Genomic DNA, 142396 nt, shown 5'->3' on the forward strand with positions numbered 1-142396 from the left:
GGCTGGGGATGGTCCCTTGCGACCTCTCAAAGCTCCCTGGGGAAGCCCCCACAGCCCAGGACAAGGCTCAGCAGACGTGGCAGCCCTGCCTGCGAGGCCATCAGCTGTTCCTTGCTCCAAGGGCAGACAGGGTAACCTGGTGCACCTCGTGTCACCCCCTGCATTTCTGCACTGCCCTTTGGATGTGCTCTGAGCCCGAGGGTCCCAGCTCCTGGGGCAGGCTCCTGTCTGGAGCACATGCAGTGACACAGCAGTGGCACCATGCCTCAGGGCGCTGCTGGGTGCATTCCTGCACCGCCATCCTCAGAGGAGATAATAATTCATTAATAGGCACTGAGAGGTTCCTGTTGCTGCTCTTTTGGATTTGCACGACCCGGGGATAGCTGGTCAGCAGCTGCGGGCTCACAGCGGTCCCGAGGGTGCTCCTGGGGGGATGGAGAAGGGAGGCAGCACTCACACTCCTCCTCTGAGGCAGCAGGAGGCTCGGGAGCCCCCGGGCTGTGCAGGGCTGTCGGCGTGCCGCACGGCTCGCACGCAATTAAGGCAGAAACTGGCACAGACCTCGCGGGCTTTCCCGCACACCTTGCACTCCCACTCCCGGGCTGAACGCCGCTTTCCTCCTGCCTGCTGAAGGCTCTGCTCTTGCAGTGACAGCTGAGTCAAGCTTCCCCCGCCGGGTCCCAGCTCAGTGCCAGGGACACCCGCACAGGGGATGGGTGCTCGGGCACTGGCACTGCTGCGGGGCACGGAGGATCAGGAACGGGACATCCCGCCTTGATCAATGTGATCAAGTGAAGCCCAAGTTTATTATCCCTAAAAAGGCTATATTTGTAATAATTTTCTGCTGTTCACGCGTCTCTAGCTAATACATGATTGGTTAATCCTAGCCGTTCACGCGTCTAAAATACAACACTGACTGGATATCTGATTTTCACACGTGCTGTCGTCTGGCCCACCCTTTACTTCTGCTTTTTTCACTTTTCTCAAACTTGCTGACAACCTTGCTGAGTCTTGCTGAGTCTGATAGCTCTTGTATCCTTTCCAAGGATATACTAACCCCATTTCTGAACATGTCCATCCTTTATTGTCTCTGAACGTGTCCATTATCCATTGTTTGCCTAGCAGGCTGCATCGTGCATAAGCTGGATGTGGCCATTGCCTTGCAAAAACTCCTCAACCTGCAAAAAATCCTCAACACACTGGCACTTCTCCTGTCAGGACCCAGGACATCCCGCTGACTGCTCAGGATGGCTCGAGCCCTGGGCAGGGGGCTCTGAGAGCCTGGCACGCAGCCCAAGGCACCTGGGACTTTGATTTTGACCCTTGGAACAAACTACCAGCTCTGTATGAAGAATTACAAGTCACAAAAGTTTAAGCAGCATAATAGTAGTTGTCACAGGGTGAAAAGTAGAATTTTGGGGGTTTTTATAATGGAGGTTTGGGGTCCCAAGATGGAGGGATTTGGGCGTGCCCTGTCCTTCTTCTTTCTTCCTTCTAGCCTCCATGATTTGGGTGATGTTGGCACTTTTAGACTGGTTCAGAGTAGAGACTGACTGTCTAACATAGGTGATAGCTATTGGAACATAAGAATGAATGTAGCACACGTAGTTTTTAGAATAAAGAATAAATAGCAAGCACACGTAGCACACGTAGTTTTTAGTATAAAAGACAGCACCAGCCCCATGGGAGGGCAGTGTGCCCCTGGCTGACCTGCTGAACAGACCTTGGCAGGCCAGAGAAAGAATGTAAGAGATGAGAAATAATAAACAACCCTGAGAACTGCAGCCGAAGAGTCCTGACTCCTTCGACAGCTGGGAAGAGACTTTCTAACGCCTCTAAGGGTCATCCTGATGGCAGAGATTCCCAGATCCTCCTTCCCAGGAGCTTGCACTTCTCCCGGTCCTCCAAAGCAGGACAGAACTGACCTTTTCACACTAAAATGGACAACCGAGGTATTTGTGTTCTTTGACCCAGTGAATGGTTCACACAAAGGCTGTTTACAGACACTTTTTTATTTTAAATCTCCTTTTAAAAGGCTTTCTTGTATGCGTGCTCAGGCGCTTCATTTGGCTTTCTCTTTCATCTTTTCTGCTCTTCACAATTTTCTCCAAGTCCTCTGGGATTTAATTAGCAGCTGGGAAATTCCGGGAGCCTCCTGCCTCCCTGCAGCATGCAGAAGTGACCTGGTGCTGTGCAGCCCCATCTCTCTTCTGAGTAACTCCCGGAGCTCTGTGGGGCAGGCCAGGACTTCCAGTGAATATTACAGCTTGATTTTCCTGAACTTGTCAGGCTCAGGTGGAAACCCTACCCACCAGAGTCTGGCACCTACATCTGCTTAGTCAGATGGGCCTGTAGTGACAGATTTGGAAGCAATATTTACCTGTACAGATATAAACACTGAAATAAATGCTGATTTTTATCTTTAGGTAAGAGTGCTTAGAGACATTCTTGTCAAAACATTTTATTTCTTGAAGATATTTTCTGCTAATTCTTAGCAAGATTCACGTAAAGCTAACACAACTGAAGTGGTTTTGCTGTTTGATAAGTATGTAATTAAATCCTGACCCTCCTCTGTTCCCTCAGTGGATTGCCAGGAGCGTGCCCTTGAGCATGAAAGTGTCTCAGGTGTGTAGTTGTGATATCTTATGAAAATCCTTTTGCTAGGATTTTCTTTTCCTGAGAAGCTGAGAGGCTTCAGAAACAAAATGTAAACAATGATTGTCTGTTCTTGTGGAATGCAACAGGTGCTTCCTTGATTGGTCTACGTTAGGTGTTTCTACTTAATAACCAATCAAGGATGCAGCTGGGTCAGACTCTCTGGGAGTCACAACATTTTGTTATTTATTCTACTCTATTCTTGTTTTACTTTCTGATGAATCCTTTTCTCTGTTCTTTTAGTTCTTTTAGTATAGTTCCAGTTTAACGTTTTTAACATAATATATATGATATATAATATAATATAATATAATATAATATAATATATATGATAATATAATAAACGAATCTTCTGAAACAAAGAGTCAAGATTTCACGCTTCTCTTCCTTGTCCTGGCTGCCCTGAAAACCACATCAGGTGCGTGTCCAGGAGCAGAGCTGGACAGCTGAACGTGGCTGGGCTGCCACCCTTCCCCTCAGCAATCCCTGCAGGTCACATCTGGCCACATCTGGGCACATCTGGGCTGCTCTGCAGCGCACACAGCTGTGTGCAGCTGGGCCCAGGCTGTGGGGAGCTCGCAGCACAGCTCACAGCCACAGCTCATTAGGCCGTGAACGCCGCAGGAGGAAAGGACCTTCCCAGTCTCCGTGGAACAAGCCTAATTAAGCTCAGTTTTCTGTTAGATCGCAGCGATAGCTACCTCGGAATTGGGAAAAGCAATTAACTCCTTCCCAGTTCAGATGTGGTGGGGTTCCACGGGCAAAGGCAGCGTTGGCCTTGTGGGGTGAAGCAGCTGAGGTCAAACCCATCCGTGCCCAGCAGTGCAAACCCAACTGCTGCCCAGACAGATTTAAATATCTCATTGTCCCCCAGCTAAAGGTGGGCATCAGGTGTGCAAAGGCCCACGGTGCTGCTCCAGTGTCAGGGGTCTCTCTCTGGGAAACCCCTGTCAGATTTGGCAAAAATGCAGTAACGTCTGTGCCAAAAATTATCCCCGGGTTCTGGAATCGTTTTATAAGGCATTTGCCTAAAACCAGGCAATGCTGCACATAGCATGGAAGAAGATGTGGAGATAGATAAAAGGTAGCATTAGAGGGTTCTGTAATCACCAGATTCTAGAATCCTTTTAGATGGCATTTGTCTAAAACCAGGCAATGCTGTGTGTAGCATGGAAGAAGATGTAGAGATAGATAAAACGTGATGTTAGAGGGTTCTGCAAGACCTGACTGAGATAAAAGGTGACGTTAGAGGGTTCTGTGATCACCAGGTTCTAGAATAATTTTAGATGGCATTTGTCTAAAACCAGGCAATGCTGCATGAAGCATGGGAGATGTAGAGATAGAAAAAGGTGACATTAGAGGGTTCTGTAAGAGCTGGCTGAGATGAAAGGTAACCTTCAGAGGGTTCTGTAAGAGCTGATCCAGCCTCGCCGTGGGTCTGGCACACGGGGAGAGGGAAGGAGGCGGATCAGCGCTGCAGCTCGGAGCACACAGATGGCCCAGACCATTACAGACCTGCCAGTCTCACACCAGGGAGAGGCAACCAGGCTGTGGAAGCAATCAAGAGACAGCTACGAGAATAAGATACAGTCTGGGCTGCTTTGACAGAATAATTACCTTCTTCTTGGACAGGATTCCAGTCTTAAGAGTCTCACAGGGCACTCCAGGAAACTCCAGCAGCGCCCAGCATCCCCAGGGGATGTGGGAGCCTGGGGAAGCTCTGCAGGAACAGGGATGCTGGGAGAGCCATAAACCAGTGTCCAAGGCACCTCCTGGAAGAGCTGCCTCTGGGAGAGAGAAGGGGAGGTGGGACAGTCGGGGGACAGCTCCCAGGGAAGCCAAAATGGGGGGAAAGGGGAATTTTCAGAGAAGCAGAGAATCCCAGAGAGGTTTGGGTTGGAAGGGACCTTAAAGCTCGTCTCTTTCCACCCCCTACCCTGGGCAGGGACTCCTTCCACTGTTCCCGGGTTCTCCAGGCCCCCTCCAGGCTGGCCTGCAGCACTCCCAGGGCTGGGCAGTGCACAGCTGTGGGTGTGGAGGGGCCCAGGCTCAGCCTGGCTGCTGCTGCAAGCTGAGGCACTGCTGGCAAGGGCTGGCCAGGCTTCTGCTCCCAGGAGTCACCAGGGAGCTGACAAACTGATCACGGGCCTGGGGCTTCGGAACAGGATGAGATTGATTTTGCTGGTTTTGCTGCTGTTCAGCAGTTCCCTCACTCAGCCAGGAGAGTGCTGAAGGAGCTCCTGAGGCCTCTGCCGGGAGGAAAGTATCCCCAGTCCCCTCTGGCTCTGTAATGTGTAAATCCCTTAATCTGTGCATGAAGCCCAGGCAGTGAATCCGAGCAGTTACAAGCCAAGTAGGAACAGAATTATTGTGCTTTAATTGAGAATGAGGAAATGCATGGTTATTAGCAGACTTAATCCTGACTTTGGGAAGAGCAGTAGAGAGTGTCAAGATGAGACAGCTGCTCTTCCCAAAACAGACCATTGGCAGGCATCTACACACAGGGGATGAGGGACACACCACGGAGAACCACTGGCACCTTCCTGGACCATATCCAGTTCCTGTCAGTGGGAAACGAGGAGGGGAGGACTGTGGATCAAGTGGAATGGTTTCTGATGAACCAAGGTGATCACACAGCTGCTTTGACACGAGGGAAGGAGCACAGGGACCAGGCTGAGCAGCAGCTCACTGGGACTGCTCCCTGTCTGCTGCACCCAAAGGCTCCTGGGAGCCCCTGTTGGCTGAGCACAGCAGGAAAGCTCCTGCCACTGGGGTGGTCTCCAACAGCCCGCTCTGCCTGAGGAGGTGGCTGGCGAGGGGCCAGGTGACTGGCTCATCCCTGATGGGTGTGGGGCACCACCAGAGCCATCCCCAAAGGCACACGAGGGGCTCCTGAGCTTCAGCTGGCAGACACAAGCCAAGAGCTGCTGCTTTAAAACAGAGGAGAGAGGAACAGGTAAGAAATGGGATTAGAGCTTCAAATGGTGTGAGTCTCTAGGAAAAAAGTACCTACATTTTTGAATTATTGTTATTGCTATTAATAAAAAAATGAACCCAGACTGCAGTATGCGCTTTACTTCTCGTGCCGGGGCTGATGTGTGAGCATCACGAGGGCTTCAGGCCCTTCCTGCCCATGAAGGGTTTGCCTGGACAAACTGTGATCATAGGGAGCCAAGAGGGAGGCAGGGCAGCCCATGGACTGGGGATCCCGGCCTGGGAGGAGCCACCAGCAGCTGATGGCCCAAGGAAATGTCCTTCAGCTCTCACACACACCTGTATCTCCCTATCTGACTCCACCCGGAGCTGCAAAGCTCCTGGCTCAGCCCCTGCTCCTCTGTATTCCCAGCCAAGCTGGCAGCGAGTCAGCCGAGGCCACCGGGAGCCCAGCCCCACCCGAGGGTGCCCCATCCATCCGCTCCATGGGCAGCCACAGCCCATCCCTGAGCCCAGCCCCACCCGAGGGTGCCCCATCCATCTGCTCCATGGGCAGCCAGGTCAGTGTGGCAGGGTCCCTGAGCCCTGGTGCTGCCCAGGGTGAGGGATCCATCTGCTCATGGGCAGCAGCTGCCCCCAGGGCACGGGCACTCAGCGGGCACTCTGCCCACCCGCTGCCCGGCTGCCAGCACACCACGTGGCCCCTGAGCTGCAGGGGCTGTGCCCCAAAGTGCCCACTCACACTTCCACATCAGCAGCGATCATTCCACTGGGAAAAGCAGAAGCCTCCCTTTCAAAGAAGTCCTGGGGTGGAAGTTGGGTGCGGCAGGTCTGCCACTGGCCTGGGGAGGGATGTTTTGGGAAGTGAAAATTCCTGGCAGCAAAGTATTTTCCAAGAAAAAGTGCTTTGTTTTCGTGGCATGCTTTTTTTATTCCATGCCCAAATAACTATTCCCTGCTCCAGAGTTCCACAGGGCTAGGCCCTGCTGAGGGCTGAGCTTGGCTTACAGCCCCGGTTTGGGCAGGAGTCTCCAGCAAAGCCCTGCCCTGCCCAGGGGATGCAGCTTCCCAGACTGCTGGCTGTTGAGCAGGCCTTTATCAGAGTCCAGCTGAAAGCTCTGGATTTTGCTCTGCAGGAAGGGAAAGCCAGCACCTCCCATCCCTGCCCTTGGAAGGAAACAAGCAGTGCTGAGCACAAACTCTCTCAGGGGACGTGCGAGGGCAGCATGGGAAGCCTCGAGAGCAGAAAATCTCCTTTCCTTCCTCCCCATCCCCTCAGCAGGAAGTCTCCTCATCCTCACAGTGCTCCCTGGTGTGGGTGCAGGGCGGCAGGACCCTCCGTGGCACAGCTTTATGGTTTTCCACAGGACGCCCATTTCCCAATCCCCAGTGTCAGGGCAATCCTGTGGAGTTACCATGTGAGGTCACAAGTTTCCTGCTTGGATCTTTTATTTACTTAAGAGAAAACCCTTTCTGCAGGGAATGACCTGTCAGCCTGCTGTGCTGTAGCCCAGGAGGATGAACACCAGGTTCTGCTCTAAACTCATGACCTGAAAGGGCTTTGTGCCAGCGTTAACCACACCAGAGCCCTGGGCAAGGAGCTCATCGGGCAGCTGGGAGGCCCTGGGGCAAGGCTGTGCCCCGTCCCCTCCTCCATGCCCACTCCCTTCCCTCCCATTCCCAGACACATAAGCCTCTCAGCAGAGCAGGATCTATTTCTGGCATGCTAATCGAGACACCTGTTAATCATGTCTAAGTACCACAATTAAGATCCGACCTGATAAGCAGCAGGTGTGGCAGGAGCCCAGTTCCCAGGCTTGTTGATTTTGCTTGAGGTGTGGGTATGTGCTTCAGTTTTTGTTGATTTCCATAGAATCCCAAAATCACAGACCATGCTGAGGGGGATGGGACCCACAAGGATCGTGCAGTCCACCCAAGGACAGTTTCTGCAGCAGTGTGTCACCACGCATCCCTTGGTGTCCCAGTGGAGCACAGCATCTTTGGCAGGACTAGCCGGCTGGCTGCTGCTGGCAGGAAGTTAATTAATCCTGTTTCACAGAGCTGGGCCGCTGGAGCCTCAGTGAAGCGGCTGCAGAATTGCTAGAACCAGAATTTCTTCTTATTGCAGCCCTGGAGTAATGGAAATATAATTACTTCACTCGCAGCAAGCCTGGGTCCCCAGCAGCCCTCCTGGAAAGCCTTCCAGTCCAGCTGTGCTCCTCGGGAGCAGAGGCAGCTCTCAGACAGGCTGCTCTGACCTCTGTGGTGTGCTGCAGATGGGCTCAGGCCAGTCAGGCCGGTGGCCTCAGCAGCAGCTGCTTTCACCACGCACCAAATCTCAACCAACCGTTCCTCTTCTCAGGCTCCAGCAGGGCTCCGAGCTGGCAGCACGGCTCCAAACCCACCCCACAGCTGCAGCAGGATCAGCGCCTGCCTTGCAGCCTTCCTGCCCAGCAGCTGCAGCTCCTTCTCTGCCAGCAGCCCCGGGAGCACCCACCCGAGCCAGGCAGGTGACAGACAGGTGACAGCAGCCCAGCCAGGCCCTGCAGTGGTGCAGAGCTGGCACAAGCTCAGCGTGGCACGCCACGGCCCTGTACCCCGTGAGCCCCACGGACCCCACGGCACAGGGAGCAGTGCCCACACACCTCTGGGGGCTCTCGCTTCTGATGAACAGCTGTTCAGGGCACTCACCAGGCAAAGAAACCCCAGCTCCATCCAGTGTTTCCTTGAGTTGTGCACAGCAGCCCCTCTGAACACGCCTGGCCTGTGTTGTGGGATTTGCAGGGGTCCCAGGACGAGGGAAGAGACGAGAATCTTGACTCCATGTCTCAGAAGGCTGATTTATTATATTATGTTATTTATTATATTAAAAATGCTAAACTAAAACTACACTAAAAGAATTGAGAGAGAGGATTCATCATAAGGCTGGACAGGAACAGAAAGGAATGGATAACAAAGGCTGTGACTGAGCAGAGCCTGAGCCAGCTGCATCCTTGATTGGTCATTAATTAGAAACACCTCCCACGGACCAACCAAGGCAGCACCTGTTGCATTCCACAGCAGCAGAGAGTCATTGGTTACATTTCCTTCCTGAGGCTCCTCAGCTTCTCAGGAGAAGAGAATCCTGGCAAAAGGATTTTCATAAAATATGTCTGTGCCAGCCCTGCTCATCTCGGCGTGGCAGGGCTGAGCTGGGCACCGGCTGTGCCAGCCTCTGCTGCCACCACGGCGTCACCGTCCCTGTCCCCGGGCTCTGTGAGCGACCCAGCCATGGGGACAGGCCACGGGCAGGTCCCAGGGGCTGTGCCCTGGCCTGGCTGTGTGCTGGGCTGTGGCACAGCACGGCTTTGCTCTGCCTCACCTCTCGCCTCCAGTGCTCCAGGGGCTCAGGGAGAGGCACCCTCACCATGCACCTCCTGCAGGGGACCCAGCCCTCCTTGCAGCTGCAGCCACAGATCAGCACACCTGGGAGAGCGGGGCTGCACTCCTGGGACTCAGCGGGTGTCCCAGAGCTGCACACGGATAGGCCATGGATACCTCATTTATTGCCCCCTGCGGATACAGCTGAATTCTGTAAAAAGAATTCAATGATGTATGTGATAATCTCGGTGATGTACGTGTAAATCCAAGTGACACACGTGATTTAAAATATTGAAGAGCCTCAGGGTAACAGTCAAATAAAACCCAAAGCACCCCCCGCCTGCATGAGCAGAAACAAACTGAAAAATCCAAGGTAAACAAAGAGAAAAGGAACATTATCCTTTCAACCTTGTAAAGCACAACGCATTAGTAAATAGATGCTTAAGGGTATAAAACAGTAAAAAGGTACAAAAAGCACAGAGGCAATGGGGTTTTTTACAACAAAATAATTAATATTATTATTCTTCTGCTGGCCTCAGTTGAACTTTCAGAGATTCAGGCAAGCTCTCACACGCTACAGACAAACAGGACTGCAGCACTCCGTACTGCTGTTGCTCCCTTGTAGGCAATAAATACATCAACTTCCTTGAATTTCATCCCCACGTAATGAGCCACACTGTTATGACAGCAAAACATATGCCTCTTGCATCTAAACACTTTCAATACCACCTGTTTTGGGATCCTTCTTCATTAGGCGGGTTAGAAAGGAACTGGCACGGAGCTTTCTGCACACAAAGCACCTCGGGGTGTCAGCAGTTTGGAAGGTCAGACTAAGCTGCATTTTGTCCTTCTGGTGCTCCATGAGGTGCAAGGAGCAGCCAGGACCAGGGGGTGGCCACTGTGGGGAAAGGTCAGCAAGCAGCCGAAGGTCACAGGATGACGCAGTCACAGAGGGCTTTGGGTTGGGAGGAATCTCAGAGCTCATCCCAGCCCTGCCATGGCAGGGACACCTCCCACCGTCCCAGGTGCTCCCAGCCCCAGTGTCCAGCCCGGCCTGGGATCCAGGGGCAGCCCCAGCTGCTCTGGGCACCTGTGCAGGGCCTGCCCACCCTGCCAGAGCAGGATTCCTGCCCAGTACCCCATCCAGCCCTGTCCCCTGGCAGTGGGAAGCCGTTAAGATCTCAGGACAGCTTCTCAGCCGGGTTCCAGGTCAGCGTGAGAGCGGCTGCCTCCACCCCCTGCGCCCTGTCTGGCCCCAGGAGCGGGGGGTCCTGCACAGCTCGGGGAGGGCTCTGGGCCCATCACTGCCCAGGGTCCCCTCCTGCCCCCCTGGATTGCTGAGGGATGAGCTGGGGTTACCCCTGGAGCTCTCCAGCACCTCCACAGGTGGGCACAACGTGGCACTGTCCCTTTTCACTGACCAGGGACGGGACAAGCTGGGCAGGTGGTGACAGCCACAATATTGCCTTTGCCTTTCAGCAGCCTCCCTGCCCACAGGAGCCCTGGTGCATGGCCATTTGCTGCCCCAGAGGCGACCCCAGGGTCCCCAGTGGAGCATCACAGCTCTCACCGTGAGGAGAAACACAAGGGGAAGCCAAGTCCCGGGTCAGGTGACCCCAGGTGTGGTTTTACCTGGTCAGATAAGGCTTAGACATTAGGAAAGGAACTTGGAGCTTGTCTTTCTCTTCACAGTGCCCAAACACTGGCTTTGTCACACACTCTTCATTGAATTCCATTCCAAGTCATGTCAGCTTCCAGATCATTTGCTGAAGAGTTGCTACTGAGCCAGTCATTCTCCAGCCCTACCTTTCAGGTGATTATTTCCTATTCTATTCTATTCTATTCTATTCTATTCTATTCTATTCTCTTAATTTCCAAAAAACGAGGAACTTTCCATTTGTCTTTTCTTACCTTTTTCTTACCTTTTTCTTCAGTTAATCTCCTTGAAAACAGGCCAGAAAATTTCCTCCAGAGCCTCCTGAACCAAAGCAGAGCACAGGGCTGAGGCAGGACACACTGTTTATCCAAACGGGTTAATGAAATCAGATGGTAAGGGTTCACTACAAGAGAGCTGGACAAGAGCCTGGAGGGACAAGACAAGGGAGAATGGCTTCCCACTTACAGAGGGAAGGGCTAGGTGGGATGAGGGGAGAAATTCTCCCGTGTGAGGAGGTGAGGCCCTGGCACAGGCTGCCCAGAGTGGTCAGGGTGCTGCTGTTCAAAGAAGATCCTCTCTTTATGCAGGGGTTACAGGGTGACAGAATTTTGTTCAATTCAGTGCACCGAGATTAAGACTTCAGTCAGCAGAAGGCGAGGAAAGTGAGGGATTAGCCCAATTTGTGCAGTGATTAGCAGTTACAGGTGCCACAGGTGTTGCTTCCTGTGCTCACTACGCCCCATTTCCTCCGAGTCCTTCCTGCCGTGCAGCATCGATTTCTCCTGGTGCAGAATCCTGAGCAGCTCCAATGGATCTCTGCTAGAGCTGCCTCCCTCCTCCCGAATTCCGCTGCAGCAGAGGTTTCATGCTGCTTTTGCACAGTGTATCATGCCAGTGAGGAGTTTATTATCCATTCAGTTCATTTCAGCTGTCCTTAAAAATCACTGTAACCACTCCAGTGCTGATGGAGGGCAGCTCTGACACTCGCCTGGACCAGTTAAGTGAGTCAGTGGAATAGTTATTTCAGTGCTGAATATTTGATATCACCCCAGGACCCTGGAGTCCTGCTGATTTCTGCTGCGAGCACATGAAGATATCTCAGAGTAGCTGATGGAGACACTCGATCAGAGCCACCCCCAGCCCTGCACTGGGCACGTGGTGCTGGCAGCTCCGTGGCACACGCCAGCTCCGTGGGCAAGGCAGGGGCTGCTGACATCTCCCCAGAGCTGCTCTCGTGACTCTCCCCAGCTGACCTTCAGCAGCAGGCAGGGCAGTGCACAGCGTCCTGCTGTGACATTTTCTTGCAGATTTTTGTGGCTGTGTTTTCAGAGCACGATCCTGGTTGACACTCTCTGCCAAAGTGAGGAGGATGCTCTACCACTGTTCTCTTTATGCTGACATTTGAGGCAAACCCCAGATCAGAATCATCACCCAAACGATCAAGCAGCTGCTGCATCACCCACATTTGCCACGTTTCCGGAGCGTGACAATGGCTGCAGAGTGTCAGTGCCTGAGAAACCTTCTCCCTGTGCCAGCAGGAATAAACAGTTCTCTGCTTTGGCCACAGAGCTGGAATATATCGGCAGGAATGGCACCGTGTCTGTTGTCTCACCCCCTGACACCGGTTCAGCCATCACTCCAAAGGGGAGCATCATCTCCACCCAGACATCTCTAATCACCCAACCCCAAAGCCTTTCACAAACAGGTTTTTCCAGCTGGGATCAGGAGCCCAAAGGGTCATTTGGCACTCTGCTTCCAGGGCCAGGAGGGATTCAGGCACGGCGTGGTGCAAAGCTCAAGCTGCTCCTGCAGCACAGGGTGGCCCAGCTCCCAGAACCATGGACTGGCTCTGGGAAGGCCCTCTGAGATCCCCCAGCCCAGCTGCTCCCCCAGCACCGACGAGAAACGCCCAGGACTGTCTGGATCCAGGCAGAGGGAAGCTGAGAAGCATTTCCTAAGATACTCCAGTGGGAAAACCCAGGCTGTCCTCAGGCCCAAACTCACCTGGCTCCCCAGACCAGGTGCCTGCCGAGCTCACTCCTGCTGACCCATCTGAGACTGAGAAACCCCCAGCAAGGCCTGCCCTTCATTTTGCAAAGGCGCCTCAGCCATCCAGAGGAGCCGGGGCACCACAGGCTGAGAAGCTGGGGGGTTTAGCTGACAACAGAGGAGACACCTGCATGATGCTGGACCTGTCCTGCTCATGGCTGCCAGTTTGCACCGGTGCCACTGGCCCCATCAGGGTGACGGTGACAGATGCAGGTAATTCCAAAGTGCAGCAGATGTCTGAGATTGAGCAGTTTTTTACCAGGCTTCCCTTCCCAACTCTGAACAGAGATCTGTTTAGAAAAGAGCAATGCAGTTGCAGCTGCCCAGCCTACTGCAGGCACGGCCCTGTGCTCTGCTCCCCTGCTGATCCCCAGAGCTCCTGGCAGCCTAAAGGCAGGGCTGAGATGGTCACCTCAGCATCGGGACAGGAGTTTGGGAGGGGCCTCTTTGTTGAGGACAGGCTTTATAGTCCCTTACATATGCAGAGAGATGTTTCTCCTGCAGCAGAAGTCCTGTGCAGGAGCACATCAGCTAAAGGCAGGAGCCAGGGTCCCTTCCTGAGCTCCCACCTGTCAGACTTGTGACAGCGTGTGGATCCTCGAGCCCAGCTGTGCAAACCAAAGGATCTTCAGGGAAATGCTAGCCTTGCCATCCATTTTAGTCCCCTTCCTTCCCCAGACCTGGGGATCCCTTGGCTCTGGTGCATCTCCTCCTGCCCTGCCACCTTCCCACATGGGACTGGTGCCCAGGGCAGTGACCCTTCCCAGGCACGGCCCTCCAGGCTGGCTGCCCTGGCACATGCAAGTCAGGCTGGAGGCAGCCCTGTGCGTGCCCTGCCGTGGAGGGCAGTGACACCCAGGAGCAGTGACACCCAGGAGCTGTGACAGACCAGGAGCAGTGACACCCAGGAGCAGTGACACCCAGGAGCTGTGACAGACCAGGAGCAGTGACACCCAGGAGCAGTGACGCCCAGGAGCAGTGACACCGAGGAGCAGTGACACCCAGGAGCAGTGACGTTCAGGAGCAGCGACGCCCAGGAGCAGTGACACCCAGGAGCAGTGACACCCAGGAGCAGTGACGTTCAGGAGCAGTGACACCCAGGAGCAGCGACGCCCAGGAGCAGTGACACCCAGGAGCAGCGACGCCCAGGAGCAGTGCCAGACCAGGAGCAGTGCCAGACCAGGAGCAGTGACACCCAGGAGCAGTGACGCCCAGGAGCAGTGACACCCAGGAGCAGTGACGCCCAGGAGCAGTGACAGACCAGGAGCAGTGACACCCAGGAGCAGTGACAGCCCAGCAGCAGTGACAGACCAGGAGCAGTGACACCCAGGAGCAGTGACAGACAAAGAACAGTGACACCCAGGAGCAGCAACGCCCAGGAGCAGTGACAGACCAGGAGCAGTGACACCCAGGAGCAGTGACAGCCCAGGAGCAGTGACAGACAAAGAGCAGTGACACCCAGGAGCAGTGACAGACAAAGAGCAGTGACACCCAGGAGCAGCAACGCCCAGGAGCAGTGACAGACCAGGAGCAGTGACACCCAGGAGCAGTGACAGACCAGGAGCAGTGACAGACCAGGAGCAGTGACACCCAGGAGCAGCGACAGACAAAGAGCAGTGACACCCAGGAGCAGTGACGCCCAGGAGCAGTGACAGACCAGGAGCAGTGACACCCAGGAGCAGTGACACCCAGGAGCAGTGACACCCAGGGGGAGGTGATCCTGCCGTGCTCCCTTGGTGGAGCTGGCAGATGCTCCACAGCCCAAGGACTCACAGGCAGGGAGCAGTCGAGGCAGGAGCTCAGTATTTGGGGTGTCTGCAGCTTGTGAGGAGGGAAACTGAGATAAGCACCTGACCTATGCATGTGACATCGAGTTACCAAGGATGCCATGATTTATTCCATCTGCTCTTGCTTCCTTTAGGTTGGTTGGTTGGTTTTCCCAGGCATTAACAGGATCATCTGAAGACTGAAAAGAAATCTGAAAATCCATTAAAAAGCCCTTCAAGGCAGTGTGAAATGCTTCAGCAACTCTGCCTCAAGTTTCCAGCACGAGCTGGTGAACAGGCAGGCAAGGCGCAAGGTTGTCACGCACTGATATCTACACTTTATATTACTCATCTTAATTGGTATCTAAAGCTTTGCAATATTTGTTAATTTTATAAGACTATTCTTTTTTTTTTTTCCTTCATGGAAGCAAACAGCATTGAAATATTAGAAAAGGAAATAAACAAAAAGATATGTTATTCTCCTTGTTGTAAGAATATTCACTGGAGACACACAAAGTTTTAATGTTAATGTCTCTGCATCACTACTCCCTGCATGCTAAAATAGGTTTGGAAATGCTTGAAAGGTTAAAGCTTTCACAAATGATGAAACCAGACCATTTTGGAGCTATAAATCCTGCTCATCTGGGAGAGTTGTTCTTGTGTAAAACCTCATGTTTTCTTGAGAGACTGAGCTGAATATTTATGCTCAGCACATCAAACAGAAGGAAGGCACAGAGGTTCACTTGTCTGCGGTGGGTATTTTAGAGTTTACTGTTGATAATTAAATCTAGAAATTATAATTAGTCATTTATCCAAACTGGACTGCCCAGTTGTTCATCACTTACCTTTCCAGCACAGCCCTGGTGCTGGCTCACTGGCCATCCCGGAGCCATGACTTTGTCATCCAGCAGTTCCCATTTGTGGTTTCATCGTGCCCTGGTGGCTCCAGAGGCCCTTTCCTGGTGCAGCAGCTGCCTCAGAGCCCCTGGCCCCGGGCAGGGCTGGCCCCAAGCAGGGGCTCAGGGCACGCAGCAGCGTGCTGCCAGCTGGGCAGGTTTGCTCACAGGTGAGGCACCTGCACTCACACCCCCACTCACCTCACAGCGGGACACAAGTGACCCGGTCCTGAGCAAAGCCAGGCCCAGCAGGGCGAGCAGGGGGCCGTGGCTGGGGCTCTGAGCCAACAAGCAAAAGGGGCACAGGAATGCTGAGAAGCGCGTGAGGAGGATGGCCCCGGTGCCAGGCGAGGTGAGATACAGCCCCATGTCCTTGAGGAGTGCTGGGGGCTCTGCCAGAGGCGCTCAGCAAGTGGCCATGGTGGCATTTGGCACGAAAACATCTGCTGGGGCAGCCTTTCTGGGGCAGCAGACATGCAGGGACAGAGCACAGGGACATGCGCAGGGGCTGCGGCAGTGCCAGCTCTGCACACCCAGCAGGAGCTGCAGCAGTGCCAGCTCTGCACACCCTGCAGGAGCTGCAGGAGCTGCAGGAGCTGCAGCAGTGCCAGCTCTGCACACCCAGCAGGAGCTGCAGGAGCTGCAGCAGTGCCAGCTCTGCACACCCAGCAGGAGCTGCAGGAGCTGCAGCAGTGCCAGCTCTGCACACCCAGCAGGAGCACAGGAGCTGCAGCAGTGCCAGCTCTGCACACCCAGCAGGAGCTGCAGCAGTGCCAGCTCTGCACACCCAGCAGGAGCACAGGAGCTGCAGCAGTGCCCAGCTCTGCACACCCAGCAGGAGCACAGGAGCTGCAGCAGTGCCAGCTCTGCACACCCAGCAGGAGCTGCAGGAGCTGCAGCAGTGCCAGCTCTGCACACCCAGCAGGAGCTGCAGGAGCTGCAGCAGTGCCAGCTCTGCACACCCAGCAGGAGCACAGGGACATGTTCATGGGGCTGCAGCAGTGCCCAGCCCTGCACAGCTCCTGCAGCTCCTGTCTGGTGTCTCCTGGCACACCAACCCAAGTCAGGCCAAAAGTCAGCCCAGCAGACAAGAAATGAAGTGTATGGGGAGGATCCTGTTCCCAGCCTGGGCTGAAACACTTGGCAAAGGGGGAAAGGAGTCCCGTGGAGCTGCGAACCCCTCCTGGCGCTGAGTGTCTGCAGAGGGCAGGGAGGAGACCTGGCAAGGGGTCACACCTGCTCCCCCTGCATCTCTGCAGCCCCAGCTGCACTCGTCCCTCCCCAGCACCTCGAGCTGTGCTCTGCAGCCCCCTGAAACGTCCCCACTGCCATTTACCACAGTGCAAAGCACCCGTGGCAGCATCCCCAGAAGCTCTCCAGCCCTCTCTGCCACCATCTGCAACGCAATCCCACCTGCCCTGCCATTCACAAGTCCTGGGGTTTGTTTTCCAGGTTATACCAACGCCTCAATGCTCACAAAAGCAATTCTGTAGCAACCTACTCTTGTCAAAATACATTTTGTGGAGTTTTCATTTCTTCTTAAATAAATAGGTTCCCCATGCGGTGAAATAAAATCCTGAGAGAAAAATAAGAAAACAAATAAACAAAAAAAAAATCTTCTCCACAAACATCTCCACCAACCACCAACTATTTGTGGCTCTTTTGACTCTGATAAGCCTGAGCAGGATGTATGGATTTATCGATTTGGTTGTTGCACTGGGATTTGTAAACATTTTCTTGGCTCAGAGCAGGTTTTCAATGTGTCCCTGGGACTTACTGTTGCTTTCCAAAACCAAAGGAAAGTAATGGAAGCCTGAGTTTGGAATGTTTAACCTGCCATGTACCACCGTGTCCCTGTGCCAGCTGGGGCATTCTGACCCACATGGTTTGGGAGGACACGACAGCACATTCCCCTCTTGGGTTCTTCATGCCCTGCCTCTCATTCAGCCAAACAGAACACGAGCAGAATGTACCCATGCAAAAGCACCTGTACCCCAAAACCACCCCACCCTAAACCCAAACGCCTCCTGTCAAAAGTGCATCCAAGCACCTGCAGGTAAATTCTGCTGCTGGCTCACCCTGAGCAGCTTGTGTTCTTTTGAGACAAACAATATTCTGGAACCACATCCCACTCCTGCCTGTAAACCTGGGCAGGCAACTCTGAAGGCAAAGAAACCCAGAGCTGTCACCCCAAGATGCAGAATGAAGCCTCACAGCGCAGCTCTGAACAAGCTCAGTTCCTTCTCCCTGCAGGAGGAGATGAGTGGAGGAGCGTTGTCTCTGGAGGAAGGTGAAGGTTTGGCCGTGTGTGGGAAACCCAAACACCTCATCTGCGACGGGATCCCTGCTCAGCCGGAGCTGTCAGACTGCTTCCACCTCCCCTCCAAGATGAGCATCCCAACATCACTAAAAATAGAGACTAGTGGTTAGGTTTTATGCAAATGACAGCTGGAATAAGACATGGCTTGAACATAGAGCTTTAGAATTCCCAAAGGAGAGGAAATGCAGTGAGAGGATCCTGTTTCCCCCAGTCAGGGCACCCTAAAGCTGGGCCTCATCCCATGTGTTACTTAATTTTATGGCCTTTATAGCAGGTGTCTTCTGCTCTCACCCAGCCAAAGCAGAGTCTGTCTCCTTCCAGCACCCCACATGCTGCATCCTGGCCTTTGTGTGCATTTGTAGGAGTTGAACAACTCATTGCTTCAGTTATTAGGATTTTATACCGAGCAGATTCTGAGCTGAGATGCTGCTTCACTTGGGCAGTTTGTGTGTCACCAGCGGGGAGAAGCAGGCTCGGCCCCACACCCAGCCCACCGAGCCAGCTGGGTGCTCCTGCCACGCCTGCTTCCCAGGAATCAGCCCAGAGCTCACAGCCTGGACGAGCCCAGCCCTGGCAGCAGCGTGGGGCTGCTGTGGGGTCAGCAGGGAGCCCACCCTGCCAGGGACACCCCGGCTGCCCCCTGCTCCCCCAGTCCCTGCAGCTCCTGGTGAGCCTCCTGTGCAGCCACAGCCCAGCTGGGCTGCTGGGGACACCCTCGCTGCCCCGGGGCACCTCTGCCCCACGAACAGCCGTGGAAACCAGCCAAAGGAAAGGAAAAACCTCACTAAAGTAAAAAACCACACACAGTCTGCACAGGAGCACAGGAGAAATCAGTCCAGCAGTGACCTAAGGTCAGGGATGCTCAATTGCACCCATTAACACGGGGCTGTCGCCTCGGCCTCTTCCCTGCTCCGTGTCAGAGCAGCAGATATTTTCCTCCATGTGATAGCTGTGCCCGCCCTGTTGTGTCTCACTCCTCAGCTCCATCTCCTGAGCCCTGGCCAGCCTGGAGCCAGCTCAGCCTTTCCTCCAAGCTCACAAAGCCCCTGCCAGCACCCCCCATTGTTCCCCTCTGTCCTCCTGCAGAGGATGCTGACTGCATAAACACTGATCTGCTTTTGACCTGGCAGGCGTGCCGGAGCACGTGGAGTCCTTCTCCCCAGATTTTGAGTCTTTCTTCTCCTCTAGCCCCAGCAAGGGAAAGCTTCACTGAGCTGAACCCCATGGGCAGAGGCTTGTCCCCCGAGCTGGTGATGAGGATGTGCTGATGTAATGCCAGGGGTAGAAACTGCTGGGAGCTGTTTTGATGGGGAGGAAAGCAGCAGCAGAGCTGGTATGAATCACTGCCAATTGCTAGGATATCTAAAATTACACAAAACATCTACACATAGTCTGGAGAATCACAAGCTGAGTACCAGGCAGTTTCCTCCCTGCTGCCAGCAAGTTACAGATGAGCTGATTTGGTTTTATCCCTTCCAAGCAAAATATATTATGATTGCTGTGCCTGGGTTGTCTCAGCAAAAGCCTCTCCAGGCTGTGACCACCAGCCTGGGGGCAGGACACAGAGGTTCTTGCTCTGCACTCACTCCTTTTCTTTGGGCCACCCTCGTGGTTCTCCCTGGTGTGATAAAAATGTCTTTTCTGAGCATCCAGGTGCCTTTTGGAACACGTGTTTCTGGGGCCTAATGCAGACAGACTCTCTTCTCTGATCTGGTGAGCCCATGAACTGCCCTCACTGGTGAAGAGCACCCTCATACCTGACCAGAAATGCATATTTTCATAGTGGCATTCACAGCTCTTCCCTGGGCAGTGCCCAGCCCATTTGCCAAAGAATTTCAGGTTAAGGCCATAATAATTTTCCCCTCCCTCAGAAACAATTCTACAATAACGAAATAAAGAAGAACCTGTTTAATAAAATAACACCTCTTTGCCAAGCAGAAGAAACACCATTATTTAACATGCAAAATCAATTACACCATGGAAATAGCAAAGCTTCTGACTGCAGTGTTGTTAAAAAGTGTTTTCACATACCATGTGAAGTAGCTGCAAAAGCAGATTGTGAGTTTTTAGAAACATGATTCTTAGCAGATGAAATCTCAGCCAGTAGTAGGCAAGAGCCAAGAAGTAGGAGCATTATCACCATCAACCCTAATTTAGGAAAACATGCTTGAAAAAATTGCTCCAGCCAAATGTGTGTAACATTTGGCTGCAGCTGAAATCTCACCTAAACCAATATGTCACAGGCAAGGCAGGGCAGAACTGGAGATCTTTGGTCTGAAAACGACTGAGCTGGGGCTCCTCGCAGGCCGGCAGCCACCCTCAGCGGCTCCAAGAGGGAGATGGTGTGAGCTGAGCTGAGCTGAGCTGAGCTGAGCTGGGCTGAGCTGAGCTGAGGGCTCATGGGGTGTGAGCTGAGCTGGGCTGAGCTGAGCTGAGCCGAGGGCTCGTGGGGTGTGAGCTGAGCTAAGCTGAGCCGAGCTGGGCTGAGCTGAGGGCTCGTGGGGTGTGAGCTGGGCTGAGCTGAGCTGAGCTGAGCTGAGCTGAGCTGGGCTGAGCTGAGCTGGGCTGAGCTGAGCTGAGCTGAGGGCTCGTGGGGTGTGAGCTGAGCTGGGCTGAGCTGAGCTGAGGGCTCGTGGGGTGTGAGCTGAGCTGGGCTGAGCTGAGCTGAGCCGAGGGCTCGTGGGGTGTGAGCTGAGCTGGGCTGAGCTGAGCTGGGCTGAGCTGAGGGCTCGTGGGGTGTGAGCTGGGCTGAGCTGAGGGCTTGTGGGGTGTGAGCTGGGCTGAGCTGAGGGCTTGTGGGGTGTGAGCTGAGCTGAGCTGAGCTGGGCTGGGCTGGGCTAAGCTGGGCTGAGCTGGGCTGAGCTGGGCTGAGGGCTCGTGGGCCATGCAGGGCTCAGTTCTCCTGCAGGGCTCTCGGACAGGCTGAGGGGTCTGTGTCCCTCCAGCCCAAGAAGGGTTCTGCTCCCAGAGCTCCTGCTCTGCTGGGGTCCCCCAGCCCAGCTGTGTGTCCTGCACCCTCAGAAGAGGCTGCCTTAGCTTAGGCTCTCCCATGGCTCCTTCTGGCCTCCAGCTCAAGCTCCAGCTCTGAGAGCTTCCAGCAGCTTTCGTAGCTCCAGGACAAATTTAGATTTTTTTCGTGCTTTGCCACATTGCAGAGCAATTAAACATTAAACATCAGCAGTATGGCAAAGGCAAATCTACAGCTTCTGTCTTGGGACAGACAGCATTTCCCCACCATTCCAAGATGTTCAGCCATGCATGGCTCCTTCCCACTGAAGCAGGTCTCTGTTCAGGTCACAGGGAGCAGTCTGTGGGTTTCTCTCTGGGTAATCCCAGCAGCACTCTCAGGCTGCTGGGAATTCCCCTCTCCTGAGCGCTGGGTCTTGCAAGCAGTGGGCCTGATGGAAAGCACGTGGAGTTTCCCATTGCCTGCCACATTCCCTGCGTGTCCACGGGGCTGCTCTGCTCTGCCAGGACAGGGAGAGGGCCAAGAGGACAAGGCTGACACGAGGGCAGGCTTAGATGGGATATTGGAAAGAAATCCTTCCCTGGGAGGGCAGTGAGGCCCTGGCACAGGTGCCCAGAGCAGCTGGGGCTGCCCCTGGATCCCCGGCAGTGCCCAAGGCCAGGCTGGAGCCCCCTGGGATGGGGGAAGGTGCCATGGCAGAGGGGTAGAACCAGAAGAGCTCTAAGGTCCCTTCTAACCCAGCCATTCCATCACTCTGTGCAGTACCTGGCTGTGGCAGGCTCTGCAGGGACCTCTCTGCTCCTGCAACTGCTGAAGGCTTTCCTTGTGCAATGAGCAGAGAAGCACTGCCACTGCCACTACGCCAGTCTGGGCACGGCCCGGCCCAGCCCAGTTCCAGCCCCAGCCCTAGCCCAGCCCCAGTCCCTGCCTAGTTCAGCCCCATTCCAGCCCTGCAGCCCCATGCAGCTCCTGCACAGGTGCTGGGAAAGCCCAGGACGCTCACTGCAATGCTCCTGCTAAAGCCCGGGATGCTCACTGCAATGCTCCTGCTCCACGGGGATGAGCTGCAGCTGCAGCAGCTCCTGCACAGGTGCTGGGAAAGCCCGGGACGCTCACTGCAATGCTCCTGCTAAAGCCCAGGACGCTCACTGCAATGCTCCTGCTAAAGCCCGGGATGCTCACTGCAATGCTCCTGCTAAAGCCCAGGACGCTCACTGCAATGCTCCTGCTAAAGCCCGGGATGCTCACTGCAATGCTGCTGCTAAAGCCCAGGGTGCTCACTGCAATGCTCCTGCTCCACGGGGATGAGCTGCAGCTGCAGCAGCTGCAGTGAGCCCAGCCCTTGGGGCACAGGGGGCATTTCCCCAGCCCAGCCCTCTGCACACCCCACAGCTGCTGCTGCTCCATCTGACTGCCCCAAGGACGGACACAGGGATTGGCACGGCCACGGGGTCAGGGCCAGAATGATCCAAGGCAATAAACTCTTTTTATGGCACAAAACTGTTTGTGGCAGCTCTCACCAACAATTATGCATGAGAGTCACACACATATGGGGATCAGAGAATTTCAGAACTTCACCTCCACCAAAACCATGGGCTAGTTACGTCAGGCTTTCATGTTTGGTTCTGCCTACCATTTTCGATTTAAAAATACATCATATCCTCATGTGCCTCAAAAGAACTCACAAATCAGGGCAGGAAGCAGGTTCTAAAGTGTTAATACATAGGGAGCTCTTTGTGACATATAATTATCAATTTGTGCAGTGACTGCATAATTAATACGTGGTCTCATCTCATTCTCTTTTAAATGTATTCCCACACTGCCTAGAAGTTGTTGGCTAATGAATTAAACAGTTTGATGTTGATGAATCACAATTTTGCCTATCAATATTAAAATATTGCCAGAGGTATGTTTTCAGTTTGGGTCATGAAAGTTTAAATTGTAATACTGTCAGAAATGCAGCATCCTGTGTTCCCAAGCTTTGCTGCAAAATCAGAAGAGTCCAAGTTTTGTTTTCAGATTTGAGGGGTTTGAACTATCTTTATTTGCTTCCTTCCATTGAAGAAATGACAGGAACATAAGGTATCTTGCAAAACTTCAGACTTATCAATAATAGCATCTAAAACAGAGAAATCCAGTTACTCGGGAAACCTCAACTGAAAACTAGTTTGTTCCTTGGACTATGATTAATGTGGTAAGTGAGACCAGATGGTGAACACTTTGAGAAGCCTCTGTGCTCCCAAGAAGTGTTAATTACCTCCAGAGCCGCAGCAAGAGGATAATGGGGAAGAGCAGAGCCCAGCCCTGCACCAAAGGGACAGGGAGCAAAGGGGGCCATGGCGAGGGACACAGAGGGCAGGGCTGGGTGGGATATTGGGAATTGAGAATTGTTCCCTGGCAGGGTGGGCAGCCCTGGCACAGGTGCCCAGAGCAGCTGGGGCTGCCCCTGGATCTCTGGCAGTGCCCCAGGCCAGGCTGGACACTGGGGCTGGAGCACCTGGGACAGCGGGAGGGGGTGGAGCAGGAGGGTCTGTAAGGTCACCTGCAAACCAAACCATGATTCTGCAAAAAGCACCCCACTCCAACGTGGGGAGCAGAGCCCTGCACAGCTCCCAGCCGTGGTCACCTGCAGGGACAGCGTGCACAGCAGCCCCCCCTCCTGTGCTGCCCTGCCTTGTCCAGCCCTGGCTGTCACAGCACCGGCTCTCTTTGCTCTGTTGCCTAATAAAGACATTTCCTGTGCACTCACGAGTCACACAAGCTCACGCAGAGCTTCTGAGGCTCTGTGGAGGGTGAAATGCCCAGGTAAAACCCACACGAGGCACAGGGCTATGGCCAGACCTTTGGGAGGGAGCAGCAGCTGGGAGGAGCAGGGCCGCACTGCAGAGCTCTGGGATAACAAATGCAGGATTGCAGCTGGCTGGACTCACAGCAAGAGCCACACTCGGGGTGGGGGTAAAGGCAGAAAATCTACGGTGGGCAGGGAAAGATCCTGGAGATCCCTGGAGATCTCAGCAGGGCCCAGGCTGCAAGGGAAGATGGAGCAGTGGGAGTAGCTAATGGCACCTGGGTGACCATTAAAGATGATGTGGGTGAGCTGAGATTCCCTCCTGGGTCTGTGGCCACTGGGGACCCAGGCCTGGCTGGGGGTCGATATTCCACAAGATCAGGTCTCCCAAAAGGCTTGTGGGTCTGTGCCTCACTCCATGGAATAAAGGAAAAAGAAAACGAACCCCAGGACAAGATAAAGGACACTGAGAGCATCATCGCTGCCTCTCGGAGCAGCTCTGATGTTGTGTCAGATGGAAACTTCCCAGAGGTACAAAATGAACAGCCCAAAAGCGAGCCCAAGGTAAAGCAGATTGCAATTCCACAGCAGTGAGATTTTGCTGTTCCACTATGGATTTCCTGTAGGGGAAAAGAAACACAGAACACAAGAGCCTCGTGAGTTACCACAAATAAACCATGGGCAATGAACATGAGCTCTGAGGACTCAGCCACCCTGACAGCCGCGAGCCCTGGCTGTGCCGCGACACCCGCAGCGCCACTGCCACGCCCAGGGCACCCAGGGGACATCCAGGGCAGATAGTGACTGCTGTGCCACGCCAAGGGGACATCCAGGGGACATCCAGGGCAGATAGTGACTGCTGTGCCACGCCCAGGGCACCCAGGGGACATCCAGGGCAGATAGTGACTGCTGTGCCACGCCCAGGGCACCCAGGGGACATCCAGGGCAGATAGTGACTGCTCTGCCACGCCAAGGGGACATCCAGGGCAGATAGTGACTGCTCTGCCACGCCAAGGGCACATCCAGGGACATCCAGGTGCAGGGTCAGATGCTGACTGCTCGTGCAGATCCATCAGGCTGACAGCTCCCAGCCCCCAGGGAACCAGGAAGCTCCTTGCAATGATTTAAGACAGAAAGCAAAGAGTTACTGGGGTTATTTTACAAGCAAAAAGAATAAGTCTTAGAAGCAAGTGTGATGAGAGCTCTGCCGCTTCGGTAATTTCACAGCTGAAAAGGTCACATTGCAGAGAAGCCAGTTCTTTTAAAAACTCCTTCAGAGGTGAGTCTGGAGAGAGTGCCCAAGGAAAGTGGTTGTTAATGTACACTTAACCTCTGCACAGCTGAGGAGGTAATACCTGAGAGCAGCTGCACCACCAGCAGCCTTGAAAAACATGAATTCAGCTCCACAAAATGTCACTTAAAACTGGAACAGTCCCATCAGCGCTGCTGGGGCTGCAGGGTTGGCCCAAAAGCTGTAAAAGTTCTCCAGGAAGGCTGGAGAGGGATGTTTTGCAAGGGCAAGCAAGTGAGAGGACAAGAGGAAATAGCTCTAAGCTGAAAGAGAGGAGATTTAGATGGGATATTGGGAAGAAATTCCTCCCTGGGAGCAGGGGGAGGCCCTGGCACAGGGTGCCCAGGGAAGCTGTGGCTGCCCCATCTCTGGAAGTGCCAAGGCCGGGCTGGACAGGGTTTAAAGCAGCCTGGGACAGTGGAAGGTGTCCCTGCCCAGGGCAGGGCGTGGAGCAGGATGAGCTGTAAACTCCCTTCCAAGCCAAACCCTCCTGTGATTTGTGATGTGAAAAGGGGTCCTTGTTTCACAAACCCGGTTCTCTCTCTCTGGAAGGCAGAGAAAGCTCCCTGCTTGCACCTCCCCACACCCAGAGGAGATGAAGCCCCTCAGCACCAGCATGCGTGGTGTTTCCCAGCTGGCTGTGACTCCAGCACCAGCCCAGCCCTGCACGAGGCCCTGCTGCCTTCACTCCCCCATGAAATGAGGAGTTCAGAACGCAGTGAGGATGGCAATGATCTCTACGGCTTTTGTGTATCATGAAACACCAACGACTCCAAGAAAAATCAGAGCCCAAGGGCCACGTCAGCCCTGCATGCTGGGCACCCTGCTGGCTGCAGAGCCACCCTCGGGGCAGGAGAAAACACCCGTGCCAGGCTGGGAGAGGCAGAAAACACCCGTGCCAGGGCTGGGAGAGGCAGGAAACACCCGTGCCAGGGCTGGGAGAGGCTGCTCCAGCTCCAGCTCGGGGCTGCTCCCCGGGACACCCACCCAGCCCAGCTCCCGAGGCAGAGCCCGTTTCATGCTGGAAGCAGCAGCAGGGGAGCTGCATCTCCTGGACCAGCAGAGGGAGGAAATGCTGGTGCCTCATGGCACTGGAGAACCTTCCCCATGGGCACCCCAGGGGCACATCCTGCCGGTTCTGCCCCAGCAGGGCAGGAGCTCTCCTAAAGCCCTAGAGCTGAGATTTCCCACAGAATTCGTCACACAAGGAGTTTTACCAGTCAGGGATGAGTGCTGACAGAACAGTTTGTCCTGATGCTCGTTTCAGCCATCGTTCAAAGAAGTGGTCAGTACTAATTATGGTATGCTGTGGTATTGTATATTCTATACATGCTACAGTATTAGTGCATATGCTATATACAGTATATACAGTATTGTATAACACTAATGCCTGTACTGACCACTTGACCCAAGGAGAGAGGGGAACGGTGAAAGCAAAGTACAGATTCCCCTGCTGACCTTTCCTAAGGTCTCAGAATCATTACTTTTGGAAAAAGGCCTCTAAGGTCACCAAGTCCAACCATAAACACAGCACCACCACCACGTTCACCACCAAACCACGTCCTCAGATCTGAGTCCCGAGGGCTCTGAACCCCACAGAAATAACATCCCAGCCATCCCTCCAGTCCTGCTGTGCTATCCTGCCGGAGTTTGTCAGGTTTTAGCTCTCACTGACTGGCTTTCCTGGACTTTATTTCTGCTGGATTAAAAGAGCTGTTAGAAGCTGTTTGTATTTCTGGCTGCCAGCTCTGCAAACCTCTCCAAGGCTCTGACAACTGAGCCAAGTCTCTTCCTGGGAATAGGGGAGGCATGAGCTCCAAATAATAGACTTCATATGCTAAACTTAATCTTCAGTGACACCTGTGCAAACAAAATGCCTTTGAAGGCATTGCTAAAATACAATTGACCAGCCACATGAGCAGAAGCCCCTGGAGAGGCAGGAGACAGCTCAGCTTCTGCTCCCACAGTGTCGGGGCTGCAGGAGGAAAAAGGAGCTCAGGCAGGTTTTGTGTCACTCAGACATCGGGACACTCCTCACAGGAATAAATATCTCTAAAAATGTCCTTTCTAGCGTGCAATTCCCTGATCACATGGTGATCCACAGCCAACAAGATGTGGGCCGAGCAGCTGCACGTGGGGGTTACACGAGGATGATGCAGCAGCATCACCCCTCTGTAGGAGCAAGGGGACAGGATCCCATGGCAAGCCCTGCCAGGGAAACTCCCCACACCTCTCACACCCAGTCTGGGCCTGGCAGCTGGCACACAAACCCCACCAGCCCCAGCGTGCCCCAGTGGGGCTCAGAGCTCACCAGCAGCATCCCTCCAGCACACGAGGCCTCAGTCCCACACGGGTTCCCAGGCTCTTACCCAGGAAAGTGCAGCGTGGCCAATTATTTTGTGGCTGTGGCTGTGTGAAGCACTGTTTAATGGACAAATTGACCAGAAAAATAAGCAAGGAAATTGTCCTGTCCCCACATCTCCAAGCACCAGCTTGAGCTCTCCTGCAGCAGGGAGAGGAGCCTTTGAACAGGGAGTGAAGTGTCACCTGGACCTGGGAGAAATCTTAATTGGATATAAGAAAAGATTTTGTATATTCAGTGTAAATGAGACTAAGCCACTTAGAAAAGGATCAAACAGATCCTCTGAAGGGGGTCAGTATCATTTGATCAGCACTCGGGGCCTGGACACCTAGCAGGGATTCTCCCCTTGGGCTGGGGAAGGAGGTGGTGCAGGGACACAGCGGGGACACAGCAGGGACACAGCAGGGACACAGAAGGGACACAGCGGGGACACAGCAGGGACACAGCAGGGACACAGCGGGGACACAGTGGGGACACAGCGGGGACACAGCAAGGACACAGGGGGACACAGGAGGGACACAGCGAGGACACAGCAGGGACACAGCGGGGAGACAGAGGGGACACAGCGGGGACACAGCGAGGACACAGCAGGGACACAGCAGGGACACAGCGGGGAGACAGAGGGGACACAGCGGGGACACAGCGGGGACACAGGAGGGATACAGAAGGGACACAGCAGGGACACAGCAGGGACACAGCAGGGACACAGGAGGGATACAGAAGGGACACAGCGGGGACACAGCAGGGACACAGCGGGGAGACAGAGGGGACACAGCGGGGACACAGCGGGGAGACAGAGGGGACACAGCGGGGACACAGCGGGGACACAGCGGGGACACACCAGGGACACAGCGGGGACACAGCAGGGACAGAGCAGGGACACACCAGGGACACACCAGGGACACAGCGGGGACACAGCAGAGACACAGTGGGGACACACCAGGGACACAGCGGGGACACACCAGGGACACAGCGGGGACACAGCAGGGACACAGCGGGGACACAGCGAGGACACAGCGGGGACACAGCGGGGACACAGTGGGGACACAGTGGGGACACAGCAGGTCTGCAGCCCGTGTGTGAGGGCACAGCATCGTTGCCACGGCAGGAGCTGCCAGCCTCTGGGCAAAGCATCCAGCAAAGGCTCCCGGGGCTGGGATCCACTGCAGGATGTGCTGCTGGCCGTGTGAGGAGGCCTGGGGTCACTGCTGGCACTGCTGGCACTGCTGTCACCTGGGGTCACTGGTGTCACCTGGGGTCACTGCTGGCACTGCTGTCACCTGGGGTCACTGCCATCACTGGTGTCACTGCTGTCACTGCTGGCACTGCTGGCACTGCTGGCACTGCTGTCACCTGGGGTCATTGATGTCACTGCTGTTACTGGTGTCACTGCTGTCACTGCTGTCACCTGGGGTCACTGGTGTCACTGCTGTCACTGCTGTCACCTGGGGTCACTGCTGTCACTGCTGTCACTGGTGTCACTGCTGTCACCTGGGGTCACTGCTGTCACTGGTATCACTGGTGTCACCTGGGGTCACGGCTGTCACTGGTGTCACCTGGTGTCACTACTGTCACTGCTGTCACCTGCCCAGGGCCCCGCTGCCTGCCTTTCCCTGCCCAGGCTGAAGCAGGGGAGCGCTGCCGTGCCTGTGCCTGAGGGAGCGCACGCTCTGCCTGGCCTGGGGGCAGTTTTTGGTGACACCATCTGCTCAGGCCCCTGACAGTAGATACCACAGAGCATTCCTGCCTTCCAGCCCATCTGCATGGACGGAAAGAGCCTTGCCCTGCAGAGCTCAGCCTGTTTACTGATTTCCTTTCCTCCAGGCAGAGTTTGCAGCCTGGCAGCTCAGCACAGTTTGTTCCAGGAGTGCCCCAGTCCCTGCCCGGAGCCAGGCCCTCTCCAGGCTCAGCACCCATCGCCCAGGTGGGAGAGAGGAGCAGGGCTTACACAAGCACAGGGCATCCCTCGGACCGTGCAAGGCTCCCTGCTGTCCCCCGATGTGCCTCCCACAGGAGCTCCAGCCCAGCATCCCCAGGGAGCAGCCTGCAGAGCCACGTTCCGTGCCAGCCACACTCTCCCTCACCCCCATCCTGTTGTGGTGTGGTTTTTGTTTCATTAGTGTGATTATTGTTTGATTTGTAATTACCTTATGCTGTCTTTTGGTTTCTGCCCTTTTCCCAGAATTTTCTTTACTCCTCCTTTTATTAAATGCCAGTTTTTCCCCGAGCCTGCCTTCCTTCGAGAAACTTCTCTGTCAGTTTTGTGTTTCTTTAAACTTCATTAGTTCACTGAAACTGTTCTTTTCCCTTGGGATTCTTCATTGGTTGATATTTGAATGCCCGCCTTGAATTGCATCTTTGGTTTTCATGATTAGTTGAAGGATGTATCCTCCCCAAAGTTATAAGCTTTGTCTGCCCCGAGTTCGGGGTCCTGGGATGCTGAGGGGCAGTTTTACCATGGAATAAAGTTATCCCAGGAACCGTGGTGCTGCTCTTTTGTTTATGCTGCGCCTTCCCTGGCAGCTGGGATCAGCGAGCTTGAGAGGGGACTGTCGCTCCCGTCACCATCCAGCTGGGACGAGCAACACCATCCCCTCCAGGAGCTGCTGGCAGGCCAGAGCAGCGGGACGGGTCCCAGAGCAGAGCTGAAGGCAGCAGGGCAGCGCTGGTGGCATTGCTGTGGGACACTGCCGCCCTGCCATGGCCCACGAGAGCCTCACATGGACCCCTTTGCCTCTCCCCATGGCACAGGCTGCCTGGGCAGGCTCTCAGGGCTCAGCAGAGATTCCCCACCCAACCCCTGCTCCCCTGTGCCAAGGTCCCAGTACATCAGTTAATTTCCCAGAAGTGCTCCAGTCTGTGTGTCTGCAGGACAGCCGCTCCCCCGTGCCACTGTGGTGACAGATTGATCGGGAGGCTTTCCCAGAGACAGAGGAAAAGGCTTGTTCCTCATATGAACAGCAACAGGACACTGGCTCAGGAGGTGCCAGAGCAATGCCAGGCTCCAAATCAACCGGAGCCCAGCTGGTTATTGCTCTTTGAAACGAACTGCAAAGTTTCTTATTAATTGAGATAGAACTTCAATTTCTGCAAAACGGGTGTCCTCCTATCACAGCAAAGGCCTCTTCTAGAGGTGAACAGGGCTGCTCTGGGGGATGGAGGCCAGGGCTCACCTCTGCACCTGAGCGCAGAGTAAAGCTGGTGACAAGTGTCAGATCTGCACTCAGAGATGTTTCAAAAAAAACCCAAAAAAACAGGATTTTGACCACCCTGAGATGTCGATTTGCCCAGGCTGGGCCAGTGCTCTACTCTGTCAGTGAGCCAAGGTGGACAAAGGGATCTGAGGCTCAAGTAAAGTTCCTTCTTGGCTCAGAGGCAAGACCTGCAAGGCACCAGCAGCACCAGAAAAATCCCCACACTGAGGCTTAAGCAGGGTCTTGGCACAGCCAGGGAGCTGCACTTTCTGCCCCTTTTATTTAATTCCATTCCCCATCCCGATCATTCCACAGTCCCCCCATGGATCAGCCCCACCAGCATGCCCAGAGCAGGGCAGGGGGAGCACGGGTTCCCACAGGCATCCCATAAATTCATTTATCCTCCCTTTCTTGGGACCAGAGCTCTGCTGTTTCCCTGTGCTTCTCCTGTGCTCTTGGCAGACGTGGGGAGCACTGATCCATGTCAGTTTGGTGCAGTCTGATCACAGGCTTTACATCAACAGGAGTGGAAAGTTTTAAAGGATTTGCAAAACATTGGTTCAGTGGCTGTGTTTGCTTCTTACATGTTCTCTGCTTTGCATTTGTTTTCCAATAAAAAAAACCTTCCACAAAAACAGGGTGAAACACCCTCAAGTGACAAATTACTTTTCTAAGCTCTTAGTCTTTACTTAAGTCAATGTAAATCAGATAGTGAATATGATTATTCATACCCTTAAAATGTGCTGTATTTTAAATCCTTTCTTCACTGAAATGCCAACAAGAAGGAAAAAAAAACAAGTGCCATCTCAAAGAGCGGTGCCCCCCGGTACAGCTGTCTCACCAGCCTCTGAAACAAATTTCAGTTTTTGTTTGTTTATTCCGTGAGTATAAACTTACATTAATGTTTACAAAGTGCTTTCAGTGAAGGGCGTGTGGATTACAAACCAAAGCTACTGTGGGCTGCAGGGAACTGTCCTTCTGAGGAATGCTGGGGCCACACAGCTGGGGAGCCCCTGCGGAGCTCTGGGGTCCCAAGGGCCAGTGGAGGTGCTTGTCACCCAGGGGGCCAGAGGACAAGCCCCACTCCAGCAGGTGACAGCAGCAGGAGCAGTGCAGGAATGCCAGACAGCAGCCCCGGATCTGCAGCGAGGCTGTCTCACAGGTGCTGCCATGAGCGGTCACTTTCCCTGCCTGAAAATCCTCATCATTCCAGTAACGAACTCCAGGACAATTGGCTGGACTCATCCAGTGAAACCCAGGACACCTCAGAGGAGGTGTTATGGCCTGCCATAAAAGCCCATCCCGGGTCTCTGTCACACCCGGAGGGTGTCAGGGCAGGGCGAGGGGCCGGGCTGGTGCTGCTCCCACGAGCGTTACGCCAGCCCTGCCGAAGCGAGAGCAGCACTTCTCGTTAGTCCAGTTACAGCAGCACTAACATTGGCACTCCACACTAGCTAACCATTACGTAAAAGTGATTAAAAGCGCAGCTAACATCTCCCCGGGGGAATTCCCTGGTGTTCCTGGAAGGAGGAGCTCCTGGAGCTGGCCCCAGGGGGACTGGGGGTGCTGGCCCCCTCCTGCACTGGGTCCACGCCACACTGGCAGGGACTGGGGGTCACAGAGGGGTCCCAGCGCTCAGCAGAGCTCCTCATTCGCGTGAGGGAGTCTTTCATTAAAGGGAGTTAACCGCAGCCAAAACAAGCTCTGGCCGCAGGGGTTGCTCTGCCCCAGGGCAGGGCACTGCCCCAGCTCAGGGCTGACCCTGGGCTGGGACTCCTGATGGGCACGGAGCCCACAGTGCTGTCCTAGCAGCAGCAAAACTAAAACTGATGAGATATTGGGCAGCTCATCGGGTGAGGGAAAACGCCAAAACCAGCTGAGCCGCTATGAAACCCCGGGCAGGATGCTCGGGGAACAGGAGGCACCCGGGAAGCAAAGGCCAGAGCTGGCCCAGAGCCCTGCCCACCGTCCCAGGCTGGCTTTGCTGGGGTCAGCAGTGACCTCGCATGGCACTGCTCCCGTGGGACACTGCTGCTGTGAGGGCAGACCCCTCCAGCTCCCCAGCTCTGCCCCTCGGCAGGCGAGCAGAGAGGCGCGGGGCACAGCTGTCCCCTGGTCGCTGCGCACCCCTGGCACACCCCTGGCGCTCGGGGCCAGGCTGGCACAGCACAGGGATGTCCCTGGCTGCCAGCAGTGCCCTGCTCCCTGGCTTTGCCCACAATTGATTGTCCATTCCCGGCTGGATGGTGACAGGGGGGTGAGAGCCCCCCTCCCTCGGGCTCCACAAAATCCCAGTTTCCAGTGGGGGCGCGGCACGGAACAAAAGGCCAGCCGCACGGTCCTGGGGTGGAACTGGGGTAGCGTTATTCCGTGGTAAAACCCCCCTCCCAGGGTCCCAGGACCCCGAACTCGGGGCTGACAACAGCTTTTAAACGAGGGGAGGGCTCAGGGGAAGATGCAATCTTTAAAGCAATAAAGGATTTCAAGGGAGAACACTTCAGTGAACTGATGGGGTTTGGAAGAATACAAAACTGACAGGGAAGTTTCTAGGTGAAAGGCAGGTTTGGGGAGAGATTGGCATTTCATGGAAGGAGGAGTAAAGAAAGTTCTGGGGAAGGGGTATGGATAGGAGGGGTTTGGAACTTGGCAGGGAATAGCTAAGTAACAAACAAAAAACCAACCACTTAACTAAACTAAATAACAATAAAGAGTAAGTCTAGTTTTAACAACATAAAATACAAAATGGAAAACCTGTGCCAATCGAAAAGCAGGGAAAGGACATCATAAAAAATTACAAAATTACAAATCAAACAATAATCATGCTAATGAAACAGAAAACACACCTCAACACTTGGTGGTGGAGAGCAGTCACACAGCCAGCCCAGCCTCGTGGGGAGAGCCGCGGGAGCTGCCACGGCTGCTCCGGGGCCCGGGGTGCTGCAGGGCTGGGTCTCAGCCCGGAGCTCGTGGCTGGAATCAGCAGGGGTTCCCCTTGCCTTAGAACCTTCAAAACGCAGCACACTCACTGTTTTAGCCCAGCTGCCTCACAGCAGCTTTTCAAAGGACACGCTCCGTGCAAAACAACTTGTCACATCCCGGCAGAGCCTTCGGAGGCGCCCAGAGGATCCTGCTGCAGTCCCAGCTCCAGCTGCCAGCCTGGCTCTGGGCTACCCGCAAACACGGGGCCAAATTCAAATTCCCTCTTTTAAGAAATTCATACTGTCTTGTACCATTGATATCAAAGCTGCTGGATGCAAATTTGATATTCAGTACATATTTTCTTACAGAAAACATCTCCAAAGGGATGACTAAATTACTTCTCATTCCAGCTTGGATTTATGACTTTCTCAAATATCACATGGATGCATTTGCCTGCCTTTTTTTTTTTCACCCTTCCAAGGTCAGGAAACTTCCTTAGCCTAAGTTTATGGGCAAACAGCCAAGAATGCAGCATTTTCAGTGTTTTACAGCAAAAGATCCACGACAAAAGCAGGACTGCCCAGAGTGTCTGAGCAGAGCTAGAATACCGAAGCGATTCATCACGATCAGTTTGCAGCTCAGAACATTTGATCCAAGCCCTCGTGAGGCTGCAGACCAGTGGATAACCCAGGCACTGCCCCCGCTCAGCCGAGCATGCACCCGGTGCTCCCTGTGCGCTCACCTGCCCTGGCACTGGCACCGGGGGAAACCTGACGTTTATTTCCTGGACTCAAACGCAGCAGGAGGGGTTGAAGCTGTGCAGAATAACAGCTCCAGCAGCCGTGGCCTGGCTTTGTCCCTGTGTTAGGACATTTAATGAACTGCTGAGCTCCTCAGGAACGATGAGCAGCCCCTGCTGAGCCAGCTGCAGCAGCCAAGCTGCATTCCCTGCCCGGGTCCCGCGCTCAGGGCTGTCCAGGCACCAGCAGGGACCCACAGAGCCCCCTGAGTGACAGGGCAGGTGACAAATGCAGCACCCGCAGGCTCTGCTCTCTCCCTTCCATCTCCGGTTTTGCCAGGTGTGAGTCTCCTCTCACCAGAAAGGTGCTGGGGAACACCTGACACCCCTTGATGGAGCTCCCAAAGGAAAACCTCACACAAACAGGCCTTTCAGAGATTTGTTTCCTTAACATGTTTGGATGGGAAAATATATTTGAAATTACTTTGGCACTGGCAAGAACAACAGTGGGAAATGTATAGGAATTCAAGAAGTTGCAGCCAGAAAAGGGACAGGAGAAAAAGCAAGTTATTTTAAACAATACAAAACCAAAATAAGCAAAAAGCCCTCATAACAGCAACAAAAACCTAAAGCAAAGTAAAATCAAAACACCCCCCAAAAAACCAAACCAAAGCCAAACCAAGGAAAACACACCGGCGCTCTAAGGGCACTGCTGAATTACACATTCTTTGGCATGCAAATCTTCCCTTTCCACCACTTCATTGACTCTGAACAGGGGGAGAGACAAATGGCACTGAGACTAAATTCAAAGCAAAGGCAGAGATACTAGATAGCCAAAAGTAAACAAACTTTTCGGGGGGAGGTGGGGGGAAACCAACAACGAATAGATGAGAGGAAAAGGAGCCGTTAAAGACAATTCCCTTGCCCACGTCAGTTACACTCTTGCAGCCACGCCGAGGATGATTTGGGAGAGCAGGAGGAAGCAGCAGCTCCCCCCGTCACCCCCTGTGTCACTCCCCGGCGTTTTTATTGCTCCGGACTCACGGCCGGGCACGGGGGAAGGGGTTCCGTGTGAGCAGGACCCGGGAGGGGCTGCTCCTGCCCCGGGCACAGCTGGGCACAGCTGGGCACAGCCAGAGGGGCTGCTCCAGCCCCGGGCACAGCTGGGCACAGCTGGGCACAGCTGGGCACAGCCAGAGGGGCTGCTCCTGCCCCGGGCACAGCTGGGCACAGCTGGGCACAGCTGGGCACAGCCAGAGGGGCTGCTGCTGCCCCGGGCACAGCTGGGCACAGCTGGGCAGGGCCAGAGGGGCTGCTCCTGCCCCGGGCACAGCTGGGCACAGCCAGAAGGGCTGCTCCTGCCCCGGGCACAGCTGGGCACAGCTGGGCACAGCCAGAGGGGCTGCTCCTGCCCCGGGCACAGCTGGGCACAGCTGGGCACAGCTGGGCACAGCCAGAGGGGCTGCTGCTGCCCCGGGCACAGCTGGGCAGGGCCAGAGGGGCTGCTCCTGCCCCGGGCACAGCTGGGCACAGCTGGGCAGGGCCAGAGGGGCTGCTCCTGCCCCGGGCACAGCTGGGCACAGCTGGGCAGGGCCAGAGGGGCTGCTCCTGCCCCGGGCACAGCTGGGCACAGCTGGGCAGGGCCAGAGGGGCTGCTCCTGCCCCGGGCACAGCTGGGCACAGCCAGAAGGGCTGCTCCTGCCCCGGGCACAGCTGGGCACAGCTGGGCACAGCCAGAGGGGCTGCTCCTGCCCCGGGCACAGCTGGGCACAGCCAGAAGGGCTGCTCCTGCCCCGGGCACAGCTGGGCACAGCTGGGCACAGCCAGAGGGTCTGGGCGCTGCCCCCACCGCCCCGGGGATGCTCCAGGGCAGCGATCCAGCGCGGCGGGGCTGCTCCTGCCCCAGGCACCGCCGGACACCCTTGAGACACGGCGTTAGCCATTAATCACCCTGCTAATCACCCCGCGCTGCTTGGGCTGGGCCTGGCAGGGCACCGGGGGGACCGAGACCCCCCACCCCTCCCACCCTCCCCCCGACGCTGCCAGCCCATCCCGTGTTCTCGGGGCTCTGCTGCGCTCCGGAGCATCCAGCTGTGCACAGCTGGCAAATGAAGTGCTATCACACACCCAGTGGGACAAAGATAATGAAGATTTAATGTGAAACCATGTTAAATGTGTTGCGGATTCCCTTCCCCTCCCCTTTTTTTCTTCCTTCAAAGCATCAGGACATGCTTGGGAACGAGAAAGGTTTGCCTGGATCTGATCAGGGCTGGGTTTTGTTATTTCACAATGCAAAGATGAAATCCAACAGAAAAAAAAAAAAAAAAAGAAAGAAAAGAAAGGAAAAAAAGCAAAAAAACAAAAAACCCCAAACCAAACAAAAACAACAACAAAAAACCTAAGCCATTTCTTACTGCATCCCGAGTTCCTCTAAATAAAACAAATTTACCAACACAGAAACCTCTGCTCAGCTCTGTTCCCCTCCTTTCTTAAATCAGCTTGTGGGTTTTGATTTTCTTGAAGGAATTGTGGGGGTTTGGGTTTTCCAAAGGCTCCCTCCACCCCAGCCAGCTGAGGAGAGGAAGGGCAGAAGAAGGCACAGTCCTGGGGCTGGGGGTACCCTGCCAGCACAAGGCCCTGGCAGAGCAACAAGCCTGAGATTCCCCTCAAGGGCCCGGCCCAGGGGAGAGAGGGAGGGAGTTTGTTAACAGAGAGACCCCGGGCAGCTGCTCTGTGAGCCTGCTGAGTGACAGCCAACCCTCCCAATGGATGGGGCACCCACTCAGCACCAGCTGCTGTGGGTCCACCCAGCACGGCCAGTGCGGCTGCGAGACAGGGAACGCCGGCACTCCCGCACCCACCCTGCCCAGCCCAGCGCCCTGCACCCACCCTGCACCCACCCTGCACCCACCCTGCCCAGCCCAGCGCCCTGCACCCACCCTGCACCCACTCTGCACCCACCCTGCCCAGCCCAGCGCCCTGCACCCACCCTGCACCCACTCTGCACCCACCCATCCAGTCCAGCACTCCTGCACACATCCATGCCCACCCACCCTGCACCCACCCTGCCCAGCCCAGCGCCCTGCACCCACCCTGCACCCACCCTGCCCAGCCCAGCGCCCTGCACCCACCCTGCACCCACCCTGCACCCCCCCTGCGCAGCTCAGCGCTCTGCACCCACCCACCCTGCACCCACCCTGCACCCACTCTGCCCAGCCCAGCACTCCTGCACCCACCCTGCACCCACCCATCCAGTCCAGCACTCCTGCACCCACCCTGCCCTGTGCTTCCAGGGCAGCAGCCCGTTCCTGGCACATCCTGGCTGCAGGAGCAGAGCCTGCTCGCTCCACTGGCATCATGTTCTAGCTCTTATTTGAGCATCTACATTCAAATGTCTGATCAGTACAGGCTGGAAATAAACACACGATCTACCATAACTACAGCAACAGGAACTAGAGATAAGGAAGGTTTTTACATTGAAGGTGGAGATGCCCTGGTACAGGTGCCCAGAGCAGCTCTGGGCTCCCATCCCTGGCAGTGGCCAAGGCTGGACACTGGGGCTGGAGCAGCCTGGGACAGTGGGAGGTGTCCCTGCCATGGCAGGGCTGGGATGAGATGAGCTGTAAGGTCCTTCCCGACCCAAACCCTTCTGTGACTCCATGAACACATCCTTTGCCATCAGCTGCAATCGATGATGAGCCAGGAGGTCCCCTCTGAACCCCAGCACCCTCCTCCCTGCACTTTTCAGGACAGCCTTTGCCTTAGGGAAAGGGGAGCAAGTCCCAGGGCTGCTAGGAATCTGGATCCAGGGCAGGTACTTCCACCACCACAGACCAGGCACACCGTGCGCCTCTGGCAGTGTCAGTGCACGATTAATAACCTTCCTCTGTGTCCAAATGAGAAACAGAATCCCAGCTCTCCTATATTGCAGGAATTTTTTTAAGCTCAGTTTATTGCAACCTGTCAAGATGCTCTTTGCAATTTGTACCCCGCTGCATCACTCCAAAGCACAGCTAGCAGCCTCTCGGCCAAGCTCCTCCGTTATTTGTTCAGTTAATGTGAGGGAGTAATGGGGACAGAAAGGACACTTGTGCACCACATTTATCTACTACGTCAGCAAAAACACACGGACAGATCTCAGCCCTGTTTGGGAAGCAGCACTGAGACTGCACAGAGCTCCAGACAGAAGTTTATCCAGCACAGAAAGCATGAGCATGGTTTCAAATAGCAGCGTTCCCCCTGTGCTTCTGCAGCACCATTTTTCAGCAGACACCTCTTATTGTAGTGTCAGATAAAGCCACTATGTAACGAATCCAAAGCCCCCCAGCACTCTGCTGGCCAAGCCCTGTGGAGCGTCCCACGAGGACTGCCACCAGCCCAAGAGCCACCCTGCTCCCCAGCTGCCCGCCCTGCCCTGCTCCTTGGCGTCACTTGGTGACCCGCCGAGCCCCGAGCTTCAGGCCAGCCCCAGCCCAGGTTTGGACGGGTGACAGCAAGAAGCCTCCTGGAAAAGCTACCACTCCTTTTTGTTTCATGAATGGCTTTTATTGTAACTACAAAATAAATGTTCTCTAAGGGTTTGCCTTCCACCTTCTCACCGCCTGTAAGGGCTTTCAAAAACACTAGGCAAACGTACTTGACTTTAAATTTTCTCTGGTTTCAGTGAACTGCACAACAAGCAAACACTTGCAGGGAAGGTGTTCCCTTGGAGGCTGATCTCATCCACACATCCTCCCCTCCCTGTGCGAGCCCCCTGCACGTGGCACAGCCACCCTCCAACCCCAGCTGCCATCCCTCCCTGACACACCAAAACTGCCGCAGAGCCCTCAGCCCCTACCCCGAAGGAGAGGCCATCCTAGCCAGGCTCTAGCACGGCAGCTTTCTCTTCTTTACAGCTGCCCTTTCATCCCAGCAAAGCTGGCAAATCTCTGCCTGTCACTGCCGTGGGCTCACCCTGCTGCCACTCCTGGAGCAGCTGCACCCCAAAATCCAGGAGCGGCCTCTCCTCCCTCCCTGCCTCCCACTGCCTGCCCAGCCCCAGCTGGGACAGCCCCACGCTCTGGCTGCTGGGCTGTTCTGTGCTGGGCTGTTCTGTGCTGGGCTGTTCTGTGCCGGGCAGCCCTACCTGTGGCTGCTGGGCTGTTCTGTGCTGGGCTGTTCTGTGCTGGGCTGTTCTGTGCTGGGCAGCCCTACCTGTGGCTGCCGGGCTGTTCTGTGGGGGGCAGCTGGTTCCCAGCACCTTCATCTCCCCTACTCCTCGGCTGGCACGAGGCTCCATTGCCCTGGACGTGGCACAGGCAGCGTGGAACTCTTGGAGAGAAAGGAGAGGCTGTTTGGCATCTGGCAGGTAACTCCAGTGCCACCAGAGCGCTTGAGCTCCCAAAGGCAGTGCCATGCCCTCCTCTGCAGGGTCTGGGTGAACCCCCATTGCCTTGCTGCATGCTGAATCCCAGAAACAGGAACTGCCTCGGTGGGACCCCCGGGGTCCCTGCCCTGCTCCCTGCTCCGAGCAGCCCTGGGCTCAGGCCAGGTCACTCAGGGCTTTACCCCCTTGGCTCCCAAAACCTCCATGGACAGAGGTGCCACACACCGCCCTCGCTGCCCCTCTGCCCAGGGGGAGGCCTCTCCCAACATCCATCCTGAGCCACTCGGCCAGCAGCTGGAGAGGCAGCAGGACCAGAGTCCTACTTCTGCCCTGCCTCGTCAGCAACCCTGGCACAAAATGCTGAGGCACAAAAAACTGCTCATCTCCCTAATGTTCAGGGAAGGTTCCAGCCCAGCAGTGACTTACCCACATTGTGCCTCTGAGACAGTGACAGGACATCAGCCCCGACACAGATTAGAGTCCATCTGTTTCAAATTGCAGCGGGGTTGTGGGGCTTTAAGAGTCAGAACATTTTTCAGGGATGAACACTCCTAAATAAAGAGGATGACTATGAGGCCACTTAGACGGATGAGTGTTTCTGAGCAGTGCAGTCACTGCCCCTCAGCAGCATGAGCCCACGTGGGGTGGTGCATATTGCAACCTGAAATCATTCTGCAGGACTCTGCTGTGTCCAGTGTAACTGGGAAAAGGGATTGCTGTGCCATGAGGCACACAGCACTGCGGTGGCATCCTCCTCCTTATCTCACCCAGCTTTTCCAGCCTGGTAGCCAGGGAAAGAAAGTCTCTTTTAGGAGACTGACAAAGTCATCCTATGGCGTGTGCCAATGCCAAACCAGCCCTGCTCCAGTCCTGTGCACACAGAGAATTTATGGGAAAAAACTACAGAAAACCGTGATCCCTTCAAGGGTGACCCACCACCAAACACTTTTTCCCACTGGCCTCAAACTCTGTGCCAGGGGACACCCGGGGTCCTCCCTTGCCTGTGCCTGTGCCCGTCCTGGGCAGCCCCAGGGACTGGAACAGTGCCGAGCCCCCACGCCAGCCCCCAGCCTGGCTCACACAGGGACACTGCTCCCTGGAGGGCTCTCCCAGGGGCTCTCCAGCTTCCCTTTGCCATTAGGAAGTTGGTGCCACTTCTCCCAGAGTGTGCTGTTGCTCAGTGAGCAGGATGTGCCCAGCTGAGCATCTTTCCCAGCCCCTGAGTGCCCCTTTGGTGCCCTGCAATGAGCTTGGCCTTGGCTGCCACCTCTGCGTGTCAGATTTCTATGACAATGCCCCTGGCAGTCCTGGATTGCAGCAGACATGGCTCCCACATGACCACATGCCCTGCCCAGCTGGCAGCACACCAGAGGAGCAGCTCTGTGCTGCCCCAAGACCCAGACATCCTGGACAGCTGGGATGTGCTGCCTGGAGGTGCTTCCATGGCTTCATAATGTTTCCATGAGATTAAAAGCAAACAACAAACTCCCATCCAACCAAAAAAAAAAAAACCAAAAGAAAAAGACCAAGGAAGCTGTCAGCAATGTCTGCTAATTTTGAGTGTCGTTTCCATCAGATAAGGAAAAGGAGATTTACACCCCCACTGCAAATCCAGCCTCATCTGGAGTCCTGCTTCCCAGAGTGATGCTCCTCAATCTGCTTTGGGGTGTCATTTGTCTCTGAACAGAAAGTTTTTCTTCAATTAATTTTCCCCTACTTAAAAAAGAAGAAAACAGAACCAACAAAACCAGAACTAGACCATGATAAATCTGTGTATTTCTGTGAAAACAAGGTTTAATCTGAAAACTCCCATCAGCTCTCTCTGGTTCCTGCAGGACTGCCACAGCCCAGCACATCTGCAGTGGGAATGCTGGTGGGCTGCAGTGTCCATCCTTTGCCCGCTGAGCAAGCCCCGGAACAGCACAAGGTAACTCCTCACAGCAGCATCCTCTGGTCAGCCCCCAGACCCCGCGAGCAGGGTGCCAGGCTGCCTGGGCTCCCGGGAGGCTGCTGGAGTGGGCTGCTCTGTGTCCCACCAGCCTCCCTGGGCCTGGCCACCAGCCCCAGAGCCCACCTTGGGTCCCCTGTGAGGAGAAGCGATTCCCACAGCAATCCCCTGTGCCCCTGAGGTGAGCAGCAGAGCGGGGTCAGTGCTCCTGGGCAGGGTCAGGCCCACGGCCGCTCGTGAGGAAGCCCCTGAAGCATCACAGTGCCCACCTGGCCAGGAGCCCACCCGTGGCCACCGCTGGCCTGGGACGGTGCAGAGCCACGGGGAGACAAGGAAGGGCTGTTTCTGAGCCGGAATTCCCTTCAGCTTCAGCAGCCGAGATGATTTGCATGATTCTTCAGTAAGTTTCCAAGTTCTGGATCTCACCACAGGTCACTTTTGCTTGTTGCTGTTCCTCTAAACCCTGTATGGATGAAATGCCATCCTGGGCAGAGCAGCCCCTACCTCTTGCCCAACAAGAGCATCACTCAGGGCACCATACAAACAAGCACACTCTACTGCACAGATTCCAGGGGTTTTTTCCCAAATCTGACTCACAACTGCAGTGCATTTTGCCCCATGAAAGCCAAATTTCCAGTTAACATCAAACGGACACGTGGAACTTACCCTGACAATTAATTAAAGGACACAGAAAGGAATCAGCAAGGGGAAAGTAGCTCTGCTCTGAGCATGGAGCTGCTGAATGAGGGGAATAACGTGATGGTAATGCGGGATGAGATTCTAGGCAGGATGTGGCCTGTGCAGCTGGAACTTGGAGCACGTTGGTGTCACGAGGTGCACAGCTGAGCGCAGGATGCCAGAGGGAAGCAGCAGCCCCTGCTATTCCTGTGCCTCACACACCTGGGCCAGGCGTTTGCTCTGCCCAGCTGCTCTGCAGACCCCAGTGCCCCTGCTTGCTCCAAGAAAGGTCAGTTGTGCTGAACTCCACTGGGGGAGTCACTCCAGTCTGCAGAGAGAGAGGGGTGGCTCTGTGGACTCAGCATGCCCTGAACATTTTATTGAAGGGTAGTTTGTCTGGGGCTCAGCCCCTTCCAGAATTTAAACCCCATTTGCACTGCCCAGCAAGGAAAGGGAAGAGCAATACCTGCTGTTACTGTGATCCACAGGAAATCCAGGCTGTGTGCAGTGCCAGAGGCATCACTGCTCAGGCTTGGTGAGGAAAAGAGAGATGATCCAACCCTGATCAAAGCCTTGGGTCTTCCCCTTGAAGTGCCCACCCTGCATGGCATTCCCTGCCCTGGATGAATCATGGAGCATCTGCCCCGGGGTCTGTGGGGCGACACCAGCACTGGACTTTTCACACAGGCACAAGCCTTGGGTGCCAAGCTTGCGGTCTCCTTGCCAATGTCACGGGGTGAGTCCTGTGTCTGTGGCATCAGAGGAGGAAGTATAGGAGGGGTGAGGCTGATGGGTGAGGCTCCTGGCTCAGCTCAGCCTCTCCTCCATGGACTGTTGTGTCCTGGGGAGGTGTTGATGTCTCTGCTGCCACAGACAAGCCACGGGCAAGTCACTGAGCCCCAGCTGAGGTCCCTCATCAGCACAGCAGGACAGGGGCCAGCAGTGGCACCAGGAGAGCCCCATCTGGGCAGCCCAGTCCTGGTGACAACACTCCAGAGCTGTGATCTGCTCTCCTGAAGTTAAGGCTGGCTGATTCACTGTTCTGAGAAAGCTCTAATTATATCTGTGAGCCAGATGGAATGCTGACAAGGGAGAAAAGAAAAAAAATCCCAAAAACCCCTTTGGTCTTATTAGAGGAACAAGGCAGGGCTGTGTGGATGGAGGGACTGGGGCAGCTTGAGAGTCCCAGGCCAGTCCCCAGCTGTCCCCCCACGCCGGGCTGTGCTGTTAGGGCTGGCACTGCCCCAGAGCCCCTGGCACACGGTGCTCTGTGCTTTGCCTGCCCCAGAGCCCCTGGCACACGGTGCTCTGTGCTTTGCCTGCCCCAGAGCCCCTGGCACACAGTGCTGGGGCAGCCTGCAGCGCGGTCACCCACCACAGGCCGCCTGCCCTCCTGGCACAGGGAGGGGGCTCCGTGGGAAAGCCCCAGGGCTGTCCCCAAGGGCAGATGGGGCTCCCTGTGCCTGAGCCTGTGTCACTGCCCAGCACCAAGGGGCAAAGCCAGGCAGCTCCCTGGTGGCACGGCTGTCTGACCCAGCTGGTCACCAAGGGCCAGTGGCACCAGGGGCCATGAGCCAGGCACAGCTCACTGCTCAGAGACACAGGAGTCACCCACCATTGCTCCTGCAGTGTCCAGCCCTACCTCACCCTGCTCAGCTGGGCACCTGGAGCCCGGGCAGCACGGGGCTCATGTGGGCACAGACCCCGGGCACCACGGGGTTCATCCATGGGTACAGACCCCAGGCACCATGGGGTTCCTGTGTGGGCACAGACCCCGGGCACCATGGGGTTCCTCCATGGGCACAGACCCCAGGCACCATGGGGTTCATGTGGGCACAGACCCCAGGCACCATGGGGTTTATGTGGGCACAGACCCTGGGCACCATGGGGCTCCTGTGGGCACAGACCCTGGGCACCATGGGGTTCCTCCATGGGCACAGACCCTGGGCACCATGGGGTCTCTGTGTGGGCACAGACCCCGGGCACCATGGGGTTCATGTGGGCACAGACCCCAAGCAGCATGGGGTCCCTGTGGGGGCACAGACCCTGGGCACCATGGGGTTCCTCCATGGGCACAGACCCTCGGCACCATGGGGTTCCTGTGGGCACAGACCCTGGGCACCATGGGGTTCCTCCATGGGCACAGACCCTGGGCACCATGGGGTCCTCCATGGGCACAGACCCTGGGCACCATGGGGTCTCTCTGGATCAACCAACCTGCCAGGCACAACCCCGTGCATCAACCAACATGCCCATGCCATTGTAGTAAAACATTTATTGTTCAGGTGATGGAAGCTACCGTGTTTACAGCTCGTGACCTCACCACTGGCGACATGGAACATGACTGGGACTGCAGCTGTTGCCACCAGGTTTTTCATCATGATTTTTAGTTATAAAAAACTTGGACACCAGAAAAAACAGGTATTTTAGACTTCAAGTGGTAGATGGGAGCTGGGAGACCTGTGAGGGGGAAGACAGTTCATGGAGGCAGCCGGCCTTGCGGGCCTCGCGGCCCGGGCTGCAGTTCAAGTACGGGTTTCGCAGGGCGGGAGCGGTGCCAACGTCAGTGCTCGGAGAGCTGGAACCGGATTGTTTTCTGCCGAGGAGCAGCATCGGGGGCAGCGCTGTCGGGGAGTGCAGAAGGGCTGGTGTCCTGCAGAGAGGCCCCGGCTTCTGCGCAAAGAGACAGAACAGACACAGTGAGGGCACGTGAGCAGCAGCAGCCCTGCCATGGCCAAGGCCACGCTGGTGCGGGATCACAGCACGGGCCCCAGGGGCTGCCAGGGGCCATTCTGGGCACCCACCAAGGGCCCCAGGAGCTGCCAGGGCCATTCTGGGCACACAGCACCCACCAAGAGCCCCAGGAGCTGCCAGGGGCCATTCTGGGCACACAGCACCCACCAAGAGCCCCAGGAGCTGCCAGGGGCCATTCTGGGCACACACCAAGAGCCCCAGGAGCTGCCAGGGGCCATTCTGGGCACACAGCAACCACTGATGGCCCCAGGAGCTGCCAGGGGCCATTCTGGGCACACAGCAACCACTGATGGCCCCAGGAGCTGCCAGGGGCCATTCTGGGCACCCACCAAGGGCCCCAGGAGCTGCCAGGGCCATTCTGGGCACACAGCAACCACTGATGGCCCCAGGAGCTGCCAGGGGCCATTCTGGGCACCCACCAAGGGCCCCAGGAGCTGCCAGGGCCATTCTGGGCACACAGCACCCACTGATGGCCCCAGGAGCTGCCAGGAGCCATTCTGGGCACCCACCAAGGGCCCCAGGAGCTGCCAGGGGCCATTCTGGGCACACAGCACCCACCAAGAGCCCCAGGAGCTGCCAGGGGCCATTCTGGGCACACAGCACCCACCAAGAGCCCCAGGAGCTGCCAGGGGCCATTCTGGGCACACAGCACCCACCAAGAGCCCCAGGAGCTGCCAGGGGCCATTCTGGGCACACAGCAACCACCAAGGGCCCCAGAAGTGCTGCCCAGCCAGCTGAGCACTGCACCAGGGGTCCCAGGAGCTGCCACAGAGCCAGCAGGGGCAGGAAGCAGCAGCAGACCCTGCCCTCGGCCCTGGCACCCGCTGACTTGGTGGCACGTGTGCTGCAGGGGCTGGGGCAGCAGAGCATGGCAGCTGACAGGGGCTGGGATAACAGGATACAGGGCTGACAGGGGACTGGGATAACAGGAGACTGGGCTAAAGGAGACTGGGCTGACAGGAGAATGGGCTGACAGGAGACAGGGCTGACAGGAGAATGGGCTAAAGGAGACTGGGCTGACAGGAGACAGGGCTAACAAGAAACAGGGCTAACAAGAAACAGGGCTAACAGCCCCCAATGTCTCCACACACACCTCTGCCACAAGTCTTGTCACCATCAGGGAGTGCAGGCACAGCACTGCTGCTGCTGCTGCTGCTGCTGCTTCAGGGAAAATCCAAAAAGACAGCCCCCAAAACTCCCAGCAGAACCAGGAGAGCTCATTGTTCCAGAACCAGAGACTTCTCCATTTTCTAGATTTGCTTCTGCCCTTGCATAGGCCAAGCCTTTGCCCACGGCAGGGACTCCAACTGTGCACACTGCCAGGGGTTCACACAGAGCTGGGGACACCAGAGCAGGGCAGCAGGTGGGCACAGACACAGCACCCACCCTCCTAAGGACTGCGTGCACGAGGAAAGGTCACTGCAATGAGGGTGTGCCATGTGTCACTGTCCTGCCCCACACCAAGCCCAGGGCACAGGGACAGCCCCTAGGGCAGCTGTTCCACCACCTCGCCTGGTCCCACTGCACCGGCCTCCCCTGGCACCCAGCACAGCCCCACTCACCTGGGGGAGGGCAGGTGTGCCACTGCCATGTGCAAATACCAGCCAGGCACCGCTTCAAACTCATCTCTGGGTGCTGTGGGTTACAGCCCCCACAGCACAGACTGGCCACGGGAGCCGAGGCCAGGTGAGGGTCCCTGTGTGCCCACCGAGGGGGCTGGGCTCCAACCCTGCCTGGTTTTCCTCATTCCTGCCCCCAGTGGGAAGTTCCCCTGCAGAGGAGGTGGCACAGCTTGCACACACCCCTGCGGGTGCCTCTAGAGCAGCAGCCTGGCAGTGCAGGAGGAAAACCAGCTCACACCAAGCCAGGCACACCAGCCGGGGCTCACCTCTCAGATTCCTGACCCGGACACTCCCAAAGTGCAGTTCCCGAAGCGACCTGAGGTGACACAGCACCACAAAACCTGGAGCTGATTCTGTTCACTTTAATGCAAACACAGTCCCTGATGTGCCATGTGCCACATTGGCTCTTTCCCCTTCAAGTTTCCTTCTCTCCAAGCCAAGCTGCCCTTTCTTCCCAGCAGCAGCCCTCACACTGGCTCTTGTGAATGAGCCGATTGCGCTGAGGCGCACAGCCAGCAAACCCAGCACATGCACCTCCTGCTGGGCTGGTGTCACTGGGGGCTCTGGGTGCCGTGCCGGGCACCACACCTGGCACAGGCCAGGTCCGTGGGGTCTGTGCCTCTGTGACAGCCAGAGCCAGCCACTCTCCAGAGCCAGCCACTCACTCTCCAGAGCCAGCCACACACTCTCCAGAGCCAGCCACTGTGCAGAGCCAGCCACTGTGCAGAGCCCAGCCACTGCACAGAGCCCAGCCAGTGTGCAGAGCCAGCCACCCTGCAGAGCCAGCCACTGTGCAGAGCCCAGCCACTCTCCAGAGCCCAGCCACTCTCCAGAGCCCAGCCACTCTCCAGAGCCAGCCACCCTCCAGAGCCAGCCACTGTGCAGAGCCCAGCCACTCTCCAGAGCCACCCAGCCACCGTGCAGAGCCCAGCCACTGTGCAGAGCCCAGCCACTCTCCAGAGCCAGCCACCCTGCAGACCCAGCTGAGGCAGCAAGGCCTGAGGGGCAGGGAGGCGCCCTGGGCTCGTGTCCCTGCAGAGCCCTCCACAGCTGGGGGTGATGCTGAGGCCGCAGCACATCACACCCCCCTTCCATCGCCTATGGTGGGCAGTTATTGCTGTTTGGGGGAATAACCTGGTGTTATTCTGATCCAGGAGCACCTCAGCACTTTTTCTGTCTCACAGTTGGCAACCTACGGTTTTCGCAGAACAGAAAGGACAGAGAATTTCCTCCTCCATGAGTATTCCCACACTTTGAATCAAGCCTGAATAAAACAAATGTCCAGCTGCACAGTTATTCCAGTGGGAATCGATGATTCCATGCCCAGGGCATTCCCAAGGGATGAATGATCCTGTCAGCCAGGGAGAGAAGCTGGCACGAGAGGAACCCCTGGCTGCCCAGATCCCCTTTCCTGCACTATCAGCAGAAATAAACCACAGGGCCATATGGTCCCTGCACACTGCTTGACACAGAGGCACCATGGACAGAACATCAGCTGCAGTGCTTAAAAAATTATTCCTTGGCGTGAAAAACTACAAATAGAAAAATAAACTTCCTTGAACCACAAACACCATTAGTATTTTAGCACTTTCACAAAACATCACACAGATTTGGGTCCAGTTTTAGACAACATATAAAAGCATTTTCATCTGATGTTTTTAAAATGCATGATTAAACCCAACCACTCCACAGCAAACCTCCAACACTCTCCCTGTACCCCAGGCTGGGGGGAAGGTGCCTCTGCCAGCACAGTCCCTCACTGGGGCTCCGACCTTCACGTTTGACCCACTCTGGGCCAAGCCCTTGTCACCAGACTGCCAGCCCAGGCCACCCCTGTCCTCGACAGCACGTGTTTAATAGCTCCCTTCTGTTCATGCAGTGCTCATGGGTTGGCACAGCAATCCAAGGAGGGATTTATTGTAATTTTTTAAACTTTTCCAGCAGGAAGCAGGTTTTCTCATTTTGAGGCTTTGTTTCCTATTTGGTCTCTGCATTTCCTGAGGGAAGCAAAAAGGGTTTCTAAAAATGAAGCAGCCTCTTCCTTTTAGGTCCTTTACACCACCCTCATTGACTTTGTTCTTCCGTGACGGGCAAGAAAATCACTCAAAGCAACCCACACTGGCCAAGAGCATCAGCCCTACGCTGCAGAGTCCTGGGGACACAGATGGGGTGCCAGGGGCTGTTCCCCACGGTGAGATGCTCCCCCTCACCTGCCCTGGGGCTGGCTGCTGCCCTGGGTGGAGCCAGGCTGGCCTCAGGCACCTGCCTGGGTTACTGTGCCCCCAAGAACAAGCATACAGGGCATAAAATCTAACTATTCTCTCTCTTTTATGGCCACAAAGAATCTGTTGAACCTGTTATTTGGCATCTGAGAATGCACAATGCTCAAATATTCAGAGTTAAGCTGTCTCTAATTTGAATATGATGACCATATGAGTTTAATTAATATTAACTGCAGGCTTCCCTTTACAATGAGCAGAGCAGCTGCCATCCACACAACGAAATTTGTGCCTGCTGTCCCCTGCTGCTGTGGGGTTCTGTCCCTACAGAGTGGCCCAAAATGGCTCTATCCCACAGGCACCACAATTAAGAGCAGCTGTAAGGTGAGACCATCATCCCCCGGGCCCTCGATGCACTCAGGGACTGAAAAGAACTGGACCAAACCATAAAGCTCAGAGGAAATATGGCCCAGGAGTCTAGGACAGCAGGAGATTACCATCAATGCCCGACCAGCTGAGGTGACGAATGGCCACAACCCTGCCGGCTGCAGCCCTGCCTGCCCACCTGCTTGCCCACCTGCCTGCCCACCTGGGCACTTGCTTGCCCACCTGCCCACCTGCCTGCCCACCTGCTTGCCCACCTGCCCACCTGGCCACCTCTCTGCCCCTCTGGCCGCCTGCTGGCCCTGCTCCCGGCCCTGCTCAGCTGTGCCAGCGCCCCGAGGTGCCCCAGCCCCGCTCCCTCGCAGGGCTGCAGGACAGGGCGCTGCTGCAGGATGGACAGACAGGGCGCTGCTGCAGGACAGACAGGGCGCTGCTGCAGGACGGACAGACAGGGCGCTGCTGCAGGACAGGGTGCTGCTGCAGGACAGGACAGACAGGGGCTGCTGCAGGACAGACAGGGCGCTGCTGCAGGATAGGGCACTGCTGCAGGACAGGACAGACAGGGTGCTGCTACAGGACAGGGCACTGCTACAGGACAGGGCACTGCTACAGGACAGGGCGCTGCTGCAGGATAGACAGGGCGCTGCTGCAGGACAGACAGGGCGCTGCCGGCACCGCGGGCTCTGGGCGCTGGGGACCAGGGTCAGACACCTGGCAGGGAGAGCCGCTGTGGGCTGCCAGTGCTCCAGTAGCACCAGCCAGAGCCCAGAGCTGGCACAGGGGAATGACCCGCGCCCCGGTGCCTCCTGGTGCTCCTCCAGCCCCACGGTGGGAGCTCTGCAGCACCACGGCCCGGCTCCGGCGGGGCAGTCACCGCGAGGCTGGCTGGCGTACCGAGTGAATATTTTATTTTACACAACATAACAACACAGCGTTGTTGCTCCTGTACAGCATCTGCCTAAAAACAAAGGCAACACCATTGTCACGGAAAAGAAATATACAGTCTGACCGGTTTAAAAAATATCATTTTACTGATTGATCCAGAAGTGGTTATTTGTTAGCTTGGAGGAAATTGCATTTCCTTTATAAAAGGCTTTTTCTGTGAAAACTCTCTCTTTTGTTTTCTGCTACCGCAGAACCAGGAAGCCAGTCCTAGAGCAGGGAAGGCACTGGTGCTGTTTCGTGCTTTTTTTCACCCCTTAATCTTTTTTTCCTTTTTTTTTTTTTTTTTTTTTTTTTTAATCTCTGAATGTTGCCTTCGGTTTTGATATTAAATAAAACCAAACGAAAACTAAATAAACCCCCGTGTGCACTGGGTGGCTTATACAGAACCCCGCATGAACAAGCCATTAATCAGCGAGACAGCAGTGGACATCCAAATCCAATTCCCTGGGAAAGGGAGTTTCACACAATGTTTGGTGGTTTTAGTTAAAATAAGAATTTAAAAAAAAAAAAAAAAAAAGAAAAAAGAAAAAAAAAGCAGGTCACACAGTGCTTTCCAATATCCACTCAGAACTGGAGAAAGTTGCTTTTCCGCTATCGGCCCCGGCGCAGTCTGCCTGGACTAGCATCCCGTTCATGGACATGCTCCGCTTGGAGCGCAGGCCGGCGCCGCGGGGCTCCAGCAGCTCGCCGCCCAGCGACCGCCGGCGCTTGGCTCGGGACGCGTCGGCCGGCAGCGTCAGGAACTTACTTGGCTTGGATTGTGCTCTTTTGAACGTGGGGGCCGCGTCGGGGGGGCGGCTGGCCAGCTGCAGGGCCGTGGAGTTATTTCTGTTCGAGTTCTGGGGCTCGGCGCTGCCGCCAGCCTCGCCCTGCGGCTCGCTGCCGGGCTTTGGCCCCGACTTTCGCTTCTGCTTCTGCGACAGGGAAGTGCTGGAAGTCCAGGCGGGAGGCAAAGCGGAGGTAGTGGTGGCCGAGTCCTGGCTGGAGCCGGTGTCCGGTGACTGCGTCACGCCGTCGCTGGCAGCCTTGCAGCACTGGATGCCCTCCTCGTGCCCGAGAGCCTGCTTGGACATGGACTGCGACAGCACCCCGCTGCAGCCCTGGATCTGAGCCCCGTTCGTCTGCGAGTACACGTTGCTGACCTTGGTGGCCTTCTGCTGCCCGTTGTTGTTACACACCTTGTAGCGGATCATGAGGATGATGATGAACACGAGCACGGACGCCACAATGATCCCACCAATGATGATAATCATGGTCCCACCCAGGAACTGGGACTGCATGAAGTGGCAGCGCACGTAATCCTGCTCGGTGGTGAACTGCGTGCAGCCCACGACTCTGGTGGCCGTCAGCGAGGTGATCCCGTCGTCGTAGATGGCCAGGACGCACAGGTCGTACATCGTCCCCGCAGCCAGGTTGTTGACCAGAAAGGTTTTGCTCGTGGGAGGTATCATTCTGGGGGAGAAGGAAACCAGTGTGAATGAACCTGGCGGACACGCCGGCACCTTCCCACCCTGCGGGGCAGCCCAGGCCGTGCTGGGCGCCACCATGGCTTGTCCACGGTCCCCGTGGGGCTGATCTCCATCCCCCCATCTGCTTCTGCCTGGCCTTCCATGTAGCAGCAGTCGCTGCCAAGGCACAGCTCAGCATAGCAGAGCCCCCCATTAGAACCACCACACCAAAAACGTGGAATCACAGGATCACAGAATGGCCTGGGTTGGAAGCAACATTTAAAGACCATGTAGTTCACCCTCCTGCCATGGGCAGGGACACCTTCCAGCAGACAAGGCTGCTCCAAGCCCCGTCCAGCCTGGCCTTGGGCACTTCCATGGATGAGGCACCCGCAACTTCTCTGAGGAGCCTGTGCCAATGTCTCACTGTCCTCACAGGGAAGAATTTTTTTCAGTTACCTGATCTACAGCTACCCTCTTTCAGTTTAAAGCCAGCACCCCTTGTCCTAGTAATGGATAGAGAAATTCACAGAAGAAATGACCAAGCAAAGCCAGTGCTGAAGGGTGCAACAGCTACACCTGCCAGCACAGAGCCCCCCTGCACAGGCATCACCAGAAAGCGCTGTGAGGAACATGCTCACAGACACTGTCCTCCCTGTGCTTCCACAAAGCTGAGCACATTAGGCACCATTTAATCCATCCACCTTCACAACCTTTCTCAGATCAGTTCAGAGGATTAGAGGTCCACTTGGATTACCTAAAAATAACACTGTTCTAAGTAATTTTCTCATTTGTGAGTAGAAATGGCACAAGTCCTTCCTGAGGCTCCCACCATGAGCTGGGCTCTGCTCAGCTGGCATGGCACAGGAACTGCAGCAGAGGGGCTGCCCAGGCCAGGCCACACGGCAGCACCAAGCACCCAGCACGGTCCCACACGGGCAGGCTGGGGCTGCCTTACCTGTAAACAAGGGAGTCATCGTAAGTACCATTGTACTGGATTTGAAACATACGTATCCCAGGTATATTCCTCTGAAAATTGAATTTCAGCAGAGCCGTGGAGGACGTCGCTTCCGCGACAACCACCTTCTTATCCTGGCTGACTTTAGTATCCCCGTTGCTACTGCTCGCATTGGAGCCCGACTTGGTGGATGTGGAGATATCCGAGGAGCCGGGGTCAGGCTCGTGGATGTGGTTTGTGCTGTTCAGCAAGTGGGGGAGTTTGATGATGTGCAGGTCCACCGTCTGCGTGGCCTCCCCCGCGGGGTTGGAAGCAATGCAGGTGAAGGAGCCCGTGTCCTTCACCGTGGTGATAAGGATGTCGAGCGTCCCGTTGTCGTACACCGTGGACCTGGTGGCGTTGGAAATCAGTTTGCCCTCGGGTGAAATCCAATGGATTGCTGGCTCGGGGTCACCCCGGGCCTTGCAGCGCAGGGCTGCCCGCTGCCCCTCCAGCACCCGCAGCTCGTGGGTGTGCCGCGTGATGAGCGGCGGCTCGCAGAGGAACTCCTCCTCAGGGATCGACCAGAAGTACCGGCCAGACAGCAGCGTAGGAGAGGCACAGGTCTCCAGGTCATCCTCCCTGGAAAGGCGCCTCAGCCACAAAAGCTCACAGTTGCAATGCAAGGGGTTCCCACCAAAGCTCAGCGCAAATGTCGAGGGGCTGATAATTCCTGAGGTTGCCAGCACCTGAGCGCGCTGGAAGAGCGGATCAGGCGGCAGCTTCTGCAGTTTGTTGGATGTGACGTCCAGCCTGGTCATCTTGTGGAGGTGGGAGAAGGTCCCCTTAGGAATATGGTCAATCATGTTGTGGTCAAGACTGAGAGTGTGCAAACTGACCATTTTCTCTACGGCATCCCAAGGGATGGTTTCCAGATTGTTATAAGACAAATCCAATTCCTCGAGAGCTAAAACATCATCAAAAGCTGTGGAAGAAATTAAAGTCAGCTGGTTGTTGTTCAGTATCAAGTGGTGGAGATTGGAGAGCCCACTGAACATGTCATTAGTGATCTTAGTCAATCGGTTGCTGTTCAAATGCAGAGCCCGCAAATTGCGCAGGTCGGCAAACGCGTGAGGTGTGATAAAACTGATTGTATTCCGGGACAGCGTCAGGTCCACCAGGCTGGTCATGTTGGCAAAGTCTTTCCTTTTAATGTTTGTAACAAAGTTGTCCGCCAGCCGCAGCTCCACGGTCCTCCTGTCAATGTTGGGAGGAACAAACAAGAGCCCTTTCTTGGCACAAAGGGTGGCGAGGTTCGGAGACAAGATCTGACAGACGCAGCGCTTGGGGCAGATCTGAGCTCGCACCGCTACGCCAATGAACAGCAGAAACAAAAGCAGTTTTTCCATTGTAGAACAGATTCAAGAGCCTGCAAGGGAGAGCAAACAAGGGTCAGTCTCTGTGAGATAAGACGGCCATAATAAAAAAGCCAAGACAGACAGTCTGAGGTTAAACCATGGAACTGAAGTTCAGGTAGCAGCGAGTCACCCTCCCTGTGTTACCTGGTCCTTCTCCATCTCCCCATCCTGACACAAGAGTGCCTGCCAGGAGTACAGCTGAGAGTCAGGGATGTTTGCAGCTCCACGGATACACACTGACACTCACATACAAATGACAAAGCGATTGGGAAGCCTCCCTCGGGCTCCTCCTGCTAGAGCCCTTCCTGCTGCCCAGCACAGCTCCCCATCCCGGCACAGCCCCTGACCTCCCAGGCTGTTGGCCATAGTGACAAATGGCCAGGCACAGAAAATGAGGAGGGGTTCATGTGTGCTTCACTTGCTCAGCTGAAACTCTCAGCGGCCTTGAAATCGCAGCAGCTCAATGGGTTTACAGCCATCTACACTGAGCGTTTAAGCTCTTAATGCTATTTTCAGAATAAACTCAGAAGGAGCTGATTTTATGTCATTCAAACTGCAAAAAATGCAAATAAAACAAAATGAAACAAAAAAAAAAGCCAAAAAACAAAGCAAAACAAAAATAAACCCAAGAAAAGCCCCCACAACAGAGATCTAAATAAGAATGGATCTTGGGCTAATTTTAGCTGATCACAGCTTTCCGGCTCCCCCTGGAAAGCCCAGCGGTTCAATCAGCTTTATCGCTCACACTGCCGGGCCCGCTCCTCTGGCAAGTGGGAGCAGGGCTGCCAGCAGCAGAGCCCACGCAGCTCAGCCAGATCACCCACCAGGGACTGCCCCAGAGGCTTCCCGGCACGGGCAGGGGGAGGCTGGGGGCTCCTCCCTGGAACAGGAGGAAGCACAGTCCCGGGGAGAAGCACCCACGTGTCCGAGGGAATCGTGCTGCTGTGAGCTGGGGTGCTCAGAGGGGCAACCCGCTGCCACTGAAGCACTCAGCTCCCTTTGGGACTGGCACAATTATACGTGTTCAGATTACTCAGACCCATTACCACCCCAGAGATGCATTAATGAAGCTCAGCTGAAATAAAGTTTCACAGCTAGCCAGAACTCTTGAATCGTCATTGATATTTAAAGACATTTAACGTCAGAACAACAATTACTGCTCCTGTTGTCCGCTCCATCCATAACCCAAACCAAATCTGTGGTGCCGTGCAAGCAGAGGCAACAAAATGATCAGTGAAAATAGCAGCCCTAAACCCTGCTTTTCAGCACAATCACTGTACATTCTTCTGATACTTCTAGGGACTGCAAGTATTCAGGACTACTCCAACTTCTGAGCTCCCACTAGAAAAATAAAAGCCTGCTACTGCAGTCCAAAGTGGAGTGTGCTGCTGGGGGCAGTGCTGGGAGCTGCTCCCATGAGCAGCACCATTCTTGCTGCCATGACTTGCAGCAGGAAGCAAAGGGCCATGGCAGTATTCAGCTATGCTCCGTGGACTCACTTGCATGACAGCACTGCAAATCAGGGTGGCCCTGCAGGTGACAAGGACCTGGAGAATGGCAATGCCAAGCAGCGAAGGAAACTGCCTGCTGCAGCCCCCAACCCCACTGGTGTCACCCACCAGCCACCTCCCAAGCCAGCAGCTGCACTTCATGGCCAGGGACTGTCACCTGTCCTTTCCAGGCAGGACTCTGCTCCTTTAATGCACGTCGGGTAAGGACTAGATTGGAACGGGCTCAGCAGCTCAGGGCACCTGCAGCACAGCCACTGGGGTCCCTGGGCAGCCTTGGCGGGGGACACCACACTCATTTCAATTTGCTAACTTAAGGCTGCCAGTTTAGATTCATGGCTATGATTAAACTCAGGTGCCTGGATTCAGCCAAGTCCAGTGCTACAGCTACCCAAGACTAACACAAGCTTGACCCCAAATCAGCAAGTTCTTGAGTTTGGAAATACCATTACAAGATGAAACTACTTAAACAACAGCTGGGATGACAAGGTTGTCACAGAGTTACCTACCAGCAGAGGTGAGTTTTTTGGATGTTAAGAGAGTTTTGGATATTGTCTCTGCCAATATCCTCAGGCCAAATGCCCGGCATGTGGCCAGAGCTGGATGCAATGCCATCAGTGAACATCAGGCTCACAGGGCTGCAGTAAATGGGGCAAGACCAGCCCCCCTGGCACGGCGAGTGGCCAGCACTGTCCCCCATGACTTGGGTTTAGGGACAGTCCTCTGCCGTGACTCTCTCAGTGACCTGGGCAGGGAGGGGAGTGCACCCCTCATCCACCTGCCAATGACACTGAGCTAGGAGGAGGGACTGAGCCCTCAGAGCATGGGGTGCTTATGGGGAGGTCCTGGTGATCAGAGGGCTGAGCCCCCACCAGCCCTGACTGCAGCCAAGACCAGCGAGGATTTGGCATCTGGATGCCTCAGCTGATGGAAAGAGCAAAGCCACACCTGGATCTACAAGAGGCAGCTGGTGCTCCGGGTTGTACAGGGATGGGGATAGATCATCCTCCCCAGCCTGGGCATCATCCCTGGCTGCAGGGAAACATTTCACCTCCTTGCTGAAAAAACACGGAGCATTTCTTCCCAGAGTGCCCGGTGCAGCAGCCTTGTGGCTGTGGCCCACCACTGAGGCATTCCAGACAACACCACCAACTGCAGGAGCTGGTGGCTTAGGACAGCCATCAAAACCCACACCTGCTGAAAGTCAGCCTGGACATGTGTGCCCTCCTGTCCCAGCACACCTCATCCCCCACACTGATAATTTGCTGAGATAGCAGCGCTGACATGGCTGAGAGTCATTGCAGAAAACACCTTTTTGACTAATGAAACAGCCCCTGGTGCACCCTGGGGCACACACAGACCCTCTGGCCAGCACTTCCTCAGGCAGACTCCCAGCACAAACTGTGACAGGTGCTGGGGATGGCCAGAGTCAGCCTAGCCCGGCGGGACACAGCTGTTCTGAGCCCCCCGGCACTGCCAGGGGAGCAGAGGCACAGCCTGGCACCCAGTCAGCAGCTGGCTGTGGCAGTCACTACCCACCTGCTCTAGCAGCAGGCAGAGGTCAGGGAAAGTGCTCAGGAGTTTGAAATTCCTGCCTGGAATGGATCCAAGGAACCCAGGACTGAAATGCTACGTAGTGTGATGGCTCCTTGTGCCTGACATGCTGCATGCTGGGGGCTTTGCCTCCTCCTTTTTGGGAGACGAATGCAGCATCTGCCAGTGTGCCCAGGGCTCCAAAGGGTCACTTACAAATTGTGCATCACACAACACATGGGAGCAGAAGAATCCATGAGACAGCCATTAATTAGCAAACAAGTTCCACTACATCCAGTTCCTGTTTGGATGGCCAGCATGCCAGGGATGCCCAGTGTGCACCCCGGGAACTGCTGCCAGCTCAGGACCTGCCTCAGACATCATCTGCCACTGCTGAGGCCATAACACAGCTGCGGGCTGCCCTTCCCACCCATCCAGAAGGACTGGTGGGAAGGAATCCACCCAGGATTCTCAGTCTTTGCAAATTCAGTTTCGTGATGGAGGAAAAAATAGTCTGGAAGCTGATGATGTTCATCTGCTGGGGATGGAGGAAGGGAAATCACAGCACCAGCCACCACAGGCACCCCACAGCCATGCCAGAACGTGGTCTGTGAAAGGAGATTCTGGGGTCTGGGGCATTCCAGACGCTGGGACCAGTGAGGTGGGAGCAAGGAGCTTCAGTTCCACGAAGGTCAGGGGTTTGTAAACAGGTCGGAGGGTTTTGTTGAATTGGAAACAAAGTACCTGAGGAAAAAAGCATTTGAATCAGAGAAACTCACCCAGAGGTTTGCTCTGGGGGCTGTGCTAGCCCCCCATGCTGAGCTGGCCAGGATCACCATCCAGCCAGGACCACAGGGCCACCACAACTGACACTTGCTATAGGACTGGACAGGTGAATCCCCGTGGGGAGCCATGAGACTGGGAAATCCTCTGTCCTGGTCCCAGTTAAAGGGCTTCAAACAGACACAAACCCCTCAGACCTCTGGGAACCTTAGAAGCAGGAGCAGGGGGCCCAAAGTGAAGGCGAGGGGCAGCACTGCCAGCTCATACAGGGATAATGCCCTCCTGACATAATGCATGTTCCTTCCTCAAAAGCTCAATTTCTGGATTTTTGCTGGGTTTCCCCTGTCTTCTACACAACAAACAGCTTCAGCACTTGCCCTTGCAATACACAGCTTAAAAACATGCCCATAAAGTTCAGAAATCGAGGAGAAAAATAGAATATCCTTTTTTTAAAGCACTTTATTTCAGAATTGCTCCACATTATTTTGCAGCAGACAACACTAATAATGCCAAGTGCTCGGAAAGGCAAAAACCCCACGGGGCTCCTGCAGCAGTGCACATGTCACAGCCAGAGTGTTTCCAGCAGGAGCAGGGACACGGGCACATTCCAGGCATTGTCCCTTCACTGCTGCTGACACAGCCCCCGCCCCCGTGTCCTGCATTTTCCCAGGGATGCTGGAGCCGCCCCAGGAGGCACGGGCAGGGTCAGGGTGGCTGCACTCAGGGCAGGGAGTGCCCAGCACCAGCCCGGCCCTCGCCTCAGCACCGCTGGCTGCTGGCAGCTGCCCTGGACAGCGACCCTGGGCTCAGCACAGCCGGGCAGCAGAGCCGGCATCCCCAGGGATTTCAGTCCTCTCCATCCTCACTCTGCTCCCTGCCACGCCCCACACGGGGCCCAGTGAGCTGCTCTGAGCACAGGCACCCCCAGCACTGCTGCCTGCCAGCGCTGACAGCGGCACACGGGGGGCTGCACCCTCCAGCACAGTGCCAGTGTGCTCTGAGCCCTCCAGCACAGTGCCAGTGTGCTCTGAGACCTCCAGCACAGTGCCAGTGTGCCTCCAGCTCCTGCACCCTCCAGCACAGTGCCAGTGTGATCCTGCACCCTCCAGCACAGTGCCAGTGTGCCTCCAGCTCCTGCACCCTCCAGCACAGTGCCAGTGCCTCCTGCACCCTCCAGCACAGTGCCAGTGTGCTCTGAGACCTCCAGCACAGTGCCAGTGTGCCTCCAGCTCCTGCACCCTCCAGCACAGTGCCAGTGTGATCCTGCACCCTCCAGCACAGTGCCAGTGTGCCTCCAGCTCCTGCACCCTCCAGCACAGTGCCAGTGCCTCCTGCACCCTCCAGCACAGTGCCAGTGTGCCTCCAGCTCCTGCACCCTCCAGCACAGTGCCAGTGTGATCCTGCACCCTCCAGCACAGTGCCAGTGTGCCCCTGCACCCTCCAGCACAGTGCCAGTGTGCCCCTGCACCCTCCAGCACAGTGCCAGTGTGCTCTGCACCCTCCAGCACAGTGTCAGTGTGCCCCTGCACCCTCCAGCACAGTGCCAGTGTGCCCCTGCACCCTCCAGCACAGTGCCAGTGTGCTCTGCACCCTCCAGCACAGTGTCAGTGTGCCCCTGCACCCTCCAGCACAGTGCCAGTGTGCCTCCAGCTCCTGCAGCCTCCAGCACAGTGCCAGTGTGCCCCTGCACCCTCCAGCACAGTGCCAGTGTGCCCCTGCACCCTCCAGCACAGTGTCAGTGTGCCCCTGCACCCTCCAGCACAGTGCCAGTGTGCCTCCAGCTCCTGCACCCTCCAGCACAGTGCCAGTGTGCCCCTGCACCCTCCAGCACAGTGCCAGTGTGCCCCTGCACCCTCCAGCACAGTGTCAGTGTGCCCCTGCACCCTCCAGCACAGTGCCAGTGTGCCTCCAGCTCCTGCACCCTCCAGCACAGTGCCAGTGTGCCCCTGCACCCTCCAGCACAGTGCCAGTGTGCCTCCAGCTCCTGCACCCTCCAGCACAGTGCCAGTGTGATCCTGCACCCTCCAGCACAGTGCCAGTGCCTCCTGCACCCTCCAGCACAGTGTCAGTGTGCTCCTGATCCCTCCAGCACAGTGCCAGTGTGCTCTGCACCCTCCAGCACAGTGCCAGTGTGCTCCTGATCCCTCCAGCACAGTGTCAGTGTGCCCCTGCACCCTCCAGCACAGTGCCAGTGTGCTCCTGATCCCTCCAGCACAGTGCCAGTGTGCTCTGCACCCTCCAGCACAGTGCCAGTGCCTCCTGCACCCTCCAGCACAGTGCCAGTGTGCTCTGCACCCTCCAGCACAGTGCCAGTGTGCCTCCAGCTCCTGCACCCTCCAGCACAGTGCCAGTGTGCCCCTGCACCCTCCAGCACAGTGCCAGTGTGCCCCTGCACCCTCCAGCACAGTGCCAGTGCCCCTGCACCCTCCAGCACAGTGCCAGTGTGCTCCTGCACCCTCCAGCACAGTGCCAGTGCCTCCTGCACCCTCCAGCACAGTGCCAGTGCCTCCTGCACCCTCCAGCACAGTGCCAGTGTGCTCCTGCACCCTCCAGCACAGTGCCAGTGCCTCCTGCACCCTCCAGCACTGCTCCTGCCCAGCTGCTGCTGGCACAGCCGCAGGCCCACGGCCACACTTGCGGGCTCCTGCCATGCTGTGCCCCGGGGCAAAGGCCGGGGAGCAGAGCCCAGGGGCTCCCACGCTGCGGGGCTGCAGTGCAGGCTGCTCATCGAGGCTCTGGTTCCACAGACAGAGCCCAGAGTGATGCACGGGATGAGTCAAGCGGCAGAGCAGAGCACGACTGCAGCTCGGTGAGGTATTAATAGCTGTGCCGTGAGGAAACACCAGAGCATGGCCGGGCTGGGGGCACCTGCTGCTGCTGCTGCTGCTGCTGCTCCATGGATGGGGAGAGGGCCCTGAATCCAGCACGGAACCAAGCACGGAACCACACACTCTCACCTGCACTCTGTCCCTGCACTCTGTCCCTGCACACTCTCCTCTGGCTGTCACCTTCCATGCTCACGCAGCAGTGACCAGTGCTCGAGCCTCAGCGCCGTGAGGCTGAGTGGTGCTGAGCTTCACCCACTGCCACCTCTCCGGCCTGTCCCTGTCCCTGGGATGCCACCCCTTCCCTCCGGGTGCTGACCACAGCACACAGCTGGGTGTGGCTGCCAGAGGGGCTGAGGGGAGCCGGGGGGCACAGGAGAGGGACCCCAGGAATGCAAGCACAGGAGAGGGACCCCAGGAATGCAAGCACAGGAGAGGGACCCCAGGAATGTAAGCACACAGGCCCAGGACACACAGGTGGGCACACAACCCCCCACGCACCCCAAACTCCCTGGGACTCGCCATCCTGACACCACCCTACAGCAGCACAGGATACCCAGCACTGGCCGTTTCTAACTTATTGCTGTGATAAATGTGTAATGGTGGAAAAATGAGGTAATTGATGCCTCATCTCCAGAAATGTTCAAGGCAAGATTGGGCAGGACTTGGAGCACCCTGGTCTAATGGAAAGTGTCCTTGCCCTTGCCAGAGGCATGGAACAAGATGGACTTTAAGGGCTCCTTCCCAACCAAACCATTCTGGGATTCTATGAGTCTGTGAATAAAATTATTCTTAAAGTTTCCTATGCCAACAAACGCCACCATTTCAGAGCACCAACACTCTCATTCCCCAAGGGGCGCTGGGGGAGGGATGAGGCTGAAGGGGGAGCCAGGTGCTGGCCAGGGCACTGTGGCCAAACCCAACATGCCCCAAACACACAGAGTTTAACTGGGGGGAGTCAGAGGCAGAGGAAGCAGCACTGTGAAGGGTGACACTGCCAGCACAACACAGCAGAGAAAACGGGGGATTAACCATGAGCAGATTTCCAAGCCTCAACAGTCGGCAGGTTTTATCAAGCACTGTGAAAATAACTTATTTCTTCCATGGCCTTGCTTCTGCACAGCCCACCAAATTAAATGAAAAGTAAACTAACAATGATTTACTCCAGATGGACATTTATTATCTGCGTAATAATATCCTGCAATCGTCACAGCATTAACTGAGGCCAATTCTTCTCTTAGTCACTGTACTCTTACATAAACATATAGTAAATTAAACTATCTAAAACCAGGCATTTATTAGGGTTGTCTCTACACTTCCCTGAACATCACTTGAGGATGTGAGTCATAAAACAAGCTGGATTTTAAGTTCTAAAGTTTAATTTAATGTCAGGGAGTACTGGGTACAAACCGTAGATCGCTCTCATGGAAGAACACCTATTTAGTATTTAGGTCTGGCTTGTTAACTGGTAAATCAAACAGATGTGGCCAAATTAGCTCCTGAGATGATCTAAGATGTGCCATGTCTACAGCAGCGCTGACACTTCAAAGGCAAAGCCAGGGAATCTCAAGGAGATAAAACATTTCCATCACAATAACGGGTGACACGCGCCGGCAGGATACATGTAATAAAGGAAGGACAACAAGAGATGAAATGGAAATTTGTTTTGCAGAAGCCAAGAATAGAACATGATTTATATGCACTTATTTTAATTTATTTCAGGCTGAATGCAATTTATCTAAAGTCATCAAAAATTAATAGGCCATACAGAAAGTAGTAGTAATAAATCCAAACTTGGGGCACACAGCAAGCACATTTCTTTTCAATCGCTATTAGCACTTCACTATCTAATTAATCCACCGTGTTATCTCGTCTGGAAAGCCAGGCAACCCAGCCTGGCAGGACAGGCACAGGCTGTGTGGCCGCTGGCACGCTGTGAAACGTTAACAAGACCGAGGCCAAAGCTGAGACCAGCCCAGAGAGGGAGCCCAGCACTGCCCTGGGACCGGGCACCCCAAAGCTGCTGCTGCAGCCCCCAGTGTCCCACAGCACAGTGCCACAGCCAGAGCACTGTGTCCCAGCAGGGAGCTCCCCAAGGGTGACCAGAACTCCCCAAGAGTGACCAGAGCACTGTGTCCTAGCAGGGAGCTCCCAAAGAGTGACCAGAGCTCCCCAGGGTGACCAGAGCACTGTGCCCCAGCAGGGAGCTCCCCAAAGAGTGACCAGAGCCCCCCAAGGGTGACCAGAGCTCCCCAAGGAGTGACCAGAGCTCCCCAGGGAGTGACCAGAGCTCCCCAAGGAGTGACCAGAGCTCCCCAAGGGTGACCAGAGCACCGTGTGCCCAGCAGGGAGCTCGCCAAGGGTGACCAGAGCTCCCCAAGGGTGACCAGAGCACCGTGTGCCCAGCAGGGAGCTCCCCAGGGAGTGACCAGAGCTCCCCAGGGAGTGACCAGAGCTCCCCAAGGGTGACCAGGGCTCCCCAGGGAGTGACCAGAGCTCCCCAAGGGTGACCAGAGCTCCCCAGGGAGTGACCAGAGTACTGTGCCCCAGCAGGGTGCTCGCCAAAGGTGACCAGAGCTCCCCAGGGAGTGACTGGAGCACCGTGTGCCCAGCAGGGAGCTCGCCAAGGGGTGATGCGAGGTGACACTGCCCCAGCAGGTGAGCCCCTGCCAGAGGCTCTCACCCAGCCCAGAGTACATTCCAAGCCCTTCCACCAGCAGCCACAGCCTGTGTGCAGCGCCAAGAGCAGCAGGAGCAGGGCAGGGGCAGGGCCAGGGCAGTGCCAGCCCCTAGCCCCAGCCTGTCCCGTGGGCTGGCGAGGCAGAGGAGCAGCACTGCCCTGCCCAGCACCTGCTCTGGGGCTCTCTGGAGACACTGGAGGGTGAGGCAGGAGCAGCAGCTGCCCCCTCTCAGCTGGAGGCTGTGACAGAAGCAGGGGTCAGTCCCCACCAAAGAGCCAGCACGGAGCAGAGCCCCCTCCCTCTCCCTGCACGTTCTGTGTGTCTGTGCTGAAGGGGCTCAGAGCCCAGCACAGGCAGGGACAGGGCTCGGGGCAGCCCCTCCAGCTGCCACAGCAACCCAGGGCAGAGCCTGACCACAGAGCCAGCCTGGAACAGCTGCTCAGCACGGGCACGGAGCTCACTGACCACAGAGCTGCAGCAGGAACCCGACAGACCTCAGCCCCCATTTAGATCCAAAGGAAATCAATGGGCATACCAAAAGGAATATTTTCCTTTACCAAGAATGACAGTTTAAGTGAAATACTGGGACTCATATTTTTTAAAACTTCAGATACATCTGTCAGGGTTGGGCAATTTCGCCTAAAAGGGAAACTTTCAATGTGCCATAAGGGAGAAACTATTTTTGCAATCTTCCCTTTGGCTCAAAATCTGCTGCTGGGATTTTTCAGGAGGCAGCACTCCACACGCTCGAAAAACTGACGGCTCTAAAATACATATTTATGGTTTCCTGATATAGGGAGTAAGAACACAAGAAAGTAATGATAAGCTGCAGGAAATGTTACAGAGCCTGGCAGCAGGACAGACTGGGATCAGCAGCAGAGTCAGGGGAGGACAGGAGTAAAGGAAGGTGGCAGCGAAGCCCAGGCAGTGCCCCAGGGATCCTGGCCAAGGACAGGACAGGCTCAGGCACAGGGCTGCTCAGCTGCAGGCACGGGGATGTGCCCAGACAGGGATGCTCCAGCACAGGGTGTCTGGGTGCAGGGATGTCTGGGCACAAGATGCTCCAGTGCAGGGGTGCTCAGGGGGGTCTGTGGGGATCCCCAGCACAGCCCCGTGCAGCAGCCCTGTCCCCCAGCCTGCCGTGACCCCCAGCACTGTGTACCAGCCCTGGCTCACAGCCGGCCATGACCCCAGCCCCGTGCAGCAGCCCTGTCCCCCAAGCTGCCCAGGCACCCCCAGCACCGTGTACCAGCCCTGGCTCACAGGCTGCCATCACCCCCAGCCCCTGCCAGCCCTGGCCCCCAGGCTGCCATCACCCCCAGCACCCTGCAGCAGCCCCTCTCAGGCTGCCATCACCCCCAGCCCGTGTACCAGCCCTGGCCCCCAGGCTGCCATCACCCCCAGCCCGTGTACCAGCCCCGCTCAGGCGGGACCCGGCGCGTCGCTGCCTCGGGTGAGGCACAGCTCAACTCACTGCATCTCTGCTGGTCTCCACACTCAGGGAGCCGACCCTCTCAGAAATAAGGAAAAGTACGCTTGGGAGCACAGGACAGCACGCAGCAGGAAGTCACCCGCCCATCTCTGTGGCACAATCAGGAGACGACAGGCGAGCCCGTGCTGTCGCTCACCTCAGCTCTCCCCAGAACTGACTGCTGAGGGGCAGCACAGTCAGCACACCAAAGGGCTTAAAGACCTGCTCTGGGGATGATATGAGGCCCCCACGTACAAGGAAAGCTGTAAGGAAAGCTGTTGGGTGGGATGGAGACAGGAGAGCCTCAGAAGCCTGCGAGATGCACAGCCTGGCCCTGGAATGGGGGCTGGTGAGCAAGATCAGGAACATCCACCTGGCCTCTGGAGTCCCCCTGCTCAGGGACAGGGACTGTCACACGCTGGCTCAGCACCCATCACACGGCCACATCCCACAGCTGTCCAGCTGGCACCTCCCAGGCTGGGGACACCGCAGGCTGCTGCAGCTGGCAGAGGCTGTGCGCTGTGGGACTGCCTAGGAACCAGTGTCCAGGAGCTGCCACACAGCCTCTGATGGCATCAGCCACCAAATGTGCCAGGACAGGGTGCGAGAGAGGCTGAGCACGGCTGCGCTGTCCCAGCAGCACATCCAAAGCAGCAGAAGGACAGGAGACCTCCCTGCTTCATTGTCCAGGCCTGCAGGAAGAGCCTGTGGTGGAAACAATGAGGGAGGGGAGTGGCAGGAGAGCAGAGCCACTGGGAGAGGGATGCAGCCCAGGAGGAGCAGATGGCACAATTCCCCCTAGACCAAATCATATTTAATTTTCTATCAATTTTCATTAGCCTTCTCCCATGTCTCTGGTTCATCTTCAGCATTTCAGGATTTGTTAAAAATAAACCATTACTGTCTCAGGGAGCTCCTCGGCCAATTATTTTAATACTCCTGGGTACCAGTTATCCAGCTCTGCCACTTTTAAACTGCCTTACTTAAACTGTCACATTTTAACCTTTTTCTTAGCTCCTGTAGCAGTAGAAAACAGCTGCCATGAGTTTGCATTTTGCTACTCCTTTGCAAATGGCAAGCAGAAATAACCACAGAAAACTTCTGTATCACCCCAAAGTATTTCCTGCTTTGCCTTGTGAGGTCCAGCCCTTAACAGGCTTGTGTTTGCACCCCAGGTGTAGTCCTCTTCCTGCACCTGGGACCTGACCCAAGGATGCTGAACATGTTAATTAGAGAACTTCCACCACTCTCAGAAGACAGATAGTTAGGCACAAAAAAGACCCTCAGTGCGCAGATGCATTTTTGGGCAGCAGAGCAAAGAATTAAACCCCTTGGGCATAGGAAGAATTTCTTCATGGAAAGGGCTGTCAGCCACTGAAGGGGGGCCCAGGGAGGTTGGGAGTGCCCATCCCTGGAAGTGTCCCAGGAATTCCTGGAAGTGGCACTCAGAGCTCTGGGCTGGGGACAGGGTGGGCATGGGGCACAGCTGGGACTCGAGGCGCTTGGAGAGCTCCTGCAGCCCCGATGGCTGTGCAATTCAGTGGTCTGGCAGGAGTGTGGGCTGTCAGAGGGTGGTGAAAGGGCAGCTGCAGCAGAACTCGGCCCCTGCAGCCCCCCAGCCCCTGCAGCCCCCTCAGCCCCTCAGCCCCTGCAGCCCCTGCAGCCCCTGCAGCCCCCCAGCCCCTGCAGCCCCCCAGCCCCTGCAGCCCCTGCAGCCCCCTGCAGCCCCCCAGGCCCTGCAGCCCCTGCAGCCCCTGCAGCCCCCCAGGCCCTGCAGCCCCTGCAACCCCTGCAGCCCCTGCACCCCCCCAGCCCCTGCAGCCCCTGCAGCCCCCCAGCCCCTGCAGCCCCCAGCCCCTGCAGCCCCTGCTGCCCCTGCAGCCCCCCCAGCCCCCGCAGCCCCCGCAGCCCCTGCAGCCCCCGCAGCCCCTGCAGCCCCTGCAGCCCCCCCAGCCCCTGCAGCCCCCCCAGCCCCTGCAGCCCCTGCAGCCCCCCAGCCCCTGCAGCCCCCCCAGCCCCTGCAGCCCCCAGCCCCCCCAGCCCCTGCAGCTCCCCATCCCAGGGCTGCTGGCTCCCAGCAGGTGCTTCCGACCACAACTTTAAACAAGGTGCCACCAGGACACTAACGAGCGAGTGCTCATTATTTCATCTGTTAATTAGCCACTTCTCCATCCCCTGTCACCTCACATTACTAAGCCCTGCTGTCAGGGCCACTGGGGCAACGCCAGCACTGGTGTTTGCAGTTGTTGGGATGGAAGCTGTGGCTAGAGAGCACAGCTCAGGGCTGAGCCACTCCCATTACTGAACCACAGCTCCTGAACTCGCAGACCATGGATTAGTGGAGGACGGCACCACTGACACCAGGAGAGGCTGAACCACGACTGTTTGTGACCCCACCTACATCAGAATGACAGTTCTGAACAGTCTGTGAACATGCTGACCAGAGTGTGAACTGCTCAGGCCAGGGCTGACAGGGTGGCAATGTGTCCTTTCGTCTGCTTCCAACATCTTGTAGGACAGAAAAACTAATATAAGCAAATAAAACAGGTTTCCCTTCAGCTGGACAAGATCAAAACCACTTTACACAGATTTCTGGAAAAAGAAAAGACAGCCACTTCCAAGACTTCTAGCCCAGAGAAATTATTCTGAAAGGTAATTTTCCTCCTCTACATCTCAGTGCATGAAGCAGATACCATCAGATCTGCCACATGTGATCCCATCAGTTTGCAGGATTTATCTCCTTTGTCTGTGCCAGAAAATTTAATGGGTCTCTTGGTCCTAATGTTCTTCACTCAGCAAAGACTCTGAGCGTTGCAGATAAGAGACACACTTAAGGCTTTGGCAAAGAAATTTAGATTTTAATTGCTGCTTCAAAATTTGATCAATCGTGCTGCTATGGCAAGATGTCCACAGAACTCAATAAACGGATGCCAACAGACAGCCACCCACAGCCCAAATCCAGCTGTACAGCTGGGGCTGATCCTGCCCCGGGGCTGCAGGGTTCCTCACAAGGGCTGCATGCCTGCAGCCACTCTGTTCACTACCATCCAGCTGTGGCCAGCTGTGCAGGGGTGCACAGCAGCTGCTGAGGACCACGCCAGGCTCTGCCCATGGCACTACATGCCTGCAACCCTGCTGCAGGAGTCTTCACCTGGCATTCCAGCCCAGGCCTGGAGAAGGCAGAGCTCTTGAGAGGTCCTGACGACCTTTTCCCACATTGACACTCCCAAACCACCTCCTGATGGCTCACAGGAGCTGTGCTCTGAACCGACTCAAGAGCAGCTCCTGAGACCCACCAGGTGTGAGCAGCACTGGCTGGGGCTGCCCAGCACCCTGCAGTGTGCCCATGGGGAGCAACAGAATGCTTCACCCTTCAGGAACTCAGCCCTGGAGCTCGCCCTGGGCACTGCCAGCTCCAGCACCGCCTCCTCCAGCCCTGCCAGCTCTGGAGTGGAGCTTGGAATGGAGCCTGCAGGGTCAGCACCTTCGCCCTGCCCTTGTGCTTCCCTGCCCAGCACCAGCATGGCAAGGCAGCAGCAGGAGCCCTGCTCTGAGCATCAGGGCAGCACTGGCACACTGCACAGCACACAGGATCCACACACAGCTCCAGGGACAGCACACAGGATCCGCACACAGGATCCGCACACAGGATCAGCACACAGCTCAGAGACAGCACAGCACACAGGATCCACACACAGGATCAGCACACAGGATCAGCACACAGCTCAGAGACAGCACAGCACACAGGATCCACACACAGGATCAGCACACAGCACACAGGATCAGCACACAGGATCCACACACAGCTCAGAGACAGCACACAGGATCCGCACACAGCACACAGGATCAGCACACAGGATCAGCACACAGGATCAGCACACAGCTCCAGCACACGGCACACAGCACACAGCTCCTGCACACAGCACACAGGATCAGCACACAGCTCCAGGAACAGCACACAGGATCAGCACACAGGATCCGCACACAGGATCAGCACACAGCTCCAGTACACAGGATCAGCACACAGGATCAGCACACAGCACACAGGATCCGCACACAGCACACAGCACACAGGATCAGCACACAGCTCCAGGGACAGCACACAGGATCAGCACACAGCACACAGCACACAGGATCAGCACACAGGATCAGCACACAGCTCCAGCACACAGCACACAGCACACAGCTCCAGCACACAGCATCTCCTCAGACCCAGCGCTCCCAGCCACGGGGAGATGGAGCCCGCATGGGGCCACACTTGGGCATGCACAGACCCACTGCAGCCCACGGTGCCCACAGCACAGCCGCCCTCCTGCACGCCCTCCCTGCGTGAGCCTTCCCCAAACAGCAGCACTCTCAAAGGCGAGCCAAGTCCAGGTGCATCCAAGTGGCACCACAGCTGGACCCCCCTCAGCCCCCACAGCTGCTCCCCACAGAGGCCCCTGCCTGGGCTGCCAGGCCAGGGACTGCCATCTGGAGTTTGGGCATGTTTTACACTTATTTATTTCCCTTTTAATACATTTTGGCATAATTGTCTCTTATCTTAATTAATATCAGGAAAATTACACAGTTTCCCTCTCACAAGAGGAGGCAGAGCAGCATTGTGCAGCGAAATGCTTGTAGAAACAAAACAAGGAACCTCAAACTCTTACCTCAAGTAAATCAGCATGACTTTACTGCAGCTAATTGAGTTATCTTCAAATTATGCCCAGAAATCAAAGCAGAGACAGAGAGACACTTTGCCCTCCACACAATGTCCTCTTTAAAAATACAGCACTGCTCCTCATCTGAAATAATTCACTTGTGGGGAGTTTTGAGTAAGTTAGAGACGGGACCTCTGAGTTGTTTTTGATAATGTGGTTTGTTTTCCTATCTTCTACACAGGCAGAAATAGTGAGTTCTGCTCACATCTTCACTCCATGGCTCAGAAGGTCACAAGGCCCTCAGTTACAAGACTTTTTAAGGATTTATTGACCAATAAAACACTGATAACAAGGATATTTATGTTTTTGACCCAATCCTTAAATATTCCATCTTATGGACTCATGCTGCAGGGTGAGCTTTCTTAGCCAATCCTGTCATGGCACACGGACCCACAGTGCTGCATTCTGAACTCCTTGTTCACCTCTGTCTTAAACTCTAGAACTCTAAATTTTCCTTTCCTTAGCTCAACGTGTCTCTGCTTTAAACTATAAATCCACATTCTCACTCCTGGCACCTCAGTTTGGGAGCCTTTTCCAAGGGCTCAGACCAAACCCTGGGTTTAATTCTCAGCTCGGGCTCACAGCCCAAAGCTCTGGGAGCTCCCTGCATCTCAGATTCCAGCACGCCTCTCCCAGCTCCGTGGCACAGGAACGTGTCTGTGGACGTGTCCCTGTCACACCCCAGCCACTGAGCCCCGCGGGGCTGGCAGGAAGGGACAGAACAGGGGACAGAGAGAACCCAAACAGCATCCCCAGCCACTGCCACAGGCACTCCTGCTGCTCACACACTCCTTGGGCTTGCACAGGGAGGGGAGAAAAAGTGAGAGACAAACACAGAGATGATGGCAGGGGTCATCACTGGAGTTTTTTAACTTTTGTTTCACTCTGAACGGATCAAGAATCCATCTTCTTCCTCAGATCTATTTCTGGAGAGCCAAAATCCCCAAGGTGACAGGGCTCAGTGCCACCAGCAGTGTGTGCAGTGCTGGTGGCACAAGGGAACCAGGCAGGCTCGGGGTGCCTGGCTCAGCACCACACACCCCAGGGACCCACAGAGCCCCACCCCGGCCAGACACACCAAAACCTGCCCCAAATACAGGGAAAAGTCACCGGATGGGAAACGCTTTGAGAAGGGCACTTCGTGTTCCAAAAAATATCATTTTGTAGCAGAGAAGCTTGCCTCGACAATGTCCTGGTTATTTCCTGACACAGGAGCAGCTGCTCCTTGGTCACAGCTCCGGAAGCACCCAGAGGCTTGAGCTGAAGCATGGACCCAGTGGCCCCAGGGAGGGGGACAGGTGACAGCAGAGGGGACAGGCCAGGTCCTGGTACAGTGAGGGGACATCAGATCCCAGTGCCAGACAAGTACCACAGCCATTTGCCAACATTTCAACAGTTGCATTGTTGCTGATTGGTTTTTTAAAGTTTTTCACCATTTTTTAAATTCGAGTTTTCATATATTAAAGAAAGCAACAGAAAGGCAAAGGCATCATGCCCTCCCTGCTGTACTGGAGATTCTTGAGATACACACATTCTTTTGCATGCACTTAATTTCTGCTGCAAAGATCCGATGCAAATTGAATCTCTTTTAATAAGAAAGCCTTTCACTGGAAAAAAAATCTTACTTTAAGGAATCCATAACTTTTTTTAACTCTCAGCTTTGCTATCTAAGCTCTCCCTTGCCTGTCTCTTTTTCGTCCTCTTGTTCACTTTTGTAATTAAGAATGAGGTGGGGGAGCTGGAGTAAACTCAATTACTTCAGTGTCCCAGCAAGGGGACAGAGCAGAGCAGAATGATGCCCTGGGCAGCACTTCCAGTCCTGCTCACAGCACTGACTCGTTTCCAAGTCCTTTCATCATCAGCAGCTCCAGCAGCGCTGGTTCTGGGGGCACAGTGACCTCACGCAGCTCCCAGGAACAGGACTGGGGGATCTTCTGAAAGACCCCAGAATGGTTTGGGTTGGGAGGGGCCTTGGGACCATCCAGTGCCCCCTCCTGACATGGGCAGAGCCCCCTTCCCCTGGATCAGGCTGCTGGGGACAAGAGTAAATTTGGCAAAAGTAAAAGATCCCGGCATGGGGCTGCTGCTCTCAGAATGACTGCGGCCAGAGGAAGCACCACCACCGGCCCACGGCTGCCAGAACCCCACCAGGACCTGGGAGCAACACAGGCACCAGCAGCTGTGTCAGGAGAGCTGCCAGGAGCAACGCCCAGGAAACACAGGAGAGCCCAGGAATGCCCAGGAACACAGACCCTCCATCAGGAGAGAGGCCCTGAGACATGGGATCCTGCTCGGGCTCAGGGACAGGGAGGGGGCCAACACCCTCAGCTGCCCGGGGCTGGGGCAGTGCCAGGCACAAGAACAGCTCCTCCGCTGGCTCTGGCACTCAGGGATGGCCTGGGGACACTGGGGTCCTTTGCAGCAGCTCTGTGCACAGCACAGGACAGCTCACACCACGGCAAAGGGACAGGGCAATGCCTCACTCTGCCTCACCCAAGCTGACTAGGGAATGTGCCGTCAGTTAAACTGGCACAGAAGGAAACAAACAAACGCCCAGATGTCCCCGAGCAGGGTCTCCTAGGGAAGGATCTCCTGCAGCAGGAGCTCCTCACTCCCAGGCAGCCTCTCCCCCACATCCCCTGGGTGAGCACAGCTGTCCTCACTGCATCCTCCCAGTTAAGAGCTCTTCTGCAATCTCCTTACCACACGTGGGCACCCCACACATACACCTGTCGTAATACGATACGAAATGATGACACGGATATTGCTACTCTCCAGCTAAATAAAAAAGAGAAACCTTTATTTGTTGACTCTAACATTTATAGTTTTCCAAAAGTAACAGTGGATTGGAGGGTGACAGTGCCACCTCTCCAATGACACTGGACAGACTAAGAGTCCATCAATTCTCTCCTCCTCCATGAAAGAATGTAAAACATAAGTTATTTACAGAATTGTGTATAAGAAAATTTGTTACAAGAATGTAAACATCAGAAAGCTTAACAAAGTCTTAAAAAATCAGGGTAACATGCACCCACCAGAGCACAGCTGCAATTATACCAAGACAGACTTTTTACAAAGCAAAGTGATCCTGTTTGGAAGCCTGGTGTCCCCATAACCAAGGCTGATGAACAGCAACCCAGCCCACACCCAGAGCAGAGGCTCCAGCCACCAGCCCTGTGCCCTGTGACAACTCCTGGGAGCTCTGACAGAATGTGACAAAGCCTCTGTGTGACACAGGCACCTCTGCAGCAGCAATGAGGTCCTGATGCCTCTCCCTGCTTTTAAAAATTTGAGAGGCACATACAGCTAAGGGATAAGGGATTTTTACCGTGGTATTTTAATAAGGATCCTTACTGGTGCACCCCTCCACCAAGGCAGAACACACCGCAGTGCACACACGGCAGGTCACATGTGCCATTTACAGACCTTACAAATGAGCATATCTAACAAGGATGCCCCAGTGGGAGACCTGGATGAATGGCCTGGTACTTCCCTATCTGTGGAGCTCCCCCCTGGATGGGTCAAATCTCCAGTTTACAGGATGTGTTCTGCAGGGGACCTTGGTTTCCCAAGACAGTGGAGGGTTTAATGGTTTCCTCTCATGAGGCCTTGAGGATGTTTGGTCTCCTGGCCTAACAGAATACCAGGACTATGCTAAGTTATCAGCCTTAAGGAATTATAAGGATGCATGCTAAGAATATTGAGGATGCATCAAAGTTATAGAAAAGGTATAGAAAAGAAAAGGCAAACAACCTTCCGGGCATCAGTCTGACAAACAGGAGTGTCCTGCAGGACTCCATCCATGCCCAGCATGGGCAGGACAGGGACACAGGAGCACATTGACCCCAGCACTGTGCCCACCCAGCACTACAGCCCTCCTTCTCCTGCCCTCAGCCCAGCACCACTGCTCTGCAGGCAGCCCAGCACCACTGCTCGTGTGCTGCAGCCCAGGAACGCCTCCTCCTCCTCCTCCCCGTTTGCTGGGAGCCTGCACCATCCCTCAGCACACACCCAGACCATCCTGAAGCTGCCACGGCCCCAGGGGCACAGGTCACCACAAGGCGTGCAGAGAGGAAGCCAACACCTGCACGGATGTGCAGCAGCTCCAGGTCACCATGGACGTGGGCAGGTTGCTGTTTCCATTACTGTCTTCGTGTGCTGGGAGTGAACATCCCTGCTGTGTCCCCTTGCCCCTCACTAAGCAGTAATCAGCCCCCTCCCATCTCTCCAAGCACCATGAACTCGGTCCTGCTCAGTGACGCTGGCCTCAGGAGCAGGGGGCATGTAGGCACTGCTGCTCCTGCGTGCCCAGGAGTGCCACACCTGCAACTGAACCCACGGGAAACAGCACCTGTGCATCGACACAAACTGACCTGCTGAAGGGCCAAAACTGCATCCCACGGCCACATGACTCACCTGTGCCACAGCACAAACCCCTGAGGCTGGAATGCCACCCCTGGGAGCAGAGCAGGGCACAGGTGGACAGGCAGGCACTGCGTGGCACCGGAGAGGAACGGGAAACACGTCAGGAGAGAGGATCACTGTCAGCGTGAGCATGGCAGGAGAGCTGCCAGCCTGGGACTGGGCACAGAGATCCTGAGCTTCCACTGCTGTCCGCCAAGAAAAGCAGCTCAAATCTTGTCATTTCGGAAGGATTCAAAGTAGCTGCTGAAGCTGCAGTGACAGAAGCAGCACCTGAGAGGTTTCACAGCATCACAGACAGGCAGCGGCAGGCGGCAGCCCCAGGAGCACCAGGCTGCTGCAGCAGCTCCGAGCTCCAGGCAGCCCGTGCCACCTCAGTGCCTGTGCCACTGCCCAGCAGGGCAGCAACGCCCTGCTGAGGCTGGGGCTTCCACTGCCCTGCAGGGGAGAGGGCAGAGGGGGCCAGGACAGCTCCCCCTCTGCAGCGTCCTCAGCCCCTCTGCCCTGCTGCCAGGATCACCCCCCGGCCCCTCTGCCTGGCACTTTTCTGTCAGGGAAGGAGTTCCCTGCCAGGCTGTGCCCTCTGCCCAGCTCAGAGCTCACTAGCTGCCAGCCCCCAGCAGTCCAGGGTTTCCACCTGACAAACAGGAATTGCCAGACAAGCAAAACCCTCTGAAGTGCAGCTGAGCAAGTAAATGCTACAAAATAAGAGCAATTTATTCCACAGTTTACAAGTCAGTCTGTGGTCCTCAGAGATAATTCTGCTGTCAGGTGCTTACGTTCCTCCAGCAGTGCCAGGCTACATGAGCTGCTTTTGTGCCTCTATTAGCCCACACACGTGCAGATCCTCCTTTTCCACACTATATTTGCATTCGACACTTAAAATTTTGCTTGATCTGTGCTGCAAAGTAAGTGCAATTCTGTCACAAGATTGCATGGAAAACCGGGGCAGGCTTCTGACCAGCATGTATTATTCAGGACTCTGAAACATACTGATCTTTCTGGAAAGGTCTGGCAGTCTGGAAACACCTTTTGCACCCAGTTGTTCCCAGCCACACACTGGTGGTGTGCTGTCTGAGTTCCACTGTCACTCACCTAGGAGCAAACCACCCCTCATTGGGATTTGAACTTTAATTTATTCTCCAAATCTCCTGAATCAGTCCTGTTCCACTCCAGAGTCACTCCTGCACAGCCTTACTGCTGTACAGGGCATTTTACACTTGTGTTTCTGCCCATCTTTCCTGGCAGACAGGTGCCCAGCCAGTGCCAAGGCACCCCGAGTCACCACCAGCCAGAGGGAAAAACACCTGCAGCCCTCTGCCTGCCCTGGGCTGCCACAAGGCCCTGAGACAGGGATCTCCCTGGGGACAGGACTCTCAGCACCAAGCTCCTCACCAAAGGAGCAGACGCTTCACCCCTGCAGCCCAGACTGCTGCAGGAACACGGAGCAGCACATGGCAGAGCCTGAGCTGGGCACAGGGATGGGACTGCAGCTCCCCACCATCGCCCAGAGGGAGGCACGGGGGCACAGGCTGTGCTTTGGTGACACAGGGCTTTCTGAGCCACGACAAACAGTAAACACTCAGCCCAGCCTGAAACCATCTAATTATAATAAACCATTTCATGTCTACAGAAGAACTTCCTCCCTGTGGGAGTGGGGAGGCCCTGGCACAGGTGCCCAGAGCAGCTGGGGCTGCCCCTGGATCCCTGGCAGTGCCCAAGGCCAGGCTGGACACTGGGGCTGGAGCAGCCTGGGACAGGGGAAGGCGGCCCTGCCATGGCAATGGGTGGAATGAGCCCTAATGTCCTTTCCAGCCCAAATGATTCTGGGATTCTGTGACTCTGTAAAGGGAAGACGTCAGCAAAAGCCATAAAAAACTCCCATGGTTCCATGCTGGGCACAGGGAGCGACAGGAGGGGCAGCTGCTCCCCTCAGCTCCTGCTCTCCCATCTGGGGGGCAGAGCTTGAGGCCAGCCTGACCAGCATCCACACTTGACATCAGCAGGTCAGTCTGTCGCTAATTGAATTATACCTGCATTACTTAATAAACAAAGAATACTCTCCACATTACAAGGATGTAATCCTTTAATTGGTTTATGAGCACAGAGTCCCATGGGAAGTGTCACAAATCCATCAGGATGCCCTGAGCACTGCGTTTCTGAGCTGGAGAGATAACAAGAGTCATATGCCAGCAGTCGGCTCTGGGCTGAGCTGGAAAGGGAGCTGAGCCAGCACTGCTCTGCTCCACACCACCAGCACTCCCAGCACCAGCAGTCCCAGCGCTGCTCCTGAGGCTGTGGAGCTGCCACCAGCAGCAGCAGCAGCAGCTGGCACTCAGACCCCGTCCTTCCAGCCCCCTCGTCCCGGGCTGCTGCCCACCCCGGCGTGCAGGGCATGGGTGACCCCCACCCAGTGCCCCTTCCAGGCACAAGGTCGTGGGCAGGGGAGCACTGCAGCCCCCCCAGTGCCTCCAGCCCCCCGTCCACTCTGGATTCACCAGACCTTGCCAACACAGTCCCACCTGGCTGCCCAGACACACACGGAGGGGACACGGGTCCTCCTCGTCCATCCTCTCACCCTAGAAACCCCCTTCTGCTGCCTCACACAACTTGCTGCTGCAGATGTAAACCAAAACCATATCTGTGGAACTCAGCACGCTTCAAAAGCCTTGGCAGAGGGAAACCACTCTGTGCAGGAGGCAGGTATCGCTCCGTGATGCCTCTTGCACACACACCCCAGCTCAGGACCAAGCCTCTGCAGAACAAAATCCCCTTCAGCACCCGAAGCACCAGCCCTGCTGCTCCAGCTTGCACTGCTGGCCATGCTGAGGGCAAGGATGGAACAGGGCACGGACACACGCTGGCCATAGGGGAGGGCACAGAGTGCACAGCACTGCTGGCCACACCAGCAGCATGGAGGGCACGGGGCACAGGAGTGCAGCGGGGACCCGCAGGCTCTACGCTGTCCCTGTAGGGACACCCAGACTGCCAGACGTGTGTGCTGCTCCCCAGATGCCTGGGTTAGATTTTCTGTGCCTGGATCACAGGAACACCGTGTGGTGCCCCTGGAGTAGGAGTGATTCCTCTGATCCTGGGTGGTAGCTGTAGTGCTGCTGGCCTTCACACCTCCTCACATCCCCAGTACAAACCAGGGACACATTATTGACCATTGGGGAACCATTTGGATACCTTATTAACACCTAAACCCCAATTCCAGATGGCAAGGAGCAAGTCCAGCCTCTCCCCAGCATTCCAAGTCTCGCATCCTTCTGGCCACACAATTTCACTCCTCGTTACTGTTCTTTATTTACTGTTATAACTTTCCAGATGGAATTTAAGTGCAGTCACATGCTCTGTACATTGATTGGCTTCTTTAATGCTCCTTAGAAGAAATGAAGCTCACTCAGCTGAGCCCTTTGTGCCTGTTGGTGACACCACGGGAGGCGCTGGCAGAGCTGGTGGAGCATGGCGGGGCCGAACGGAGCTGCTGGGGCACACGGTGCCACAACCCCAGGGCACTCACCTGGGCAGCTCAGCTGGCACCCACCTGCATACACAGCACAACGCTCATTTAAACCCTGCTGTCCTCATCTGTTCCCTTAGAAATTAACACAGTCCTCATCTGGCACTAACAGCAGCTGCCGCCACCATCCTGGCCTACCGTGCCTTTTTCCACGGCGTTTATCATGTTTCCCTTCCAGGGCAGGGAAGGACAGGGGATCGCTTCAATCCACAGAAGCTGCACGTTTGCAGAATGCTTCTTAAATAAGACATGCTAGGTGTGTCCAACTCAGGGCAATAATGAACACAACAGGAATGCCAGCCCTTGGGAGGCAGCCTCTCATTTCAGCCACATCAGGACACCAGACCCCGCTGGAGGGACCCTTGCTGCTCGCCAGGGGGGAATGCAGAGAGGGGGTGCACAGGGGACACCCGCAGGATCCAGCTGCAGATGAGCAGGGGGCTCTGTGCAAGGCACATGGAGTACTAGCAGGGAGGCTGCACCCCCCAGTCACTACATGCAATCCTTGCCATGTACTTGGGGACAAGGACACATCTGTTTTCAGTGGCCCGACTGGCCAGGGCAGCAAGTGACAACTAGCTCACAAAAGAGCCCCCATGCAGGTGCTCTGCTGGCTGAGCCTCTGAGGCCACATGTCACCAGGGTGGCTGACTGTCTCCATGTTCATCCCCATCCCTGGTCCTCAGCACAGCATATGGGCCCTGAACGTTACCAGACCCACACTATGAGGACAGCTCATCACCTGGAGGCACTTGCAGCACATCTCCAACCCACCACAAGCCACGCCAAGGACCCCTGCACAGGGCCTGCTGGGACGCCCTGCTGCTGGGGCAGGGTTGACTGCCCCAGCCAAGACTGGGGCTTGCGCTGTTATCCTGGTTCTTTACACCGTAGCTGAAAGGTGCTCACTTGTCTTTGTCAGCTTGCCCAGTTGTGGCATTCAGGGCCACGGTGCTCTCCTGCCCAGGGCACTGTTGGTGTGCAGAGCCCTCCCTGCCCGCCTGTGACACAGCAGACTGTCCCCAAAGGCAGCCACGGCCAAGGCTGAGGCTCAGACACGGGAAAGCAGCCGTCACTTCTTGGGAACGGCAGTTTGGAGCCTGGTCCCCAAGAGCAGCGTCACTGCCGCCGGGCGCCGGCAGAGATGAGACACAAGGCTGACGTGTCAGGAGGAGCCACGAGCACAGCAAACCTGCCCACGGCACAGCGACACCAAAGCTGCCCACGGCACCACCCCACCTGCCCACAGCGCAGCAGCGCCGGCTCGATGCAGCCACAGCCGGCAGCAGAGGCTCCCTGTGAAACACCACGTACCCGGCAGCACCACTGACTCACGGCTGACAAGGCGACAAATCCCGCTCGCCTTACTCAGACCCGCTCCCACGAGCCCTATCAGGGAGCCTTACATCAGGGCTTGCAAAAGTGCGTTGGAGAAAACAGCAACGACGCAGCTCCCAGAGCGCCAGCGGCGCTGCCAGCGGCACGGCCTGCCTGCGGTGACAGCACCTGCCTCTGGTGACAGCACCTGCCTCTGGTGACAGCACCTGCCTGTGCCCAACAGCACCTGCCTCTGGTGACAGCACCTGCCTCTGGTGACAGCACCTGCCTGTGCCCAACAGCACCTGCCTCTGGTGACAGCACCTGCCTGTGCCCGGCAACACCTGCCTGTGGTGACAGCACCTGCCTGTGCCCAACAGCACCTGCCTCTGGTGACAGCACCTGCCTGTGCCCAGCAGCACCTGCCTGTGCCCAACAGCACCTGCCTCTGGTGACAGCACCTGCCTGCGGTGACAGCACCTGCCTGTGCCCAACAGCACCTGCCTCTGGTGACAGCACCTGCCTGTGCCCAACAGCACCTGCCTCTGGTGACAGCACCTGCCTGTGGTGACAGGACCTGCCTGTGCCCAACAGCACCTGCCTGCCTGTGCCAGTGGCAGTGGCACCTGCCTTCCTGTCTTGATGCCCACCTGTGCCCGTGGCACCTGCCTCCCTGTGCCGGGGCAGACACTTCACATCCCAGGCAAACTCTTAAGTCTGGCTTCAGCACGGAGAACGAGCAGCTCGCCCATGTGCAGCAGAGCTCTGCAAGACTCCCCAGTGGTGCGATGGCAATCCCATCCCAATCCCAGGACCAGCAGCACCAGGGGACTAAGAACACATCCTGGGGATTCCTCTCAGTGTGGCTTTCTCCACCGTGCCTTTTCCTCATTGTTTGTGTTTTCCTTGTACACCTGCTGTCCCACAGCTGGTGAGTCCTGCTGCAGCACTCACGGAGCTGTCACAGCTCACTGTGGTGGGCTCCTGCTTCTCCATCCCCCATGGCCAACTACAGAGACCAGGAAGTATAAATAATTGGAAATAAATATGCAGGGAATATCAGCTCTCTGGCAATGAAACAATGCTGAGACAACAAAAACTGAAGAGTTTTATCTGTCTGCAATCCAAAAGAATTCCAACACAATCTTGACAGAGAAGCCTAAATAAAAACTTCAAGGGAAAAAAGATATTCCACTTTAAAGCAAAGCTACCTAATCATATGTTTTCACGGAAATGTTTTGCCATGAGACAGTTCCTGGGGAGAAGCTTCATCTACAAGAGCAAACTCAAAACCACAGCATTGGACACGAGCTCTGCAGCATTGGGAAATGGCTCAAATACTCTGAGGTCCCACTGGCCACGTGCTACACAATTAGAGGCACCCACCAAGGCTCCCATCACTGCCTCAGTTAGCCATTTGACAAACCACCTTCTACATCATCCAGCCTGCTCGAAACAAATATGACTCGTACAGCCATTTATTCCGTGGAAACACAGAAGCTGCTGCCCAGCTCAGGCAGCAGGCATGGTGTGCCCAGCCTGTGCCTCAGTGGCCAGCGAGCCAGGCGGGACGGGGCACACGGGCAGGGAGCCCTCGGACACCTCAGTCACCCTCACACCAAGCTGTGCCCACGGGGCAGGACACTGCTCCTGCCACCACAGCATGTCACCACACTACAGACCCCTGGCTCGTGGAGCCCCGAGCCCCAGCCAAGGGACCTGGGGTGGCCCGGGGGATCAGCACCTGTCTTTGGCTCGAGGGGCTCTGGGCCAGGGCCTTCTCCAAGAGCCCTGCCTTCTCCTCTCCTCATCTCACCTGCTCCCCTGGGAATACCAACCCCTTCCCCTTCCTCTGCAGCCTCTTAGTTCTCCAAGAACTGACAGCAAGAGCTGCCACAGGAAACAGAACCATGGCCATCACTAGTCCATGTCAGGCTGCAGGCATCAGCCAGCCACCTCTGTCACCACCACCAGCCAGCCAGCAAGGCCAGGGGCTATCGGGGATGCAGCCAAGGTCTCCACCCCTCCTCGGGAGCCCCACAAGACCCACAGCAGCTCCAGAGAGCTGCACACAGGGACCCAGCCCTGCAGCAGGGCTCCGAGGGAGCACCCCCGACAGCCTGGATCTGGGCACTGCAGAGGAATTCCATAACCTGCCTTACTTCAAGATTTGTCATTTTGTTTTCAGAATGACAACTCAAACTCCAGAGTACCAGAAGGTATATCTGACTAATTTGAAGCAAATGTTTCTATTTTGCTGCAAAGTGCATGATTATTTGATAAAAACTTTCTAGAAAGAATGGTTCACTCTTCAGCAACAAAACCTCATACTTTGGATAAGGTTTGGATTTGGTTTCACAGGCTTGAGGATGTCTCCAGCTCTGCTCCTGTTTGACCACATTTCTCCCTGCTACCCAGCCACACAGACAACAAGCTTTTGTTTCCAAAGCGTTTTAGGAAACTACCTCAAGTATAGTTTTTATTTAAAACAAACACACACACATAAGACTCTCCTAGCACAAACTTAATCAGATAGTGTCAGCAAGCATGGTTTAATAGCATGATATTGAAAAGTAATTTTACTACTAGCTAGAAAAGTCTGAAGACTGCAGAGGATATATTTAGATGTGTATAAATAGACAACACTCAGTGATGTCTGGTCCAAAGAGTACAAATCTTCCCTAATGCATGGAATATGCCTGGCCCAAAACGCTTGAGCAGCACTTACACAGCCTTTTCAGTCTGGCTCAGGTTCTGAGCCCGCTAATAGCGGGGCCATTAGAGCGGCGCTGGGCCCAGCTGCTTGTGCGGGGAATATGCAAAGATTGCTCTATAAAACCCAGCCGTCACCACATCTGAAAGCACAGGCAGCATCGATCAGCAGTGGAAAGCCATTAGCTCTCCAGCCTCTGAACTGCCCCCACGTGCCCCAGCAGAGGGACAAGCCCCCCAGGCACCCCGGGATGCTCCACCTCCCAAGGCAGGCAGCCAGTGTGCCAAGGCCATCCTTCCCGATGCACCCGCCTTCCCATCCCTTCTGATCTTCCGCAAAAAATTGAGGAAGATCTGTTTTTTCCTTGCCATGCTGCTCAGCCACATCTCTTCTAGGGTCCCCCACATTTCCAGCCAGCCCAGAACCTCTCCAGACAACAGACCTGCATGAAAAACTCAAACCAAGCCCCTGAGGCACCATCCTGAGCAGAGCTGCAGTCGAGTGCAGCTTCTCTTGGCTGTAAGGATGACAGGAGCACTCAGCCCACCGGCTCTCATTGGGATAGGACAATCTGGAGGCCACTTCCACATCTGCATGTCTTTGGTGGAATGGGTCAATCTAAAGTCCCCTCCTGCACCTGGAAGTGTTTGCTGAACAGGAGAACTAGTTCAGCTTTAACTTGCTCTGGGTTCCTGACATATCCAGGATTTGCTTCCACTGACTGCCCTGCCATGATAAAACCAAGAACTGCTCTTTCTGAAAGCAGAAAGATGAGGTAATATGCCAGGAGATGTATCTTAGAGAGGCTTGTAACTAGAGGCCAAACTGGCAAGCTCTGGTGTGCATTATGATCCAGCCTTACGCATTTAAACACATTTATTATGCATTTAAACAAATGCATAATCCCTTGAGTACAGTATATATTTAGCAACGTGGATTGGGAAGGTGTTGGGCACTGAGAACACTCGGCATCTGCTACGGCTGCTTGTGCAGAACCAAACCTGACTCCCAGACCAGCAGTGGAATCGCCAGGCCTGGCACACCTCTACCTGCCAGGACCGACTCCGGAATGCCACAGAGCCCACGGGCCAGCTCCGAGGCGTGGCCTGTACACAGGAGCAGGGTGCCCACTTGGAGTCCTTGTGACAGCACACAGAGCCCGAGCACCCAGCTCCAGGCAGCCGGGATGCAGTCCTGCCACACCAGGACAGACCAGAGCCAGCACACACAGTCCATCTGGGCAGCACTGCCCCATGCTCCTGGACACAGCCACAGCCGGGATCGCTGCTGCCAGGGCCAGCCCACACCCCTCTGTCTGCAGGGGCACAGCTGGAACCAAACGGGCTTCAATTCCAGGATGGATCCATCTCGCCTCGCCAGCGGGCTGGCTGGCTGTGCTGGCCTGAGCAGCCCTGGACACGCAGCGCTCGCCCGAGGATGCTCAGAAGGAACAAGCTGACACCACGTGTCACACAGGAACATGCGAAATGGAAGCGTGGGTGGGGAGGATCACCAGCACGACAGCACGATGGCCAAGGGCAGGGACACCCAGCCTGTCCAGTTCCACGGCACTCAGCCAGAGAACACACGGGGCTGGGCTTGGCTGGGGGCACCTGCTGTCCAACCCCTGGTGTCCAGGACTGCTGAGGCCAAGTTCATGACCACAGCTGGAACCAACACATGCCTCTGTTCCACACACACAACATAATGAGTGCCCCGGAGATGCAACAGACTGGAAGGGAGGAAGGGAAGAGCTGCTGTCCCAGGATGCAGAGGAACCGCAGAGCCGGTGTTCCCCAGTCCAGGCTGGGAAGGACCAGCCCGGGAAGAGGCTTCCCCAGTGCACCTGGCCCAGACAAGCCCGTTCCCCACGGCAGCCGGGCTCCCGGAGCCGCGAGGGCTGATGCTCCGGCACCAACATGGCTGCGAGGCTCCGCCGGCTTCTCCGCCGCTGCTCTGCCATCTCCCCATCGGGAACCTTCCGGCGGGGAAGGGCCATTCCGTCCTACATTCCTTCTCCCGCACACAGCGGTGTTCGCCACGGAGGGGGCGGAGGGGACGGAGGAGAGGGGGAGCAGCCGCATCCCGGGACTCAGGGGACCGCGGCGGCCCTGGGGAGAGAGCCGCGGGGAGAGCGGGCTGTGTGTGGCGGCCAGGGGCGGTGGGACGGGGCGGCAGGACTGGGGCGAGGGGAGCCGCGGGGCTCCTGCGCCCACCGGCAGAGCCCCGCACCCCCCGAGCCCCCCGCGAGAGCGCCCCGGGATGGCTCCGCGAACAGCGGCGCCTCCGCCCGCCCGGGCAGCGCCGCAGCGCCAGCGGTGCCGGGTAACCGGGCGGCGGCAGCGGCGGCATCGCGGCGCGGAGGGGGCGGCGGCCGCGGCACGGGCGGCCCCGCAGCATCGCAGCCTGGCAGCATCCCCGGCCCGCAGCATCCCCAGCCCAGCCCAGCCCAGCCCAGCGCGGGCGGCCGCCGGCGCCGTCCCGCGGGCAGCGGCGGCAGCGCGGCCGGGCCCGGCCCGGCCCGGCCCGGCCCGTCCGCGGGGCACCCGCCCCGCCGCTCCGCGCTCCCCGCGGCCGCCGCCCTCCCGGGAAGGGCGTCGTCCCGGCGCGTCCGCCGCGCCGCGGGGTCGTCCTGACCGGGACGTTCGGGACCGGCCCCTCACCCCCCCTCCCCGTCCCCTGGGCCGGTACCGCGGTGCAATGCAGATGTGCCGGGCGCGACTCCCCTCGCGTTACCTGGTGCCTCCGGGGACGGGCGGCGGCCGGAGCGCGTCCCCTGCGGGTGCGGCCGCGGCCGGGCCCCGGCGGGCTGCGGGCGCTGGCGGCAGGCGGGCTGCCCGCCGCTCCGCCCCGAGCCGGCGCTCACCCCCCGCATCCTACCGCGGCTCCGCGGCGGAGCTGCCCGCGGCCGGGACGGGCAGGGCGGCCCGGGGACGGCCCCGCGCGGCGGCTCGGGCGGGCGGCGGCACACGCACACACGCGCGGCGGGGGCGGGAGGCGCGGGACGACCCGCCTGCATCAGCCAGCCCGCATCGCCCCGCACCGGGCAGCCCGCCCCGTTCTGCTCCCGCCGGCGCTGACCTTGTCGTGTACCTGCGCCAGGTTAATCCTCGCCAAGCGCTGCCGCTCCGCACCCCGCTGCGGGATCCTGCGCGCCGGGCGCTGCGCTGGACGGACGGACGGATGGACAGACGGACGTGGCCGAGGCGCGGGCAGCCCCGCCGCCGGGCCGGCGCCTCCCGGGTGCGGGTGCCGCTAGCGCGGGGCGGCCGGCGGCAGGGCCATGCGGCTCCGCGCCGCTCCGCGCCGGGCGCGCTCAGGCGGAGCAGCCGCGGCGGCGGGCGCTGCGGCGGGGCAGAGCGGGGAGCGCGGCGCCCGCGGCTCGGCCCTCCGCGGCGGCGGCAGCTGCGCCCATCCTCCGCGCCGCCGGCCTCCGCCCGGCCCCGGCCCCGGCCGCGGGCAGCCGCGCCGCTCGCTGCCGCATGGAGCAGCCGCCGCCTCCCCCGCGCCGCGCCGCGCCGCGCCGGGGCGGGCTGGAGCAGCCGGGCCCTCCCCGCCCCGCCGCACGCACGGCTGAGCCGCAGCCGCCCGCCCGACCGCCGCCGCGCAGACGTGCGGCCGGGCCGCCCCCCGCCGCGCCGGGCTCGGGGCTGCGCGCCGCCGGGCGGGACCAGGCACGGGCACCGCCGCGGATGCGGACACGCCTCCGCCTGCCCCGCCACGCCGCGGCCAGGCTGCGGCGACGGGCGCCGAGAGCGGCCGCGGCCCTCGGGGCACCCCACAGCCCTCCCCCGGCCGCCGCCCGGCGCCCCGGGTCCGGAGCGGGCGGCGGGCGGGGGCGGCGCGGCTGCGGGCGGTGCGCGGGACTTTGACCTGACGATGGAGCCGGTGGATGCACCGCAGGGACCGTCCCGCGGCGCGGAGCGGCCACGCGGGGTGGGAGCGCGGCGCCAGCTCCGCTCCGCTCTGCTCCGCCGGCATGGCGAGGGCTCCTGTCCACCCTCGGGGCACGCAGCTGCCCGCACCCTGCCCGTGCCCTGCCGGTCCGAGGACAGGGACTGCAACACCGGACTTCTAGGAGGGATGATCCTGGCAGGAGAGGGAAACGCTGGGTCATCTGTGGGGGCAGTAAACTGGAGCGCTTTTGGGGATTGCGGAATCGTTACCTGTCTCCTGGACCTCTAACAGGGAGGAGAGTGCATTTCGTGCTATGGAACAGACACCCTTTTCTAGTGCTCTTTTGTGGGAAAACGCCGGGGATGTTGCAGGACTCGAAGAAGAGGAGCACTGCCAGGAGAGCCTGGAAGAGGAGCTAATTAACGAATCTCGTCAGCGGCCAGTGACCCCGCACCTGGAGGGATGTGCAGGCACGTGCCCTGCCACCACGGCAATGGCCCCGTCTCCCCCGACACCCACCCCGGCACGGCAGGCAGGTGCCGGCTCCTCCGGGGCTGCCCCGGGACTCTGCAGCCGGACCAGCCCGCGTGGCCACCGCCGCTGAGGGTGCAGGAGAAAATCCATGGACTGCTCGGCACGCTCGGGGGCAGCGGGAGCAATGCTGCCGGGATACATCTTCTGGCTGGGGATGCACCTGGTAGGAGCCCCGTTCCAGAAACGGGTAGGCGCCGTGGCAGTCCTCATGCCTCTCTGCTGACACCATGCCAAAGTTTTTTGTGCCTTGGGCTGCGGCGTCTGGCATCGGTAAGGGTGAGAAGAGGGAACACATCAGTATTCCTGGGCTCAGGGCTGCCCGTGTGACCTGAGAGCTTTGAAGTGGTCTCCACAGCAGCCCGTGACCCTGGTCTCACACGGAGCACAGCTGCCAGAGCCGCATCATCCTCTGTCCTTCCGGCAGCCTCTGAAGCTGTCCAGGGCTGGGCTGCCAGGCTGAGCCTCAGTTAGTGATTATCTCCAAGTACCAGCTGCTGTTTTGCAGAGCTCGTTCTATCTGTTACAGGGGAGAGAGGCTGGCAGGAGGAAATGAGTCTAAATCTTCTCTCCCTCAAAGAGACTCATGTCAGCTGGCTTTGCTGGGGCAGTCTCTGCCCCACACTCAGTCCTAGCACTGGTCTGCTTTGGAGCTGGAGGCAGTGTCGTGCTCAGCCCCGATTTGGTGTTCACAGTGTGCTCCCCTGTGGAGAGAGAAGAGAGACAATAAGATGCTCCCTGGTAAAACATCCGTGGTCTTGGCTGGCATCCACCAGCGTCTTGGGCTTCAGTTCAAGTATTTGCTGCTCTGTCAGTTCTCTGCTGCCCCAGAAGCAGGGGGACTGGCATGCCAGTGATGCCAGCAGTGTGGCTGGTGTTGGCAGAGGAGGCAAACATCGGGGTGCAGCTTCCCTGGCCATAGGAACATGGAGAAGCTCGGTGGAAACTCAGTGGAAGCATGTGCCCAGAGCCTGGTGTGTACTTGGAGGCGCACTGGTTTGCACCATCCAGCACAAACACACTGTGAGGGCTGGCTCAGGAGCACTCTGAACTGGTACCAGTACAGTGCAGCCCAGGAGCTCCACATGCTTGCAGCTAAAGCTATGTCCTGTGCTCTCTGGCCTCAGGTGTTCGAGCAAGGGCTGCTGCATCTTCTTTGTCAGCCTGAAATCCCTCCTGGACATGAAACTGAGATGACGCCACCGCCTAGTTAATGTACTCAGTGGGAGAACTGCACCCCCCTGGGGCATCCAGGAGTGTGGGAGCTGTGGGTGTTCTGGCTCCTGGCTGGGATGGAAAGCCTGCTTGTCTGAGCCTGCTTGTCTGATCCTGGACCCAGACCTAAGTGACAGTGTGTGGCTGCTGTGCCGTGCAGGTCTTACCCTGAAACTGTTCCGCTCCCTCTTGTTCACCCCTCTGCTGGGCTCTCTCCCGGGGCTCCTGGCTGCCCCCGGTGACTCTGTGGGGGTGTCTGTGCCTGAACACTCCCTTCAATGCCAGGGACAGGCTGTTCTGGGACAAACCTCAGTGCCCTGGGGAGGGGCAGCTCTGTCCTGGCATCCTTATTCCCAGTGCCTGCAGTGTACCTCCGGGACAGCACTGTCCTGAGTGGCCCTGGCACTGGGGACACTCAGGATTACTCAGGTGAGGTCCTACCTAGCTCTGGCCAGGATTCACCCTGCCTTGGGTACCCTCACCCTGCTGGGGCTCAGTCACCTCCCCCATTACCCTTCTGAACAAGCCCTTGCTGGGGGTTTTGTCTTGCTCTCTCCAACTAGCGTTAAAATGCTTTTTTACTGGCAGAGCTGGTAACTCCTTAACCTGATATCTTTTTCCCCTTACAGGTATCGTTTTAAAATTATTTCAGCTTTTTTTTTTTTTTTTCTGAAATAATGAGACCTGGAGGAAAGTGCTTTGTTTAAATAACACAGAGAGCTCTTTTATGCACTTTCTAACCCTTGGTCACCTCCAGAAGGAGGAACCTGGGGCCTGGGCACAGTGCCACCGTGCTGCAGCTGCTGGCCACAGGCTGCCCATAGCACCCCGGTGCCACAGGTGCCTCATCCCTTCAGAGCTGCTCCCCAGCCCCAGGCCACAGGCCCCAGCAATGCTGGGAGCTGTGCCGGGGGCCAGCAGCATCCCTGGGAGCTGCTGCCGGACCGCTGGGGCGCCGCAGGGGCGGGGTGCCCGTGTTGGCAGTGCTGGCAGCTGTGCCGAGAGCTGCCCGGGGATAACGTCACTCTGCACTGAGCACGGCTCAGCACGGCTCTCCAACACTGCACTGAGCACGGCTCAGCACGGCTCAGCAGGGCTCTCCATCACTCCTCACTCAGCCCGGCTCAGCAGGGCTCTCCATCACTCCTCACTCAGCCCGGCTCAGCAGGGCTCTCCATCACTCCTCACTCAGCACGGCTCAGCACGGCTCAGCCCGGCTCAGCACGGCTCTCCATCACTCCTCACTCAGCCCGGCTCAGCACGGCTCTCCATCACTCCTCACTCAGCACGGCTCAGCACGGCTCAGCACGGCTCTCGCCGGCCCTTGCCCGGCAGGCACGGAGCGCTGGTACCGCGTGCCGCGTGTACACCCTAAAGGAGAGCAGCAGCAGTGCAAGGGAGCGGCGCCGGGCTCCGCAGCTTCTCACAGCCCGGCGAGAAGCGTGGCAAGAGGCAGAACATGGTACTCCTTAAGAGACACCGTGGTTCCTCCTCAAAAAGTGTCTGCAGCCAGCAATGCTTATTCATCCCTACAAGGAGAAAATTCGCTGCCCTAATCACTGAAATGTCAAGTGTCACGTTGCGTGAAGTGGATTTCTCTTCCCTGGAGCACCCTGGAGACAAGAACGCCTCAGGTACCAGTGCACTGCCAGCCTGTCCTTCCAGAAGAGCCGGGGAAGCGTGTGGAGTGAGCCCAGCCATCCTTTCCTGGGGATGCTCTTCCATTTTTTTAAGTTCTTTAGTCTGTAAGATGGGGGAGCTGTTGCATTGTACAAAAAGTGGCAGGGAACGATCCTGCTCCTTCGGGAGCCCTCTGTCCCCCTGCTGCCAGGCCAGAGGTGAGAACGCTGTCCTGGTGCCCCCAGCTGTCCCCCTCACGGCTGGGAGGCTCAGGGCAGGCAGTGCTAAACCTGGCCTGGGCACACAGACCCCTCTGCCCTACTTCTGATTTTATTTAGGGTGAGCTGCTGTGGCATTTCTGCCTGGGTGCGTTGGTGGGTGGTGAACCCCCAGCACGTAGTGGTGCCCTGGCCTTCATGTGCCCGCCCCACACTGCCAGTGACTCAGACCCCACACCCAAAACCACCACGGGGGTGGGGGGCTGGTGGCAGGCTCATCCTCACACGGACTCACCTCATCTGGTGGAACCAAACCAAGATACTTAATAATACTAATTGCATTTTTAATCAAAAAACAGATTTAAAGTCATGAGTAAAGTAATTGTAGTGTCTGTTGCTTAATCTTTTAACAGACTTGTTCTTTGAGAAATAAAATAATGTGCTGATTTATTTTAATTTTTTTTAAATTTCTTGCATGATTATTTGAAGGCTTCTAGCTGCTGGTACCTGGCTTGTTTAAAAAGTGCTTTAACTGTCAGACACACGCTGGTGGATGAGCACGGATGAGCACCCAGTGTCCTGCAGGGATGGCACACCTGCCACAGTTCTGCAGTGCACGAGCACAGCTTCGTCTGGGAAGGTCCAGAGCACAACTGGGCAAAGTCAGCTGTGCTGGCAAGGAGCCTTGTCTGCCTCAGCCCACCCCCGTGGGCAGGCTCTGCCCACCCTGGAGCCAGTGCACGAGCTCAGGGCTCTCGTCAGCCAGCTTCGTGCCCCACACAATGGGTTTTCTCACCCCCGTGGTGGCCTGGCAGGGACACGAGCTCACCCAGAGCATGGCTTGTTTGATTTGGAAATAGGGGTGGGAGGAAATATTATGGGAAGAAATAGATATATTGCAGGGCTGTGAATAAAAATAGAGACTGAGCCCAGTCATAATTTAGAAAAATAGCCTGTGCCAAAAAAACCTGTTACGTGCAAAAAGTCATTTCCTTCTGGCAGGTGTCGTCGTCACCTCCAGGCACTGGGACTTGCTGTTCCCAAGGCAGGCAGGGGCCAGAGCAGTGGGGGACTGCCAGGGGCCCACAGCGGCTGACAGGCAGTGCTGATGGGTGGGATGGAGCTGAGGCAGAGCTTGCACGAGGAGAGGGCTGCTGACCCCGTGGGCAGCCCCTCATTTCTCCTCTGTGAACAGACACACTTGTGGTTTTGAGGGGACCAGTGCAGCTGGACATGGAAGGCAAAGCCAGCTGTACAGCAGGGAAAGACCCAGGCTGCTGTGCAGTGCTGTGCTCTGGTGAGCTGGTGTAGGGGAAAACAGCTCCGCGTTTGTTTCTGAAGGTGACATTAAGCCTGCTGGATTGAAGAACAATGATTGCCCATCCCTGAGTGCAGCTTCCAGTCGCTGGACAGCTGGAAAGCACTGGAAGGATGGTTGGACTGGATGCTCTCAGAGGGTTTTCCCAATCTCAATGATGCTGTGGTTCCATGATTTCAGCAGACAGAAATGTTGGGTGTCATGCAGATGGGATGGGCATCACCTGACCAGCAGCACAGGTACCTAATCCTGTGCCACCAGGGCTCAGGGCCCTTTCCTGGCCTGTTTAAACCCAAAGATGTGCTTCATTGCCTGCCTCCTCCTCCTCGATTCTGGAATTCTAATAACGTGTTCCCTTAACACCTGCACTCTCTTCACATTGGAGTTTGGTCTCGATCTCTTACAGTTCTTCCTTATTCACATTTATTTCTTACACAATTTATTCCTTACACAATTTATTCCTTTTTTGTTCAGATGACTTCTCAGCAGAAAACAGCAAAGCCTCCATCACCAGCCTGCCCCAATTCCCTCAGCACTGTCAGAGCCATGTGCAGAGCTTGTTTCCAGAATAGACAGGAGTTTGTTGTTCTACCAGCTGCTGATTGAAGTCTTTTCCTTAAGCCAAATTTTGCACAGAAAAGAATGTCCAGTAATTCAAACTATTACTCTGCTGGATATTCCATCTCCTCTCTTCTATCCAAGCAACATTAGCTGAGGGCTAATGTTCAGCTCATCATGGTGGGAGAATGAAGAGCTACCCTACACCTCATTTGTACACAGAAGAAAGAATAAACTTTTATTTACAGCCTTTGCAATCTTCAATTTATAATGTTTACAGTCTCCACAGTTGCAGTTTAGAGTATACAGGAGCTCACCACTGCCATAACCATAAGGAAAAGGCTGCAGCAAAAATGAGTTAATTTTCACTTCAAAAATTGCTCTGGAATGCAGGCTGGAGTACTGCTCCAGCAGAGACAAGGAATACAATATTCCATTGGAACGGGAGGAGAAAGTGAATTTAGTGATTATTATGCATAAGCATCCCAAACAAGCAGAACCCGGAAAATAATAAGATAACTAATATTTTTGAGAAGCTGCTAATTGGAAAAAAAAATAGAGACACAGAAGCAAAAGAATTCTAGTAATAACTCTTCAAAAAGAGCGAACTGGCGCCTGGCATGGATCCCCACTGCTTCCGAGCTTGTTCAATTAAAATCAACACTGAATGGGTTTTCTTTCACTACCATTACTCAAGCTGCATCCTTCAAAAGGATGGCAAATGATTGATATGCATATGAAAGAACTACAGAGTATGAAATTACAAAATGATACAGGGTTTGGATATTTGCACTTTGAGATATTAAATCTTCTGAAGGAAAATATTTGAGCAAATTCTGAATAAAGAACCCTACAGAGGAGGAAGAAAGAGCAGCAAGATAATCTAATAAGGCAGAGACAGAGCAATTTCCAAGTGCTGAATTTCTCAGTTGAACCATGACACAGTGTTTCCAGTGTTTCTCTCTGGTCTGGGCATTCACTACAAGGGTCTTGTGTACGTTCATAACACAAACCAGGTTCGAGGTCCTGAGTCAGGCTTGGATTTAACCCCTTATAGGGACACAGAGGTGCCAATAAACCACGTCATTGCTCCTGGTGCCCACCCACCTTTCGCTTTTGCAGGCTCGGTGTTGCTGCTACACCCCTCTGAGCAGGTGGAAACCTCGAGTGTCCCAACGGGCTCTGTGGCACAGACAGCCCCTGCTCCCCTCAGCCCTGCTCCTGGAGGCACCGCTGCTCTGCCCTGCCTGGCACAGACACACTTCCTACAGCTGGCAGGAAGAGCCACGGGAGGGCTGTCATCATCCTTTGGGTCTCTCACAGGACAAAGTGCTCTGTAAATTAGTCTTTTTTAATGAACTCATTAGGAGATGCAACAACCAAGCACAACAACAAGGGTTCAATCCCCTCTGCCCAAGGGAATCACATGAATTCACTTATTCACCCCTCAAGCCAATGAGATTCCATAATGTATAAACCAGAACTGAATCCCACACCTCTGAGCAGAGGAGATCCCGGGCCAGGGGTGAGTGTTCATTCCTCCTCCTCCTCCATTGCCATGGTGTGGGCATCCTCTCCAGCACAAAAGGAGGCAGGGAAACCTCAGCAGTCCCGCTGCAGTGGGACCCACTGCAAAGGCTTTTGGGGTGAGCTGGCTTTATACCCCCAGCCTGGTGTGCTCTGTTCCCAAGAGTCAGCAGGCTCCAGCCCAGCCTCCTGACAGGGGGTATGTGGAGATGCTGCCTAGAGGGACGGGGAGGAGTGGCTGCACTGCAGACCCTGAGCTCTTTCTGGCCACCTCCTGCCACCGTGGAGCTCTCGCTCTGAGCCAGTGATGCTGCTCCCAGCGCGCACCAGGCTGCTGGGCTTTGGGCTGTGACAGCCAAAAATTTGACCAGGAGTCACAGGAACACTCACAAGGTTCCGGGTATCCCTTTGATTCTGGCTTTTGAGAGGTGCAAGAGGAGGACTTGGGCTGTCTGCTGTGTCTCAGTCTGCCAGCCTGCTTTATTTTAATAATACTCTGTGCAGATTAAACATCATGGAAAGTCACCTGTTTGGCATGAAGCATCTTGTCAGGAATATGCTGCATGGAAACTGCTCAGACAGTCACCTGACGGTCCCTAATCACACAAGCCTTCCTCACTGCGTTTCAAATCTCGGGATGCCGTGACTCCACGGTAATTAGCAGTAATTGAAGGCACAGTATTTGACTAACAACTTCCTTTACAGGAGTCGGGGAGATCGGAACGCCTGGGTCAGGAGCTGTCACTGCTAATTACCCTCTCGCTGCTGCTGCCACGAGGAGCTCTGGCAGCTCCTGTGCCATTGTCCCCTCTCAAGGACAGGATCCTCGGTCCTGGGGCTCCATTCCCTGAGGAGAAGCGGGAGGTGCATCCTGCCAGCCTGGCCTGCCACGGGACACACACCGGGAGCCTCTGGCTCTGGGGTTTGCTGCTGTTTGAAATTCTTCTGGAAATGAACCCAGGCCGGGCTAAAGAAATACAACTTCAACAGGCAGAACTCGACTGGCCCCTTGGGTAAGCCGCTCCAATCTCTTGCTGTCTGTGAAAAGTGCATATTATATGGCTCTACACAGATGTTTACTATATGCATTATGTTGTATTGATTGGTAGTGCTGTATTAACATTTTTAACAGTATGGTAAATGTAGTTTTGTAGTTAAAATGTAACTTTTGTAGTTAAAATAGAAACTATGTATGTTATTTTTTTAAAGAAAGGACTTGGATATTTGCCCAGAGATAGCAGCCACAGGACACCTCAGTCTTTCAGAGAAAGAGAATTTATTGCCCCGTTATCAGAAGAAATGAACTTTTTCCTTCCTGCCTCACTTCAGGATTAAGAGGAAGAAGCTGACACTGACCAGACAGAATCCTCTGTTTGAATAGAATTTATGCATCATGTATGAGGTGTATGAATATGCAACAGGCTGTTGCTTTTAAGAATTTAATCTTCTGTAAACGTGGGTCCTTTTTCAGGCTTATTTTGCCCAGAAAAGGTACCCGGACTGTCTGTAACTCTGTTTTTATTGTCTTGTATTGTCCTACATCCTAATTGTCCAAATTTTTATTGCTCTAATTATATTACTTTACAACCATTTTATTACTATTAAACTTTTAAAATTTTAAAAACAAGTGATTGGTGTCTTTCACACTGTCCTTGACAAAAATGCTTGTTTTAGTTCTGATCTTCAGTTTCCCACTATAGCTTCCAAACACAGGTGTTCTTTTCCTTTTCTTTTTTAAAGTCCAGCCCCTAAAGAGGAATGTTTTCCTGTTTTTCCTATGTTTCTCAGGTCCTGGTAACATTTCCTGATGTGCTGGGATTGGCTGTGGGTTAACAGGGGGGATCAGGGGCTGCTGAGAGCCCTGCTGCCACCCCCAGACCAAACCCCTCTCTTTCCACCCTCAAGCTGCTGCCCTGAACGGCCACGTGTCTGCCAGTCCTGGGAGCTCACACAAATCCCCCCAAAATACCCCAAAACCACCCCAAAACCAACCCCAAAACTCCTCAGAATATTCCCAAAAACACCCCAAAAATGCCAAAATACCCCAAAAACCTGAACATTCCTGTTTTCCTGTCTCACTTCAACCCTTTGTTAAACTAGAGGAACAAGCATTCCTCTTTTCCCCAGCCATGACACCATTCCCACTTTGGCAGTCATCACAATCATGGATTCTGGTCTGTCACAACAGCACCTCGGGGTGAAGGTCTGGTTTCTGTGCAGGGGAATCTCAAATAAAGCTGGGCACGGCTCTGTTTTAGAGAAGCATTTTTTATATTCAAGTAGGTTTTTATCTTGATTCATTCCAATGGAAAGACCTCACACACAATAAAGAGATGGATGCTGTGTCTCCATTTAGCTTTTCCCCTCATCTCTGCCTTCTGTGGTTCAAACTGTGCAGCAAAAGGAGCTGCTTCCAGAAAAGCTTTTTACCTTCTGGAAAACCACAGATACCCATGGATCAGTGTTCTCAGTCAGTAGAACCAAAAATCTGCTTCAGGGATGACCACGTGTCACATGTGAGGCAGGTCATCAGGCCCCTGGCACAGTTCAGGGCAGGATTGCACTGCTGGTCACATCCCAGAGCAGCATTGCAAGGAGAGCTCTGCCTCTGAAACAGCAACAGTGAATTAACTTTTTTTTCCTCAAAAAAAAACCAGAAGTAAAAAGAAACAACCTTTTGCCTTGCCCCTCTGACTGGAAAAGCATTTCTAGAGATTCTGTTCATTCCATCTGATTTTAGACTAGTCTTCTAAAGCAAAAACATGAGAAACACCAAAATGCATTAAACAGCAAAATATTCATGTATTAAACGCGAAATACCAAGCCTCCTTTTTGCAGTTTTTTCCATGTTTAACACGGGTTTAGTGAAAAATGTGTAGAGCTGTGCTGCTGGCCAGGCAGAGCTGTGCTGCTGCCCTGCGTGTGGAGCTGATGCTCGGAGCAGAGGGGCTGGGCTGGGGTCTGCAGCCTCGGGCTGGCCGCCAGCCCTGGGTGGGCTGTGCTGGTTCACACACGGGAGCACACAGAGGGCTGTGCCAGCCGTGGCTGGGGCTCGGGGCAGGAGCAGCTCCTTGCCTGAGGAGCCACCAGCAGCTGCCAGCAGCCCTGGCCCCCAGGCTCACCCCAGCCAGCAGCTCGGCTCACCCTGCCACTGATCACCCTCTGTGGGGAGGCTGGAGAACAGGCAGAACTAAAGCATAAAAATTGGTATGTTGAGGTAAAGTCAGTTTAACAGGTGAAGGAGAAGCTGTGCACAAAAACACAGCAAAAAGGAATTAATTCCCCACTTCCCATACCTGACAGATACTCATCCACCCCCGAGACAGCCAGCCTCCAGCACACATGGCAGTGACTTGGGAATGCAAACCCCACCACTTCAAACCCATCCCTCTCAGCTCTCCACATGCTGAGCACAGTGTTCTGTGGGCTGGGACATCCCTTGGGGCAGTGGGGATCATCTGTCCCAGCCGTGTCCCCAGCTCTGAGCTCAGTGTCCCATTGGATCAGCTGTCCCAGCCGTGTCCCCAGCTCTGAGCACAGTGTCCCATTGGATCAGCTGTCCCAGCTGTGTCCCCAGCTCTGAGCTCAGTGTCCCATTGGGGGATCAGCTGTCCCAGCCGTGTCCCCAGCTCTGAGCACAGTGTCCCATTGGATCAGCTGTCCCAGCTGTGTCCCCAGCTCTGAGCACAGTGTCCAGGGGGATCAGCTGTCCCAGCTGTGTCCCCAGCTCTGAGCACAGTGTCCCATTGGGGGATCAGCTGTCCCAGCTGTGTCCCCAGCTCTGAGCACAGTGTCCAGGGGGATCAGCTGTCCCAGCTGTGTCCCCCCAGCTCCTGGTGCCCCCCGGCTGTGGGGTGGGTGAGGAGCAGAGCAGCCCCTGGCCCTGGGCAAGGGCTGCTCAGCAGGGACTGACACATCCCCGTGGGATCCACACTGCTTCCAGCACGGATCCAAAGCACAGCCCAGACCAGCTACTGGAAGATAATCAGCTTCATCCCAGCAAGAAATCCTCACAGCAGCTAACTCACACACAGCACTCCAAAGTGCTCAGCACTGCTTCCATGGGATCAGTAGAAGCCAAGGACCGTTCTTGGACTGATTTTGAAATTACACCCCCACTAAGGCCAGAAATCAGCACCAGCAGATGCCTCCTGGCACTTCCTTCTGCCCTTTGCCACAGCAGCTGGACAGCACAGCCAGAAGAGGAAGCAGGATGTGGAAGAAGGGGTGAAGAAAGATTCCGGCTAGTGGATCCACTTGGCTTGTAACTCCATCTGTAACTCTGTGAGGATGAGGAAGCTGAGCCGCTCACTTCTGCAGCCCTGGACTGATTTCCAGCCTGCTTTTTGTCAAAAGCCCGTAATTAGATGCATTCTCTAAGGCCTTTACAGTGTTTGTAGAGTGAGCAATTACCAAATGCTACATTACAATTGTACAATTAGCAGTGCTACATTGTTAATAATGAATTTAGGACTTGTGTAACAAGACTGAGGGCTTCCATTTGGAGGGCTCACAGGATCTCGTTTGCATTACAAAAACCAATCTGTGCACTGGCTGCCAGTTGCTGACTTTGCATCTGAACAGGGGCAGCATTTCAATCTCAAAGTCAAACTCAGTGACTGGCACCTTCCCAGGAGTGGGGAAATTTCAGTTCAGTCCCATGGCTGAGATGATGAGGGTGGAAGCATGTCTAAGGGAATCTTGTGAAGGCAAATAAGGCAACATTTCTGAAGAAAATGGCGCTCCAAATACCATTACAGTCTGGCTTTTTATTTTTCTCAGGCGGCATCTTGGAACCCCAGATTCCCTATTAGTTCCTCAGAGCAGGTTTGTGGGCAGTTTGTGGTTTGTTTGAACAACTCACCATGATTGTTACTGTTCTTTGACAGTGAGAAGGTTGACATTGAATGAAATTTAAATTAAGGGTTTTTTTCCAATTCCACTAACCCAAAACCTAGCACTAACAGAAAAGAAAAGAAAAGAAAAGAAAAGAAAAGAAAAGAAAAGAAAAGAAAAGAAAAGAAAAGAAAAGAAAAGAAAAGAAAAGAAAAGAAAAGAAAAGAAAAGCAGCCCTGAGGTTGTACTTCTCTCTTCTCTCCTGTTTACTTTCTCCCCTCATTGTTTCACACACCAGATGGCAATTTCTTCCCTAAAAGTTGCTTGTTACCCTGCTCAGTGATGAGTTTGGGAACACATCCATTAGCACCCACCGAGGGAAGCAGCGGGATGGACTGAGGGAGCTGGGTGGATGCCAGCAGCAGGAGCCACCCATGAGCCACTGGCAATGCTTCCATCAGGAAAGGGGGAAGCTTCTGGCAGCTTCTCGCAGGAGCCACCCTTGTAATTCCCCCCATAACCAACACCTGGCCATGAAAACCCCATACAATTTACACTTTATTTGTGTGTTTGGTTTGCAGAGTGATTTTTCTTTCAGAAAAATGATGCATTTCCAAGCAGCCCTGGTGGCTTCTGACTTATGTTCAAGGCAAACACAAGACAAATGAGGCACCTCCAGATACCAAATTCCAGACAGAGCTCACTGCCAGGTGATCCAGTGCTAAATAATGACCACTACTTAGTACAGACTGAATAAATGCATAAAACCGAGGAAAAAAATATGCATTTAACCTGAAGGGGATACCTGAACAAGCCAAACCCCACAGAACTGGGGCTTGTAAACTGGGCCGTGAGGCTCAAAAATGCAGAGCACACGTTTGCAATGAGGAATGGCTTCTCTGACAAGGTGTCACATGTGTGTGATCTATCAGGTGACACACAGCTCCTCAGTGTGCCATTAATTATGTCACATGTTAGTCAGACACTTAAATAGCGTTTGTATGTGACAAATGGTGGTTCCTGGAAGGTGAGGGGGCCCCGCAAGGCCTGCAAGGGGTCCCCTTCTGCAGGACCTGGGACCGGGCAGTCCCAGCAGAATGGGGGACTGCTGCTCGGGGCTGGCCGGGTCCCACCGGTACCACCAGCGTTCATCCCCTCTGGGCCTTCGCCTCCGTGAGCTCCTTGCCCGTACTCCTTGCCTCTGGTATATTAGATATATAATTCCTGCCAATACCTCGAGTACCCCTGCAGAGCCACAGCAACCCTGTCCTGCGTCCTGCTGTCGGGTTGTGGCCCCCCTGGATGGGATCTCATCGTTGTGGCCACACGCTGCTACACTGTCCCACCGCCCAGGAGGAGGGCAAGCCCCGGGCTGGGCTGGTGCCATGTGCCATGGGGACATGCCACCGGGATGTGCCACAGGCACTGCTCCAGCAGGGATGTGCCCCAGGCACTGCCCCAGCTGTTACCCACAGGGATGTGCCCCAGGGATGTGCCCCAGCTGTTATCCACAGGGGTGTGCCCCAGGGATGTGCCCCAGGGATGTGCCCCAGCTGTTATCCACAGGGATGTGCCCCAGGGATGTGCCCCAGGCACTGCTCCAGCTGTTACCCACAGGGATGTGCCCCAGGCACTGCCCCAGCTGTTACCCACAGGGATGTGCCCCAGGCACTGCTCCAGCTGTTACCCACAGGGATGTGCCCCAGGCACTGCTCCAGCTGTTATCCACAGGGATGTGCCCCAGGGATGTGCCCCAGGCACTGCTCCAGCTGTTACCCACAGGGATGTGCCCCAGGCACTGCTCCAGCTGTTATCCATAGGGATGTGCCCCAGGCACTGCTCCAGCTGTTCTCTGTGCCAGCTTTCTCTGCCAGTGAGGCTCATGGCCCTGACGGTGTGGCCTGGGCCAGGAACACCTGTGCAGGCACCCACCCGAATCCCCCAGGCTTTCCCCTCTCCCTGCAGACCCCAGAGGCTCCAGCTGCTGCTGCTCCCAGTGCCAGCCCAGCTGTGGCTGTGCTGCCTGCAGGCCAGGCTGCAAGAACTGCAGCTGGAACCCACCCTGCAGGCCAGGCTGCAAGAACTGCAGCTGGAATTCACCCTGCAGGCCAGACTGCATGAACTGCAGCTGGAATCCACCCTGCAGGCCAGACTGCATGAACTGCAGCTGGAATCCACCCTGCAGGCCAGGCTGCAGGAGCTGCAGCTGAGCAGCTGGAACCCCACCCTGCCTCCCAGCAGGTTTTCCCAGAGGCTACACCCAGAGCCTCCCATTCCTGTGACTTCTGACGTCTCCTAGCAGGAGGGGAGTCTTCCTTTGAGATGCAGATGGAGGAGAAAATGTTTTCAAAAATACTTGAAATATTTTATATTTATATTTTATATTTATGGTATTTTATTGGTTTATCCTTGTTTGCAGTTGAAAGCAGCTTGAAGCACGTGGGTAGCCTGAGTAATCCTTCCTATGTGTCTGGCTTACCTGCATTTCCCACAGCTCAGTGCAGCACCAGGTGTGCTCCTTCCTGATGCTTTGCTATGGAAATCCAAGGGAAGTTTCCATTTTATAGGGGATTTTTTATCAAATTATCTTTTACATAAGCAGCTTAGTGAGACTATTTTTAAAACTGCTGCCTGGGGGGACTCCAAACCTGCCATGTTTTCCCTCAAAGGACAGGAATCATGTCGCTCATCTCTCACAGGGTGGGGTGGCTGCTGCAGCCACGCGGCACTGAGGGCATGAGCAAGGGAAGAGAAGATGATCCTTCTTACGGCAGAGAAGATGATCCTTCACTTCAACACCTGGTGGAGGAAAACAGACAATCATTCAAAAACCAGAGCACTTCACATCTGAGACTTTACCTACCATACCAGTGGTTCTATTAAAAATATAACCTCTATCTACAAGTTTTACCTTAAATATACAGGTTATCAGGGCTGTAAGTCTATTATTTCTGCAAGATGAAAGATAATATCGTTTCCCGCTGTGAGAGATACAGCAGAGGACGCAAACAGCCACTAGGTCCAACCAAAAGTCCATATAACCATTTATCCAGCACGAGGTGTGCCAGAAAGGAGTGTGCTTCCAAATCCCAGATCCTAAAACTCTGTGCAAATCAGTTACTATGTCATGAACTGAAGCCTCACACTGGGAATAACAGGCCAGGTCTGGAGAACACAGGCTGACTTTGCAGATAAAATCCTGTAGCCAGAAAATTTGGCAGTCTGGCAGAAAATGTGCCAAAATTAAAGTAAAAAACGTTGTGCAGGAATGAGACAGACCTAAAAGCAAAGATGACAGACTTGCACGCTGGCTGACAGCACTTAACTGGGAAAGAGATCAAAGCCTGCAATCCTACAACATTCTCCAGTTTCTAGTGATTAGTGGCTGAAATGGTTTTGCTTAAAATAAAAAGCCATGATTGTTCTTTCTGTGATAAATTTATTCAGTCAGTCTTGGGTTCAAGTGACCCTTCAGTATCAACAACAGCAGCGCCTGGTTCTCCAGCTCGTGCAAGAACCATGGTGCTCTCCCCAAGGAGGTGTCATCCCAAACCTCTGGCAGCCACACAGAGCTCAGGTCGCTGCCTCTGTGTTTTTCTGCCTCCAGGATTTTCTTTTCTCACTCCAGGTTCGCAGGAAGCTCTGGCCCAAGGGCCCCTGGTTTGCTTTGGGTGGAAGCAGCTCCCAGCCCTGCTCTGAGCCCTGGCAGGGGCTGCCCCAGGGGTGTCTCAGGGTCCATCACCAAGAGGAGCAGGCAGTCACAGATCACAGAACCAGGAGTGGTTGGTGCTGCAAAGGACCTTGGAACTCACCTTGTCCCAGCCCTGCCATGGCAGGGACACCTTCCACTGGACACCTTCCACTAGAACAGCTTGCTCCAAGCCCTGTCCAGCCTGGCCATGACCTTGTATGAGGCATTTTGCCCTCACCAGACCCAGGACATTTCTGTAACACCATCAGAGCATCCTGAAACAACCTACCCTGAAGGGAAAGGTTCTCCCGACCCCACCTGTCCCAGTCTGGAAATCCAGTTTTCCCTGAGGCCATGGACTTCCCAAAGCAACTCTCTTCAGGCAGTACCAGGCTGACAAGGCCAGGAAAAGCTGCCCACTTGTTCCTCACAGAGCTCCTCAGGGGGATTTGATGCCAAGGTGGAGATCCCACCTCCCACCACTCCCAGGCTCATACAGAGAGTGCTGGTGCTGCCACAGAGCCACACTCAGAGCTCCTGACAGTTTTCATCCTCTGAGCAGCTGATGTCTCTAATATTTATACATATAAATCACACAGTTATGGAGCTCTGATGTCCTGACTGAACTGCTTTGCATTCAGGAGAATCCATAGAATTATTTCAGCTGGAGTTAACATTTATAACTCAAACATGTTTTTTTCTTAAGTGATAAACTTAATTTATCACAGCTTGCTATCAGCAGGGACTCCATGATCTCAGGAACAAATGGAAGAGTGAGGAGGGGAAAACAAGGGCAGGTTTGATGTTATAAAATTAAGTGGGAAATTTACAGTGATGTTTGGAATAGCCTGATATTTTACAAAATATCTGAGATTCCACTGGTGAGCTGACTAAGCTGTTCTGTAGGGGCAAGGCTATCATTTGTTGCCAGCTCCACATGTTCAGCAAAGCTCAGAGAAACCTTGTATTTGCACAATGACTTCAGTTTTTAGCCCAAGTTTTATCATTTCAGGAGGTTTAATAGGAGATCAGGTTTGCAGTTCTCCACATCATCTCTGGAGTTATTTAAGAATGAAGATGAGGTGGACTCATTATGGAAATTTAGTAAACTAAATCTGTTGGAAAAGGATGTGAAAAGCAATTTATTTCTCCTATTCTAGGCCAAAATGAGTTTGAAATACTGAAATTTTTTATCAGACAATTTACCTTTCTCCTCATTCATCCAAATTTTTATCCTAATTATTTAAAAATATTATTAAAAATGTGAGTATGTTTGATTCCATCATTGTCCAAGGAGTTGGAGGTATTTTCCTCACAGGGAAACACCAGCAAACTTTCTATTACTGCCTTCTATTTTCCACTACATTCAGTTATTTCTGGCTTCTAACTTTGGTGGTCACACTCAAACTCTCACATCATGGAACAAAGAAATCAGAGCCAGCTGTCCTCCTTCCTAGCGTTGTCCATACTGGTGTTTCTCACATTCCCGTTGCAGTTCTTGGGATGTCAGAGCTGCCCAGCCCTGTCCCCTGGTGTTTGCTCCATCCACACCAGTGTCATGGGGACAGCGGGCAGCACTGGAGGCCGTCTCCTCCTGCCCTGTGCTGTTCCCCGGCAGCAGAGCCAGGCTGCAACCTGGCTGCAACCTCCTGTCAGGGACTTGTAGAGAGCAGCATGGTCTCAGTGTTTTATAATGTTGCTATCAATCTTTGCCCTACACTGTGCTCATCCCCAAAATCTAACCTTGTCCTGGAACATGGTTGCACAGTGATCATTAATAAATAATCAGGAGAGAATGGCTTGTTTCTGGATTGGATCTGTCCCTGCAGGTTTGCTGGGTGCTCAGTGATCATTAATAAATAATCAGGAGAGAAGTTTGTTTCTGGATTGGATCTGTCCCTGCAGGTTTGCTGGGTGCTGCCAGAAGGGTCCCCAGTGAGAGCAGGGGGTGCCACTGGTACTGCTGTGACTGGACAGGTCAACCACTGTCACCACCACTGCTGAGGGAGCCCAGCACATTCCTATGAGAACATTTTGGGCTTCCAAGTGTAGCCAGAAGGCAGGAAGGCACGCATGGCGAGGTGCCCACACACCCAGTGAGCAGCTTCCCAAAGCTGCTGCTGCTGCTGCAGCCCTGCCCTGCATCCCTGCACACTGGCATGCCTGAAGTCACAAGGTCACCTACACAGAGAGCCACTGGTTTTCATAAATCCTGCTCATCATGCAAATTCATTATTTACAGACACTGTTAGGCTGAAGTGGATGTGAGAAACAGTAATAGGAGCCCTGATATAAGCAGGAGGAAAAAATATTTGACAGAAGATGAATTAGGGCTTTGCCAAATGAGCAAAAACCAATTTGGAGAATGGGAATGCAGAGCCCTTGGTTGGAGCAGAGTTGGGAGTGAGGAGAAGGTGGGAGCTGCTGCCATGTCTGTGGTGCCTGCTGGCCCTGCAGAGCCCTTCTCATGGGGTGTGGGCAGCCCTGGCTCCCACACCGTGGCTCAGCTGGCCCTGCAGAACCCCCTCATGCCTGGCCCTGCAGAACCCCCCCACGGGGCTTGGGCAGCCCTGGCTCCCGCACCGTGGCTCAGCTGGCCCTGCAGAACCCCCTCATGGGGTTTGGGCAGTCCTGGCTCCCGCACCGTGGCTCAGCTGGCCCTGCCAGCCAGGGTGGCTGCTGCCAGCGAGGCAGGACAGGAGGCTGCAGATGCAGGGCACTGCCTGGAGCACCCATCCCTCTCCCGGCTGTCCCTGATGCACACATGGCATCTGCACCATGCCAGGGTGTGACATGAGTGTCTGCCAGACCTCCCTACCTCGCCTGCAGATGCACATTTCAGTGCCCACATCTCTACAGATGAAATGTATAAACCATTAAATTAATTTCATTTGAGGCAGCCTGTAGCTTCATGGTCTAGAAACTTAGCTGTGGCTTCCCCTCCTTAAAGCAAATCTATTTGCTGTTCTGCTGTGCTTCTTATTTGTTTTTTGGCTTCTTATCTGCCTTCTGTAGGAGAGCAGAGTAGAACTTACTTATTCATTCAGGATAAAACCATCAGCTGGAGCCTTGCTAAAAGGCTGGCAAACACTCAGAGGTTGTTCCTTTGGCTGTGGTGCCATCAGATACAACAGTGGGTCCCAGCCCTGGGGCACTTCGAGGGAAGCCTTAATCTGACACACATTTCACATTGCAGGACACTGCATGGACATGGTTTGGGGTGTTTTCTCCAGCAGCAGTTAATGCAGGCTTGCACACATTTTTAATATATTGTATGACTTTGATGGTAGTTTGTTATGTTAGCTCCTTGATGGGCCAAGGGAGTGCAATTTCTAATTTACTGGTCTGTCACTGGTGTAAGAGACAATGCTCCAGCTGAACAGGGGCTGGACAAAGACAGCATCACTACTCAATGGGTGCTTTTGCATCCTGGTCTTGTCTCTGCCACCTTTATTGGAAGAGATCCCAACCTCACCCTCATGGCCCTTCTGTTCCCTCTTCTCTTCAGGGGCTGTTGGCAAGCCACCACTGCCCCCAGTGCCACCAGAGCCACCAGAGCCACCAGTGCTGCCAGGTGTACTCAGGTGGCCCAGGGTGTGTCTGCCAGATCCTGGGCCCAAGACACGGGCAATGAGCGCCTGGTCCTGCTGGGTCATGCCAGCCAATGTCTTCTGGGCACACTCGGGAAGTGCACCAGGCACCCAGGCTCTCCCTGCCCAGCACTGTGAACCAGCAGCACTGCCCACCAGGAGCCTGAGTGATGGAATTATTGATAATGGTTTGTTATCAAATCTATTATTAACTCCATAATATTTTTACCTTGCTGGGTGCTGAATCTTGGACTAGAAGCAACTCCTCTACCTGTGCTAGCAGTGCCCACAGGATAACTCACTATGGGAGACAGCAGGCTGTTAACCTCCAGGGGAAAAGAAAAAGCTCCTTTTTGTATAAATGTCAGTGTTATTTTTGAAAGCTTAGCAAACAAAGAAAAAAAATCTTTTCTCCAGAAAATCTCCAGCACCCGTAACAGAATCATTTTGCATCTTATCTCCTTTTGCTTTCCCTGTGTGCCTTGGAATTGTTGGTGTCAACATGCAGAACAACAGGCTATGCACAAAATCTTATTATAATCTCTTTCTTAGGATCCACTGGAGAAAAATGAAATTTTTCTGTCTGTGTGTGCAGGGGCATGTGCACCCAGCTGAAGCCCCAGGTAATGTCCCACTTGTTCACAGTTTCTTTTTCACCCACAAAGCTGAGTAGCTCCTGCCCCTCCTGTACCACAGGGACATGTCTGCAGCGTGTTTCAGTGTCACAGGTAACCCCTGGAGGGCAAACAGGGGCTGGGCTCACAGCAAGCCAAGAGTTCATGATGTTCAGGGGATCCTGCACTTCATAAGCCACCACAATGCCTGGGGTGAGGCTCTGTCTGCCCCCTGGCACCAGCGGGGTGGAGCACAGCACTGTGGGCAGGATCTCTTCCATCTGCAGCATCCCCACAACAGCAGGGGCTTTCCCTTGTCCATCTCCTAGGAAAGCTCCTCCTGGCTGCAGCCACTGCCACAGCTGGGGCAGGTTCCAGTCCCTTGGGTGTGTGACACAACTTCAATCTCCAGCACTCCCAGAGCTCCTGCCTGGCTACTGATCCATTTAATTCTTCAGCTCTCAGTCAGACTCTTTTGTTTCTTCAACCAGATTTAAAAGCTTCCTAGTACCAGACAAGCTTTCCTTGAAAACATATACCAAAGTCAGGATTTTGCTGTATTTCGGGCAAGATAATCAGGTGGAGCCCTTCAACCCTTGCCAGACAAGAATTCTTTTCCTATCCCCAAATGGTTTTGGTGATTTATTTGGAGCATTCTTCTGTAAGGCACAGACAGAGAACACTACAGAAGCCAGTCCAGTGTGAGCCTTACAGGAGCAAAATTGGCCCCCACTCCCTCCCAGTGCCCCCTGGCCCACCAGAAGCCCAGGGCTGTAGCATCCCCCACTGACAGGCTGCCAGCCCTGCTCCCTGCACAGCCCCCGTGCCCCGTGCTGGGGGGCAGTGCCTCTGGGCTGGATGGGCCCCTGCCCAGGGGTCAGGTTGCCGTGGCATTGGGGGCACTCTGTGGCTGCAGCACGGGCAGCACTGCACCACTGGAGTCAGGGCTTTGCACACAGAGACTGGGTTTATGTCACACCCAAGGGACTGAGCACAACTCTGAGTGGCCAGACCCCTTTTCCCTGTGGCATAGGGCACTCCTCACTGCCCCATGCCCTTGCCTGCTGCCTGGATATGCTGCTCCTCAGCCACAGATCCCCAGGGAGTCTCAGTGGAGAGGCTGAGCCCACAACGAGGGTCACAGCCCCACACCAGGGGCTGGGGGTCGTTGTGGCTGCTCCAGCAGCTTGTAGGGCTCTCACTACTCTGGCAGTTCCCATCTGGAACACCACTTGGGAAAAGAGCAGCTGCCCATAAATCTCACTGAGGGCTTGAGCTGTGCTCTGGGATGGCCTCAGAACCTCTGTGACCTGAAAAGACCATCACTGGGATTTAATGGTACAGGGAAATTCACTTCCCACTTTCACACAGCTTTCACCTGTAATTATAACCTCAGGCATGACAGGTAAATTGCTCTTTGTCACTGGAGCAGAAAACATCTCCACTTCATTTTGGGGTTGGTAAGTGCAGGCAAGTTAAGTGTGATTTTTAAAATGCAATTCTGGCTATGATCTTTAAAGCCATCGTGGCACCGCTGGGTTCATCTAGAAGCACTACAGTCACTCCAGAATGGAGGCAGAAGCTGCCTTTTACCTCCTCAGGCAACACATAGATGAGTATACAACTTCCTTTAACACTGCTGTGATTTTTTTTTCCCTTGGAATTCCAGGTGTACAATCCTGGCAGTGGAACAGGACAGGCACAGAGCACACTCTCTGCAACATCCACTAAAAATAGTGCAGGAATGGTGCTGCTGCCTCCTGCAGACTCGTTTAAAAAGAGCTTTTCAAGTCTATAATTCCCTAATACAATCAAACACAATCATAGGCAAAATTATTCATGCTGACTTGATTAGTAAAAAGAGAATAATATGCTAATGAGGCAGCATCTCTTCCCTGCATTTGAACATGGCACTTCAGCTTCCTGGACACTGTGGGAAAACACCACCTCCTTCCATTGCTCTCAAAATCTGCTGGTGCCTGGAACACAGGTCTATAGTTGGATAATCAGGTGTATATTTGAGCTGCTCCTTCCAGGGCTGGGGCTGGTCCGAACTCCCAGACCAAAGGACAGGAGGAAACATGAGGCTGTGCCTGGGAATGGGTGAGCAATAGCAGAGACGGAAGGGAGGCCATGCCTGGGGACAAAGGAGAGGTGGCAGTGTCCCAGGCGAGGCTGGGCCCACAGACAGGGGAGCAATGGCAGTGATCTGGGTGAGACTGTGCCTGGAAATGAGGTGAGGGATGATGGGTTCTTTTCCTTGGCACCAAGGGAGAAAATAAATGTCTTTTCCCATCTGCTCCAAAATGAAGGGATTTCTCCAAAACTTGCAGCTGATTTCCTGGCTACACGAGGCCCTGCACTAGCTCACGACCAGCATGAGCCCTACCCTGAGAGCCCATGTTCTGTGCAGTGAGTTTCACCCCAGAGCAGCTGGTACTTTGCTCAGGCTCTAAGGCACGAAGGGACACTTCCATGGCTGAGACAGCAACTTCTGTTTGTTTTCCAGGGAAAACACACCTGCTTGTGCAAGACAGGGGAGCTCAGCTCGAGCTGGACAGCAGCCCCTTGGCAGGGCTCCCGGGCCCTCTCTGGCCATCAGCAGCCCCTTGGCAGGGCTCCCAGGGCCCTCTCTGGTTCCCAGGGCTCGCTCTGGCCACCAGCCCCCAGCAGCCCCTTTCCTTGCCGGGGCTCCCAGGGCCCACTTGGGCCACCAGCAGCCCCTTGACTGTACTCCCAGGGCCCTCTCTGGCCACCAGCAGCCCCTTGGCAGGGCTCCCAGGGCCCGCTCTGGTCACTAGAGCCCTCTCTGGCCATCAGTAGCCCCTTGGCAGGGCTCCCAGGGTCCTCCCTGGTCCCCAGGGCCCACTCTGGTCACCAGCAGCCCCTTGGCAGGGCTCCCATGTCTCTCTCAGGCTCCCAGCCCCCAGCAGCCCTCTCAGCTGGGTCACTGCCAGCACAGCTCCAGCCCTGAACTAAGGCTCCCATCTCCTCACCGAGGGGCAGGTTTGCGTGTGCCCAGGAGGTAAATCTGTCCATCCCAAGGGGATGTTTCTGCTGTCCTATCCCCAAGCCACAGCTGGGCCCTGGCTGCACACCAAGTGGGCTGCTGGCCCAGCTGCAGTGAGAGCCCAGGCTCCACTGGGCCTGGTGTCATTTTCTTCCTTTTCAACAGAATTCATCAGCTCATTCTGCCCAGAGTCTTGATATCCCCTGCAGATCAAAGGCATCATTTTTCCTCTCTGTCAGCAGGGATTCTGCCTGGGTATGTAGGTCAGAATCAGTCCTTTTCATCCCATTGTCTGCCATATCTTTCATTCTTCACAGAAGCTAACATTTCTCCTCACTTTTTTGAAATATTCCATGTGAACATTTTTTTTCCTTCAACTTGGCTGCATTCTCCTGACATTGTGGCCTCTCTCCATTCTCTGTCTGACACTAGAGACAATGCACTGGGCAATATTTTATACATGATCTAGAATTGCCTTAAGCCTTTGAGCCTTCCGCTCAAATATCCTTCTGGGTTTGTCAGACAGATACTGCCATTACACAACTCAAATGTTCAATAATAATAGGTTGGATCTTTTCAAGTATCAAAACTCACTCCCACTGGAAATCAGTCATCAGACAAGAGACAAGTCAGGTAGTTGAGAATTGCCTGCCAACTTTCCTTCACTGTAAAAGCTGATGAAAGCAGGCAAACTCTAAATGACTTGTCAAAGACAGCTTGAAGAGAGAAACTGAGAGCATAATTATGGCCACACAGAAACAGTGTTTGCACAGACACACAGTGCTGGGGACACAGAGAGGGGAAGGTGTGTCGGAAGTGCAGGTGCAGAGCCAGCAGGCTCTGAGTGATGCTCTGAGTGTCTGAGGAGATCACATCAAGAGCAAAGAGGGATGGCAGCCCTGGCAGCACTGTGTGAAGGCCACTGTGGGTTCCAGGCTGCAGAGGAGTGTCCCCTGCCTGACCCCCAGCCGTGCTGGTCATGCACAGTTCTAGTCCCCACAATCCAAAAATGAAGCAGACAGACTGGAGAGGATCCAAAGGAGGGCAATACAGGTGACCCAGGGGCTGGAGAACCTGCCCTGTGAGGAAAGACTGAAGAAGTTCAGTCCCTTCTCCTGGAGAGGACTCGGGGGACCCCACCATAGCACCCAGGACATGCAGGGCAGATCTGAAGAGGATGGAGGGTCTCTCTGCAGGAGGAGCCCCATGAGGAAGGCAGCGGGTGATGGGTACAAGCTGTGCCAGAAGAGGTTTCATCTCAATATGGAAGAAATTTTAACACGGAAAACAGTCATTCACTCTAGCAACCTTCCCAGGGACAGGCCTCCATTGCTGGAGGGCTCCTCATGCAGGTGGTCAGGGTGTCAGGAAATCCCTGTGGGCTTCTTTTCCCAGAAAGCATTGAACTAGAAGATCTCTCAAGGTCCCTTCCTGCCTGGGCTGCTCTAGGATTCTACAATTCTATAATCTGCAGAAAATAAGAGTGTAAAAATATGATGGGATTTTTCAGTTGTTACTGTACAGAAACTTCGTATTTGAGGATTAAAGGTGGTGGTCCTGCCCATCCCGTGCCCCTTGCATGGGAGAGCCACACTCAGATATGAGCCAGCACTCCCCTGCTTCCTGAGCATGGGGTGGCTGCAGGGATAGGGACACAGGGGCTGTCCTTGAGACCTGTGGAATTGCAGCTGATGACAGCAGGTACCCCACAGCCACCTCTCCCTGCCCCCTGTGATCCCCACTCTCACCCCTTCCTCTTGCCCAGCACTTTCTGTGCTCCACAGTAATTTTCTGTGCTGAGCTGAAGCTCTCACGTGCTCTCTCTCTATCCCAATGTCATGTCCAGTGCAGTAAGGCTCAGTGCGTATCTACCATTATCTACCTTTTTATTTATGCATGAATAATTGAAACCTTGCATTATTAATGCTTTAATTAACCTTTACACAAGGTTTGCTGTTTTTAATGCCTCCTTTCATCTCCCTGAGCAGTCTCTATAATGTGTTTAACTGTTGACTTTATGTCCTGTCAATTGTGTGAAGTTTTTAACTGCAGCATGTGCACAGATCATCTTCACAAAGTCACTGCTGAAAGCCATGGAGTTGACTCCTCATGAAAATACTTCCCCATTTGTGATTCCTGCCATTGCTAAGCTCTCTTGGAAATGTTGATGCATTTTGCCTGTGTTGCTGCAGCTTTTCCTGTCTCTCCTTGCACAAGGAATCTGGGTCATTTTCCTGACTTGTTACTGGCAGCAGTGAGGAATAAGCACATGCTTTCCTTTGGAAAGCCAGGCTGGGAGCTGGCAGATGCCCCTGGCTGTAGGGGGCTGGATTATTTATTATTTTGTTTAATGTTGCTGCCTCAAGTGTACAAAGGTGCTAATGAATCCACAGTAAACCTGTCTCTGTCCTGTTTGTAGCACAGTGTTGCTCTCTCAGCACAGTGATAACCTGTGGGACATAAAGCTGGAGGACTTGATCAATACAGAACTAAGTGAAATAAGTAAATAAATAAAGCAATGCCATTAGGAAGGTATAAAGGGGCTCCAGTGCCTTGCTCCCCCTGACCTGGGGCAGCTGTGTTTATTCCCACCTTCATCACCATCAGAAAACTCTGACCTTGTGCTTAAGAAATCACCTGATCACACCAGGGTGAAACTCTGGCTCAGGTGGGAACCAGGCCCCTCCTGCAGGTGGTGTCGGAGGAAGTCAGGAACACAGGTGATGCAGGAAAAGGTACAAACAGCTCTTCAAAGGGAGCCCACGTCCTCTGCTCATTGTCCTTGTGTTGCTGCCACACAGCCCAGGGCAGTGAGCTGGGCAGCTGCTGGCACTGCAGGAGCTCCATCACCCAGTGGAGCACCCAGCCCTCACCCCCACCTCATACCTGTCCAGGTAGGCAACAAGTTCAGCCGCCCTGCCTCCTCCTCAGGTCTCTTCCACAGCTTTGGTGGCTGTAGTGCAGCCAGCACCTGGCTCAACCTCTTATTTTGGGCTTATCTTCTCCTTTCAGACCAAAACCCCTTTTGTTTGAGCCTCGAAAACTCAGAGATGATTGGGGGTATCTGAAAAAATGAACAACAAGTAAGCAGTGTGGCTGGGGGGAGCTCAGCTCCACTCCTGCATGTGGCTCTTACTGCTGTCTGGCACAATAAAATCCCTAGAAAGCATCAAACAAGGAATAGTTGCTGTGACCTGGACCAAAGGGATTTTCCTGTGCCCCAATGGCTTTATTGCCAGTGACAGTAGTATGTTTGCTCCTGGACACACTGCTGAAGCCACAAGACTGTTGCTTAATGGGGAAAAAAACAGGACAGTAATTATTAATTGGGATGGGGAAGGTTTTCCATTAACTGATCACATATGGCAAGTAATTCAGCTTAAAATTTGTCATTGTCACTTTTCCAGCAGAAATTCAGAAAGAATGGCACTTCATTAAATCTGTAAGGCTCTTCCAGAGTAAGCAGCTACTGACCATTCACAATAAGCTAATTAAAACTCTTTCACAATAGAAAGAGCAAGTGCTGGTGGGAATAAATTGAATTCCTGTTAGCATGTGCTCAGTACTGACTGATGTACTGGAGATGCTCTATCTACATCCACTTCATCTCAGTCAAATGCAACCTTTAGCATGCAACTATTTTCACTTTTTCATTAGTAACTGCTGGTAAATGCCATAACAGTCCAAGCTATAGTTCCTTTTTTTTTCTCAGTTTACCATGCAATCTCTTGGTAATAGTTCCTTTTAAAACAAATTGCACTTTAAAAAAAAGGGGGGGGGGGGGGGAAAGAATAAATCTGGTGGTAAATCCTGATAATTTGATTTATTCACATTTCTTTGTCATCCTCCTCTTTGCCCATAATATTTAATAATGCCAGGCAGTGAGCACTCATTGTTTGCACTTCCTAGGTGACCTCTGGGGTCAGAGGAGAGGTGCCTGGGTGTCTTTGTGCAAACAAGAGTAGAAATGTTCAGGAAACTCCTTTTCCTCCCTTTTGCCTTTAAGCCAGACAGACAAATACAGAATGTTTCATCCAACTGATGCAGAAGAGGTTTTAGATGTCAGACAGGAGCATCTCTAATAAATACCATTGACCCTGCCTGAGGCTCCCTGCTCTGCTCTTCTCTCAGAGGGCCATCCCAGGGACACAGGAGCAGCTCGTCCCCCTGCAGTGACAGCCTGGGCAGTGGCTGCTCTTTGCACCATTAACAACCACTCTCATCTCCTGGCCCTCAGGGGAGGTAATAAACAAACAGCACCAATGGTGCATGAGCACCAGATCGTGTCTGCTCTGTGTAGAAATCTCCCCTCTCCACCTCCACAAAATCGTGTAGCTCAGCAGTGGCTGCAAAGATTTAATCAACAACTCTCTATAAAGAAGCAGTTTTTAAAAAACCATTCCCACACCTCCCAGCAATATCTGCTCTAAATTTTTTATGAAACAATTCATTGATTTCAGAAGTACAAGTTCAAGTGCAATGAAACTGTGAGTAAATTCTGATGAAATGCAGCAGTGAGTTTGTTTCTAAAAACAGGGTAAAAGTGAAAAAGATGAAATGTTTCCTGAGGGAGTTGAAAGAGCTCCAACACTTGCTTGAAGACCAGATTTTGGGGCTGAGCTCTACAGACAGAAAAAGTGCCTGCCGTGAATGGATGAAGGCTCTGAGGCTGGAGGGGGGCACAGGCTGCAGAGAAGTGTTCTCACAGCTCAGGTGCTCTTCTCACTTCTGGACTCAACAGTATAAACGGGGAGAATTCTGGTAATGCCTGGAGCACGCTGTGCCTGTTTTCTGTAAGCTCTGAGATCAAAAGGCCCTTTTGGAGAGGGGGCAGAACTGTTTTATCACTCCTGAAAATTGTTTGGCTTTTAGTATGCAGAATGGCAAGCATTATAACTGCATTATTATTGTATTAAGTTCCTCCTTTAATGAACAAACAGCTACGCAACGCAGCAGTGAGTTAACACCTTTGTGATGGCTGGTCAAGGTCTTTAACTGTACTCTCCATTTCCAGCTGTTGGTCTCCTCTCTGGGAGCACAGCCCTGGGTGTCAAACACTTTGTACACCCTTAGCCTGGAAATTAATTTCTGCTCTAACTTACCAGGGAGCACAGAGAAATTCTGGAGTGTCACAGCCCAAAGCTGTGATAAGCTTTGTCCTTTGGTCACCTCACCTGTGCCTCCCAAACCAAAGCCCTCCACAAGAGCCAGCAAACTCTACAGCTCCCCAAGGCAGTGACCAGCCTCCAGGCTCACCTCAGGGGATGTCAGATGCAAGTTCCCAGCTCTGCCTCAGTGGCTGAGTTTGGTTTTATTGCCACTAAAGATCACAGCACCCCGGGTGCTGGGCTCACCAGTGCTCGTGGCTGATTCGAGATGGTGTCAGTGATTTTTTACAAACAAGTGACGTGTGTTTGGCTTGCCCACCTGCTCCCCATGGGCTGGAGCCTGGCTTTGCTCTGGGATGGAAATCCTCAGAGCAGCCCTCAGGGGCTCTCTTCCCTCCTCCAGGTCAACTCCTCCTTTCTCACACGCACCAGAGTGGAGCTGTTCTCCCTCTCACGGCCCCTGCAGCCCGTGGGGATGATGATCATGGTCCCAGCCTGGCTCGGAGGGGCTCTGCTCCCCCACTGCTCTCACAGGGGGAACCGTCCTGTGCCAGGAGCCCAACATGCACATAGAGAGGAGCAGCAACACAGAGGATAAAGCACTGACACAACTAGAAGAATCACATTTTCAAATGAAATTACATAAGAGCTCTGCCATATGGCTTAGCAATGAAATTACTCACAGCAGCTGGTCTAAGAGGGAAAGTTTCAGTGACTCTGTCCACAAACAGTGGTAATACAGATCTTCAGAAATAATTTGTGTATCTGGCAGAAATTTTTGATTATGAGCTCTCTATCCTAGTGAACATGTCAGATGTACACTCAAGGAACTCCTCGTTCTCTGAACCTGGAGTGACTCACCAGGCTTTGACGGGTGGCGGCTTTTGAAGGAGCTGCTGGCTGCCAGTTCCAGCAGTAGCTGAGGCCTCACAAAGGTCCTGCTGGGCTTTCTGCATGCTCTGTCCCAAAGGCAGGAAGCCCTGATATCCTCAGGTCCTGCCCTGGGCACTGGGAGGCCTTACACAGGGGTGCCTTTGTGCCCAGAGCCAGGGGCTCTCACAGGTAAATGAGCAGCAGACAGGGATGTTAGAAGCAGGGAGGAGGGAACTGGTCCCTCGTGTCAGTGTGTTGGCACATCCACTGGGCACTTCAGCACCTCTGACACTCAGGGAATGGTTTAGTAGGAAAGAATGGGAGGCCCCAGCCAACTGTCTCCTTCCAAGGCAGAATTGCTTTTGCTCTGACTAGGAAAGCAGATTTTCCCAGGTAACTCCTGGCTTCCTCAGATTTGTGTCCGAATAACACATCCAGCTGACATTGGGACCAGGAGCACCAGCAGGGCTGGCACAGGAGTAACAGGTGCCAGTCATTATTAACTCACGAATACACTGGAGGGATGGGCCAGTGGCTGTGAACAGCCAGCCCAGCCCTGCCCACGTCCAGCTGAGCGCCTGGAGCACGCCTGGCTTCTGTCCATCACATTGTCCTTCTGGGACAAGGTCAGTGCTAAGGCCACAAGTGTTTGGAAAATGTCTAGAAACAAAATGGATAAAAGGCAGCCTGTCCAGTGTGTTAAATAATTTTCCAGATGAAAGCAGGATAAACTATAGCTGGGAAGCTGAATGGGATCAGGTATGAGATTTTTTCCTAAAAGGAGGGGATTCAATAATGCCATGTAATGCAAAACCCCGACAAGTGTGAGGAGCAAAGGGGCAGAGAAGGAGCAACAGCAACATGAAGGGTCAGGGAGGGCACACAGGGAGCAGGAGAGCAGAGGAGGAATTTCTCTGTCTGTCACACAGGAAAAGACAAGGTTTGCAGGAAGGGGACAGCAGGGCAGGGGTGGGGAAAGGCCCTGTCACCTTCCCTGTCCCTCCCCAGGGCCAGCAGCACACGGGGCTCTGTGGGAGGCTGAGGCTGGTGAGGAGAAGGGCTGGGGCTGGAGCATGGGGCAGAGGAGCCCCACTGGCCCAGGGGAGCTGCTCACAGCTGGGCATTGCCCCAGGGATGTCAGGGGCCAGGACAGCGAGATGGCAGCCACGGAGCGGCAGAAGGATGGGCTCCTGCTGCAGGGGAGGCTGGGTGCATCCCAGTGGGACAGCATGCAGCTCCTTGTGCTGAGGACAGCTTGCACAGGCAGTGCAGGGTTTGCCAAGGAAACATGTCCCTTCCCCAGAGTCATGTGGCTCAGATTCTCTGTGTTCTTCTGTGAAAGATGTAACAAGGCAGTTTGCCAAGGGGAATATCTTTTCTGGCACAGGCACTACCACCACCTAAAGCACACTCAGTTTGGTGGCACTTCACTCCCCCAAATGCATCAGAAGGTGACTGGGAAGGAAAAGCTGAGCTCATCCCCCACACCCTTGAAGGCCCCAGGGGCACCACCCCACTTTTTTGAGGGCATCATCTCACTCCTCCCACTGTTATTCCAGTTTCCTCCCTTTGCCTTCTGGTCATTGATAAAGAAATACAATTTTGAAAGAAGTCTTTAACTTTTTATTACAATTCACTCTTCTATGGCCAAGCCAAGCATGCTGGAGCCTTGCACTGAGAAAGTGGAGCCAGCTCAGAGCCGGTCTGGGAGCTCCCTGTTCACTCTTCAGGCATGTCCAGAGGCTGTGCTGGCAGCAGGGGCCCGCTGGAGCCTCCCACCCATGACCTCTCCAGATGTGGGCAGCTGGAGATGCTCTGCAGGAGCTGCCAGCCCTGCCCTTGGCCAGCTCCTGCTGCACTGCCCAGCCACAGGCTCTGCTTCCCTGCCCTTGGCCAGCTCCTGCTGTGCTTCCCAGCCACAGGCTCTGCTTCCCTGCCCTTGGCCAGCTCCTGCTGTGCTTCCCAGCCACAGGCTCTGCTTCCCTGCCCTTCCTGCCCTTGGCCAGCTCCTGCTGTGCTTCCCAGCCACAGGCTCTGCTTCCCTGCCCTTCCTGCCCTTGGCCAGCTCCTGCTGTGCTTCCCAGCCACAGGCTCTGCTTCCCTGCCCTTCCTGCACATGACCCAGACTGGTGGTGACACTGGGACTTTGTGCACGTGGGAAGAAACTTCCATTATCTTTGAGGGGCATTAAAATAGCACTGGCAGACAGTGGCTGATCCCAGCTTTACTCAGGGTCAGTGAGAAAAGGAGAAGTTGAAATTTCACACAGCACTGAGAAGAAGATGTGTTTTTCATACCTAAAGTGAGTACTGGGTCACTTCCTGGGAACAGTAATGCAGAAATAAATGGGCCTGCACAGGAACAATGGCTCCTGAGCCCTGGGGAAAATGTCCAGTGTCTCCTTCCCATTCCCAACATGCAGGGCCTGACCAGTAATGGGCCTTGTGCCCGTTCTGTGGGTGCTGGGATGGCCTGAGGCAGCTCACAGCTGCTCTGTGCAGGGTATTCAGCTAGGAAATGCAAACCTTCAGTGTTCCTCCATGAATGGCTGGCACAAAAGGCTTCTCAGGGAGCTGAACTGAGCCTGCACTGTGCATGGTCTGAACAATTATGATTATTTAAGAAAATCAGGATTAAACCCTAACTGGTAATTCAGAGTTTCATGCAGAAGGAACCTCAGCTCAAGTTTAAGCCAACCAAAGGAATTGCTGTTCATCTCCCAGTTCCACTTGTGGTTTTTTCCTTCAAACCAATAAGATACTTCCCAAGCTTGGGATCATTTTAGCATCAGTGTTACTGACAAGAGCCTTCCTTCAGCTCTATTTTAGTCATCAAAGAAACTGTGAGCCTGAGGTAACCAGGTTAAAGCCCTTTGAAATGAGAACTGTCCTTTATGGTCTCATTCCTGATCAGAAATGCTTCCGTGGAAGCCTGCAGACCTCTCCGCTCCTAAGAGTGCAATGACAATGTCATTGCTCACTGCAATTTTGTTTCCCCGTGGAGGAGAGTCCCTGGGGGGATCAGAGACTCTCAGTGCAAACCAGCAGGAATGTCTCACCCTGGGCTTGCTCAGAGAAAGGCTCCTGACAGCGAATCCCAGGCTGCTGCATCTGAACGGGCTCCATGGAAAGCCAGGCTTGTTTAGGGAGCGTGGAGCAGAGCTGCATCTGAACGGGCTCCATGGAAAGCCAGGCTTGTTTAGGGAGCGTGGAGCAGAGCTGCATCTGAACAGGCTCCATGGAAAGCCAGGCTTGTTTAGGGAGCGTGGAGCAGAGCTGCATCTGAACGGGCTCCATGGAAAGCCAGGCTTGTTTAGGGAGCATGGAGCAGAGCTGCATCCCTGGCAGGATCAGCGGGATTTCCAGGTCACTGACAATCACTCCTATTAATAGCATTCCTGATTGCTGCCCGCAGAATTGATTTGCTCTGCTTTGTCCTGCCTGAGGCAAACTGGGAGGTAAATCAGGAGAGCTGTCAGAGAGCTTCCTCAGGGAGAGAGAGCATCTCCTTCCACATGGGCAGACACATCCACCCTGCAGGCTGGGTCAGTGTCCTGGCTGGCTCTGGGGACACCACACACAGGGCAGGTGGATTCAGCCGGGAAAAGAAGCAAAGAGGCCCTTGGCTTTTTCTATTCAGGTGTCCCTGATTATTAATCAGGATCTGCTGATTAAGGGATGCAAGGTTTGATAATCAGTGCAAGGCACTGACAGCCTCCTGGTCAGTTCTCAGTGTCAGGGATGGTAAACGAGAGGTGAGGAAGAGCCTGAGCCCAGGGAGCTCCGTTCCCCCAGCTCAGGCACCAGCTGCTGCCAGCAGAGGGGAAGGGAAGGTTCCAGCACCCAGCTCCCGGGGGCAGCAGGTCCCAGAGGGACACAGCCCCCACCAGCAGCAGGATGGGCCCGAGCTCTGTCCAGCTCCCCATCCAGTGCAGGCACACAGTTTGGGGTGACTGGCAGTGGGGCTGGCCCAGCCTCAGCCCCAGGGGGTGCAGCTGTGAGAAGCAGGCGAGCAGCACTGACAGCAACGAGCCATGGAGTGCCCAGGTGTGCAACCACTGACCAGTCACAAAGGGAGCAGAGGGCACACAGCTGCAATGCATGAACATGAGGGGATAAAGGCTGGGGTGAAGAACAAGAAGGGGAAACACTTGCAGTCTTCTGAAGAGGTGTGGTGTTACTCTGTATGGGTCTAAGCCTTCTGAAACTGTGTGGTGATACTCTGTGTGTTGTGGCTGTCTCAACTGCGATATATGCTGTGACACACGGAACTGGCCTCATACATCCCACCCCACTGCCCCACACTCAGCAGGCATCTGTCAGGGCATCAGGGCTGAGCACAGCCCCATTCCATTACAGTTGTAACCCTTAGTGAATCTCAGATTTAGGAAGGTGTTGCTGAGGGCACTGATTCCTGGTACATCTGGTGCCCGCATCTCAAGAGCGAGAGTTCCCAGACACAGAGCATCAATTCTCTTTCCAGCCCACTTCCAGACACCCCAGCTGTATCCTTGGATGCACCAGTCTAAGCTTAAGCCACTTTAAGTGCTCATCTGTGAGTGCCCAAACTTGCTCAACACCTGTACGCTTTATTTCTCAGGTTAATTGTAAACATCTGAAAGCTGCTCCGTCAGTCCCTCTCAGGCACTGGCTCTTGGAGAGCAGACAGCCTCAGAGCTGATCACCCGGGGTCACTGACCCTCTGAGAGCTGCTTCAGGCTCTGCCCTGAGAGGTGGGTTGCTGGAAGGGGTAGGTGCTGTGCGATGCTGTGGAGCCCTTGGTGTTCCCCTGTTCTCTCCAGTGTCCCTGCAGGCATTATCAGGCATCATGGTGAACTCCAGCCCCTCAAAATGACATTTCCTGTGCATAACCAAGAGCCAGTGCACCACCAAAACCTGCATGGAACAAAGGCTGCCAGGTGCTGGTTTCAAGTGAGGCAGATGCCCTGCTCCCACGTACAGGGAAGTTTTTGGGGTTTTTTTGCTTGAAGTTTTCAAAAGATGTTACTAATGTGGAGCAGAAACAAACCAGGTGTAATTAGCTGTAGAGCAAATGAGGCCATACAATTCACAAGAGTTTTGATTTCCACTTTCCAGGAATGCAGCACTTCATCTCTCTTGAGAAGGGTTCAAACTCTGTGTTGCAGGATCCAGCTGGGATTTGGCAACTGATTTCCATGAGCTGATTGTTAACAGTGGTGGAATTAATGATGGTGCTATGAACAATCCACATCTGCACATTCTCTTGTGATGTCTTAGGCATGCACCTATCACACTTGTGATGAAATTAATTACAGGAAGACACAGGATCCTCCTTCCAAATACACATCAGGCAGCCCTGCCAGTTATTTAATGTGTGTCACAGTCTGAGCAAACCCCTTTCTTTCAAGAATTTGCAATTTGTTTCAACTTTTAAACACAACCTTTCATTTAACAGTTTGTACCATTAAAGGGATTGACTTTAAAACTATAAAACTATTTCTGCTCCACTGACAGCAGTATTTCCTTTGCTTTCACATCCTTTTGAACAGTTTATTGTAAAGCCTTCCCCCACTGCAGTGCTCATTGCTTCACCATTTCTTTACACTTCTTTTTTTTTTTACGATCAGGCAGGAAGAGTTACATTCCCTTTTAGTTTTACCTAAATTCCTTTTTATCAAGTGGTTTTTATTAGATTCCCTACTTTCTGTAGAAAAACAAAAACAACAACAACAACAACAAAAATCGAAAGCTTTGATTAAAAAGCAAGTCCTCATCATAGCTATTATTGCCATCATCATTATGTCATGATGAGAAGTACAATTATCAGTGGAAGGTGAAAAAGTTCCTGGATGCCACAGGACATCGCAGGCAGATGCAGCTGTTGAAGGACATACATTGGCACATGTGAGGTGGAAAGCACAGCTTGGGAAGAGTTTTCCTCTCACCAGTGCTGCAGAGAGGAAACAGAAAGCACCATATGATCAGGACAAAGAGTGGAAACAGAGAACCGAGAATGAGCCATCAGTGAAACAAGGTCAGTCCTGCAGAAGGCCAGCATCTAAGACGTTTTTCTCTCCCCAAGTACGGAATGAAACTGTTTTAGGCAGGAGCAGCCTGGCGAGCCCAGGGGAGCCGCGGGGCAGCCTTGGGGCTCTCGGCACTGCAGGGAAGGACCGGGGGCTGCAGACAGCTGCGTCCGGATAAAGGGTCACAAATCCGGCAGAAAGCTGCATGTTACGGGACAGATAAGCTATCTGACGAGTGGCTGCAGCACAGGTCTAAACCCCTGGAATGCCTGAAGCCACCGGAGCCCCTCACAGGTGTGCGAAGCAGGCTGGCTCTGCTGCTGTCACCCGTTCGCCTGCCCTTGGGGCTGCCAAAGCCCTGACAGGCGGAGCCGGGGTGGTACCCGCGCTGCTCGATCTCCGGCACAAACCCCGCGGTGTGAGTGTCACACCGGCCCCAGGGCCCCGCAGCAGCCCTGCCCAGCCTGTCCTGCTGAGCGCTGTTATCAGCTGTTATCGCTGGGCACCGCCGCAGACACCGCTGCTCCCGCTGCCCACGGGACTCGGCAGACAACTTCAGGGGATTAGAGGGAATCTTCATTAATCCTGTCCTGTAAATGACACGCAGTGCTGTCTCAAGAAAAGAGAAGAGAGGAAAAGTCTTGAGCAGAAAATACTGTTGGGTTCTTAAGACTGGCACCAGAGAAGTGGTGGCTGCCCCATTTCTAGAAACATCCAATCTCAGCTTGGATGGGGCTTGGACCAACCTGGTCTAGTGAAAGATGCCACTGCTCGTGGCAAGGCATGAGATTAGATGGTCCCTAAAGGTCCCTTTTGACCCAAAATATCCCGTGATTCTGAGATTCCTGTGCAAGGGCAAGGGTTCAAACCTTCCCCATGGCACAGGACACCCTGCTCTGCTGGACAGACTTTCAGTGTGGTTCTTCTTTACCTCCAGCTGAAAAGCCAGCACGTCTTTGTGAAGCAAGGTAAATTCCCTAAAGCTTTCCTGTCTAAAACTGGGGAGTTTCTGGCTGACTGTCACACTTAATTTATGTAAGTGATTAACAGGAATGTGCCGCGGCCAGGCAATGTCCCAGTTTCCACCTGCACAGCACAGCAGCTCCCCCCAGCCTCACTTGATGTGTCTCACTCAGGTTCGCTGACAATGGGTCAGGCTGGCTGCCTCTGCCATGAGTAACAGCAGTTCTCAAGGACTCTACAGGACAAGGAGCACTTCTGGAGGTGTAAAACTGTTGTAATAAACAGCAGTGCTTATTCTGCCAGCATTTTAGCCCTCCATCAGTTCTCAGTGCCTGGGACCTCTGTGGTATGGTCAGCTCCAGGACCATTCAGTGCAGACATGTCTGTCTGACAGATGTCTTGTCTTCCCTCTCAGTTCTGAGAAGATCACTGGTAAATGGCTGTCCTGGTAGGGCCATGCCTCAATAAAATCCTGCACTAGCGTTTATTGGCACCCAGCCAGACTGGTGAAGGGTTTCTCAATGGTTTCATCACCCACTGAGGGTAGTGCTGCAGCTTCCAAGAGCTGCCATGGTGTTCTTCCACCCCTACCCCCAAACCTTTGGCAGAAGCAGACACAGCCCCAGCCCTGCCTGGTGGCTGCTGGGCTGTCACTGTGTGTGCCCTCTGCTCCTGGCCGGCTCAGACCCATCCTGGCAGGGTAGAGGACACCTCATGTTCAGGTGGGCAGAAGTGAATGATGGCCACAGCAGCCTCCAGGGGAGTCATGAAAGACACGAGCACAGGAAACACCACCAGGCAGCAAAGTGCTCCCAGCACCCTCTGAGGCACACCGGGTGAAATTCAGTGAAGATGAGCATTAAAATGATGGACATGCAGGAAATAAAATCTGGATTGTACAGAGACCCTGATGAGCTGTGGAAACTAATCTCTGCCATTCAGGAATGATGATGTGCGTTAAAATAGCAAAAAGAACATGTCAGCTCAGTGCTCTTTGGTTGCTGGGAAGAAAGCTCCCTGCCAGAGCTTGTCCAAGGGAACACCGTGCAATTACAGATGTGATGGGATGAGCCGCAGTGCCGGTGAGCCCCATGCCCAGCTCTGCCCAGAGGTGCCGGTGAGCCCCATGCTCAGCTCTGCCGGTGAGCCCCATGCCCAGCTCTGCCCAGAGGTGCCGGTGAGCCCCATGCTCAGCTCTGCCGGGTGGTGCCGGTGAGCCCCGTGCCCAGCTCTGCCCGGAGGTGCCGGTGAGCCCCATGCTCAGCTCTGCCGGTGAGCCCCATGCCTGGCTCTGCCCAGCTCTGCCGGTGAGTCCCATGCCCAGCTCTGCCCGGAGGTGCCGGTGAGTCCCATGCCCAGCTCTGCCGGTGCTGGCAGCACTCAGGCCGGTCCCAGCGCGCCAGCAAAGGCAGAGCATTGCTGGTCCTGGCACGGCACAGAGGGACACTGGGGACCACAGCCTGGGCACAGCCATCTCGGGTCCTGGTGTGGTGACAGCAAAGCCCTGCTGGCAGCCAGGACGGGCTGGGGGAGGCAGGCAGGGGACAGCCAGCACAGGGACACTGGAGGCAGACTGTGCCTGAGGAACCCGAGAGCTTCCCAAGGGGAGAGGGTGGTTCTGTGGGTGAGGGCAAACCAGTGAGCAGTGAGTAAGGCTTGTCCTGGCTTCACCTGTCTCCAGCACAGCCTGGGAAACCAGAGCAGGGACACACACACTGGACAGGGGGAACAGACAGTACAGCAGCTGAGTGTGACAGTGCCCATGCTTTGAACAGGCAGCTGAATCAAACCTCCAGACATCCTTTCCAACCTAAATTAATCTGTGGTTCAAAAAGGGAACAGAGTATAGGACTAAATAATGTGTAAATGCAACAGGACTCCTCAAACTGGCAAAGAGGAAAATGTGTGCCAGGAAGTGCTGAAGATCTGGAAGAAATAAGCTGGTGTGGAGAAAGCAAATAATCTCCTTGCTCTTTCTTTAGTGCTAGAGCGGGGAAATAAAAATACCAGATAGAATTCTGAAGCAAGAAAAGAAATGTGTAAATAAATGGGGCTTTTTGCTGAGATGGACTGTTACAGAGACCAAAAATACAGATAACTGGGAAATTGCTAAGACAAATTCTCAGAAGAAAATACCACCAAGTCTTTAACCTTAAATGCCCTGAGCACAGAGTGGTGGATCACAGGAGATTACAATGTGGAACACAGACAACTTCTACCCTTCCTGTCCATCGTGGCAGGCTCAGCACCCTGCCCGAGGGTCAGCTGTGGGGCTGGACAGACCCTCTCTGCCAGGCTGTGCCCATCCACACACTGGCTGAGCCTGTCAGACACTGAAGTGTTTTGGTTTATGGCTCGAACATTTTTATGAAGGACTTTTGCCCATTATAGCAAAATTGTATAACAAAAACTACACAGAAGACCACTGCACCCTGAATGGGCCTTCTGACCGAGGCCCTGGACTGCAAGTGGACAGAGATAAGAAAAGTGCCACTATTGTTCACAGCAGAGCAGAGCCCATCCCAGCACCTCTGGGTGGAAACCACAGCCCCAGCCTTGCCTGCTGCCAGGTAGCGCACACACTCCCCCAGCCAGCGGGAGGAGCAGAGGTTTTGGGTGTAGGGTGAAAAGAGCCTCTGGTGAGAGGCAGTGAACGCCCACCCGTCCTCCCTGTGCAGGCCTGCCCAGCTGCAGCCCACCCGGGACAGCCACGTCAGGGGACACGCTCGTGAGGGACAGCCACGTCAGGGGACACGCACATGAGGGACAGCCACGTCAGGGGACACGCACATGAGGGACAGCCACATCAGGGGACACGCACATGAGGGACAGCCACATCTGGGGACACGCTCATGAGGGACAGCCACGTCAGGGGACACGCTCATGAGGGACAGCCACATCTGGGGACATGCACATGAGGGACAGCCACATCAGGGGACACGCTCATGAGGGACAGCCACATCTGGGGACATGCACATGAGGGACAGCCACATCTGGGGACATGCTCGTGAGGGACAGCCACATCTGGGGACGCACACATGAGGGACAGCAGGGGTGGGTCATGGCCATCAAAGGCCCCCCAGAGAGTCCCAGACCCTGCACCAGAGCACTGCGCGTGATGAAACACGATGCAACAGGTCTGCAGCCTCTTAGGGGACAGTGTCACACCTGCCCCTCTCAGGGAGGCACCTGGCCGTTTCCACCTGCCCAAAGGTACATCCATCCACTGGATCCACTGGATTCTGTACTTCCAGCAGCAGATCCCCACCACCAGGAAGATGGAGGGAAGCAACGAGACATCATTGGGACCCACAGAGGGCTGATATGGTTCTACTTAATCTGTCTCTGTCACTCTCTCTGTGCCACCACACACTCCTCTTTTTATACTTCTTTCTTTTTTCTTCTCTTTCTTTCTCTTTGCCTCTTTTACTATTAAATAAAATATATTGGTTTTTTGGTATCAACATCTAACCTCATTTGGTTTTTATCTCATTTTGAGGAATACTTTGAACCTTTCTGGGCTTGTTCCAATTTATTCACAGAGCGTTAGTTCTCTTTGCTCCCCTGTGATTAGAGCAGATTGTAACAGAGTCACTCCAGCCTCTGCTCCTGGGCCTTGCCAGCCCACACCCCTGCAGAGCCCACTAATTCTGTGACTCTGTGGTTCTGTGATTCTGTGACTCTGTGGTTCTGTGACTCTGTAACTGACACAGCCTCCTGCCATGTGGCTCAGGCTCCGCTGCAGGGCTGTAGCCATCCCACCCAGGGATGCGTTGTTGACCTTTGCACCTCGAAGGGACGCTGCAGCACCCGAGGCCGTGATGTTTGAACTGTGCTGGAGACCAGCTGCAGGAGTGCATTTGTGGGTTTGAGTGTGACACTCCCAACGTGCTGACTGCCCAACCCCTGGAGTTTCCCCCCGCTAGCTTTTCAGGCGGTACATTTGGGGAGTCACAGCCCATGTGGGCCAGAGCTGTGGGAGGTGCTGGACCCTGGGCAGGCAGCTCCCTTCTGCACATGGAGGTGGGAAAACAAAAGACAAAACTTGGGGTATAGATCTTAAATAGTGTGATAATTCTCTTTCTTTTTCCTGTCTCCCCTCTCTACATGGATGTTTTATAATCAATTTGCATGCACTCAGTAAAAGCAGGGTATGTTTTAGATGTCTGGCATCTCTTCAAATGAGATTTTTTCACTAAACTTCCTGTAATGAAACTCAGGAAATGAGGGAGCACTGTAATGCCCTGATGTGCACAGCTGCTGGAAGCTAAGTGACCAGCCCCTGCACTTCTGCAATGGGACTAGGGAGCTCAGGTGTGCAGGTATACTGCTGATTACTTATCTGTTAATTAATACTCCAGGCAACACATTTCCTTTAATTACACTACATGACAGCTGTTGCCAGCAGCCTCAGGACTCTGTGATATATAGCACTCAGCACTTGTCCTTATTTAGTCATATTTTGAGTCCAAGGGCTGGAGTTTTACAAGTCCACACACACACACAAGGAAATTCTGTCACTGAGGGAAAGGGCAAATCTGTCCTAAAAATGCAATGGCTACAATGTCCGTGTCCTCCCTCTCCTTTTATCTCAGCACCTCTGGTTTCACATCAGGATGCGCTGCTTTGGTTGGCTGCTTGTGCAGGGCTCCTGCTGGTTACATTCTGGGGTGGCACTAAAGGATCTCACCCTGAGCCCTGTGCCCTGAGGTCCCCGAGGGAAACCCAAGCCCAAAAAGTAGACAAGTCCGTGAGGAAAGGCCAGAGCCAGCAAAAGGAGCTGGACCCTGCTGGCTTATGGCACTGTCAGAGGCACAGCAGGCTCCTCACGGCAGTTTGCAAAGCCTGCAAGGGGAAGAAAGGGAGCTGTGCATCAGCTCCCCTCCCTCCAACACCTCCCAGCTCCCGGCCAGCCTGACACAGTGCTTTTGGAGGCTCAAGCTGCCCCCTTAGTGCCCCTGTGGCTCCCACCCCATGTGGGGCTCTGGGGCCTCTGAGTCCCCATCATGGGCTCCTGCATGAGGGTCTCCCTCTGCAAACAGGGTCTGAGAAGTGCAGGGCTGATGTGGGCAGCGTTTCCTGCTGGTTCCACGCTGGACTGGGGAAGAGTCCTGGGCTGGTGGAAAAGTGACCAAAGTGACGGGGCACCCAAGCTGGCTCACACAGAAATCCCTGCACTGTGTTGAGAGGCAGCAGCAGGCACTGTGCCCAGCACCTGCAGCCGCAGTGCCAGCACAGCGAGGCAGATCTCCCAAGCCCCTGACACGGGCTGCAGGAGCTCCATCTCCTTGCTCTGCACTGGACGGGCTGTCAAGGTGCTGACTGGAGCTGGTGCCACAGCAGCTCAGGACAAAGTTTGCCTCCAAGCCTCAAGCAGAATGCCAGGAACAATTATTGCTTCATCACTAGGAGTGTCATCTGGGCTTGGAAATGCCTCCCCACACCTGCAAAATGAAAGAATCCCCAGAATTGCAGAGATAAATGTGATGCAATTATTTATTTATTTGCTACAAGCTGCTGCAAAGCTTTTGCCAGTCTTCAGAAAATGAGCTCAGTGTTCCATCTCTCCCTGGGCTGCCCTGCACAGCTCTGCAGCCACAACCACCCCTAACAGCACCTTTTCCCTCAGACTGACCACTCAGCTGATGTCCTTAGCAGTAGCCAAGAAAAGGAGCAAGGAGCTTTCTGAGCTGCCTTGTTAGTCCAGCATGCCTCTGTATGGAGACGTTAAAGAATTGCTCAGGATGAGAACACATCTCTGATGTGAGCAAGAGAGAAACTCTTTCCATCACCACCTCCTCCTCTTCCTCCTCCTCCTGACTCCTGTTTGCTCTGTAAGACCCAGCAGGACCCAAAGCAGATGCAGCACTATAGCAGGTGGTATTGCATGGATGCAAGCTCATCCCTGCTGCACGCTGACATTTGCTGTCCCGCGTTCACCAGGTTTGTTCCAGTTGCAGCAGCACCAGCCCAGTCTGTGTTTCTGTTTATTGTAAACCAGGTTCCCTCCCCTCGGTGCTGTGAGACTTCACAGGGCTGTGAACGCTGCTCTGAGTCCCACAGAAAATTATTTAGGGACACTACAAACCCATTTTTCCTGACGGCAGGAGCAAGGAAGGGGCTGGCAGTATGGAATGCTGAGGGCAGCACTCACGCGCAGTGACATCTGAGCAAACCCCAAGCAGAGCCCAAGGGTAAGAAAACCTCGGCAGCCTCAGCAATGCTGCAGAGACACTTTGGGATGTTGAACCAGTGCTGGTTTTGTCACCTTTCTGTCACCATCGGTACCGGACATTGCACCTCCCCTTGGATGAATCCATGATGAGCTCTGCTGGGAGCCCTTTGAGCCCGAGATAAACAGTGATTATCTCGACACTGTCCTGATGGATGGGGCTGCTCAGGGACTTGTGTGCCATTTCCACAACTTTTTATGGAGGTTCCACAAATCACAGCAATCAGCGACCAGTTAGAAGCCATAACCAAAGAGGTGAGGACTAACTTTAGGGAATAAAACTCACCAGGACTGACAGTGCCAGCTGCCTCCTGGCACAGGGCAGAGGAGGTTGATGCAGTGTGAAGATCTGAACCATCGGGTCTATGCTAAGGAAGCCATTCATGTGAAGATGCCACAAAATAAGGGAGGGATGCAAAGGGCTCAGGACTGGTACTGCAGGGCACGTTTAGGAGGATAATGGGTACATTCTGGGAAAGCTGCATCCTTCAGGACTTTTCTCCAGGGCTTGAAAATTACACATAAAAATGAACTTAATAGTAAGAAAAGAAAGGGAAAGAGAGGGAGATACTGGCTACTATTACAAGGGGGTAGAAAAAATCGAGTGAGTGGGAATTTAGCAATGGGAACTGGAACCTCAGGAGGTAAAAGGATGGGAAGTGGCCAGAAATGAATGTTTAATTCCAGAGAACAGCAGCTGAGTTAACGATAGGGTCAGGGAACACGACTGGTCCCTGACAGGCAGGGGAGGGAGTGCAGGCAGGCAGTGAAAGGAATGAGTGGGATGTGTCTTTACAAACAAACCGTGGGCCTGCTTGCATATAAAGCCAGATACTGACTGATGAAAGAAGCAGTGGGAGAAACCATCAATTCCAGAGGAATCCCACTTATTGACACAGACTGTTGCTCACCCAAGGCCGTGCTAAATTCCTGGACTTAGAGAAAAAGAACAGAGATACAAAGAAATAGGGGGTCTGCATTAGGCAATTTTGGAAGTCTGTACCTCTCAAGTACCTCAGCCAATAGGGAGAGAAAGAGGGAAATGCAGCAGGGAAATTAGGATAAAAAGGAGGCTGCATCCTCTAGCAATTTGAGAGACCCCATGGGAAATGCCCATGGCCTCTCCCTTTGTTCAAATAAAGTTACAGGACTCCTGTGTCTCCTTTTTGGACATAAATCTCTGGCATAGTGGATTAATTTTCCTGACAGCAGGAGCATGGGAACAATTCTGCCCTTATGCCAAGAGCAGGGACATCAGGCTGTGGACACCTGAAATCCTGTAGAGGTACAGGAGGGTTGGTCCTTTGGGTAGAAGAAACATGATAGAAAAGTTCTAATGGCTTGGCTTGGACACAGTCTGACTCAGAGGCATGGAAACAAGTGGTATGAGTAGGATAAACTACTCCACATCAGTACAAGTTCCATTTTTTAAAAAATCACTTGTATCTTGAGAAAAGACAGCATGCTGTAAACCAGGAGTTTGTGGGAAGTGCTGTGTAATTAATGTTTGCAATACTTATTGTGCAGGACAAAAGTTCCAAGAAAAGCACTCCACAGTACCTACTCAAGTTTCAAGGCATCAGAGGAATCAAGTAAAGCTGCCATTCAACTAGGTGATAAGGAGGACAAAGATAAAGGAATACATTCCAAAGTACACTCTAAATTCAAATCCCTTTCACTTCAGACAGCTTAGCAGAGTTTCACTGCATATTCAGACACTAAAACACAAGCAAAGCAACAACTCAGCTGTGTTAAGAAGTAAGAATAGAGAAGGGAAGTTCTTCGAAAGCTTGGCTGACTCATTCCTACTTTGATAGCAGCTGGAGAGCTGATGCCAAGTGTGGATAGCAATGAACACCTGTGGGACACCCAGGGAGGCAGAAACATCAGCTCTGCCAGGGATGGATGTGCCTCTGGGAGCTGTCCTGTGCCGGGAGGAAGGGGACTCCAGTCCCACACAAACTATTCTGAGATTCTGTAATGCTGCGGGGCAGAAAAAGGCACTGGGGCAGATGCAGAGACAGGTAAGGAAGGTGCTCTCAGAGTCTTGCTGAACACACGCCCTGAGCTGAAGAGAATGACAAGTTTGTTTGAGAAGTTGGCAGTGGTGCTGCCAGCTGCCCTCAGGAGCCATCCAAGACAGGAACTCCGATGTCACTGGCGAGGCAGTGACAGACAGTGCCAGGAGTCCTCTGCATGTGACAAGCAGCTTATGCTTCATGTGACAGAAACACGGGTTCCAGGACAGTGATTGAAGAAGAGATTTCACAGGGCTGAGGGGAAAAGGCTGGACTGGGCACACTGCACCCCAAAAGGCTGACAAGGGGATGAAAAGGATCCTCCAAAAGACCTGTTTGAAGGGGTCACCTGTAAGGGGAGAGCAAGGAGGAGACAGAGCTACAGGAGATGAAGTACCAAAAATTGTGATGTAGAAGAGACTGCCTGCCAGTCTTCAGGGTGGCTGAATAGTAAAGGGGGAAAAAAGCAGGAAAGGGCTGAAAGGTTACAGTGGGTTGTAAGAGCCTTCAGCACAGTCCCTCCTGACTTTGGTCATCAAATAAAGATACTCCCCCACAGACACCTGAGCAGTGCTTGAACATCTCCCCCACTGATGCTTTGTGCTCTGGTTTAGACAAAGAAAGTAACAATCTCCCTCTCTATTCTTTAGAGATCAACCTTTACAGATGGCTGGGAATGCCATGTGTAATGTGCGCTTTAAGTGTTTGTTTGTCTTATTTGAGTGGAGCTTTTGATGTGGGACTATCCATTACTTAAAAGCCAATACGTTAGAAAACCATGAAGGAAAGTGAAATGGCCTGTATCATTTAGTTCTACACAGTATTTGTGAGTGCTGAAGATTTCATTTTTTCTGTGAGATGCAGATGGTTTGAAATTGAAAAGCTGGGCTATTCCAGTGGCAGTCCTTTTGTTCTTGCCATGAGCTTGGCTTATTGAAGCAAAGCAGGAGAGCCTCTGATTAATGGCAATATCTATCTTTAAGGAAAAAGGTTGTCATTAGACTGAGCCACCGTGCAATTCTGAAATGTTTTAACATTGTGCTTTACATGACAAGAGCTTGAAGAGATTCATTCTTCTGCAGAGATCAAATCCAGCTGGTGGGGTCACCATTGCTCTCTTGATGGGGTGGGGAGAGCCCAGGAGCAGTGACAGCAGGGAATACTGAACAAGGGAAGACCCAGGGGGCAGCTGGCCTAGAGATACAGCTGTGAAGGCAGATGGAGTTAACACTTAGCCTCAAAAGAATAATACTCCATCTGGAAATGAGAGATTGTGGTTGGTTAATGAGGGAAGGGAATAACCAGGTGGAAGGTATGATGGGCTGGGGCAGTGTGTAGGAGCATGGGCCATGGGCAGCCCCAGCCCAAGCCCACCACTGCAGCTGCAGCCAGAGCAGAATTGCTGCTCCCAGGGCAGGTCCTGGGCAGGATTCCTGGGCAGGATTCCCGGAGCAGAGCTGTGTCACTGTCTGTCCTGGCCCTGGGAGCTGCAGGGGCAGAGGCAGCAGAGCCCAGCTCCCACTGCCCCCACAGTCAGCCCCACTCCCAGGGCCTGGCTCCTTCAGCCCCCAGCCAGAGCCAGGCACCGTTTTCAGTGCTTTTCATAGCACACCACAACTGCACCATCACTTCTGCTACAAACACCCCCAAAGCTCACTCAGCAGGGCATTTCCTGCACCCAGCTCAGCCTGGCCAGGATGCCATCCGTGGGGCAGCAGGTACCTGGCTGCCCACCCTCAGCAGGTGCTGCCCACCCTCAGCAGGTGCTGCCCACCCAGGGAACTGTGACCCCACAGCAGGTCCCTGTGGCCACCCCAAACCCGGGGGGCCTTGCCATGGCATACTGAGAGGCGCTGGGGCTTTGAAGGGCTGAACTGCATCCCTCCAGTGCTCCTGCTGATCCCAGCTCGTCTGCAGGCTTGGCTTCGCTGTGAGAGTGTGCTCATTGGAATATTCCTGGAAATCTGCTGTTGTTTTCCAAAACATGCAGCTTGCCTGAGTTTTCCCAGAAAGGCAGGAGCAGAGTGTAGGTTTAGAGAACAAGCTGCACTTTCCTCTCTCCATGTGCAAAATGGTCGGTGGCCTTGAGAAAAACAATTGAACAGTGGACATTGAAGAAGATAATTAAAAACCTTTTAACTCTTATGGGAAATGGTGCATTACAGAGAACAAACAAATGGGGGTTTTCAAAATGTGACTTTTTGGGGTTTTTTGGGGGTTTTTTAAACAAGAATTTTTATTATTATTATTTGAAAATAATATGCAGAACATAACCTTTTACATTACGGTGATCAGAAAGGGAGATTAGTGGATTAGTGCAGTGCAGGAATGTGAACTGAAGAGACCACGTCACGGCTGCAGAGTCTACCCGAGAGGAACTGGCAAAACCAGACCTGGTGTGTCCATTCTGATCTGTGTGGCAGAGGGAAGAGAGGCTGCAGAAGTTGCATTTTCCACCTCAAAGGTTTTACAGGATTTTAGGCAATGTCCATTGGATTTCACTGAGTCAAAAGGACTTGCACATCTTTGATCTTTTCTGAGAGTCTCAAGTCTCTTCAGACACCAGAGCTCAGGAGTCTGTTTGTAATTTTTCATGCAAGCTGATGAGCTTCAGCTGAGACAAAAGCACATGTAAGAGGGAGCAAAAGAACCAGGCAGCGGGAGACAGAGTCAGCAGTTTGAGCAGTAATCAGTGGAGAGGGCAGGAAACGTAAACCCCCGGGTGCTGGGGGTCCCTCACACAGCCCGCTGTCCTGGTCCCCTGAGCCCAGGCTCTGGTGTGCTGGCCATCCCCAGTCCCTGGGATCCCAGTGCAGGGCAGGCCAGGCTGCTTGGTGGGCTGCACCCAGCCTGCGGGTTACCCACTTGCTGTTCCTGGTGTGTACAATATTTCTATAGTATTTTATTTCATTTTACACTCTGTTGGCTTGGTGCTATATCTGCAGGATATTCTGCATTTTAAACTGTCATGCTTTCATCCCTCAGCTTTGGAGTAAGAACTGAACTGAAATACCTCCTCTAAATTCAGAACCAAGGCTCATCTAATGCCATAGGATGTTTTCCTCCTTGGCATAGAGCAGACAGGCACAGCAGTGCACAGGCTTTTCCCTCTGGGACGGAGTGCAGTGTCTCCAGCCCTGGCTCAGCTCCTTTCTCATCCAGCACCCTTCAAGGGCACTCAGGGAGCAGCCAGACAGCCTGTTTCACGTGTACACACCACACAGACCAGCTTCTCCAAACCATTTTGAGGAAATTGAATTGTTCGTTCATCCCGCAACAGCCTCATGATCTGCAGAGAGGCGGCAGGCAACAGGTGAAGCCTGTAGGAAGCTGGGGAGGGCTACAAAGTGTTTTCAGAGGAAATCAACATTGCTTTGGTGCCTCTTGCTGCACAACACCAGCAGAGAGATGCTGACAGCCACTGAAGCTGCACAGGCTCTCATTGCCTCACTTGACAGACCATTAACTTTAAGGACACTGCCCAGGCTGCCTGCTCCAGTTGAAGAGTCTCTGATTATCTTTCCAGGCAAATTAATCACTGAAGTATTTCTTTGTTTTATTCTGAATGAACTAATAAATGAATTTACTAGGTGATTTCTTCATTTAATACTGCAGTTTAAATCAACAGACAACAGCAGAAAACTGGTTCATTGAAACTTGCTCATTGCCTACAGCCATTTCCACGGTGCTGGAGTGTAAATCCTCACTGAGCAAGGCTGAGTGATGCTTCTCAGCTGGAGCCCACAAAATATGTAAATGTACTTCCAGGAGACAAACACAGCTCTAGTGTGCTGCTGGGTGGAGTGTGTGGTGTAACCCTTCCTGTGCCCTGAACCAAGGGACCAGTGAGAAAGTTGTACTGCAAGTCAAACCAGAATTTCCCAGTAGATGTTAAAGACTGTTCAATAGTTCCTGAAGTACTTCTCCTTAGTTCACAAGTAGACAAAGTAGATATTTATGTGTCAGGAAAGACAGTTCCTTTTCTCCAGTGGAGATGTTATTTGTACCTTCTAAACACTAAGGCTACTAACAATAATCTCATGCAAATAGGAAATAATTATAAGCAGAGAGGCACTCATGGGAGAAAAAATATGTGCACAGAGAGGCTCTTATTTCTACTCTCAAAATAGCCTTGATTTTATGTACATTAAAATTTCTTACTGAAACTATTTCTGACATTGCCCCCATTCCTGGTACAGATCAAAGAGAAAGGAAGCTCCAGGCTCTGGGGCTGTGCTGTCAGTGTGGCCTTCCCCCCACAGTGCCAGCAGCCAGCTCGTGTGGCACTGGAGGGCACCTGCTGCCACCCCTGCACACCCAGCTCTCCATGCCAGGGGACAGGGACACCCTGCCTCGCCCTGCCCGTGCCACAGCCCTGCCCTGCAGCATCCCTTGGGCACGGAGGGCACTGCTCCAGGTGCTGGGGGCTCGGCCCTCCAGCTGCTCAGGGGCTGCCTCTGAACCCACTGCATCTGCCAGCCTCACAGTGCTTAGCACAGGGCACCGTGGGTTGAGAACCCACTGAACAGGCTTATTCTCCTCTAGTTTCATGTGGCTCATGTTATAATAACGGTGAATTATTCCATTCTTTATCTTCAGTGGCAGCAGGTGTGGGACAGCACCTCTGCTGCACTATCTTGTGTCTGTTACTGTAGTCCATGAGTGCCTCAATCTACAAATTTATTATTGTCCTCCTGCATCTGTGGGAAGGATACCAAAAGAACAATACACCATTTTTAACCTGTGAGCTGTGATTTTAAAATGCTCATTTCATACCAAGGAAATGAGTTTTAAGATGTCATTGAAGCTGCTGACAAAATTGAATCCTTACAGACAAACCATTCAAATGCACAGGAAAGAAATTCTTCCAGGCAAGGATTTCCTTTGATTTCTGAATGTTTCTTTTGGAGATAATAAAACAGGCAAAGGGGGAAGATGAATATTTTGAGTCCCCTTGATTGTCCCTCAGTGTTTGGAAGAAGGAACAAGTATCAGTTTGAAAGAATCCCCATGTGGAACAATGCCAGAGACAGGGACATTTCCCAGGTGTCCAGGGCTGCATTCCCCCGGTGCAGCCCTGGGCAGTGTGTGGGTCAGGCAGGGCGCAGTGCCTGGCACCAGGGTGGGCAGAAATCCCCAGGCACAGGAGGGGCCATGGGGAGCAGTTCCCCAGCCATGGGACAGCCCCGGTGCTGGCCAGGTCCAGCTCAGGGGGTGTGCAGCCCCCTGAGGTGACCTGACCTTCAGCCCTGCAGCTGTGCTCGGCCACTGTGGGCTCTGCAGGGGAGAGGGATGAGTCAGCATAGGGAAAGCAGGCAACACCCAATAACCACAGATCCTTGTCCTTTAGAGCCTGGCTGTTCTATTCACAAATGAAAGCATGCATGACAGTGAGCACGGAAATCCAGGGGCACAAATACAGCTCCATGAATGACAAGGGTGTTTTGTGCAGACAGAAGAGATGCACAATAGTCCTGTCCACAGCCATCCATGGAACTGCTGTCCCAGAGCCAGCCACCCTTTGTATTCATGGGCAGGGAGCCCCAGACACTGCCCTTCATCAGGTCAGAGTGGAGCTGCTCTCCCTGAAGTACACTCCAGACCTTTCTGGTAATAAATGTGCCACTGCCATCCTCCTGGCTCATCCTGCCACACCAGCCTCCTGCCAGCCTTCCCTGGGAGACTGAAGATGCCAAAGAAACACCCCCTGGGGATGTGTATTGAAGGTCAGACAGTGTTAGTCAGGCTCATCCTCAGCCTCACTGGAATTCCGGGCTGAAAGGACGCAGCAGGAGAGTCTCCTGTTTGCAGGGATCCTGCCAGGCCCAGTGTTCCAGCAAAAGGCTCAGAAGGGGCTGGCATGCTGCACCCTTTTTTGTGTGTCTGGCAAGGTGGGGAGGGGATTGGTTTGGGCAGTGGTGGTGCCCTCGTCAAAGAACTGACTGTCCTCCATCCCTTAGCCTGCCCTCTGTGCACTGGTTCAGGTGCCATGGGGCCAGGAGAGTGTCCCTGTGTCTCCGTCTCTGCCCCGATGTGCCACGGGATTTTTGCACAAGTCATATGGCGTTTCAGGGCTTTAATTTCAGTAAATCAGGGATACAGCAGCAGAGCTGCACTGCTGTGTCCTCCACAAGCCCTGGAGGAAGAACACTGGGCCCATGAAAGTCACAAATTCTCTGAAGTACGTGAGCAAAACACTAAATATTTCAGTGGAGTATTAACACTTGACTTATAAAAGGTTGCACTAATCTACAAAGTGCAAGACAGCTATGTCTGCTTACACATAGGATTCTAGTCTTCTAATTGTCCTGTAATTTTAGGTAAAGCCTATTTCCAGAGGATTAGCAATTGTCCTTCTGAGGTATTAGTTGTAGAAGGTTCTCAGGAGTCCCACGCATATTTCAGCAGAGCTGAGTTACACAGAGCACACACCCTATTGTCATTGTGGAGCAGGGAATATGGGAGTGTAGCACCTGAAAAATTGTATGCATGTGGTTTAAATCTGAGTTGTTACATAAGTGTCTTCAATGAGCTTTAAATATTTGTAAATAACTTATTTAGTCATCACTACACATTTAATACTGGTGTTCTCCCTGATGTCTGTTCCAGGAATAATAGAACAGGAATTCTCACAATAAAATATAAATTTTGGCCATATATTCTTAATCTTTATATAGTTCATGTTCCGTAAAAAAAATCTAGAGATCATTTATTACACAAAGTGAACTCCAAAAACAAGATACAGATGAAGCACAGAATATAAGACAGCCTATATCTGTAGTTTCAGTCCATGAAGATCTCCCAGCTCTCCTTTCCTTAGGATATTGCACGTGGTCATTGTTGCTTTAACAGGCCATAAAATCCCTGGCTGGAGGGAACACCTGCTGCTGACACCAAGGCTTTCAACCAGGTGAGACATGGCTTTGTCCACCCAGAGCCCTTCAGGGATGCTGACTCCACGGTCCTCTCTTAATCACACAGATTTTTCATGGGTGATGCAAAATAGCTCCCAGCTGCATTGGCCAGCTCTTTTGGCATCCTCTGTGAGACCCCACCAGCTCCCAAGTGTGGAACGCCTATCTCCCTGCTGCTGCAGCTCCCCACTCCTGCCCTGTCACAGGGTCTCCCTTTCCCCACAGCTCTTCCACTGGCTGCGCCTGCACAGACAGGGAAAACACATCCCAAGCCCAAAGAAAATGAAATCGGGTTTTAGAACTTGATTTGTGGGAGGTTTGGAGTGTTTGCGTTATGCTGAATTAGCCCTGAAGCTCTGCTGGAGCCTGGGTCTGTCACATGTGGGGTGGGATCAGCTCTGGGCAGGGATGGGGTCACAGATGGTGGATGCAGGCTGGTGACTCAGCCAGCACCTTGTGCGCCAGCTGAGCTGGCCTCAAACGGACTCCTCTCCAGTGACATTTGGCACGGATGGATTTTCTTGCTGAGTAAATAAATCCCAGATGGGCAGCATGGTCGCTTTGGGAACTCTCGGAGGCAGCAATTAGCCGCGTGCCCCGATGTGCGAGCGCCGGCTCCTCTCCGCGCCCCCGCAGCCCCTCCCGGCCGGAGGCAGCGGCTCCGTGGGGAGTTTGGGACCCCGCATCCCCCGTCCCGCACCTGCCGGCGCAGGACAGAGGCTGTCAGCCGGGCCACGCCGGAGTGCACCGCAGGAACCACCTTTCCTTGCAGAAATTCCGTCTGCGGCATGTCACGAGTGCCATCTGCTGTCGCTGCCCCGGCCCCAGGGCTCCGGCAGAACGCGGGTGGTGCAGCCGGAGATTGCAGCCCCTCGGGTGCAGCTGGAGATTGCAGCCCCTCGGGTGCAGCTGGAGACCCCAGCCCCTCGGGTGCAGCAGGGGATTGCAGCCCCTCGGGTGCAGCCGCAGACCCCAGCCCCTCGGGTACCCACCAGGGAGGAGGGACTGCCTTGGCAGTGGCCCGGTGGCGGCTGTCTGTCTGTCAGGTGCAGGTGAGGGCACAGACCCGCCCTGCACGCCCGGCAGCAGGGTCACAGCCCCAGGTACCGGGCAGCCAGGAGGGGCAGCCCAGCCTCTGCTCTCCCATCACAGCGGGCAGCACCAGGTCACCCCACAGCGTCACTGCTGAGTCCGTGCCAGCAAAGGGGGGTGCTGCTCTCGCAGTGGGTCCTTCTGCTCCCAAAGGTCACTTTGTGCTGCAGAGACAGCAGCCCAGCAGTGATGGCATGGCCAGCCAGGCTGAGTGGACAGCGCCTGTTTTCAGCTGGATCCTGCAGCCACGGTGTGAGCTCTTAGGATCTGGAAACCTCTGAGGACCTGGAAACCTCTGAGCAGCATGGACATCCTCCTCCAAAAGCAGAATCCTTCACGGGTACCTCCTGTCCTGTCTCCAAAGCCTCATTTACCCTGAGGGGATGTTGAAGCAGTCACCTACTCACCTTGAGTTACCTGGGCTGGTTTCCCTGCCTGGACATTCAGTCGTGGGGACAGAAGGAGTAACTGACTGTCCCCATGCAGATGAGCAGTCACTAAAGATGCACAGCTGAGGGTCACAGGGGGGCAGAACCACATGCGTGGCAGGACACCACAACCCCCAGGTACCTGCAACAAGCCGAGCAGCGGAGCCATATTCAGGCCCTCAGTGGATGGAAACTGAGATCCAAATCCTTCCATCTTTGTTCTGCTGCAGTCTGTGCTCCTGGTGGCTCCTGCAACCATTCACTGACCTTGGCCAGAGGCTGGGAAGGAACGGAGGTCTTGGAGACTGGCTGGGCAGAGAATGGCAGCAAAGGGCAGGGGGACACTGGAAATTGCTCCCTCAGAACCCAGCAAAGGCCTCCCCAGCACCCTCTTCAGGACCCACTCTCCCACTCCATGAAGATGCTGTCCCCACCTCCACAGACCAGATACCCCACAATGGCCCTGGGAGCACAGAAAGCAGCAAGAGAGATGTTTAGTGGGGTTTTATCACTGCTCTGCTCCCCTCAATCAGGTACATCTCCTTCCAGCAAGGAGCTGTGACAAAGGCTTCTGCCCCCAGCCCCAGCATGGGGGGACTGATTCGGTGTTAAACCAAGTTCAGCACTGCTGCCTGGTGCCACTGAAACAACCTTCACTTACTGCAGTACTAAGTCTAGCAGTTATAACCATAAAATTCAAATCTTTTCTCTCCAGAAATAAAACTAAAAGGGGATATTTAAATTCTACCTAAGAAGGAGAAGGAAGTGAAAGCGATGAAATAAGTAGTAACTAAGTGGTACTACAAAGTACCACTTTGTAAAGGTTGGATACCAAAAGGTCAGTGCCTTTAAAACAGACATTCAGGTATGGAAGCAGCAATGTGGCATTTAGTTTGCACAGACTCAGTGTTTAACTGAGCATTTACACTGCAGGTTGCTAAAATGATGGGATGCAAATGAAAAACATGTTTACATGTCCATGATCATTAAGCCTTTGTACTTCTGTGGAGATACAGGCAGAATAAGTATTAAAAAAGTAAAAAAGTTTGTTGTGAACCTCTCCAATAACATAGTCATATCAGTCAGATAATCCCAGCTGCAATGCCTTTAAGAAGTGTTTTGTGTTCCAATTCACAGCAGAATAACTGAAAGACAAGGTGCCAACTCCCAGAGCACCAGAGAAACTCCTCTGGATCCTATTCTACAGTAGAATTTTTTTTAAAAAATCCGTTTAGAAGTCTAGAAACATTTTTATTTTCCTTGATTTTCACATTACTTTTGTTATGTCAGAGAAGTAAAGTCCATTTTGGAGGTATACATTCCACACAAACTTCCAAAAGCCGAGTATTCTGCAAGATTAATGCTGTGGAATGAAAGCATCTTCATGCCAAAAGCCCTTGCAATGCTGCCCAAGGAATCCATCAGCTAGAGATTTCTCGCTGAATTTGCATTCTCAGATGTGAAATATTCAAGACAAATACCAAAAAAGAGGAAGTGCAGTTCCCCTATAAATGGAACAGGAGTAGCATAACACCTTTACAGAAACATTTGCTCTAGAGGACACAACAGTGAAGGACAACTACTGCTCTCAAGTCAGGGGGTTTATAAACAATTTGTGAGAGTTTTCTCAAGCCCAGCACATTGACAGAGCTCCACTGGTGTGTGGGACAGCTCAATAAAAGACACAAAAGGCACTTGGAGCCCCGGGTTTGTCTTTGCAGCAGCAGCTGACACTGGGCAAATCTCTCACAGTTACCTCTGACTGAAATACAGCTGCAGCACCCATTAGTGTGACACTGAGCATGTTTGGGACAAAGATTATTTGATTTTCACCTTCTCCCAGAGTGCATCAACACGAAAGCATAACTGAATGAAATTGGGCATTTTTTTCTGAGGGAATGCCACCCTTCTGGCATCAGCCTCTCTGTCCCACTCTCCACGTCCCCAGTGTCATTGAAAGCAGGTCCAGCATCAAACTGGAATGTGCTCTGCAGCCCGGCAGGTTTCCACAGGCCTCCCTCATCATGAATTACTGAGGACAAGCCCACTGCAATGAAGGTGACTGTGATTCCCTCCTGGAAGGGCTCCCTCCCTGCACACTCACTTCAGAGTGCTTGGGTACAGAGCTGGAGGAACCCCAAACGGACAGGTCCTGAGCAGGAGAGGCATGTAGAGGATGTGCTGTGCCAGCCAAACCCAGCCCAGTGAGCACAGCAGATCACTGAGCTCAAATTAAGGGCACCTCTACATTTCCCCCCCCTACATTTTCAGGTATTGGAGTGATAAAACAAACCAACATATTTTATTACTAGTACCATAAAACTGCCCAAAATCTATCCAATTTCCATATACATTATTTCTACAAAAATATGTAATTTAACATTCCTGATTTCATTATCCAGTATGTGACAGAGCTAGTGAAAACTTGTTATGGAGCTTTGGCAAGGTTTACATTCAATAGAAAAGTTTATATTGATTCCTTAAGTTCCCTTCTCCCCCCAAATTCAAATGAATTTCATAATCCTATTATCACCAATAAAATCACCAAGTAATTTTAAATAAAATTCTTTTAACTACTGTTTGGGAGTTGCATGGCAAGGTTTTGGTAGTGGGGGGAGCGGGGAGGGCTGCAGGGGTGGCTGCAGTGAAAAGCTGCCAGAAGTTTCCCCCATGTCCAATGGAGCCAATGCCAGCAGCTCCAAGGGGGACGCGCAGCTGGCCAGGGCTGAGCCCATCAGCAATGGTGAATAACAGAGTAAAAAAGGGAGAAACTCCAGTGCAATGGCAGCACTGGCATTCAAGTGAGAATATGTGAGGGGAACAGCCCTGCAGCCCCCAGGGCTCTGCAGGAGGGGCAGGAGGTGCTCCAGGTGCCAGAGTGGAGACCCCCCTGCAGGTCCTGGGGGTCTGTGCCAGAGCAGGGGGATGCCCAAACCCATGGAAGCCCACGCTGGAGACTGGGTCTCACACACACTGCTAAGAAATAGAGAACAAGTTTATCTTTTCTCCCAATCCACTGTTTCCTATACATCTCAGAAAAGTTTATATGTGAGAAATGAAAAAAAAAAAATGCCTAGGAAAGGTAATGGACTGGTCTAACCCCCGCTGTAGCTTTCATGGAGTCAGCATTTCCATCAGGCAATAAGCACCCTGCTTTGCCCAGTGCTGGCCTCTTGTGTAACTCCCCAAACTAATGATGCCTCCCAAGCCCTGTGAGCAGCACTCCCCTGACAGGCAGCCAGACAAACCAGAGCAGACACACACAGCATCATAGCCCTAATATACTTTAAGATAGGGAGGAAGAGGTCAGCTAAAGCCTATTCTTGCAAAGAATAAAAAAAAAAAAAAAAAAAAGAGACTGGATTTCAGTCAGAAAATGCTTTCAAGGAAGTTTAACCTTCACTTTCTTAATTAACCTTCATTTTCTGGTCCTTTTGAGGGCTTACGTGAACTGCCATAAAAGCCAAAGCAACAATTTGCTCCTTCAGTCTCACTGAACATAGCAGGAAGCCTTGTTCCAGAAAAAAACACTCCTATAGTATTTCAGCAAGACTTTGCAGGCACAGGTGTGCTATACATTCAGATTTTTGGACATTGCAAGGAACACTTCAAATGTCAGTGAAAGCCATTTCCAATTATCTCTGAAAATAATTGTAGAAACAGTACTCTTAAGCACGTATTTGTGGGATGTGTGATTTACACATGGGACATGAATCCACAAAGTTCCAAGGATTACAGAAAGCTAATTTTAAAAATCTGATTTTTTTTACCGTTACTCAAAGACAGGACCATATCAGTAGAAACTCCTTTGCAGCTGGGTAGAGGGAGAAGGAAACCAGCACGGAGGGGAGGTGAACTTTCAGAAGGGCCAGTTTTGCAAATGCAGGTATTTTCGGCTCCTTACTGACTCGTGCCTTGAGCAGTTACGGGTCAGTGCTGTGTTCAAGCATCTCTCTGAAGTGGCAGCTCTTCAGCGAGGACAGCAGCCTGTCCCCAGGCTGAGGCCTCACCCAGCTCTGCCAGCACAGACAGCTCAGGGGGAAACAAGGCTCCTGACCCTGCCACGCACCCGAGGTTAGCAGCGCTCCTGTTTATGTACACCTCTGTCAAACTGGAGGGGACAGGTAGAAGGAAGTGCTGCTGCAGTACTGCACATTAATGGGCAGGGTGAGGACTTGGCACAAACCTGAACTCACGGTGAAACGAGCTCTCCCCAGGGCAGATTTGAGTCCCTGCATCCCTTGGGATTGGCATCACTTTCCTCCTGCCTTCATGTCCCCATGGCCAACGCTGCCATACCTGGCAGCCAGCCACAGCCTGTACCACCCACACCTCCAGGAGCCTCTCACAACCCGCTGGCAGCTGTGAGACAGCTCAGGGCAACCAGAGCTGGGTGCCAAGAGACAAGTGCTACAGGATGGGGGGGTCAGATTTGAGGGGAAGGTAGTGACTTTCCACAATCAGCACCCCAGAAACAGAGCTCATACTCCCTCTTACACCGGCCTTTGCCAAGTAACACATTGAACTTCCAGAGAACAAAACAGAACCAATGTTTCTGTCCTGAAATCTTACTCAAGCAAAAGGCTTGGAGGTTTTTTTACCACAAAGACCAGGACTCTCTTACTTCAAGCTGCTTGTGTCACAACAGAAGCACTCTGAATACGATGTTGGCTGCAGCCCAAAGCAAATCAACATGCCCTGCTTGAGGAAGGCACAGCTCATTCTCCTTCAGCTACCAGGTGTGCTGTTTAGATAGCCATCAGCTCAGAATGCCCCAGAAAGCAGTGATAACCAAGGCTCCTCAGTTGGGAGATCAGATATGGAACAAAAACCATTAAGTTTTCTGTGTTCACAGAAAAAAAACCATGAAAAGGAAGAGAAAAAGACCAAGGACCTCAGCCAAACCTACAACACTCAGTAAAGCACACTGGCAACACGGACAGCACTTAGCAAACCTCTCCCTGAACTGCAGATGGTGCAACAGGACTGAGGGGTTTGGGATTTTTGGGATTGCTATTGTTGAGGGTTGGGTTGGTTTTAA

General features: G+C 54.2%; 1 protein-coding gene across 4 annotated transcripts; it reads right to left on the reverse strand.

The window, feature by feature from the left end:
• Nucleotides 1-44144: 44144 nt before the first annotated feature.
• LRFN5 (leucine rich repeat and fibronectin type III domain containing 5) lies at nt 44145-84468 on the reverse strand. 4 transcript variants are annotated; one of them, XM_038139057.1, is made up of 4 exons: nt 84189-84468; nt 52220-53627; nt 50562-51265; nt 44145-44562 (listed from the first exon to the last, which is right to left on the reverse strand). In XM_038139057.1, exons 2-4 carry the CDS (start codon nt 53605-53607, stop codon nt 44453-44455), a joined length of 2202 nt encoding a protein of 733 aa, XP_037994985.1. In that variant the 5' UTR covers nt 53608-53627; nt 84189-84468; the 3' UTR covers nt 44145-44452. The 4 variants fall into 4 exon arrangements, with proteins under 4 accessions (XP_037994985.1, XP_037994982.1, XP_037994983.1 ...); XM_038139054.1 differs by lacking the exon at nt 44145-44562 and having other exon boundaries at nt 49485-51265; XM_038139055.1 differs by lacking the exon at nt 44145-44562 and having other exon boundaries at nt 49485-51265; nt 84177-84468.
• Nucleotides 84469-142396: the final 57928 nt, after the last annotated feature.

Source organism: Motacilla alba, chromosome 5, assembly GCF_015832195.1.
Source record: "Motacilla alba alba isolate MOTALB_02 chromosome 5, Motacilla_alba_V1.0_pri, whole genome shotgun sequence".
NCBI lineage: Eukaryota > Metazoa > Chordata > Aves > Passeriformes > Motacillidae > Motacilla > Motacilla alba.

What these genes read in the sequence shown, in the direction of transcription:
- LRFN5 (XM_038139054.1), bottom strand. Translation starts at nt 53,607, where the DNA reads ATGGAAAAACTGCTTTTGTTTCTGCTGTTCATTGGCGTAGCGGTGCGA. An exon ending in GATGACTCCCTTGTTTACAG is followed by an intron (nt 51,266 to 52,219) that starts GTAAGGCAGCCC and finishes CTTCTCCCCCAG; the next exon opens with AATGATACCTCCCACGAGCA.